Source organism: Cervus elaphus, chromosome 14 (assembly GCF_910594005.1).
Source record: "Cervus elaphus chromosome 14, mCerEla1.1, whole genome shotgun sequence".
Lineage (NCBI taxonomy): Eukaryota > Metazoa > Chordata > Mammalia > Artiodactyla > Cervidae > Cervus > Cervus elaphus.
In genome coordinates this window covers 21,174,059-21,318,237 of record NC_057828.1, presented here as the reverse complement: position 1 = coordinate 21,318,237, position 144,179 = coordinate 21,174,059, and the positions used below count along the sequence as shown (strand labels likewise).

The 144,179-nt window shown below is 40.0% G+C and overlaps 2 protein-coding genes across 3 annotated transcripts in view; one reads left to right on the top strand and one right to left on the bottom strand.

The window, feature by feature from the left end:
- USH2A (usherin) overlaps nucleotides 1–28,914 on the top strand; it is an 890,339-nt gene extending 861,425 nt beyond the window's left edge. The window contains exons 71-72 of the mRNA XM_043922807.1: nucleotides 26,825–27,046; nucleotides 28,462–28,914. Coding sequence (XP_043778742.1) covers nucleotides 26,825–27,046; nucleotides 28,462–28,551 — 312 coding nt within the window. The 3' untranslated portion in view covers nucleotides 28,552–28,914. The remainder of the gene's footprint in view (nucleotides 1–26,824; nucleotides 27,047–28,461) is intronic.
- A 5,497-nt stretch (nucleotides 28,915–34,411) lies between these two features.
- On the bottom strand, nucleotides 34,412–97,358 carry KCTD3 (potassium channel tetramerization domain containing 3). 2 transcript variants are annotated; one of them, XM_043922808.1, is made up of 18 exons: nucleotides 96,971–97,358; nucleotides 91,401–91,454; nucleotides 91,109–91,154; nucleotides 89,050–89,123; nucleotides 83,366–83,424; nucleotides 83,012–83,092; nucleotides 81,860–82,000; nucleotides 81,315–81,405; nucleotides 68,495–68,685; nucleotides 57,907–58,022; nucleotides 48,171–48,258; nucleotides 47,935–48,051; nucleotides 45,888–46,058; nucleotides 42,062–42,217; nucleotides 40,416–40,512; nucleotides 37,343–37,527; nucleotides 37,125–37,263; nucleotides 34,412–36,383 (listed from the first exon to the last, which is right to left on the bottom strand). In XM_043922808.1, exons 1-18 carry the CDS (start codon nucleotides 97,051–97,053, stop codon nucleotides 35,822–35,824), a joined length of 2,451 nt encoding a protein of 816 aa, XP_043778743.1. In that variant the 5' UTR covers nucleotides 97,054–97,358; the 3' UTR covers nucleotides 34,412–35,821. The 2 variants fall into 2 exon arrangements, with proteins under 2 accessions (XP_043778743.1, XP_043778744.1); XM_043922809.1 differs by having other exon boundaries at nucleotides 97,207–97,229.
- Nucleotides 97,359–144,179: the final 46,821 nt, after the last annotated feature.

Here is a 144,179-nt window from a genome sequence, read left to right as displayed (position 1 = left end):
TAAGCACAGAAACCTGGTCAAAGTGCTTAAGTTTCAAGACTTCATAACATAGAAATGAAGGAATGATAGCACTGCCCACCTTCCAGAACTCTTCACTTTTCAAGGACAGAGCAATGAGCGACGTCAAAGTCCCGAAGAAGTGAGATCACAGCCAAGTAGCAGAAGCCTTGAGGGCACGAGAGAGCCACAGTCTCTCAGAGACTCGTGGAGTGCAGCCGGTGCAGGAAGCAGCCAGCGGACAGTGACTGGGTGGTGGGAAAGCAAGAAAGATGCTCTCTATCCCCTGGCCCTGGGCTCCCTCGACAGCCACGTCCTCTCTCCTGGCTCTGTCCTCCAAGCCTCCTTCCTCTCTGAGCACATGTGGGTCCTCGTGCGGGCCAGCTGCTGAATGAATGGCTGCTGGGTGGTCAGTTCAAGCCCGGGGCCACGTGCTTCTGTTCAGGGGAGAGTCCCGAGGCGACTCTCCTTGAGGGGCTGACACTGCAGAGTTTTCCCTGGTTGGACAGTGACGTTCTCTGCACTGATGGAGGGAGGGGCCAGGAAGGCTGGGAAGGTCTGTCTAGCTGGCCTGGGAGATGACTTAAATCACCCCTGGGGCCCATTGAGTGTGTGGAGAAGGCGGGCGGGGTGGTCGTCCAGGTACATCTCCTCTATGACACGACCTGAGTCACAGGAGACAAACCCACAGGCCTGTAGCATCCAGAACTGGGTTCAGGGATCATTTCTGTCCCTCGACCCATCCCTCCAGACAGGCCCCTCTGCCTGGTAGCCTGTCCTGAGGAGGAATCTAGTTTTGCCTCTTGGGTTGAGTTAGTGACCAAGAAGCAAGCAGGTCATCTCTGTGGGCAAGTTAATCAGGACAGTTCCTTTGCATGGGGTTTTCCTGAGTCTTGTTAAGCATGGTTTTTTCCAAGTGAGGCTCCTAAATATTGGTATCAGCATCACCTGGGAGGCAGTCCTGAGTCTCTGAGGAGGAAGCCAGAGAATCTGCCATTTCCAGCAGCCTCGGGAGGGCTGAGCTCAGTGAAGTTTGAAGACAGCCCTCAATGAATGAAAAGCTGATTCAGTTGCTGTGAGCCGTGTATACAGTCCCAGAGCCAGTAGAACCCGCACAGGGGAGGTGACTGTGCGATTCCATTTATGTGAGGTATTTACACAGTCAAAGTCGGGGAGGCAAAGCCCAGAGTGGTATTGCCAGGGGCTGGGGGAGGGGGGGATGGGCAGTTGCTATGATCAGGTGGAAAGTTTCAGTGATGCCTGATGCAGTTCTAGAACTCCACTCTACCACCTGCTCCTGCAAAGAGCAATGCAGTGTTGTTGAGAGGTTAGATCTCTTACTTTAATAGAATCAAATTTAAAAATAAAACAGGTGAGGCTACTGATGAGCCCGACAAGGCCCAGGCCAAGCCACGCGTGGGGCCAGACATAGGCTTCAGCTGGGAGAAGCTGACAAATTCAAACCCCTCCTCTGCTCGCGAGAACATGTGGGTACAGCAGAGCACCACCCCCCGCCTCCCCCACAATCCACTTCTGCTGAGGGTCCTAAACAGAGTAGGAAGGGAAGGAATAGGAGGCCGGGGGCTGTGGGCCCAGAGGAGTGGCTTGTAGTAGGCAGGGAGGGTGCTACTTTCAGGTCCTGGAGGGTTCGCAGAAGTGACATCTGGGGTATACCAGGGTGCTAGGCAACATTTGCCGGAACCCATTGAATCACAGTTTAATTCTACGCGGTGGGCAAAAGGTCCTTGCAAGCCTGCTTTTCTCAGACCTTATGGAAACTATTCTCATCAAGCTGGAGACTTGGATGAACATTAGCAAACGTTATTCAAACTAAAGAGAAGACACTTTGCATTAGGAGAGCAAAACCAAGAGCTGAAGTAGATGTCCATGGGCTCCAGAATCTGCAGGTAAGAATCTGAACAGGAGCAGGCTGCATTCACCTGCTCAGTTTCACTGACTGACTTGCTTTTCACTTGAGTACTGGGTACCAATGCAACACACACACCCTCATCATGTGACAAGCTGTGGTCTCAGTTCTGCTGTAATCCTGTCCTCTGAACAGCTAAGATACTTTTTGAGGTCAGACACAAATTGGCAAAAAGATTTTAAGCTCCACCCTGAACAGAGGTAAATGGGTCAGTAGTGCTAGAGAATGAGAGAACTGTTTGTATTGCTTAATACTAAATTTTTTTTAAACATTTTCAAAATGACACAGCATAAATTGAGTCCAGCTAAGTTTAAGTGCAGGTTTCACTTGCACGGTCAGCCCAAGTCTCTACAGGTTCCACATCTACAGACAGAGGGCTGACCATGGGACTAGAGCATCCTCAAATTTTGATACAAGGCCAGGGTCCTGAGGCCCCTCCCCCTTGTAAATTGAAGGACAACTGTAATGTAATTACTGGTTTGAAGATCCTTTCATTCTTTGATAATAAATAACTCAGTGTCAGCGTGGCACTAAGTTTCTGCTCACCAAACCTTTTATATTGTAGAACTCTGTACGTAGTCGAAAATGCATCTCCAAATAGCATTCATGTTTGGATATGCTTAGGCTGCCTTTGGAGAAACACAAAGAATTTGGTTTTTGTTTGTTTTGTTTTATTGAAGTAGAGTTGATTTACAATGTTGTGTTAATGTCTGCTGTACAGCAAAGTGATTCAGTTATACATATATATTTACACATTCTTTTTTGTATTCTTTTCCACTATGGCTTATCTGAGGATATTGAATATGGTTCTCCAGTGCTGTAGAGTAGGACCTTGTTTATTCATTGTGTATAAAATACTTTGTATCTGCTAATCCCAAACTCCCTATCCATCCCTCCCCCATTTACCTCCCCACTGGCAAACAAGTCTGTTCTCTATGTTTGTGAGTCTGTTTCTGTTGTATATGGGTTCATTTGTTTTGTCTTTTAGATTTCGTCATAAGTAATATTGTATGATATTTGTCTTTCTCTCTGACTTACTTCACTTAGTATGATCATCTCTAGGCCCATCCATGTGGCTGCACATGGCATTATTTCATTCTTTTTTGTGGCCGAGTAATATTCCATTGTATATATGTACCACATCTTCTTTATCCATTGCTCTGTTGATGGACATTTAAGTTGTTTCTGTATCTTGACTGTAAATAGTCCTGCTGTGAATATTGGGGTACATGCATTTTTTAAAATTTATTTTTAATTGAAGGATGATTGCTTTACAATATTGGTTTGATTTCTGCCATATAGCAACATGAATTAGCCATCGGTGTACATATGTCCCCTTACTCTTGAACCTCGCTCCCACCTCTTCCCGCCCCTTTAGGTTGTTACACAGCTCCAGTTTGAGCTCCCCCAGGCATACAGCAAATTTCCATTGGCCACGTGTATCTTTTTCAATTAATTTTTTTTTCTGGGTATATGCCCTGGGGTGGGATTGCTGGATCATATGGTAGCTCTGTTTTTAGTTTTCTGAGGACCCTCCATACTGTTCTTCACAGTTGCTGCACCAGTTCACATTCCCACCAGTCATACAAGAGGGTTCCCTCTTCTGTACAGCCACTCTTGCATTTGTTGTTTGTAGGCTTTTTAATGATGACCATTCTGACCAGTGTGAGATGGTACCTCATTGTAATTTTGATTTGCATTTCTTTAGTCATTAGTGATATTGACCATCTTTTCATGTGCCTCTGGGCCATCCTTCTGTCCGCTTTCCCACTGGATTGTTTGTTTTTTTGCTCAGTTGTGTGAGATGTTTGTATATTTTAGAAATTAAGCCATCTTTTGCATTATTTTCAAGCCTTTTCTCCCAGTTTCTAGGTTGTCTTTTTTTTTTTTTAATAATTTCCTTTGCTGTGCAAAAACTGATAAGTTTGCTTATGTCTCATTTTGTTTATCTTTACTTTTATTTCTATTACTTGAGACTGACTTTTAAAAACCTTTGGTACAATTTATGCTAGAGAATGCTTTGCCTATGTTCTCTTCTAGGAATTTGATGGTATCATGTCCTATATTTAAGTCTTTGAGCCAATTTTAGTTTATTTTTGTGTATGATGTGAAGGAGTCCTCTAACTTCATTGATTTGCATGTGGCTGTCCAGCTTTCCCAAAATCACTTGCTGAATAAACTCTCTTTTCCCCATTGTATATTTTTGCCTCCTTTGTGGAGGATTAACTGACCATAGGTGTGTGAGTTTATTTCTGGGCTCTTTATTCTGTTCCATTGGTCCAAATGTTTTTTGTTCTAATACCAAACACTGTTTTGATTACTGTAGCTTTGTAGTATTGTCTGAAGTCTAGAAAAATTATGCCTTCTTCTTTGTTCTTTTTCTTCAAGATTCCTTTTGCAAATTCTGAGTCTTTTATGGTTCCATATATATTTTACAGTTATTTGCTCTTGTTCTGAGGAAAATGACATGGTTAATTTGATAGGGATTGCATTAAATATATAGACTACTTTGGGCAGTATGGCCATTTTCACAAATTTAATTCTTACAACCTAAGAGCATGAAATGTCTTTCCATTTCTTTGAGTCTTTTTCAGTTTACTTTATTAATCTTTTGTAGTTCTCAGCATATAAATTTGTCACCTCCTTGGTGATGTTTATTCCGAAGGTTTTTTGGTTTTTTTGGGTTTTTTTTTTGATGCAACTTTAAAAGAGATTGTCTGATATTTCACTGTTAGTGTAAAGAAATGCAACTGATTTCTGTGTGTTAATTTTGTATCCTGCTAACTTTCTGAATTAGTTTATCAGTTCTAGTAGTTTCTGAGTTGTGTTTTTTTCTAGATATAGTATTTTGTTGTCTGTATATTAATTACAATTTTACTTCTTCCCTACCAATTTTAGTACCCTTTTAAAATTTATCTTTTATGATTGCTGTAGCTAAGACTTCCAGTTCTACTCTGAGTGGAAGATGTGACAGTGGGCATCTTTATCTTGTTGCATATTTTAGCACAAAGATTTCAGCTTTTCACCATTAAATATTACATTGGCTGTGAGTCTGTCATAAATAGCTTTTATTATGTTTAGTTATTTTTCCTTTCTACATACTTTCATATGGATATTTTTTAATGATGCATGAATGCTGAATTTTATCAAATGCTTTTTCAGTATCTGTTGAGATGACCATGTGGTATCTGTCTTTTCTTTTGCTGGTGAGGTATATCACATCAGCTGACGAGCATGTCTTGAACCATCCTGTGACACGGCAATGAACCATATTGCTTGTGCCACGCGATCTTTTTTATGTGTTGATTCAGTTTCCTAATATTTTGTTGAGAATTTTTGCGTCTATATTCATCAGTGATATTGGCCTATAATTTTCTTTTTTGCTAGTGACTTTGATTGTGGTATCCGGGTGATGGTGTCTTCATGGAATGCCTTTTGGAGTGTTCCCTCTCCTTCAGTCTTTTGGAAGAGTTTGAGAAGGACCAATACAAGTTCTTTGTATGCTTGGTAGAATTTGCCTAGGAAGACATCTGGTCCTGGAGTTTTGTTTGCAACTTTTGTTTATTTGAACTGTAGATTCTGTTTCACTTCTAGTGATTGCTCTGTTCAAGTTATCTATTTCTTCTTCAGTTTGGGTACACTTTATGTTTCTCAAAACTTGCCCTTTTCTTCTAGGTTGTTGAATTTGTTGGCATATAATTCCTCATAGTATTTACTTATGTTACTTTTTTTTTTTTTTTTTCATTTCTGTGGTATCAGTTGTCATTTCTCTTCTCTTTCTTGTTTATTTTCTTTCTATCTTCTGTCTTTTGGTCTTACTGAGCCTGCCCAGAAGTTTGTCAATTTTGTTTACCACCTCAAAGAACCAGCTCTTCCTGTTGTATTTTTCCCCTATACTTTAAAATCTCTAATTTATTTATTTCCTCTCTGGAAAGGAAATTTTTTTGCTATCTGCTTCTTTCTGCTGGCTTTAGGTTTCGTTTGTTCCTTTCTTAACTCTTTTAGGTGGTGGATTGAATTGATTATTAGAGATTTTTCTTGTTTCTTAAAGAAGTTCTGGATAGCTATGAACTTCCATCTCACCAGAACTGTTTTGATGCATCACATAGATTTTGTTTGGTTGTGTTTTCATTGTCATTTGCCTCAAGGTATTTTTAATTTATGCTTTTTTATCTTTCAGAGAACATTTTTTATTTTTCTTATTTATTTTAGAATAGCTTGTTTTACATTGAAGTATAGTATTTTTGAATGATGTGTTAGTTTCAGCTGTACAGCGAAGTGATTCAGTTATACATGTTGTTGCTCAGTCACGAAATTGTGTCTGACTCTTTGTGACCCATGGACTGCAGGATTTCCTTTAGGATTGACTGGTTTGATCTTCCTGTCCAAGGTACTCTCAAGAGTCTTTTATAGCACCACAGTTCAAAATCATTAATTCTTCAGTGCTTAGCCTTCTTTATGATCCAACTCTCACACTTGTATATGACTACTGGAAAAACCATAGCTTTGACTATATAGACCTTTGTAAGCAAAATGATGTCTCTGATTTTTAATATGTTGTCTAGGTTTATCACAGCTTTTCTTCCAAGGAGCAAGTATTTTTTTTTTTTTTAATTTCATGGCTGCAGTCACTGTCTGCAGTGATTTTGGAGTCCAGGAAAACAAAATCTACCATTGTTTCCACTTTTCCCATCTATTTGCCATAAAGTGGTAGGACTGGATATAATGATCTTCATTTTTTGAATGCTGAGTTTTAAGTCAGATTTTTCACTCTCCTTTTTCACCTTCATCATGGGGCTCTTTAGTTCCTTTTCACTTTGTGTCATTAGGGTGGTATCATCTTCATATCTAAGGTTGTTGATTCAGATATGCTGTGCTTCATCTAGACCAGTATTTCATATAATGTACTCTGCAAATAAGTTGAATAAGCAGGGTGACAGTACACAGCCTTCACTCCTTTACCAATTTTAAACCAGTCCATTGTTCCATTTGTGGTTCTAACTGTTGCTTCTTGACCTGCATACAGAATTCTCAGAAGGCAATAAGGTGGTCTGGTATTCCCAACTCGTTGTGATCCACACAGTCAAAAATTTTGTGTAGTCAATGAAGCAGAAGTAGATGTTTTTTGGAAATCCCTTGCTTTCTCTGTGATCCAGTGAATGTTGGCAATGTGATCTCTGGTTCCTCTGCCTATTCTAAACCCATCTTGTACATCTGGAAGTTCTTGGTTCACATACTGCTGAAGCTTAGCTTGAAGGATTTTGTGCATTACCTTACTATCATGTGAAATGAGTGTGATTGTACACAAGTTTGAACATTCTTTGACATTGTCCTTCTTTGTGATTGGAATGAAAACTGACCTTTTCCAGTCCTAAGGCCATTGCTGAGTTTTCCAAATTTGCTGGCATATTGAGTGCAGCACTTTCACAGAATCATCTTTTAGGATTAAAAAGTAGCTCTGCTGGAATTCCATCACTTCCACTAGCTTTGTTTGTAGTAATATTTCCTAAGGCCTACCTGACTTCACACTCCAGGATTTCTGGGTCTAGGTGACTGACCACAGCATCGTGCTTATCCAGGTCATTAGGACCTTTTTATATACTTCTTTGGTGTATTCTTGCCACCTCTTCTTCATCTCTTCTGCTTCTGTTAGGTCCATACCATTTCTGTCCTTTATTGTGCCCATCTTTGCATGACATGTTCCCTTGGTATCTCTAATTTTCTTGAAGAGATCTCTAGTCTTTCCCATTCTATTGTTTTTCTCTATTTCTTTGCATTGTTCACTTAAGAAGGTTTTCTTGTCTTTCCTTGCCTCTGGGACTCTGCACTCGGTTGAGTGTATCTTTCCCTTTCTCCTTTGCCTTTCTCTTCTTTCCTCAGCTATTTGTAAGGCGTCCTCAGACGACCACTTTGCCTTCTTACATTTCTTTTTCTTGAGGATGGTTTGGTCACTGGCTCCTATACAATGTCACAAACCTCTGTCCATAGTTCTTGGGTGCTTGGTCTACCAGGTCTAATCCCTTGCATCTGTTTGTCATTTGCACTGTATAATCATAAGGGATTTGATTTAGGTTATAAGTGAGTGACCTAATGGTTTTCTCCACTTTCTTCAATTTAAGCCTGAATTTTGCAATAAGAAGCTCATGATCAGAGCCACAGTCAGCTCCTGGTCTTATTTTTGCTGACTATATAGAGCTTCTCTATCTTTAGTTGCTCACTGGTAAAGAATCTGCTTGCCAATGAAGAAGACTCAAGTTCAATCCCTGGATAAGACGATCCCCTGAAGAAGGACATGGCAACCCACTCAAGGATTCCTGCCTGGGAAATCCCATGGACAGAAGAGCCTGGTGGGCTACAGTCTATGGGGTCTCAAAAGAGTCAGACACAACAGCAACTAAACAACAACATCTTTGGCTGCAAAGAAGATAATCAACCTGATTTCAGTGTTGACCATCCAGTGATGTCCATGTCTATAGTTGTCTCTTGTGTTGTTGGCAAAGGGTGTTTGGTATGACCAGTGTGTTCTGACAAAACTGTTAGCCTTTCCCTGCTTCATTTGGTACTCCAAGTCCAAACTTGTCTGTTACTCCGTTTATCTCTTGACTTCCTACTTTTGCATTCCAATCCCCTATGATGAAAAGGACATCTTTTTTTTTTTTTTTTTGGTGTTAGTTCTGTAAAGTCTTGTAAGTCTTCAGAGAAGTATTCAAATTCAGCTTCTTTAGCATTAGTGGTTGGGACACACAGTTGGATTACTGTTATGTTGAATGGTTTGCCGTATCATTAAGTTTTTGAGATTGTATCCATGTACTGCATTTTGCACTCTTATTGACTATCAGGGCTACCATTTCTTCTAAGGGATTCTTGCCCACAGTGGTAGACATAATGGTCTTCTGAATTAAATTCACCCATTCCGTCCATTTTAGTTCACTGAATCCTAAAATGTCGATGTTTACTCTTGACTTCTCCTGCTTAAGTCAGTCAGTTCAGTTCAGTCACTCAGTTGTGTCCAACTCTTTGTGACCCCATGGACTGCAGCATGCCAGGCTTCCCTGTCCATCACCAACTCCCAGAGATTGGTCAAACTCATGTCCATCGAGTCAGTGATGCCATCCAACCATCTCAGCCTCTATCATCCCCTTTTCCTCCTGCCTTCAATCTTTCCCAGGATCAGGATCTTTTCCAAGGAGTCAGTTCTTTGCATCACGTGGCCAAAATGTTGGCGCTTCAGCTTCAACATCAGTTATTCCAATGAATATTCAGGACTGATTTCCTTTAGGATTGACTGGTTGGATCTCTTTGCAGTACAAGATTCTCAAGAGTCTTCTCCAACACCACAGTTCCAAAAGCATCAATTCTTTGGGGCTCAGCTTTCCTTATAGCTCAACTCTCACATCCATACATGACTACTGGAAAATCTAGTTTTGATTAGATGAACCTTTGTTGGCAAAGAAATGTCTCTGCTTTTTAATATGCTGTTTAGGTTGGTCCCAACTTTTCTTCCAAAGAGCAGGTGTCTTTTAATTTCATGGCTGCAGTCACCATATGTAGTGATTTTGGAGCCCAGGAAAATAAAGTCTGTCACAGTTTCCATTGTTTTTCCATCTATTTGCTGTGGAGTGATGGGACCGGATGCCATGATCTTAGTTTTTTGAATGTTGAGTTTTAAGCCAACTTTTTCACTCTCCTCTTTCATTTTCATCAAGAGGCGCTTCAGCTCCTCTTCACTCTCTGCCATAAGGGTGGTGTCATCTGCATATCTGAGGTTATTGTGTTTCTCCCAGCAATCTTGATTCCAGCCTGTGCTTTATCCAGCCCAGCATTTGGCGTGATGTACTCTGCATATAAGTTAAATAAGCAGGTGACAGTATACAGCCTTGACATACTCCTTTCCCAATTTGGAATCAGTCTGTTGTTCCATGTCCAGTTCTAACTGTTGCCTCTTGACCTGCATATAGATTTCTCAGGAGGCAGGTTAGGTGGTATTCCCATCTCTTGAAGAATTTTCCAGTTTGTTGTGATCTACATAGTCAAAGGCTTTGGCTAGTCAATAAAGCAGAAGTATATGTTTTCTGGAATTCTCTTGCTTTTTCTATGATCCAACAGATGTTGGCAATTTGATCTCTGGTTCCTCTGCCTTTTCTAAATCTATCTTGAACATGTGGAAGTTCACAGTTCACATACTCTTGAAGCCTGACTTGGAGAATTTTGAGCACTACTTTACTAGCGTGTGAGATGAGTGCAATCGCGCAGTAGTTTGAACTTTCTTTGGCATTGCCCTTCTTTGGGATTGGAATGATAACTGACCTTTTCCAGTCCTGTGGCCACTCGCTGAGATTTCCAGATTTTCTGGCATATTGAGTGCAGCACTTTCACAGCATCAACTTTTAGGATTTGAAATAGCTCAACTGGAATTCCATCACCTCCACTAGCTTTGTTCATAGTGATGCTTCCTAAAGCCCATTTGACTTCACATTCCAGGATGTCTGGCTCTAGGTGAGTGATCACAACATCATCATGGTTACCTAGGTCATGAAGATCTTTTTTGTATAATTCTTCTGTGTATTCTTGCCACCTCTTCTTAATTTCTTCTGCTTCTATTAGGTCCATGCCATTTCTGTCCTTTATTGTGCCCATCTTTGCATGACATGTTCCCTTGGTATCTCTAATTTTCTTGAACAGATCTCGTCTTTCTCATTCTACTGTATTCCTCTGTTTCTTTGCATGATCACTAAGAATGCCTTTCTTATCTCTCCTTCCTGTTCTTTGGAACTCTGCTTTCAAATGGGTATATCTTTCCTTTTCTCCTTTGCCCTTAGCTTCTCTTCTCTTCTCAGCTATTTGTAAGGCCTCCTCAGACAACTTTTTGGCCTTTTTGCCAACCAGTCCATCCTGAGGGAGATCAGTCCTGGGTGTTCATTGGTAGGACTGATTTTGAAGCTGAAACTCCAACACTTTGGCCACCTGATGCGAAGAGCTGACTCATTTAAAAAGACCCTGATGCTGAGAAAGATTGAGGGCAGGAGGAGAAGGGGACGACAGAGGATGAGATGGTTGGATGGCATCACTGACTCAATGGACGTGGGTTTGGCTGGACTCTGGGAGTTGGTGATGGACAGGGAGGCCTGGCATACTGTGGTTCATGGGGTCTCAAAGAGTCAGACACGACTGAGTGACTGAACTGAACTGAATTGCCTTTTGGACTCTTACTGACTATGAGGGCTACTCCATTTCTTCTAAGGGATTCTTACCCACGTTAGTAGACATATTGGTTATCTGCATTAAATTCACCTATCCAGTCCACTTTAGTTCACTGACTCCTAAAATGTCAATGTCCACTCTTGCCATCTCCTGTTTGACCACTTCTGATTTACCTTGTATTTCTGCTTTATTGACTACGCCAAAGCCTTCGACTGTGTGGATCACAATAAACTATGGAAAATTCTGAAGGAGTTGGGAATACCAGACCATCTGACCTGCCTCTTGAGAAACCTGTATGCAGGTCAGGAAGCAACAGTTAGAACTGGACAGGGAGCAACAGACTGGTTCCAAATAGGAAAAGGAGTATGTCAAGGCTGTATGTTGTCACCCTGCTTATTTAACTGATATGCAGAGTACATCATGAGAAATGCTGGGCTGGAAGAAGCACAAGCTGGAATTAAGATTGCCAGGAGAAATATCAATAACCTCAGATATGCAGATGACACCACCCTTATGGCAGAAAGTGAAAAGGAACTAAAAAGCCTCTTGATGAAAGTGAAAGAGGAGAGTGAAAAAGCTGGCTTAAAGCTCAACACTCAGAAAACTAAGATCATGGCATCTGGTCCCATCACCTCACAGGAAATAGATGGGGAAACAGTGGAAACAGTGTCAGACTTTATTTTTGGGGGCTCCAAAATCACTGCAGATGGTGACTGCAGCCATGAAATTAAAAGATGTTTACTCCTTGGAAGGAAAGTTATGACCAACCTAGATAGCATATTAAAAAGCAGAGACATTACTTTGCCAACAAAGGTCCATCTGGTCAAGGGTATGGTTTTTCCAGTGGTCGTGTATGGATGTGAGAGTTGGACTGTGAAGAAAGCTGAGCGCCGAAAAATTGATGCTTTTGAACTGTGGTGTTGGAGAAGACTCTTGAGAGTCCCTTGGACTGCAAGGAGATCCAGCCAGTCCATGCTAAAGGAGATCAGTCCTGGGTGTTCATTGGAAGGACTGATGCTGAGGCTGAAACTCCAATACTTTGGTCACCTCATGCGAAGAGTTGACTCATTGGAAAAGACCCTAATGCTGGGAGGGATTGGGGGCAGGAGGATAAGGGGACAACAGAGGATGAGATGCATCACCGACTCGATGGACATGAGTTTGAGTAAACTCCGGGAGTTTGTGATGGACAGGGAGGCCTGGCATGCTGCGATTCATGGGGTCGCGAAGAGTCGGACACGACTGAGCAACTGAACTGAACTGAATTTACCTTGTTGATTCATGGACCTACATTCCAGGTTCCTATGCAATATTGCTCTTTACAGCATTGGACTTTACTTCCATCACCAGTCACATCCACAGCTGGGTGTTGTTTTTGCCTTGGCTCTGTCTCTTCATTCTTTCTGGAGTTATTTCTCCACTGATCTCCAGTAGCATATTGGGCACCTACTGACCTGGGGAGTTCATCTTTCAGTGTCATATCTTTTTGCCTTTTCATACTATTCATGTTGTTCTTAAGGGAAGAATACTGAAGTGGTTTGCCATTCCCTTCTCCAGTGGACCATGTTTTGTCAGAACTCTCCGCCATGACCCATCTGTCTTGGGTGCATGGCTCATAGCTTAGTTAAGTTAGACAAGGCTGTGGTCCATGTGATCAGTTTGATTAGTTTTCTGTGATTGTGGTTTTCATTCAAATAAGGATAAGAGGCTTATAGAAGTTTCCTGATGGGAGAGACTTACTGTGGGTGATAGTGGGTCTTGTTCTGATGGGCGGGGCCATGTTCAATAAATCTTTAATCCAATTTTCTATTGATGGGTGGAGCTTTGTTCCCTCCCTGTTGTTTGACCTGAGACCAAACTATGGTGGAGGTAATGAAGATATTACAACCTCTTTCAAAAGGTCCCATGCATGCACTGCTACACTCAGTGCCCCAGACCCTGAAGCAGGCCACCGTTGGCCCACACGTTCTCAGAGACTCCTGGACCCTCACGGCAAATCTGGGCCAGTCTGTTAGGGGGTCACTGCTCCTTTCTCCTGGGTCCTGGTGCACACAAGGTTTTATTAGTGCCCTTCAAGAGTCTGTTTCCCCAGTCCTGTGTAAATTCTGTAATCAAATCCTACTGGCCTCCAAAGTCAAATTCCCTGGGGGGTTCTCAGTCCCTTTGCCAGATCCCCAGGTTGAGCGATCTGTTGTGGGTCCTAGAACTTTCTTAACAATGAGAGAATGTCTTTGGTATAACTGTTCTGCAGTTTGTAGTTCATCTGCTCAGCAGCTCAATTGTGGGGTTAATGCGACCTCCAAGAGGGCTTATGCCACAGGCTGTGTGACCAGGTAGCTGCACCCAGACAAAAACACCCTATCTCCTGCTTGACCATGTCCAATTTACCTTGATCCATGGACCTAACATTCCAGGTTTCTGTGTAATATTGTTCTTTATAGCATTGGACTTTACTTTCACCGACAGACACACCCACAACTAAGCATTGTTTCCACTTTGGCTCAGCCTCTTCATTCTTTCTGAATCAATTTCTCTGCTGTTCCCAAGTAACATATTGGACACCCACCAACCTGGCGTGCTCATCTTCCAATGTTATATCTTTCTGCCTTTTCATACTGTTCCTGGGTTTCTCAAGGCAAGGATGCTGAAGTAGTTTGCCATTCCCTTCTCCAGTGGACCACATTTTGTCAGAACTCTCCACCGTAACCCATCTGTCGTGGGTGGCTGTGCACTGCCTGGCTCATAGCTTCATTGAAATACACAAGGAGTGATCCATGTGATTATTTTGGTTAGCTTTCTGTGATTGTGGTTTTTGTTCTGGAGGCTGTGAGACTGGAGTTCTTATTTCTTCTGTCTGCCCTCTGATGGATGAGGATAAGCGGCTTGTGCAAACTTCCTGATGGGAGGGTTGCATTTCCTCCTCCAGGGGATCTTCCCAACCCCAGGATTGAAACTGTCTCCTGTGTCTCCTGCATTGGCAGGTGGATTCTTCACCGTTGCCATACCTCGGAAACCCTTTAGTCATACATATACATATATTAATGCTGTTTCAGATTCTTTTCCCATATAGGTTATTACAGAATATTAAGCAGAGTTCTCTGTGCTCTACATTAGGTCCCTGTTGTTTATCTGTTGTATATATAGTAGTGTGTATATGTTATTCACAGTCTCCTAATTTATCCATAACTTCCCTTTTGTAACTATAAGTTTGTTTTGTGAGAGTCTGTTTCTTTTTTTGTAAGTAAGTTCACTATACCATTTAGATTCCGCATATAAAAGATGTCATATGATATTTGTCTTTCTCTGTTTGACTTATTTCACTTAGTATGATGATTTCTAGATCCATCAAATGGCATTATTTCCTTCTTTAATGACTGAATAATAATCCATTATGTGTATGTAACGCATGTTTGTCCATTCATTTTTTAATGGACATTCAGGTTTCTTCCATATCGTCGCCATTGTAAATACTGCTGCAGTTAACACTGGGGCACGTGTACCTTTTCCAAGTATGAATTTCTTTGGATATATGCCCAGGTATGGGAATGCTGGATTATATGGTAGCTCAAGTTGTTTAAGGAAACTCCATGCTGTTCTCGATAGTGACTATCAACAATTTATATTCTCACCAACAGTGTAGGAGGGTTCCCTTTTCTCCACACCCTCTCAAGCATTTATTGTTCATAGACTTTTTTTTTTTTTTTGATGGCCATCCTTACTGTTGTGAGGTGATACCTCATTGTAGTTTTGATTTACATTTTTCTAATTAATTATATTGAGCATCTTTTCCTGTGGGTTTTTTTTTTTTTTTTTCCTGGCCATCTGTGTATATTCTGTAGAGAAATGTCTATTTGGACCTTCTGCCCATATTCTGATTGTGTGTTGTTATTGTTTGTTTTTTAATATTGAGCTGCATGAGCTGTTTATACACTTTGGAGATAACCCCTTGTAGATCACATCATTTGCAAATATTTTTTCCCATTCTGTGGTCTGTCTTTGTGTCAGTGGTTTCCTTTGCAGTGCAAATCTTTTTAAGTTCCATTAGGTCTCATTTGTTTATTTTTAATTTTCCTTACTGTAGAAGGTATATCAGAAAAAATCTTACTGCAGTTTATGTCAAAGAATGTTCTGCCTGCATTTCCTTTAAGAGTTTTATAGTGTCTGGAATTACATTGGGGTTTTTAATCCATTTTGAATTATTTTTTGTGTATAATGTTAGAAAGTATCCTAATTTCATTCTTTTACTTCTGGCTGTCCACTTTTCCCAGCACCATTTACTGAAGAAATTATCTTTTCTCCATTGTATGTCCTTGCCTTATTTGTCGTAGAATAGGTGACAGCAGGTGCCTGGGTTTATTTCTGGACTTTCAATCCTGTACCACTAATATGCATTTCTGTTTTTGTTCCAATATTGTACTGTTTTGTTTACTGTAGTTTTTGTAGTATAAGGTCAGGTAGCCTGATTTCTTCAGCTCCATTTTTCTTTCTTATGTTGCTTTGACTATTTGGGGTCTTTTGGTTTTGTTCTGGTTCTGTGAAAAATGCCATTGATAATTTGATAGGAATTGCATTGTATCTATAGATTCCTTTGAGTAGTATATTCATTTTCACAATATTGATTCTTCTAATCCAATGCTATACTAGATCTCTCCATCTCTTTGTGCCGTGTTTGATTTCTTTCATCAAAATCTTACAGTTTTCTGAGTACAAGTCTCTTGCTTCCTTCGATAGGTTTATTCCTAGTTATTTTATCCTTTTTGAGGCAGTGGTAAATGGGATTGTTTCCTGAATTTCTCTTTCTGATCTTTTATTGTTAGTGTATAGGAAGGCAAGAGATTTCTTTGTATTAATTTTGTATCCTGCCACTTTACCACATTCTTTGATGGGCTTTAAAAAGTAAACTCTGGGAGTTGGTGATGGACAGGGAGGCCTGGTGTGCTGTGATTCATGGGGTCACAAAGAGTCAGACACGACTGAGCGAATGAACTGAACTGAAAAAATTTCTGATGGCGTCTTTAGAATTCTGTACATATAGTATCATATAACGTGCAAACAGTGACAGATTTACTTCTTTTGCAATTAGGGTTCTTTTTCTTTTTCTTCTCTGATTGCCATGGCTAGGACTTTCAAAAGTATGTTGAATAATAGTGGCAAGAGTGGACATCCTTGTCTTTTCCTGATCTTAGAGGAAATGCTTTTAGTTTTTCACCATTGAAAATTATATTTGCTGAGCATTTACCAAGTATGGCCTTATTATGTTGATACTGGTTACCTCTATGCCCACTTTCTGGAGAGTTTTTTTATCCTAAATGGGTGATGAATTTTATCAAATGCTTTTTCTATTGAGATGATCATGTGGTGTTTGTATTTTTTGATGTGTCATATTTCATTGACTGATTTACACCTGTTGGGCCAACTTGTGACCCTGGGATGAATCCAAGTTATTCATGGTATCAGTTCAGTTCAGTCACTCAGTCGTGTCCGACTCTTTGCGACCCCATGAATTGCAGCATGCCAGGCCTCACTGTCCATCACCAACTCCCGGAGTTGACTCAAACTCATGCCCATTGAGTCAGTGATGCCGTTCAGCCATCTCATCCTCTGTCGTCCCCTCCTCCTCCTGCCCCCAACCCCTCCCAGAATTAGGGTCTTTTCCAATGAGTCAACTCTTCGCATGAGGTGACCAAAGTACTGCAGTTTCAGCTTCAGCATCAGTCCTTCCAGTGAACACCCAGGAGTGATCTCCTTTAGGATGGACTGGTTGGATCTCCTTGTAGTTCAAGGGACTCTCAAGAGTCTTCTCCAACACCACAGTTCAAAAGCATCAATTTTTCAGCACTCAGCTTTCTTCACAGTCCAACTCTCACATCCATACATGACCACTGGAAAAACCATAGCCTTGACTAGACAGACTTTTGTTGGCAAAGTAATGTCTCTGCTTTTTAATATGCTGTCTAGGTTGGTCATAACTTTCCTTCCAAGGAGTAAGCGTCTTTTAATTTCATGGCTGCAGTCACCATCCGCAGTGATCTTGGAGCCCCAAAAAATAAAGTCTGACACTGTTTCCACTGTCTCCCCATCTATTTCCCGTGAGGTGATGGGACCAGATGCCATGATCTTAGTTTTCTGAATGTTAAGCTTTAAGCCAACTTTTTCACTCTCCTCTTTCACTATCATCAAGAGGCTTTTTAGTTCCTCTTCACTCTCTGCCATAAGAGTGGTGTCACCTGCATATCTGAGGTTATTGATATTTCTCTCGGCAATCTTGATTCCAGCTTGTGCTTCTTCCAGCCCAGCGTTTCTCATGATGTACTCTGCATATCAGTTAAATAAGCAGGGTGACAATATACAGCCTTGACGTACTCCTTTTCCTATTTGGAACCAGTCTGTTGCTCCATGTCCAGTTCTAACTGTTGCTTCGGGACCTGCATACAGGTTTCTCAAGAGGCAGGTCAGGTGGTCTGGTATTCCCAACTCCTTCAGAATTTTCCACAGTTTATTGTGATCCACACAGTCAAAGGCTTTGGCATAGTCAATAAAGCAGAAATAGATGTTTTTCTGGAACTCTCTTGGTTTTTCGATGATCCAGCAGATATTGGCAATTTGATCTCTGGTTCCTCTGCCTTTTCTAAAACCAGCTTGAACATCTGGAAATTCTCGATTCACATATTGCTGAAGTCTGGCTTGGAGAATTTTGAGCATTACTTTACTAGCGTGTGAGATGAGTGCAATTGTGCGGTAGTTTGAGCATCTTTGGGATTGCCTTTCTTAGGGACTGGAATGAAAAGTGACCTTTTCCAGTCCTGTGGCCACTGTTGAGTTCTCCAAATTTGCTGGCATATTGAGTGCAGCACTTTCACAGCATCATCTTTCAGGATTTGAAATAGCTCAACTGGAATTCCATCACATCCACTAGCTTTGTTCGTAGTGATGCTTTCTAAGGCCCACTTGACTTCACATTCCAGGATGTCTGGCTCTAGGTCAGTGATCACACCATTGTGATTATCTGGGTCATGAAGATCTTTTTTGTACAGTTCTTCTGTGTATTCTTGCCACCTGTTCTTAATATCTTCTGCTTCTGTTAGGTCCATACCATTTCTGTCCTTTATCGAACCCATCTTTGCCTGAAATGTTCCCTTGATATCTCTAATTTTCTTGAAGAGATCTCTACTCTTTCCCATTCTGTTGTTTTCCTCTATTTCTTTGCATTGATTGCTGAGGAAGGCTTTCTTATCTCTCCTGGCTATTCTTTGGAACTCTGCATTCAAATGGGAATATCTTTCCTTTTCTCCTTTGCTTTTCACTTCTCTTCTTCTCACAGCTATTTGTAAGGCCACCTCAGACAGCCATTTTGCCTTTTTGCATTTCTTTTCCATGGGGATGGTCTTGATCCCTGTCTCCTGTACAATGTCACGAACCTCTGTCCATAGTTCATCAGGCTCTCTGTCTATCAGATCTAGTCCCTTAAATCTATTTCTCACTTCCACTGTATAGTCATAAGGGATTTGTTTTAGGTCATACTTGAATGGTCTAGTGGTTTTCCCTACTTTCTTCAGTTTAAGTCTGAATTTGGCAATAAGGAGTTCATGATCTGAGCCACAGTCAGCTCCAGGTCTTGTTTTTGCTGACTGTATAGAACTTCTCCATCTTTGGCTGCAAAGAATATAATCAGTCTGATTTCAGTGTTGACCATCTGGTGATGTCCATGTGTAGAGTCTTCTCTTGTGTTGTTGGAAGAGGGTGTTTTCTATGACCAGTGTGTTCTCTTGACAAAACTCTATTAGCCTTTGCCCTACTTCATTCCATACTCCAAGGCCAAATTTGCCTGTTACTCCAGGTGTTTCTTGACTTCCTGCTTTTGCATTCCAGTCCCCTATAATGAAAAGGACATCTTTTTTGGGTGTTAGTTCTAAAACGTCTTGTAGGTCTTCATAGAACTGTTCAACTTCAGCTTCTTCAGGATTACTGGTTGGGGCATAGGCTTGAATTACCGTGATATTGAATGGTTTGCCTTGGAAACAAACAGAGATCATTTTGTCATTTTTGAGATTGCATCCAAGTACTGCATTTCGGACTCTTTTGTTGACCATGATGGCTACTCCATATCTTTTATGTATTGTTGGATTTGGTTTGCTGATATTTTGTTGAGAATTTTTCTATCTGTATTCATCAATGATATTGACCTATAATTATCTCTTTGGTAAGTGACTTTAGTTGTGGTGGGGCTTCCCTGATAGCTCAGTTGGTAAAAAATCTGCTGGCAATGGAGGAGACCCTGGTTTGATTTCCTGGGTCAGGAAGATACAACCAGAGAAGGGATAGGCTATCCACTACAGTATTCTTGGGCTTCCCTTGTGGCTCAGCTGGTAAAGAATCTGCCTGCAATACAGGAGACCTGGGTTTGATCCCTGGGTTGGGAAGATTCCCTGGAGAAGAGAAAGGCTACGCACTCCAGTATTCTGGCCTAGAGAATTCCATGGACTATATAGTCCATGGGATCACAAAGAGTTGGACATGGCTGAGTGACTTTCACTTTCATTGGTTCTGGTATCAGGGTTGGTACCATCATGGAATGCGTTTGGGAGTGTTCCCTCCTCTTCAGTCTTTTGGAAGAGTTTGGGAAGGATCAGTATGTTATTCTTTGTATGTTTAATAGAATTTGCCTGAGAAAACATCCGGCCCTGGAGTTTTGTTCATAAGGAGTTTTATTTAAATTACAGATTCTGTTTCACTTCTAGTGGTTGGTCTGTTCAGGTAATCTATTTCTTCTTACTTCAGTTTTAGTACACTGTAGGTTTCTCAAAACTTGTCCATTTCTTGTACGTTGTTGAATTTGTTGACAAATAATTCTTTATATAGTTTTCTCTTGTTTTTTCCATTTCAGTTGTCATTTCTCCTCTTCCTTTCCTTATTTACTTTCTTTGCGTCTCTTTTATTTCCTACACCTTAAAAATCTCTAATTTATTTATTTCCTATCTGACCTTTTTTATCTGGTTTCTGCTGACTTTAGGTTTTGTTTCTTCCTTTCCCAATTATTTTAGGTGGTGGATTGTTTATTAGAGATTTTTCTTGTTCTTAAAGAAATTCTGTATAGTTGTAAACTTCCGTCTCACCAGAACTGCTTTTGCTGCATTACACAGATTTTGTATGGTTGTGTTTTCATTGTCATTTGCCTCAATGTATTTTTAATTTCTTATTTTTTGTGTCTTTCATAGAAAAGTTTTTATTTTCCTTATTTATTTTAAAATAGTTTATTTTATACTGAAGTATAGTTGATTTACATTGATGTGTTAGTTTCAGCTATACAGCAAAGTGATTTAGTTATACATAGTACATATTGCCAACATTCGCTGAATCATAGAAAAAGAAAGGAAATTCCAGATAGACATCTACCTCTGTTTCATCAACTGCACCAAAGCCTTTGACTGTGTGGATCATAACAAACTGTGGAAAGCTCTTAGAGAGATGGGAATACCAGACTATCTTACCTGTCCCCTGAGAAACCTGTATGCAGGTCAAGAAGCAACTGTTAGAACCCTGTATGAAACAACTGATTGGTTCAGGATTGAGAAAGCAGTACGATAGGGCTGTCTGCTGTCACCCTGTTTAACTTACACGCTGAGCACATCATGAGAAATCCTAGGCTGGATGAGTTACAAGCTGAAATCAAGATAGGCGGGAGAAACATTAAGAACCTCAGGTATGCAAATAATACCACTCTAATGGCAGAAAGCAAAGAGGAACTAAAGAACCTCTTGATGAGGGTGAAGGAGGGCAGTGGAAAAGCTGACTTAAAAATAAATATTAAAAAAACTAAGATCATGACATCCAATCCCATCACTTTGTGGCAAATAGAAGGGAAAAGGGTGGAAGCAGTGACAGATTTCCTCTTCTTGGGGTCTAAAATCACTGAGGACAGTGACTGCAGCCATGAAATCAGAAGACAATTGCCTCCTGGCAGGAAAGCCATGACAAACCTAGACAGTGTGTTGAAAAACAGAGATATCACTCTGCGACAAAGGTCTATATAGTCAAGACTATGGTCTTCCCAATGGTCATGTACAGTTGTGAGAGCTGGACTGTAAAGAGGGCAGAGCACCAAAGAATTGATGCCTTTGAACTGGAGAAGACTCCTTAGAGTCCCTTGGAGATCAAACCAGTCAATTTTCAAGGAAATCAAGCCTGAATATTCACTGGGAGGACTGATGCTGAAGCTGATATTTTGGTCACCTAATGTGAACAACCAACTCATTGGAAAAGTCCCTGATGTTGGGAAACATTGAGGACAGAAGAAGAGGGTGTCAGTGAGATGGCTGGATAGCATCACCGATGCAATGGACATGAACTTGGGCAAACTTCAGGAGATGGTGAGGAACAGGGAGGCCTGGTGTGCTGCAGTCCATGGGGTCACAGTTGGCTACGACTGGGTGACTGAACAACAACAGTACATATATTAATGCTGTTTCAGATTCTTTTCCCAAACAGGTTATTATGGAGTATTACATTCAGTTCCCTGTGCTATATATTAGGTCCTTGTTGATTATGTTTTATACATAGTAGTGTATATATATGTTAATCATAACCTCCTAATTTGTTCCTACCCATAGCTTTCCCCTTTGTAACCATAAGTTTGTTTTCTAAGTCTGTGAGTCTGTTTCCATTTTTTAAGTTCATTTGTATCATGTTGAAAAGATTTCACATATAAGTGGTATCATATGACAGTTGCCTTTGTCTGCTGGGCTTACTTCCCTTGATATAATGATTTCTAGGTCCATCCATGTTCCTTTAAATGGCATTATTTCCTTCTTTAATGGCTGAGTAATATTCCATTATGTATATATACCACATCTGTTATGGACATTCAGATTGCTTCCATGTCCTGGCTGTTGATAATAGTGCTGCAATGAACACTGGTCTGCATTTACTCTTTCCTAGTATGGTTTTCTCTGAATATATGTCCAGATGTGTGAATGCTGGATCATATGGTAGTTCTGGTTTCTTAAGGAACCTCCATCCTGTTCTCCATAGTGCCTGTACCAATTTGCATTCCCACCAACAGGGGTAGGAGGGTTCCCCTTTCTCCACAACCTTTCAAGCATTTATTGTTCACAGACTTTTTGATGGCCATTCTGACAGCTGCGAGGTGATACTTTATTGTAGTTTTTATTTGCATTTGTCTAATAATTAGTGATATTGAGCATCTCTTCACCTGTTGCTTTTTTGGGTTTTTTTTTGGTCACCTGGATGTCTCCTGTAGAGACATGTCTATTTGGATATTCTGCCCATATTTTGATTGCATTTTTATGTTTTTATTGAGCTGTATGAGCTGTTCATACCCTTTGGAGATTAATCCCTTTCTGGTCACATGGTTTGCAAATATTTTTTTTTTCCCATTCTGTGTTTTGTCTTTTTGATTTCAGTAGTTTCCTTTGCTGTGAAAAACTTTTGAAGTTTAATTACATCTCATTTGTTTGTTTTTATTTACCTTACTCTAGGAGGTATATGTGAAAAGATCTTGCTGCATATATGAAAATATTCTTGCTTATCTCAAAGAATGTTCTGCCTATACTTTCCACCAAGAGTTTTATAGTGTCTGGACTTACATTTAGGTCTTTAATCCATTTTGGGTTATTTTCATGTATGGTCTTAGGAATTGTCCTAATTTCATTCTTTTACTTGTGGCTGCCCATTTTTCCCCAGCACCATTTATTGAAGAAACCATCTTTTCTCATTGGTATATTCTTGCCTCTCATCATAAGTAGGAGACAATAGGTGCATGGGTTTATTTATAGGCTCTATCTTGTACCATTGACCCATAATTCTGTTTTTGTGCCAGAACTGTACAGTTTTAATTACTGTAGTTTTGTAAGTAAGTGTTAGTTGCTCAGTCATGCCTGACTCTTTGCGACCCCATGGACTACAGCCCACCAGGCTCCTCTGTCAATGAGATTTTCCAGGCAAGGATACTGGAGTGGGTTTCCATTTCCTTCTCCAGGGAATCTTCCCAACCCAGGGATCAAACCCAGGTCTCCTGCACTGCAGGCAAATTCTTTACCACCTGAGCTACAAGGGAAGCTATAGTGTAAAGTCAGGGACCCTGATTCCTCCAGCTCCATCTTTCTTTCTCAAGATGCTTTGGCTATTCAGGATCTTTTGTGTTTCTATATAAATTCTAAAATTTTTTGTTCTAGTTCTTTGAAAAATGTCATTGGTAGTTTGATAGGGATTGCATTACATCTGTAGACTGCTTTGGGTTGTATAGTCATTTTCACAATATTGATTCTTCTAAGCCAAGGATATGCTCTATCTCTCCATCTGTTTGTGTCATCTTTCTTTCGTCAGTGCTTAATAGTTTTCTGAGTACAGGTCCATTGCTTCCTTAGATAGGTTTATTCCTGGGTATTTTATTATTTTTGATGCAGTGGTAAATGGGATTGTTTCCTGAATTTCTCGCTCCGATCTTTCATTGTTAGTGTATAGGAATGCAAGAGACTTATATGTATTAATTTTGTATCCTGCAACTTTATCAAATTCATTGATAGGTTCTAAAAGTTTCCTGGTGGCACCTTTGGAATTTTCTATGTATAGTATGATGTCATTTGCAAACAGTGACAGTTTTGCCTCTTTTCCAGTCTGGATTCTCCATTTTTCTTCTGATTGCTGAGACTAGGACTTTCAAAAATATGGTCAATAACAGTGCTGAGATTGGACATCCTTGTCTTTTCCTGATCTTAAAGGAAATGCTTTCAGTTTTTCACTGTTGAGCATGATGTTTGCTATGGATTTGTCATATATGGCCTTATTATGTTGAGATTGGTTCCCTCTGTGCCCACTTTCTAGAGTTTTTTTTTTAATCATAAATGGGTGATAACTTATCAAATGATTTTTCTGTATCTATTAACATGATCATGTGGTATTTGTCTTTTCTGATGTGGTGTATTACCTGGATTGACTTACGTATGTTGAACCATCCTTGTGACCCTAGCATGAATCCAAGGTGTTCATAGTGTTTGATCTTTTTTATGTATTGTTGGATTCTGTTTGCTAATATTTTGTTGAGAATTTTTGCATCTATATTCACCAATGATATTGGCCTGTAATTTTCTTTTCAGTGGTGTCTTTTTTTGGTTTTGGTATCAGGGCGATGGTGGCTTAATTGAATGTCTTTGGGAGTGTTTCCTGCTCTTGTCTTTTGGAAGAGTTAGAGAAGGATCAGTGTTTAAAATTTTTCTTTGTATGTTTGGTAGAATTTGCCTGTGAAGCCATTTGTAAGGAGTATCTTTTACTACCTATGCTATTATTTTTGTTTTCATCACTCTAAGAGGTGGGTCAGAAAAGATCTTCCTGTGCTTTATGTCAGCAAGTGGTGTCTGGTCTTACATTTGGGTCTTTAATCCATTTATTTTAGGGTATGGTCTTAGGAGAGTGTTCTGATTTCATCCTTTTACTTGAAGCTGTCCAGTTTTCCCAGCACCATTTATTGAAGAAACTCTTTTCTCTGCTGTATATTCTTGCCTCCTTTGCCATAGACGAGGTGACCACAGGTTCCTGGGTGTATTTCTGAACTTTGAATGCTCTTCCATTGATCTATATTTGTTTTTGTTTAGGCCCGTACTCTTGATTACTGTAGTTCTGTAGCATAGTCTGAAGTCAGGGAGTCTGATTCCTCCAGCTTCATTTTTCTTTCTCAAGATTGCTTTGGCTATCCAGCATCTTTTATGTTTCCTTACAAACTGTACTCATTTTTGTTCCAATCTGGCCTTCACACATTTAGTGGGCCTCTTTGCTCTGTCATCCCTGCACGTCAGGGGCAGGGCCTGCTCCTGAGTTGTTGGGAGTAGAAGCCTCGGTTCCACTTCTGAGCTTCAGTGAGAGGGAGACAGACCTGGAGAGCTCCTGCTGGGAGGGGAGCCTTGGCTGGGGCACTCCGTCCCTGGAGCTGTCCGCTGTGGGGTGCAGGCTCACAGGGTGAACTGTCGGCAACACCCTTGGCACTGCCTCCATTGGGAATGCAGTCACTTGGCCCTGGTGTCGCTCAGGCGCTGTGGTTACAAGGCCACCAGCACAGACCCTCAGGTGCCCGTCCCCTGAAGTTGGGGGCCGGGTCACGCACCTGGGGCCAGCATGGAGCTGTGGAAGCCTCCCAGCCCCACCTCTGCGTGTATGGGCCACTGAGCCCATGGCTGCTGAGGCCAGACTGGTGCCAGGTGTGGGAACACCCACTGTCCTGCTCCTAAAGCTCTTACAGGCAGCCTGATGAAAGGCCGTTAGGGCAGGCCGCGCCCACCCCTTCACATGCCCTTTAGCAATGGTACTTTGCCCTGGGGTGGGCCCAGGCTTTTTCTGCAATCACACTTTAGCCCCTTCAGGCTGTCTCTGTGTAGCCAACCTGTGCTCTCCCTGGGCCTGTCCTGAACCCCGAGTTTCAGCACCCAGCCCCTGCGTGTACCGGCATGTGTGCATCTTGGGCCGCGTACTGCAGCAACGAAGCACCGATCCTCTTTGCTGGTCTGTCTTCCGCCTGCTGCCACCATAGCCAGAGCACCAGTCAGTACGCGCTCTTCCGAGTCTCTGAAGCTCACTTTCTGTCCAGACTGACCTCCTGGCCAGTCAAGGGGCTTCCCAGGGCGCAGAACAGTTTCCTCTCCCACGGCTCCTTCCCAGGGGCTAGGTCCCATCCAGACTCCTTTTTCCCTTGGTTATGTGGAGTTCTTTCTTGCACTTCTGGGTGTCTGATACCTACTGCCGTCATTCAGTAAGGTATCACGTGAGAATCCATCTATGTGTAGATGTATTTCTGATCCATTTGTGGGAGGAGGTGAGACCCAGTCCTTTTATTCCCCCATCTTGATTCTTCCCTCCATAGAATTTGTTTTTAAATGTTCCACAGACTGATACTCCACTTTTATTTTCAGTTTGACTCTGTGGCTGATGTATCCGATGTGTCAAGCAATGTTACCCTAAAAAGTTACACTCTGCACCTTGAGGTACCTCTGTGTGCTGCATAATGCATGATCTCTGCGTGTTGTGTCAACTGCATGACGATAAGCCAAACAGTTTGGTTAAATCAGTTCAATCAGAACCCTCAGATGTTTAGAGCAGCTACATTTCTTAATGGCACATTCAAGAACTTAATCCTAGAGTGCTTTTCTTTCTGATGTGCTTTGGGTCCTCCTTATTTTGGAGGCTGCAATAAGGGGAACCAGGTGGGATGAGAAAAGAGGGAGGGAGGAGTCAAGTTCTGTACATACACCCAGGAATTTTAAAGTGAGAATTTTAAAGTGAACTACAGTGGTGCTCACTTAGTGAGTGGCCATGAGAGAACACTGCTTTTTCCTCTGGGGAAGGGGTTTTCTAGCAGGCTCTGTGCTGACGGCCATGAAGAGCTTACCTTGCTACCCTCACGCCCTCTCTACTGCTTTGCTATGCAGCAGCCCCGTCCACAGGGAAACGTAGCCAGTGCCCCAGACAGTACAGGAGCTCTGGGAGGCAGCAAGGACACCGGCTGTCTAGTGAGACCATTAGCTTATTATCTCACTTTACCAGGAAGTTGTGAGCTACAGTATTCCTGATGTACTCAGTTTTGTAGGACATGGGGACCGTGTGCCCTTCATTGCCAGTGTGTGATACATGACTTTCCATCTTACTTAAAGCCCATTTTCTTCAGACCTTAGTCACCAACAGAAACTTTCTGTTCAGGGCTTAGCTGATACCAAAATCCCCCGGTCTGGGACACCTGTGAGCATTAGGAGCAACCGAAGCCTGTCTGTTCTGCGCATCCCAAGTCAGAGTCAAGTCAGTCAGATCTATTCCCAAGGCGCTCTCCACCGGAGTGTCAGCCAACTCATGGACATTCAAGACAAGAAGGTCTTGACAGACGACTCACTGTGGGAAGCCATCATGGGCCATGACAGCGGACTGGTGAGCCATTTCCTCATCCCGAGCCTTTGTTAAACACAAGTATGTCGATAAAGAGGTGGCATGGCTTCCTGTACCCCGCAGAACGATCATCTCCAGAACACTCACTTCATCCCTCGGAACACTTACCCAATTATTTTGTAACGACATGTTTACCTGCCTGAGTAGTGGGGTAGAAACTGTCTTATTCTTTTGGCACACAATACAGGCTCAAAAAATACATTCATGTGCAAGTGAAGAGATGAACAGGTTCTACTTCATTAACTTGGACAGGACGCGACTGAAAACACTGGAACAGGCCTAAATGAGGCATAAAGTACAAGCTCCTATTTTACTAAAGGAGAAAGAAAAGATACGTATTTTCCTTCTGGTTTATGGTTAGAGGAGAAAGAGAATCTCTCAATAAGATCTATAGTTTCTTTTCAAAAAACTCAGAAAATCATGATAAATGTAAGAGCGTTGGTATGTATGAACTTCACTTTCATAATTTTGGCCCAGGGGATACGAAAAGTTAACCTCATCATTATCTAATACTTTTTGGAGTCTCTAGCTCTGGTTCTACATTTGAACTCTCACTTACCTCTTTCCCCTCGATACTCACTTTTCCTTTACTGAAAAGTTGATTTTCATAAAGACTTCCTTAACTAATGGCAAGAAATAAACTTCCATGGCTCAAGATTTCAATCACACATACACACAAAATAAAATTGACAGTCCTTCTGGTTTGTTAGAATGATGATATATAATAAGGACTTTAAAATCATGGGCCTGTTTGAAGTTGTGATGACTACTGAATTCCATGACTCCATTTCAGATGTGACGTTTCTATGTCAGGAATAATTATATTAGGTTGAAACAAAGAATTGTTAATTGATTATATTTGACATACAAAATGGCAATTTCATGTAGTTCAATATATTACATTGAGGGCTAGATGCATGTGTGCTCTTACCCAAGGACACAAATCTAATAGTAATTTTTTTTGGAACTGGGGATCTTAAAAGCGCTGATTACAGTGCCCCCATTCTTCACTATTGTACTATGCTGACATTTTTGCTTACTTTTGACCATACTAGTAATACGCAGTATGCAAAGCAATTCAGCGAAAGCTTTTTAAGATATCCATATGTGGCAAATTATCTGTTCCCTATAACATTATAATCAGTATTCCTAGCCCTATTCAATTAAAAAAAAAACACACAGTAAGAAGACAGTGGACACAAGGAAGCACAACAGCTTGCATTCTGGCTTTTCTGCTTAAATTCTGAACTGAATCATATGAAACCTCCCCACTTTCAGATGAGAAAACAGGCTTACACTGTGCCATGTCTTAACCTTTTAATGCTCAAAAGATACACATTTTGTGTAACACAGTTGCCAGCAAATATCCTAACCAGTGGTGATTGGTGTCTTTTCAGTATGTGGATGAAGAGGACCTGATGAATGCCATCAAGGGTTTCAGCTCTGTGACTAAGGAACACACCACATTCACCGACACCCACCTGTGACGGAGGGAAGCCTGTAAGACACAAGCTGGGTGCAGGCCCCACACCCCGTCCCCACTGGGTTATCAGCCATCATGAATGCTAAGGAGCTATTGCTTGTTATGCTATAATCCTTTAAAGATGAGTGTTTTTGAAATTACTTCTCCCTAATAGAGGACTAAGTTGTTTCTCTGGCAGTCTAAAGTGAGGGGTTCCTGAAATTTTATGCCCAAGTGAAAGCGCTTATTTTGCTCTCCTTAACAGAGGACACTAGGCATGTAACTGTCACTTGGCTATGTTTGGCAGTGACACGGCTATCTAAATGACTAGTCGGTGGCGATTTCAGGTTGGCCCACAGTTGCTACAGGCAAGTTCTGATTTGAAAGCTAAGGGGCTCTTCTGAGAGGCTGTCACTGCTGCTGCTCTCAGCCCCGTGCTCATGGAGGCTGAAACAAGCCTGTGAGGAGCAACTCTAGTAAGAGCTGCAAAACCAGATCCCGATGTCGGATCAAGCAGAAACACTCAGAGAGAAACAAACTCTGCGTTGAGGCTACACATTTGACTGTGCAGGTTTCCATTTGATTATGATGTTTAGGGGTAAGTATTTACCAAACCACATAAACTTATGTCTGTTCTTACATGTATCAATCTTCTAAAAATCTAAGGAACAAGCAGCTAACTTACATATTTCAAAGAGAAAAAAATGAACTGTTTTGATATTTTACATAGTTTTGAAACTCCAGTCATTACTTTTTATAGAATTCTGTCAGTTCACTGAATACCCAGGAGTACCTTCAACTTGGCACATTCTATATGGAAACTACTGTTTTGTTTGCATTTTTAAGTAGCCTATGTGGAATTAAAAAAATTATGTTCCTTCCAGCTTTGAAAAATTTTAAAATAAAACATATAAATATAGGAATATACATGTTTCATATATCTGTCCTATTTTCCTTCATTTCAGAGAACTACTAGAATCACTAAGAGCGAAAATTGGTACTTTAACTGTTAAAGTGACTCATGACCAATTTCCATGAGTCAAAAAAGTTTTTGTTACTCTATTTGGATTAGAAAGTTATTGGTAAGTCCTACCTCAAGAAACACTTTGCTCCCCAAGTAAACATAAAATGAAAGGTATTTAAGTTTATTCTTCACAGAAAACAATGTAAGAAAACCTCTTCTTCATTCTTAAAGGTCTTAATGATTCTGGGAAGTTACTTTTGAGTCTGTATGTCTCAAATACAATTGTTGGACATATTTTGTGAATTACATTCAAAGATAAGTACATTTCCCCAAAGCTAAGCTGGCAAAACTTGGAGCACAAGGAATAACATTGCTTATTCTGCCTGAAAAAATGAGGAATCACACTAACTGTCCAGCAGTCAAAGATAGACCACGGACTTTGAGGGCACTGAGACTTTATCCAAATTTGCGGAAGAGCAGCTCCTCAGAACGACCAACTCCTGGACAAGCCTTGCCAACAGTAAGTGTCAAAAGCGCAGACCAGTCTTAAGCCCAAGTTCTGCCCCCACGTTAGAACTGCTACAAACGAATCCGAAATAATGGTGTATGTTTGGCAGTGGATATTCAAATTATATATTTTTCCTCGCCAAAAGTTTTATATTTTCTGACGTGGAAACAGGATTGGCTAATTTAGTTTACAGGTTTCAATTCCCTTGTGTTGGTTTGGTCAGTCAGCTGTTTAAAATGGGCACAGATGCGCCTTGACCGAGGCTGAGTTTCTGTCCACAGCACACTGTTCCCTCCTGGTCCTGTCTGTGCATCCTTACCCTTGGTCTACTCCTCCACAAATATGAGGAGCTAGTCGTGGGTGGTGGATTCAGGAGAATGAGTACATCCTCATTGCTGGAAAGTAAACTAGACACTACCATCACATTCTAAAACTTGAACACAAAAAGAACTGCAAGGGTTTTATCTTGAAATTTTCTCTACTTAGTCATCTATTTAGACATTTAGTTACTGCATGAATTTATTAGCTGACTCTTTCACATTTTGATCCCCTGGCTCATAGTGGACAGAAGCCTGCATGGCTTCCACCCACACCACCCTCGCAACACTCTGAACATGACTTGTATCGATTTCAGAGAAGCACATGATATTGTCTTGCTGCTTTAAGTGGTACAATGTGCTAATTAAGCCTCCATTCAACAGTCAGACTCACCCCTACATTTTCTGATTCAGCTGGTCTGGGGTGGCACTGAGGTGTCAGTACTTTTAAAAGCTTCCAGATGTTCCTAATGTGGAGAACCAGTTTTGTAAAGAACCTGAAAGAATACATGCGGTGCCCTGGGACTCTGGTCCTTGCCCACTTCTTCTTTACAGAGACGACACCAGGCGGCTCTCTGTAAACCTCCTGACTCTGGTCCCATCACATACTCAGCTTCAATTTCAAGATCTGCTTTGCTGTGTCTAATAGTAACTGATGAGAGCACGCAGCTATGCTTGTGTAGGCTCAACTAAGAACTGTACTTATCGATGATCTATTAGCATTTCTACCTGAATGTGAAATCTGTTATGGTACCTTGTGCTGATCTAAAAATCAAGTTGGCGTCAATATAATTCAACCTGAACAACCTGTAAATAAAACATAGTCCAGGTGGAATAAGTCAGCGAGTAGGAACTTAATTATGTCACACGTGAATAGTAGTTTATTTCCAGTGCACAGATATCATGTAAATTAATCAAAAGGTGGTTTGCTTAATAAATATTTAACTGTGGACCAAGTTTGATTTAATATATCTATGAAAAAATACTCTTAATAGCTCTGGGTTGTATTTACAGTTTACACATAAAGGTGAGCCCATTTAAGAAAACAGGATATTCTGAATAATCAATGTCATCAGAATCAATGTAACACATTTTGCAAAACATGAGTCCCAACCAGCAGAGATACATATTCAGCAGATAACCGCAGGTGGCTCTGATATGTAAGGCTGGATGAGAAAGCCAGGAAAAGACCACAGGCTGCAGAGACAGACGTGGGTTCCTGAGGTGGCTCAGTAGCTAAGGAGCCTTGAGGTGAAGCTATTGATCCTCAGAGGGCCTCGGTAATCTCATCTTGAAAGAGGATAACAATACTTATCCAGTTGACATGAAAATACTTACTTTATAATTACTGGGAAAACTTGACACCGTGAGAATTATAATTCTGGTTTTCATCTGTCACACAAAGTATATACATAGATTCATTTTTTTTCCTCCGCATCTGTGTGTTTTGCAGTTTTTTTTTCTTGTAGCTGATTTCTAATCTCATAGCATTGAGGCTGGGAAAGATACTTGATTACAATTTCAATTTTCTTCAATTTACCAAGGCTTGATTTGTGATCCAAGATGTGATCTATCGTGGAGAATGTTCTGTGTGCACTTGAGAAGAAAGTGTATTCTCCTGCTTTTGGATGGAATGTCCTACAAATATCAATTAAGCCCATCTAAGCTACTGTGTCATTTAAGGCCTGTTTTCTTACTAATTTTCTGTCTGGATGGACAATCTGCCCATTTAGGTAAGTGGGGTGTTCACGTCCCCCCAGTATTATTGTGTTACTGTCCATTTCTCCTTTTATGTCTGTTAATATTTGCTCTGTATTTTGAAGTTTGCCTTTACCAGTGAGCTTTCCCATTGGTAATTTTGTTTCTGGTGTATTGGGCTTTTCCACTTCCTTTGACTTTTGCTGTAAAGCTGGTTTGATGGTACTCAATTCTTAGCTTTGCTTGTGTATAAGGCTTTCTATTTCTCTGTCAAATCTGAACAAGAGCCTTCCTTGCTAGGTATTCTTGGTTGTAGGTTTCTCCCTTTCATCACTTTAAATATGTCATGCCTCCTGGCTTGCAGTTTCTGCTGAAAAATCAGCTGACAGGGGATTCCCATGTGTGTTATTTGTTGCTCTTCCCTTGTTGCTTTTAATGTTTTCTTTTTGTCTTTTTTTGGTCAAGCTGACTACTGTGTCTCGGCATGTTCCACCTTGGGCTTACCCTGTATGGGACTCTGTGCCAACTATTTCCTTTTGCATGTTTCAGCTAGTACCACTTCAAATATTTTCTCAGGCCCTCTCTCCCTCTTTTCCTTCTGTGACCCCCCTATAATGCAAATATTGGTGCATTTAATGTTATCCTAGGGGTCTCTTCCATTCTTTCTCTCATTTATTCTGCTATTGATTCCTTCTAGTGTATTTTTCTCTTCAGTTATGGTTCATCTGCTTGCTCTTTAGATCTTCTGGCTCTTCGTTTAAATTTTTGTGTGTCTTTATTCTTTCTTTAGGTTCTTGGATCCCCTTTACGGTGATTACTCTGCACTCTTTCACAGATAGGTTGGCTATCTCCACTTAAGTGTTCTGTGGGGGTTTTATCTTGTTCCTTTGTCTGGGACATATTCCTTTGCTGTCTCATTGTTTACATTTCTGTTTGTTTGTTGTGTAGTTGCTTAGTTATGCTTCTCCATCTTAGAGAAGGGGCCCTCTGTAAGGGGATGTCCTTTGGGTCCCAGCAGAGGGTCAGGGACCAGTCGGTCCCAGCGTAGATTCTGATCTGTGTTATAAACTCAGTTCTGCAAAACTATACTTCCTCACTTCTGGCGTCTGCTCCTGGTGGGTGAGGCTGGTCTCAGGGCTCTGTGCAGGTTTTCTGGGGGGAAGGGGCCAGCGCCTCCTCACTGCTGTGTGCAGCAGGGTCTTGGCCCTGTGGTGGGCCAGCCTCTCCCAAGGGATGTGTCCAGAGGCGGCTGTGAGTCACGAAGTCTGGGCAGCCTGTCTGCCGGTGGACAGGGCCACTTCCCACCCCGCTGGTTGTCTGGCCTGAGGCGTTCAGCATTGCAGCTTACAGGCTGTTGGGTGGGGTCCCAGTGCCAAGGACTCAAAATGTTTGACTCCACCCAGAGTTCGCATAGGTCCCCACTGGATCGGCCACCAGCTTTTATGATGCCAGCGAGCCACAGCCACGTCCACCTCCCAAGGAGAAAGACCGGAAGTAGGTCTGGCCCAGGTTCGTGTGGCGTCTCAGCTTTCACCCTGAGCACCTGTGTGTGGCCTCCAAGGGTGGAGTCTGTTTCCCCCATCCTGGGGGGGCTCCTGAATTTAAGCCCCACTGGCCTGCCAAGCCCAATGCTCTGGAGGCTCCTCCTCCCAAAGACTGACCCCTGGGCTGGGGAGCCTGGCATGGGGCTCAGCTTCCACTCCTGTGGGAGAAGTTCTGTGATTTAATTATTCTCCAGTCTGTGGGTTGTCCAGCTGAGTGGCATGGGATCTGATTACACCACGAGTGCATCTGTCCTTTCACCTCTTGATTTCGTCTTCACGTCTCCGGATGTAGACTTTTCTTCGGTGTGCTGTTGAGAGGAGAGTGAGCTCAAGTCCTACTCCACCACCTTGGCTGAAAGTCTCTGTTCATGGTTCTGGAGGCTGTGAGCCTGGCATCACAGTGCCACCAAGGTTGGTTTCTGGTGAACGCTCTCCTGTAGATGGCTGTCTTCTCTCGAGGACTCACGTGACCTTTTTTCGGAAATCTTATTATTCCTTACAACAACGGACAGTGTCCACGTTCTCCTAAGAAGTGAGAGAAGTTCTCACAGTGAAGGTGAGGAGGTTGCAATATATGCAGGTGGTTCTGGAGGTTTTTCCCCTTTTTGGTCTCAAAAACCCTAATAAGGTAACTATCCCTGCTATGCCTAAGATTTTTTCATTATAATCTGCTCAAGTTTACAAAGTTAAATGCCAGAATAGACTCAAATTTCTGCTGTACCGTCAAGGTTCAAGCTCTTTTTACGGGAAAGAAAAACAATCTGACTGTAATGCAAACATTTGTAGAATAACTATAGTGAGTTGCCACTGCAATTTTTTTTTTCAGAATTACACTAAAATCCCATAAAAAGGCCTTTTACTCTTGGAAAAGGCTGGGTAAATATTTAATTTTTAGTTTTCTTACTTGCCCACCCAACTTTTTACATGAGTATAATAATGAGAAAAAGGTTTAAGAGATAAATACAATCCTTGGTAATACTGAAATTATGCTTTGTATAACTTTTTCCCTGACAATACAAGTTAGTCTTCATACATATAAGATCCTCCCTCTTCCCTTTATTATGCGAGGAAGCAAAGACATGAACAAAACCTAAGTACACTTTAAACAGGATTACTATTTCTTAAATAACTGAAAACACCTAGTCTTAATCATTTTTATTTGCCTTACTTGACAAATACAAGAGAATGTCTATGAAACCACTGGCAATGTAATATAAACTTTAAAGAATTTATTTTGACTTGACCCACTTATATTTCTCAGAATGGGAATATACACATTATTCATCAATAAATGCTTAATGCTTTAAATTTACAATTACCTTACTTGCAGAAATAATTTGAAAATCATTCCAATTAAATCAAAGTACAAAAGATTTTTGTTCTTATATTTAAAATAAAATTTCTATAGCAGCCAAAACCTTTAACCAAAAATTCAGAAGTGCAGTCTCTTAAGTTTAACAAAATGGCCACATTCTAATTTAATTATCTTCATTATTAACACAAGAAAAAAATATGGTGGCTCCTCAAACAAGGCAAACTAGTAACTGGTAGTTTTCCTTTCTGGGCACTCAAAACTGTCTTTATTTCATCTGTTCAAACAGTTGCTCCAACTTTAAAAAAAGTTTAAATGGACTTTTGACATTTAATATTGGTGATGCTTGCTAAGACTTAAGAACTCCAACAGTGAGAATCAGAAAATGACCACAATTAAAATTATCCTAAAGAACTTAGTACTACACAGAGCAATCTGGTATTCAATAGTGTTTTTGAGTTACATATTTTTTCACAAACATAGCACCTCATGAAATACCTGGTAAACCACTCTGCAGTCACAGTAAGGGTTGGGAGATTAAGCTCCAAAGAGAATCATGGAACCCGTTTAACATAACATTGCAAGACGAAGCTCAGGCAAAATCAGCATAAGGAGTGCAGTCTGTTGATTCCCGCACTCTGAGGGGATGGTCATCTATACCGGGCACCATCTTATTGAGACACGGTATTAATACTATGCTTCCAAAATCCAGAGTAGATAAACATGGAAATGGACTTCTTTACAAATGATCTATTAAATGTGCCTGTAAAACTAAAAAAATTTTCCAAGAGGTCTGATGAGATATGGTTACTTTATCTCCTTAACCCAGGTAATTCTGTCAAAAAGATACTAAATGAAGTCCAAATTTGTAAAGTTTTGGTGTAATAGCTAATTGAAATCCAGTAGAGTTTAACTCTCTTCTGAATAACAAAACTACTCACTCTGTTGAGTGTCACAAGCTGTACTCCTGACCTGAAGAATCACTTTTTTTGTGCCGAGGAGAGGGAGCAGTCTTTGTAGGAGACGGGGATGCGGTACCGGGTGAGTCAGTCCCCCCATCAGACGTACTTGGTGAAGACGCCAGGTGAGGGACTTTCTTTCTTCCGAGGAAGCCTCCTCCTTCAAACCCTCCTTTCTTCCGTGACTCCACTTTATTTTCATTTTCATCTTCTGATGACCTTTTCTTGGATTCCAGAAAACCTTCAGCTAGTCTATGAACTTCCACTACACTATCTGATTCTCTCAAGCTTTTAACTTCTGTTCCGGGAGACTTCCTCTCAGACACATTACATTCCCCTGCTGCCCTCTTAACTTCGGCTTGTATTGGACCCAAGTTACCATTTTCAGGGACAGCTCTTTCTATGTTTCTGTTCAAGTTCACAGTCTGGAAGTCCCTATAACTGTGAAAGCTCTCAGTCCTCCTTGCTCTTGCTAACAAAGGACTTTCTCTGTAAGGCCTAATAGAACCATAAGTAGCTGCTTCGTGGATGGTTTCATGGTGCTGGAGCTGAAGACTGAAATACAAAAGTCACATGTCTTCTTGGGAATTTTCAGGGGCACATCTAATTAATTAAACTACCAGTTAAAATGTAAATATACATAAAGAATATTACAATATTTATATATAAAAATGTATCTTAGCATGCTATATAAAAATATCTTAAGCACTCTATATACTGTGTGTATAAAATTAACGATGCAAATAATGCCATACATATATTCTCAATGAAGCTAGATTCCTGAATAGCTGAAAAAAGCTAGGGAAAAAAAACCTTTAAAATCAATGTGGAACTAACATAGTTTCAGAATTTGGCCCTTAGTTCACATTTTGGAATTTTTCAAAAATATGGTTAACTAAGAACATACATGTCATTGTATTAAAAGTACTTAACGTTTAAGATTAGAGGCGTAATCATTTTGGTTACAATGTCCCTGAGACAATAGGAACAAAAGTTCCACATAGCCTCTAAGGGGACATGTGATTTTTCTAATTTCCTTTGAATGAATTCTTGATCACTTTAACAGACATCTAAATTGGCAGCAATTCACAAATAAGTTAAAGGGCAAAAAATGTTTCTCTATGAAAGGAAACATGCATGTAGATGAGAAATTTAGTAAAAAATTTTTTTAAAAATTGAATAGTGACAAAGTATGAATTTAAAATGTACTTTGAAAAATTTGGCTTTAAAAGATTATGTGATTACAATATTTCAGCCAATTTTCCAAAAAGCGATCAATTCAGTGCATGAACCTACCTAGAATTTGATTCGCGAAGACGGCTATGCTGAACCACAGAAGTTGCTGGACTGATGTTAGGAGTAGCGCAGCGAGACGTGCTCAGGTCACACTGATCCAGTAATTTGAGTAGTTCTTCTTCAGTTGGACCACCTACGTCTTAGGAGAACATACACCACTGTAATCATTGGCATCAAAAGCCTACCCTGTGACGAACACTGTTCCTTAAGGAACCTACCCTTATCCTCACTTTTGTTGACCATATCCATGGCAGTGGTCAGATCCCACATCTGAATGCTGCCGTTTGTGTGGCCTGTGAACAAGTACCGCCTTGGCCTCGAGCCCATCCTGCTGGAACCCTCACATTCTCTGACTGTAAATGAGGATATTGTAGTGCAGTCAACAGCTTGGATTTCGCAGATTCTGCAAAACATATTGTGCAGTTGTCAACTATGGAGAACAAATCACATTTTATAATTCAGACTTTTGAAATTAATTGCCTCTTTGCCAAGTTATTTTATAATTCAGACTTTTGAAATTAATTGCCTCTTTGCCAAGTTATAATCAAATATTCCACGTATATAAAACAGATTTAAAGGGATCAAAGAAAGTCAGTAAAATTTAAGCCTTGTTTCTTTGAACCTAGAGAAAAGGGTCTTATAAAACAACGTATTAAGTAACTGAAATAAGACAAATAAATCAATTTTAAAAGAAAATTTAAAAGAGCCTTGATGGGAATTAAGCACTTATTCAAAAAGAAGTTACTAAACTAAAAAGGCATAAAGAAACAAAGCAAGCAGGCATGATACTAGAAAAAAAATCTTGAAATCATTTAACATTTCTGTGAAAATTTTAAAAATCTAAAACCAGAAATGTACAGCTGTATGGAGATGTCTAAACAGTATCCTCCAATAGACTAATATTGTTAGTTATTAAATTGCTTTGAAGTTATTGATTTTTTCATAAAAGATAAACAGTAATCCACATTTGACAAATAAGAAGACCAAGAAATAATGTCAGTAAGTGATGTGCCAAAGTCATAGAAAGATTAACAAAATTGTACTTGATTGAAACATTTATCCCAGCCCACTTTAAAAAAGGAAAAAAAGATTAAGAACAATTAACGCCAGGCAAATGCAAGGTCAAAAAATGAAGAGGAAACACAATTCTTATTAATGAGAGAGACACAGGCACAGAATATGAAGCTTAGTTGAGCTTCCCAGCAAGCAGGGAGTGGGAGGGTGAGGGGGAGAGTTGATTCCTGCGGTGCCCACACAGAGTGACAGAAGCTATCCCAGTCTCATTCCCAACCTCAAGGGAAAAGCTTGTCACATTTTACAACTGAGTTACAACATTTTACAACTGAGTGAAGTTTGTATAATTACTTTTGCAGGTATTATTCATCAGGTTAAAGAATGTGCCTTTATTAAGTGCTAGGATTCTTTTTTTTTAATCAAATGGTTGCTAAACTGTCAAATGTTTTTTCTGTGTTTACCAAGATGATCATTTTTCAATTTTTGTTAATGTGGTGAATTATTTTTCAATATTACATGTGAACTGACAAAATAGTTTTTAAAATCTTGAGTCCTGTTTAGAACAACTACAGTCGGCTCTCCATGATATGGAACCCACACAGACAGACGGCTGAGTGGACCGTATCATTTTATATATGGGACCTGAGTATGGTGGGATTTTGGTATCTGCCTGCAGGGGGAGGTTCTGGACACAGAGGGCCCACTGTCAATAAACATGCAGTCAGTGAAATCAGCGCACACCTTCACACCATGCACAAAAATAAACTCAAATGGCTTAAAGACTTAATGTAAAATACACGACACCCTAAAACTAGAGGAGAACACAGGCCGAACATTCTGACAAATTGTACAAACAACTAATAAAATGTTTTTTGATGTCAGTTGCCCAAGACAACAGAAATAAAAGCAAACAAACTGGATCTAATTAAACTTACAAGCCTTTGTACAGCAAAAGAAACCATAAACAAAACAGAAACAAAGCCTACAGACTGAGAGAAAATATTTGCAAGTGATTTGACCCACAAGGGCTTAATTTCCAGAATATACAAACAGCTCATAAAACTCAAAAAAACCAAACCAGTCAAAAAGCAGGAATACATAAATAGACATTTCTCCAAAGACATACAGATGGCCAACAGGCACATGGAAAGATGCTCATTATTGCTGCTTATTAGAGAAATGCAAATCAAAACTACAATGAGGTACCAGCTCACACAGGTAAGAATTGCCATCATTAAAAATATCTACAAATAACAAAATACTGGAGAGGGTGTGGAGAAACGAGAACCTTCATGCACTGTTGGCAGGAATGCAAACTGGTAAAGCCAGCATGGGGAACAGTATAGAGGTTCCCTAAACTACAACAAGAGTTGCCATAGGATCCAGCAATCCCACTCCTGGGCATATATATCCAGATGAAACTATAATTCAAAAAGATACATGCATCCCTACGTCCACAGCCACACTGTTTACAATACTCAAGACATGGAAATAACCTAAATATCCAGCGACAGATGGATGGATAAAGAAAATACTGTAGTTATACACAATGAACTATTACTCAGCCTTAAAAAGAAATAATGTCTTTTGCAGCAACAGGGATAGATCTAGAGATTATCATACTAAGAGAAGTCAGAAAAACAAATACCACATGATATCGCTTTTATGTAGAAATCTAAAATATGACACAAATGAACTTCCTTATGAAACAGAAACACACTCGCAGACAGAGAACAGACCTGTGGTTGCCAAGGGAGAGGATGGATGGATGGTTAGTTTGAGCTTAGTAGATGCAAACTGTTTACCAGTCGCTCAGTGGTGTCTGACTCTTTGCGACCCCATGGACTATAGTCCACCAGGCTCCTCTGTCCATGAGATTTTCTAGGCAAGAATACTGGAGGGGGTTGCCATTAACTACAGGGAACTATATACAAAATCCTGACAAACCATAGTGGTAAAGAATATGAAAAAGTTGTGTATGTATGTATAAAAAACAATCACTTTGCTATAGAATAGAAATAATTACAGCAGTGTAAATCAATCGTATTTCAAAAAAATAAAATTTTTTAAAAGTACAGAAAGCCTAAATGTGTAAAAATAAACATATGATTTGGCTCTTTTAATTTTTCCTATAGGATAGAGTCCTTAGAATTACTTCCTCCTTTAAAAGATTTTACAAAGATTTTCCCTGCTCACTTTTACCACTGTCAACTTACTTCCCCTTTTGTAAGACAAACATTGACTTCTGAAAACAGAATCTTTTCAGTAAAGCATTACCTTTTCCCAGTAGATGACAGTCTTACAAACAGTTTATTAGTGATGGGAACAACTTTCTGGATAAACACCTGTTGATCATCTCGCTCTCCAAAAGGTCCTTGATCAGAAAATAGAAAACACTGATATAAGTGTAAGTTGATGTTTTTTGCAATTTTTTAGATTTCTAATGCCTGGAACAAAAGTACTCAATAAATATGTCAATGCCACACCTTTCAGTTACACAATGTTATGTGTCAATTATATCTCAATAAAGTTGGGGGAAAAAAATTTGTCATCAAAACTGTAAACTTTCAGTGCCTCTCATCACAGTGGGAAGTGGGTTCTCAGGGCAACTGTTAAAACTGACAATACTTAGCGGTTCTCGCCCTAAAAATACTAAGACGGTGGTGGTACAATTCTCATAAGCAGCTTACACTTTTTAAAGAGAACTATTTTGAAATCTTTACTGTGGGTACATATTCAGTTAATAGTTTCATGCCTAAACAATTCTAGTGTACTCCTTATATTCCACCAATGCCATACGTTCTGCCTGTACAAGGTGATCTAGAAGGCACATTAATTAACGAACAGGTCCTATACAACTATTAAAAGTATGGTGGGTATAATACACATACATTACAGATTGTTTCAAATGGATCTCTGAGGAAAAGAATCTACTTCCATGAAGATTCTGTGTGTGTATATGTGATGTGTTATGGTGTATGGAGAAACTGATTTAACCTTACATACCTTTTGCTAAAATCAGAACCTTTCAGTAGAGACATGCTATACTATTTCCTGACGGATGCCATCAAAACCATTCTCAGAATCTAAGAACATCAGCCCCTTTCCAGCTTCAAAGTTATTTTCAGGTTAACTATTAGCAACAATGGAAAAAAAGCATTTCAAGTTTCAAGTGTGTATAGCCATCATGGCTTCTAATTATAAACAAAAGTGGTATTTGGAGATGGTATCACTTAGGAAATGCTAGTAAAGATGAAAAATCTGCTCTCAACTTTTTAACAATTAAAAATAATTTCATAATACAGATCTTCCTGAGCTTATGATGGGGTTATGACTTCCAATATTGAAAATACCATTTAGTACTAAATGCATTTTTGACTTAACACACAGCTTAGCCTAGCCTACATTTAATGTACTCACAACACTTACATTAGCCTACAGCTGGGCAAAGTCTTCTAACACAAAGCCTACTTTATGATAAAGTGCTGAATACCTCATATAATTTACTGAATACTGGAAGCAAGAAGGAGAACGGCTGTGTGCATACAGACTGATTCTAAGCCTATCACTTGTTTACCCTCGTGGTCATGGGGCTGCCTGGGAACTTACCAGGCCTGCTGCTGCTGCCCAGCATCACGAGGGAATACGGTACCACACATCCCTAGCCCGGGAAAAGAACAAACTTCAAAGTACTGGTTCTACTGAATGACTATCACACTTTTGTACCATCATAAAGTCAAAAAATATCATCTGTATCATTTTTTGACTTTAGAGAACTTAATCAGAAAAACACACTAAGCTTCTGTTTTAAATAAGCTTAAAAGTGAACATGAAGAATTTATATTTAGAACTCTCTTTTTAGGTTCCTACTACCGGTAATACACTTCTTCAGCACTGCCTTCATTGTACTTGAGAATGCCCACCTATGTCATTCCCAGAGGAGTAGCTTCCGTGGCTTTCTGTTTCCTCCAGAGACAGGATCTTGAACGATGCTAAAGGAGTAGAACCCGGCTGAGTAGAGATCATTCCTCTGAACCGTGTCACTGTCCACGTTCGGACATGATTATTGTCTGCACAAACTAGCAGAGAAAGAGAACACACATGAGTTTTAAAACACAGATTGTAAGACCATCAACAAAATCACCTTTATAAACACACTTTAACTTTTTTCACTATGATCTACAGTAAGTAGATCATAGCACATTTTGAGTGACAAACAACTTACTTACCTTAAAATCATACTTAATCAGTACCTAACCAACAAAAATGAGATAACTGAATATGGTTTACCTTGCTGCAAATATAAGGTATATACATTAATCTACGGATCCTTATAAAAGTAGCCTATAGGGTATAGATTTAGAAAAGGTTAAAAAAAATGTGAGAGAGATGTGGAATATTTTCTGCTCTGTTGCTAAACTACACTGTAGACAAGTTGCCTGCTTTATTTTTTCCAACCATATAAATGGTTTCTGTTACTTATGTTACTCAGATATTAAATAATTAAGACCAGGAGTTACCGAAAATTTACTGGCACAAATGACATTTGTCCAAAAACTTGTTGCTCATTCAGTTACATCACGGAAAATTAAGATTTCAATACTAAAGTTGAGAATTATTTTTATATAAGTCTGTATATAAGAAACATATTCCGATTAGCTGAATTTATTTTTCTGTAGTAATAATATTAATCAGTTATATACTGAGATATCTCCAAATAAGTAATCTGTTTCTGTTGGTTTTGTCTGAATAGATACCCTATTAAAATACATAATTCTATCATTAATGCAAGAACTGTACTTTTGTTGCATGCTTTAATAAAAAAATTTACTAACTTGTCTTTTATTATGAACTCATCAGTATACACTATGAAATTATCCAAAATTTCTTTTATATACACATTTCCTCCTGGATAAGTGGCACAGTTGCACATTTTAAACAGAAATTTAGAAATCTAATTTTAGCAAACAGCAGTAAGAATAAAAAGCCTACATATCACTTATACAGCAAAATTCTCAATTCTTGGAATGCTAGTTTTCTGGTGAAAAAGAAGACATTTAGTTCTAGGCTATTTAATCGGGTTCATGGGAAATACTTTCCTGATTTCATTATTAAACTTAAGAGGATTCAGAAAAATAACTGAAATACTTAGCTGACTAAAAAATGCAGTTGTGAAATTTGTTAGTATGAATCATCATCTAACATTTGTTTACAACACTGAAACTGACACTAAGGGAAACAGAACGTCATTACATATCTGTTCACATCCACCAGATGGCAGAGTAACAGCTGAGTATATATAAAATACCCCAGGTGTTTGGCTAAACTGGGTATTTTTCTTGACAAATTTAAATTTCAAACCTATACAAATATTTGTTAAAATACAAACTTAACCAAGTAACTCTTAGACAACACATCCAACACTAACATTACCATCAAAACAGCATTAACTGCTCTTTTTAGTGTGTTGCTGTCATTTAAATACCAAAACGGTCTAGCAAAGAAAAAGTCTATTTTTCTCACAGGATCATATTGCGTCGTTTCATTCATTTATTCACAAGAACTGAGCTAAGTGCTGAGGACAGGGTGGAGAACAAAAGTTTCTGCTGCTATCGAAAGCTGACTGGACAGAGGTCTGGCTGGTTTAGACGGAGTGGCCAAGGAGGCCTCAAGCAGAGGAGCTTGCAATGGGACTTGAACGTCAAGGAGAGGCAGCCAAACAAGTATCTAGGAAAACACATTTCAAACAAACAGAACAAGGTCAAAGGTTCTAAGGCATTTTTAAGAAACAGAAGAGCCAATGAGCTAGGGTTTCACTCGCAATAAGAAAAGTGACAAGGGGGGCTGAGAGAAGAGACCTGAAAGCTAAGCAGGATCCAGAACAGGAAGCGCCATGTTAATTAATTTATTCTACATACAATAGGAAGCCATCGGCAAGTCAGATCTGGTTGCACGTCTAATGATATTTCTGCCTTCGGTGTGGAACATGACACAGAGAGCCAAGACAGAACCTGGAAAACTGAGAGGTTCAGCACCCCAGGGCAGAAACACTGACTCGCTACCAGGCTGGCAGCCATGGACACACAGTGAAGTACTCAGACATGTGATGGATGCTGAAGCAAAGAAACGGGGCTTACCAATGGGTTCCATGTAGTGAGGCGGGAGGTGACAGAAGGGGAGGAATCAAGCCTGATTCCTAGATTTTCAGCTTGGGTATAAATGCCCAGTGATACTGTGTAATAAGATGGCTTTTGAGAGAGAAATCAAAAGTACCATTTTATTCACTGGGTTAATTTAGAGATGGCTCTTAAACCTACAACCAAATCCTAAGGACAAGCACTGTATATACAAGTCTGGAACTCTGTGGATGGTCACAGGTGGAAGGAAAGTCTGGAAGTCACCGGCATATAGATGATAACATTCAAATCACCAGGGAAAGAAAGAACAGACAAAGAAGAATGGAGGATCTAGAAAAAGATCTAAGGCAAACTAACAGTAATTGGGCAAAAGAGGAAGAACCACCAATACAGAGTAAGAGATTTCTCAGTGAGGCAGATGTTAGATGAGTACTGCTTTATGAAAGATTAAAAAAAGAGATTGTTTCGGGAAGGCATCATTACATCCGAAACAGTGAGACATTCAATAAAAGCACAGTCATCCATCCATCTGCCCTTCTACCCATTCATCCATATATGGACAAGGTATTTCAGCTCCATTTGATGTTTAATTACTGAAAGATGCATCACCTTTTTATATTAGGTAGTCTTCATATAAACAAAGGTGATATATGAAAATGATGTTTATAAAAATTTAAATTAGGCAGGAACTGATCTACAAAAGATTTAACGCAAAATTGTTTTATAAATGCAAATGCTAATGATATACCTGACAATTCAATTTTTTAAGGTCTTTCAGAAATTATCTATCATATACAATAATTTCACAGTGGAATTTTACTTTTTGATCATTTTACGTTGTGTCATCCTAATTTTGCTTTAAAATCTGTAACTAATTTTTTAAAATATCAAATTGGTATCTAAAATTTTTAAAAATCTATGACTATACAGAATAGAAATTCCTTCAATCATGTCTGACTCTTTGTGACCCCATGGACTATACAGTCCATGGAACTCTCCAGACCAGAATACTGGAATGGGGAGCCTTTCCCTTCTCCAGGGGATCTCCCCAACCCAGGGACTGAACCCAAGTCTCCCACATTACAGGCAGACTCTTTACCAACAAAGCCACCAGGGAAGCCCTCTATGACTATGAAAAACAATAAACCCACAAATGTTATCTTCTTCACACGTCTTTATACATTTTCTAATTTTTAACATTAGTAGTTGATGTTAGACTACCAACATTCCACTGCCTTTAGCATTAAACCTTAAGACAATACAACCAAATTTATATTAAATTCATACTTAATTTCTCTAATAAAAAATTCTTCTCAACAAGATTGAGAAATTTTCTGAAGCAAAACATGCCATAAGAACAAACTATTAAAATAGAGAGTAAATAAAAGATGCAATGCCTTCTAAATTTATGTATACTACAGCCAGACAAGATCAAAGAAAATCATATTTTCACAGTATTTGTTATTAAACTTTTCTACCATTTTTTTTGGTATGCCTATACATACAACACTGCTTTTGTATTCTTTTAATCTGTAGGAGTCTAGAAAATTATACCCAAGGCAAGGTTTCATGGAGGCAGCCCGCCTTACCAGTACCAATAAAATCACTTCACCTGATACCAGATGCTTCTCTGACAGCATGATCTTTGTGACGGGGCTTCGGTGAACAGTGAAGGTCTGGAAAAGCTGCGGGCCTGACCCGACCGTCTCTGGGTGCTGCACGATGACGCGCACCGCCCCAGAGCTCGTACCATAGGCAATCTCGATCCAGTTACCACTGACACCTACACAGAATCAAAAGTGGAGCGGTGAAATAACAGGAGACGATCAACAGGAAGCTGCCCTTGCAAGTGCTCCCTGTGACAGAAGAGGCAGAGCTGGGTTCAGCACTTGTATCGGCCCAAATCCAGCTCAGCACAGAAATCTCAAGACTTCTCTGACCGTCTTAAGTGCCTTAGTTCCTTTATAAACCAATTCCTAACACTCACTCCACTGTACTATGGATTAGATTCTATCACAGCAACTGTAACCCCTGTTCTCTATCTACCACTACTCTTTATTGATGAGACTGAATCATAATCACTTTTAATCTAAAACACCTTACAGAGTGCCTTGCCTGAGACATAGCAGGTACTCATTAACTGCTTAAAGAATAAATCTGATATGCTAAGAACACCACTGATACAACACAGCATTCCAAAAGTAATGCTCCATATGACTTCCAGCTTAGAATGACCATCTGTTTTACTTCCGCTACAATATTAAATCTTCTCTTTGTGTAATCAAGTACTGTAATTACTTGTACATATACAAGTAATATGCTCTTAAACAGTTTCAAAGCTGTTAACTAGGGAACAAATATACCCATTACACTGCTGACATCACACTTACCTATGTTGTCTCTTTTAATTATGTACAAGTATCTCATCATGTTAGGTTCATCTATGGATTTTTTTCTCAAACAGGTGCCCAGATTACATCACATATTTAAAGACAGAATGGAGTTCAGGGATCGACAGCCTTTCAAAGCTTCACAGAGAACCTCTTAACTTTAATAGCTGTTGTTTCTGATCAACCCAAAAATATTTGAATCAAGGGAGAAAGGGCGGCCTATGGAAAACACTTCTCAAAATTTAAGGCGACTACACCCTCATGTCTTAAAAGAAGATATTGCCACCACAAATTTTTTTCTCCCTTTTAAATTAAATTGCAGGGGTGGGGCGGGGGGGCGGGGAGCATACTTCATTCTAGAGCAAGGGTCAGCAAACTTTCTGTCAAAGGCTAAACAGCAAATAGTGTAAAATTTGCATGCCAAACTGTCTCTGTGACAACCACTCACCTCTGACACAGCTGCACAAAAGCAGCCAAAGACAATACATAAAACTATCAATGAAAAGAACATGGTTTGCTGACTTCATTTCTGAAGCAATGCAGTTTAAATTCTACCATAATTTCAATCAAAACTGTCTGTGTACACCAGAATATTTTTCTTTCATACAGAAGATAATGATTTCTTACAATCAATTCAATAATATGATTCTACACACGTAATACATTCAACCTATTACTATTACTGGCCACATGTAAGTATTTCCTAGAATTCCTTTCATTACAGATAAATTTTCAGTTCCCCATTTATGTTTATCCTTCACTCTAGAATACAAAAAATCTTAATAATTTACAGAACTAGTTTGTTAATTTCACTGCAATGGCCTCTGAAAGAGAAGTTATGGGTACTGATGTTCTCCGAAACTTAAATTTGAAGTTTCCCAGAGAAATATGCTTATTTTCCAAGAGATTAATAGTCTAAAAGCTTCTGTTGTTGTTGTTAAAAAGATAAAGCTCTTAATTTCAAAATGAAATCAGTGATCATAGGAAGGTAAATGTGAAGGTAAGTTTTAAAAATAATTCTAGTTATTATCATAAGAATTAACAATACAATTCAGAAGAAGAAAAGTTCTAATCTTCCACCCCACAGTATGTTTATTGGTTATGTTTGACCTCAGTCTAAAACCAAACATCAACTTCAGACTAAAAGAAATGAAATCCTATCACTGCAGTTTACCAAAACAAAGGACCAGATTAGTATTAGAATAAACCAATGAATAAACATACATAAAACAACATCAATAGCTTATAATAATTTTGCTATGCACTAACTTGTTTTGGGTGTGAGGTAAACACTCAGAGCAGTAATAGCATCATTTGAGGAATCATGATAAAGTTCAGTTACAAGAAGATCATTATCCTTCATTCGCAAAGGGAACTTCTGCATATCTAAAAAGTAAAAATAGTATGAAAAAAAATAGTAAATCTAAAACTTTAAAAATTCATATTTTATTTTCATTTTAAAAAGTCATACTAAACAGAGCCATCCTAAGTGTCTGACCACTTACCTATGTAATATATTGATCCATTGTTACATCCCAGCAGAAGGAAGGAGCCGGCAGTGTCGTAGCTAGTTATAGGAACAACGTCTTGAACCTGATGTAGTGAGAATACTGTTAGATGTCAGATGTTAATTATGATCTATATTTTCTGCTCAATTTCCTCAAACTTTTTTATTCTTGCAATAAAGAAGATACTTAATTAGAGCTTAGAACATGGACTTTCTTTATACACACACACACACACACATCCATGGGGAACTCTGAAGAACCATCAATAGAGTCCCCATTAAAGCTTCTTTTAAAAAAAAAAAACAAAACTTATTTCCAACAGCAGCACTTTCCTTTCAGAATTTAGCTGGCTTATCTCCATTTTCTGCACATGAGCATGAGGTCAGAGCACATACTAGGACTAGAAAACTAAGTCTGACCCAGGCCCCTTTCTCCTTTCTCTCTCTCAAATAAGAGATGAAATGACCTGCCCAGAATTAGAATCAGAAAACAGATCAGCCAACTTCCAGACAGTACTTGCTCCCTTGATACACTGTCATTTCTTCGAAGAGGCAGCATTCTCTATCTCCCCCTGAAGACTTCTCCTCTTTTTTCTAGGAAATGGCCAACCAAGTTCTCAGATGCTTTTGCTTTTTCAAGCACTAGAATTAAAAAATCAGTTTTCCAAGCAAATCAGGCTAGTTACAAATTAATGAATGCTTATGTTTGTGCTAAGAGAAAAGCAAAGGGCATGATCTTTACTATAAAACAAAATGAAAACCAGAAAGTCTTACTGAGTACTGGCAGTAAGATCAAACTCAACTGCCCTTATGTACAGCCAGACCAGGCATGCATGTGTAACTTTATACACTCAACTTTCACATTATACACTTTTTAGGTACTAGATATCATCCAGGTGAAGAGGTACTGGAATGGATAAGGGGTATGAAATACTACTTCTGCTCCGTAGGAGCTTAGAAACTCATGGGCAAGAAAGAAAAAAAAGACAATTACAATGTGACAGGCACTAAAATAGGATGTGCAATACAACCATGGAGGAAGAAAGGATTCCTGTTCCAACTCCAGTCCAGGGAGAAGGACAAAGATCAAGGAAAAGTTCAAAAAGGAAGTAATGCTTGAAAACAAAACAAATAAATAACTAGGAGTTAGGCAGAGAAAGGAAAAAGGCACATGACTGAAGAACAGCAAGTACAGCACAGAATCTACCAATTCTAACTAAAAACCAAACTTAAAAACAACTAAATCTTGGAAATAATGACTCCTATAAGCTGTTCATGTTCACAACCCTAATTTCTGTGCATATTCTCTGGTGTCATGCTTGGTTATAAGTCACACTAGCAATATCTCTGCAGAGATTTGATGGCCACCCTCAACCCCAGGTCAGGTTTCTGTTTTAGAGCCAACAGGTTCAGAGGAAGGTAGTCACTGAGAACTCTTCCGTGATGGGTCAAGAGGTCTGAAGAAAGGAGGGGAGGCTGCTTCACTGATGTACCTTCTTCTATCAACTGTATCTTTTTAGTTCAGGTACTCCAGAAAGTGCTTCAGTTCAACCCCAGAGTCTTCACAGTCAGAGGATGGGGTAGGTAAGGCCATGAGATTCCTCTCTCTCAACCATTTTTCAATGAAAGGATGGCAGCAGCCTGGAGCTTTCCCAGGCACATCCCAGACAGACACGTGACTTCCTATTCTCTGGGAGGGCGGGCTCCAGGATTAGAGCCTTCCTAATCCTGGAGCAGTGACGGATTTCTTCTTCTTGGGCTCTAAAATCACTGCTGATGCTGACTGCAGCCATGAAATTAGAGACAACTGCTTCTTGACAGGAAAGCTATGACTAACCTAAACAGTGTGTTAAAAAGACATGACTTTGCTGACAAAGGTTCATATAGTCAAGGCTATGGTCTTTCTAGTAGTCATGTACAGATGTGAGAGCTGGACAATAAAGAAAGCTGAGCACCAAAGAATAGATGCTTTTGAACTGTGGTGTTAGAAAAGACTCTTGAGAGTCCTTTGGAAAGCAAAGAGATCAAACCAATCAATCTTAAAGGAAATCAACCCTGAATATCCTTTGGAAGGACTGATGCTAAAACTGAAGCTCCAATAACTTTGGCCACCTGATGGGAACAGTTGATTCACTGGAAAAGACCCTGATGCTGAGAAAGACTGAGGGCAGGAGAAGAGGACAACAGAAGATGAGATGGTTGGATGGCATGACTGATTCAAATGACATGAACCCGGGCAAACTCCAGGAGACAATGAGGGACAGGGAAGCCTGGCGTGCTACAGTCCCTGGGGTTGCAAAACATCAGCGGTGACTTGGCGATTAAACACCACCACCACCAGCTCTTTCCCGGCACCCCGACCACATTCTGCTCTTCTCCTCATGTCCACCTCTTAGCACAAGGAGAACAGAAAAAGCAGAGGACACGTGAAGTTAGGTTACAGAGGAGGTGGTACCAAGATCTTCTCTCCAAGCGTAAGCAAGGAGGCAGTCAAAACCTGAGAAATCACACTGATCGGTACATGTGGTTCCGTCATGGTGGTCACAAACCTAAGGTAGAAGGGAGTTTTCTCTCCTAAGGTAGTTCAGAGATTATCATTAATGTCTATGCAAAAATTTAAATGATTTACATTTTGAAAATAATCAGTCTATCTTCTCAAGCAATACCAGGCCCGTTAAATCTTGTAACCACAATCTCTACCTGGATAATCATTTTTTTAACAAAATGTTTTAACTTTCATCCACTACTTTTTAAACACTTATTTAGATTCACCAACGTATCGAGAAATGCCTTTGCTAGTAATGTTCGCAGTATTCCACTCCTTCCTCTTCTAAGTAAAATAACCTTATCAAAGGGCATTTCTTCAGCAGTCCTTCCACTGAGGGTTATAAGTGACAAAGTCTTTCTGTATTATATGAAAACATCTCTCATTCATGTTTGAATGACAGTTTTGCTGAATGTAAAGTTCTCGGTTGAAACTTATTTCCTCAACTAACTCGAGAATAGCCTACTGTCTTCTGGCTTCTACTGGTGCTCACGAAGAGTCTGTTTTACATCTGACTATAGTGTATCTGGGAGCTTCCCTGCTGGCTCACACAGAAAAGAATCGCCTGCAAGGCAGGAGACACAGGTTCAATTCCTGGACTGGGAAGATCCCCTGAAGGAGGAAATGGTAGCCGACTACTACAGTATTCTTGCCTGGAGAATTCCATCAGCAGAGGAGCCTAGCGGGTCACAGTCCAAGGGGTCGCAAAGAGACACAACTGAGCAATTCTCTGTCTAATACACACAACACACACACAATGCACCTGTCAGTACTCTATGGACACCTTTTGACACTTTTTATCTTCTATTACATCACAATGTGTATATTGATTCACAATGTGTGAATTCGATTTTATTCAGCCTTAATGTATTTCTTTAATCAACATAATCATGTTTCTCTTTAATTCTCCAAAACTGTGAGCAATTATCTCTTCTAAATCCCCTCATCTCCACTATTCCTTTCTGAAAGTGATTGGCTCATTTCTTCTTTTCATATTTTCTACTCACTTTCTGCTTCACTGTGAATGATTCTCTCAGATGCATCCAGCAATCCACTGTCTTTTTATTTGTCTTTCCGTTTAACACCTTAAGTTCAGCAGTCCCTAACCTTTCTGGCATCAGGGACCAGTTTTGTGGAAGACAATTTTTCCACAGACTGGGGCTGGTGGAAGGGATGGAGAGGGTTGGCTCTGGGATGATTCAAGCAATTTGCATGTTACTCCTAATCCAAAGGCACCACAGATCTGACAGGAGGTACAGGTCTGCAGCCCGGACGCGGGGGACCCCTGCACTGAGTAAGTTTTGTTTTGAATTTTCAATGGCTTTCAAATTTCCACTGTTTTATTTTGCTTCTTTTCTGACTGTTCCTATTCATTATAGTTTAGTCCTTCTTTCTCGTTAAGTAACTTTAGGAATTTACTCAATAGTAGCTCATTGTTCAATTATGTTCAGCTCTAGGGAACATCTGTACTCCTGCCTACATTTGATGACCTTCCCTCATTTGCTCTCATGGGTAGTTTACCAATTTAGGAAGGTTATGGGCTCACTTTCAATAGGAAATATTTCTTTCCTGAAGTCCTGTGTGCCATATCTTGTTTGGTTTAATGTCCACCTCTAGAAATGTACATGACCCTAGACCAGGTCTATACATTTCTCAAACTGGAGTTCCCCACGCACAAAGACCCTTGTGCTTCCAATTCATGCATTTGTACTCCCAGTATGACTGCGGCCTCAATATCTCATTGATGGTTTTCTCCTGCACTGCCTTTCCCAATCCAAGATATGGAACACATATCAAGTTTTTCTATTCCAAAATTATTAAGCAAAATTTTCCCAGTCTTCTTCTCAGGGACTTAGGCAGATTATCAAAGCTTCAGCTTTTTGCAGGAGGCTGGATTTACACTGTCCCCTGAAGCCATGCCTCTTTCTTGTTTCTGGTGGAATCCCAGAATCCAGAGCCTTGACTTTGACATGTGGTATGCAAGTATGTATAAAGAAACAAATAGCTAATATAATTCAATATCTGATATTAATACAATATATGCTATTTAATATTTTTACCCAATATTTCTGTACGTCAGTAATGGCGGGGCCAGTGTCAGCTGATTTAGCGTTGTACTGTAAATCCCGATGGCTCAGCAAGTAAAGAATCTGCCTGCAAGGCAGGAGACGCAGGTTCAATCCTGGGTCGGGAAAGTCCCCTGAAGGAGGAAACGGCAACCCACTCCAGTATTCTTGCCTGGAAAATCCCAAGGACAAAGGAGCCTGGTGGACTACAGTCCACAGAGTCACAAAGAGCCTACACGACCGAGCACACCCACGCACTGAAAACCTAAGCAAGCACATGTGACACGGTGGTGGTCAGCATACAGCAGACGTCCAGGTGTCACGTCTCCTCGCCAGCGACTCGGCTGACTCAGCTGTGCTGCTGCAAATCCCAAGTCAGAAAAACAACCTTGGGATAGTGTTCAAGACACAATAGACACCCAAATGCCAGTCCTCTCGCCAATGAATTCTGGCCCTAAGATTCCAATTCCCACCTTATCCGTACCTTGCAGGGCTCACAAACCTGTTACAAATACAAAAAACAAGACAGCCAATCCCACCAAACCGTACCTGCAACATCAGTGCTGCAAGTGCATCAGACCACAACAGAAGAGAAGAGAAATGAAACAAGCCTCCCGCATTCTGGTCCAGCACAGCCCTCAGACCACAGAAATTCACTTTCATTCTCCGTTCCCAGAGCCTGAATTTCCTCCTCAAGCTCGCCCTCCACTGTTCAGTTAGGTTATGACTCAGAAGGTGACTGGCTGATGATCCCAGTCTTCCAGAATGAACAGTTTTCTGATCCTTTAGGAATGAGAATATACGATGACTTTCCAGGACTGACTTCCAAAACTGTCTTTCAATATGAGAATGAAACCTATACTATGTTTCCAATATACATCTACACTTAAACTTGAATGACTGGGGAAATAAGTCCTAAAACTGCTATTCTGCCATGTAACTCAGCCTAGCCTACCTATTGGAAACACTCCTTATTACTAATCTTCTTAAATCTAAAGAGGAATTAACAAAGAGAAAACTGAACTGTTTCTTCTAAAAGTTAATTTCCCTTTTTCTTACTCCCATCAGATACAATGAGTACATGACACTTTCATTAACACTTTACTGAAGCTGTCCTAGCCCACACGTGTGTTTTGTGTGTTCAGTCGCTCAGTCGGGCCCGCCTCTTTGCAACCCCATAGACTGTAGCCTGCCAGGCTCCTCTGTCCATGGAATTCTCCAGGCAAGAATACTGGAGTGGGGTACCATTTCCTCCTCCAGGGGGTCTTCCTGACCCAGGGACCTCAAGTCTCTTATGTCTCCTGCGCTGGCAGGCCGTCTGAGCCACCAGGCAAGAGCTACAGTGAGAAACTGCTACCCCTAAATACCACCATGGCTTTCAGGCTTAAAAACTCTTGCTCTCAGGCTTGCTCATCTGACTCAAATATTTCAGATCAATCTTGCTTATACAACTGGAGTCAGGAACTACACCAGTTGTCCTGTGTACTTCTGTGTTACTCCCGGGCAGAACTGTGGCTTCAGGCCACATCAGAATCTGCTCATCCGTGCCATAGCAGTCACAGGAGTCAGCCCCAGGTCACAACTGTCTGTTGAGATTTTCAGATCAGACACTGAGATTTCATGACAGACTAGCTCGGTCCTACACACCAAAAAAAGAAATAAATAAATCATCTATCTAGGTTATAAGTTACAAGGCTTGTTTGCTGCATGAATGTTCAACTTACCCCAGGTCTTCCTGAAATGTGATAACAAACCTACTTTGTCAGCTATGGTTTTCAACTCATGCATGTACCAAACAAGAAGCAACAGGCTATACCCATGGGATTAAAAGCTTAAGAGTATGCACTTTGAGGACACCAGTATAGTTTCGGGGATCTCAAAAATATGAAAATTTTTACACACAGTTGTGACATTAGAAAAGACAAAAAAGCTGATAAAGACACATGTTCCTTTAGGAACTGCAATGTACCTCACAAGTTTTATGGCATAGACAGCACCACTTCTCCGAGCCACTGAAAGCTCAGACTTTACATATTAGCCAAGTAACCTACCTGAGAGCAGACCTTCCATAAATCATTAAAATCCACATTCCTCTTTGCAGGAACAGCACCAACGGAAGAATCCCTCCTCCTCAATTTTAGATCAACCCAGATCAGTCCTTTCCCACACTCCCGGGCCCATCACTTTTACGCTAACATCTTTATGATGCCTTTTCTGTGCCTGTATGGAAGGTCCTATATGAATTAGCTCAGTCACTGTGAGGAGACTTGACTCCTGGATGTCTTGTGTGCTGACCACTAACTGCCCTGCACATGCCATATTTGCTTGCTTAGGATTTGCAGTGCGTGTGTGTGTGCTCAGTCGTGTCAGGCTCTGTGACTCTGTGGACTGTAGCCCACCAGGCTCCATAGTCCTTGGGATTTTTCAGGCAAGAATACTGGAGTGGATTGCCGTTTCCTCCTCCAGGGGACCTTCCCAACTCAGGGACTGAACCTGCGTCTCCAGCATTGCAGGCAGATTCTCTACTTGCTGAGCCAGCGGGATTTACATTAACAGTGCTAAATCAGCTGACACTAGCCCCACCTAATCTTAGCTAGTATCTTTTTTCTACAACCGTGACTTCCATGTCTTCATCTAGAATGAAATTTAATTTTCCCTGATCATAATCTCTTTCATTGGAAGTCTTTCATTCTCTCACCACTTTCCTGCCATCTTTTGTTGCTGTTCAGTGGCTAAATAGTGTCTGACTCTTTGCGACCCCATGAACAGCAGCAGCACGCCAGGATTCCCTGTCCTCCACTATCTCCCAGAGTTTGCGCAAACTCATGTCCATTGAGTTGGTGATGTCATCTAACCATCTCATCCTCTGTAGTCCCCTGTTTCTCCTGCTCTCAATCTTTCCCAGCATCAGGGTCTTTTCCAATGAGCTAGCTTTTCGCATCAGGTGGCCAAAGTATTGGCACTTGTTAGGCCCTGCCATAAGATCTCAAGGACATTCCTGCACAAGCTCAACTCAAGCATGACATTCAATTACCCTCTCTCTGTCCCAACTGCAGCTTCCAGATCAACCTATCACCTTCGCTGAGGAGCTGGGCATCTGATCAGCTGAATTTTTGTCCCATTCTCTGTCACCATCCTGGTACCAACATGTCCACCCTGATGACCCTCACAGTTCTGACCCCTATTGCAACTACTTTTACCTTTAAGTCAGTCCAACATATGATTTAAATGACTACATCACCGAGAACTGCTCCAACTCCAAAATCTTAATTTCAGCCTTTGACAACAACTTCCTATCTTCACAATTTCCACTCCTTTTAAGTCATCGACCTGCTTTACCTTCTCTCCAGTCCCTAGAATCCTTGCATCCTTCTCTGCTTGCCTGGTAATCCATTACAATCTTACAATTTCAACTGCTTTGCCATTTTATGTTTCTCTTCCCTTTGTGTGTCAGACCCATTTAATTACATCTTCAATCCTGAATCAAGCCAAGGCTGTATTCTCTTGCTCTTGTTCCCTCCCAGTACTGAGGGTTAAGGAAGAAACTCATAAAACTGTACCAACCAGGTCCGTTATAAAGATTTATAATCTCTGCAATCCCTGAAACACACCTCCATGTCTTTCTCCTCCACAGTACTCCTTCCTGACTCCTCTATCACAGAGAAAGAAGTCTCTCTTCTCTATTGGGTCTACTATGTCCTAGACACTATGTACGTATACTCCTGACTTCTATGGGACTAGCAACCATCTCCATTCTTCCAATCTTTAAATGCTTTCTCTGTCAACTCCCTTCTCTAACAAGCATGCTCAAGCTTCTAAAATCCTAGAGAAAAAAATGAAGCACTGAATATCTTTTCCTCCATTTAGCCTTGATCCTTAATCACTTCATTTCTCTGCTCTACTTCATCATCAAACTTTTGAAAAACATTCTGAACTTGCTGCCTCTAATCTCTGATCTTTTAATTTCTCAGTTCCTGCAATCTGTCTCCCCACCACAACCTAACTTTGCAAATGATATTCTACAACCAAAACCAACACCATTTCCCAATCACACCATATGTGTCCCTTTAGCTCTTCATTTCCTATCCTGTTCCCTTAAAAAGCTAATGTTACCCAGCATTTCAGTTCTGGCTTTTCTTTAGAGATATCCTTTCAATGGAAAATCTTATCAATTCTTATCTTTCAATTACCACAGAAGTGTTGTGGTTTCCAAATGCTTTTTTCTAGCCCTTTCTTCTTTCTTAAATTCCAAAGGGGTACTCCCAACTGTTTCCTGAGCCCCTGTATTCAGATACCCACAAGAATCTCAAAAGAAACATATTTAATCATTCTAATTATTCCTCACACTATGCACCAGCATATATGCTTCTCTCACTCATTCCCTTTCAATTTAAAATATTACCAGCCACCCAACTGTCAAAATTAGAAAGCCATCTCTCTTCTTTAATTTTCTATATCTAATCAGATACCAATCCTCATCGTTTTAGGATGGCTTATGAATTGCTTTTCAAATAGTCTCTTAGCATGTACTCACTCTGGCTGAATCTCTGCTTCTTTTGCTGGATACCTTCCCTGATCTCCAGTCCACTTTTCGTATTAGCTATTACTGTTATCTTTCTAAACCATGGATCTGACCAAATCACTCTCTGCTTAAAGCTCTTTAGTTTTTCTCCTCTCCTTCAGAATCAGGTATTAACCTATCTTTTTTTTTTTTTTTAATTAATTTATTTATTTTTTAACCTTTCTTTAGTCTTATATCCTTCTTGTTCATCTCAAGTACCTGAGACCATCTAGTTAGCTATCTTCTATTTTCCTACAGAACTGTGCTTCCACTCAGGAGATGAAGTTTGCCTGGACTACTACTATTCCCAAGGCATAAAACTTAAAACATTTCAAGGCAATAAAGAAATGTCAAATCACAGTATAAAAACCCATTCATTTTCCAAAGTGACTTAAGATTCTTGAAAATATAGTCAGACTTGTATCCAGAAGCTAATTTACCACTAAATATATTCAATATTCTATATAATCAAAACAGAAACAATACGAATTCCACAAGAGCACAACCAGCACACGTTTCAGAAATAATCTCATTTCTGTGACACGCATTAGTTAAAACTAACCTGCCAGTGCTGGGTGACAGCGTTCCACACTCCCACTTTCCCTGTATGACTCGTGGCCACCAACTGGTTACCAATAAAGAAGAGAGCATCGACAGGAACACCAAGGCTGAACACTCCTAAAATGATAATAAAAAAACGGAGGTTAAGCAATCACCAGATTTCAATTAATCAAAACTCGGCCTAAAAACATCTTAAAGGTGTCTCATTTCTACAAATTATGTGCCAGACATTTTGGGAACCAGAAATAAGAAATTTTAAGCTCTTAAACAGCAGGTAAAAGTTTGCCCCAGGTAATCTCACTCTGATTGAACAGCTTGTTATCTGAAGCTGTGGCTCCCAAACCTAGCTGTAGTTATTCAGTGGCTCAGGCGTGTCCAACTCTTCAACCCCATGGACTGCAGCACGCCAGGTTTCCCTGTCCTTCACCATCTGAGCTTGCAAAAACACATGTCCATTGAGTCAGTGATGCCATCCACCCATCTCATCGTCTGTCATCCCGTTCTCCTGCCTTCAATCTTTCCCAGCATCAGGGTCTTTTCTAATGAGTTGGCTCTTCACATCAAGTGGCCAAGGTATTGGAGCTTCAATATCAGTCCTTCCAATGAATATTCAGAGTTGATTTCTTTTAGGATTGACTGGTTTGATCTCCTTGCTGTCCAAGGGACTCTCAGGAGTCTTCTCCAGTACCACAGTTCAAAAGCAACAATTCTTCGGTGCTCAGCCTTTTTTATTGTTCAGCCCTCACATCAGTACATGACTATTGGAAAAACCATAGCTGACCATCAAAAAAACTGGGTAGATTTAAAGTGAACATAATAAAATAGTAAGGATCCTGGGATTATGCTAGACCCACTAAATGAGAAAACCCACTGCCTTTGTATAAAATCCATAGAAGCTTTAGCTGCAGCCTGCTCACAGACCCGATATTTGAGAATCACTGATCTGAAGACACAGACTTGGCGACCCAACTATCCACAATGTATCTAGAAATCTGAAAATAAGCAAACAAGAAAAATGAAACAGCGAGTAGTCATGCTGTGTTCAAAGTAAACATTCAGGCCTTTATCAGAGCTTATCTTAAATCTCTCATCTGCCAGTATTGCAGATTTCAATTTAATTCACTCCAAAGACACTATACTAGGCCATGGGATTAAAATACATGAAATGATGGTTAAACAACAAGGATTTACTGTATAGCACAAGGAACTAAATTCAATATCTTGGCAGTAACCTATAATGGAAAAGAATCAAAAACAAAAAATTATATACAGAGGACTGCCCAATACTCCAGTGGTTAAGAATCCACCTGCCAATGCATGGGATATAGGCTGGATCACGGGTCCAGGAGGATTCCACATGCCGTGGAGCAACTAAACCCACGCACCACAACTACTGAGCCCAACGGCCCTAGAGCCCATGCTCTGCAACAAGGGAAACCACCAAAAACAAGAAACCAGCACATCACAAGGAAAAATAGCCCCTGCCCGCTGCAGCTAGAGAAAGCCCGCATGCAGCAACAAAGACCCAGCAGAGCCAAAAGTAATTTTTTAAAAAAGAATATATACATCTCATCTATCTCTGAATTCCTCTGCCGTACAACCGAAGCTAACACAATACTGTAAATCAACTACACTTCAGTAAAAAAGCAAACACATGAGAAAATAGTATCTTACTAGGTACTTGTGATTTAAAAGAAGAAAAAAACCCACAACCAATTATAACATAATGCAACAAAAGGATGCACACAGTAACAACCAGAAGAATAAAAGAGAGTAGGAAAAGAGTTTTCAGAATATTTCTTAGGAAAGAAGCCCTCTGAGTTGGGTTTTTAAAAAGGTGAAAACAAGTTCCTCAAACCGGGGGATTTGGAATGGGTAAGCCCAGGGAATCTGAGAAAAGGGAAGAGACACAGGTGAGGAAGGACCTTGTAAGAAGAGCTCACGTTAATAGCAAAAGAGCCACAACTGCCCAGCTAACCTCGGTCTTGTCCATGTAGCACCGCACAGCTGTCCTCTGTAGCTGAGCGCTACACCTGCAGTCAGGAAGATTCTGTGCTGGAATCCTGGCTCTGAAAGTACCTTCACCACTTTTCGGGTTACTTATCTGATCGATAAAACAGGGTCTACGCTCAAGGTCTCAAGGCTCATTTTCACCTTAAAAATGTTATAATCCAATTTTAACATTTAAATAGTATTATCTTAAAAAATAGTATTGTCTTAATTATTTGAAAAGTATCTTATGAAAAGTATCTTTTTATTTAACCATAAGTCTCATTATAGAATAAGTCTAAATAAGTCTCATTTAGAAGACCATTTTATGTGGATCTTTAGCTGTTTCAGGTATCAGATTTTTTTTTTTTTTTTTTTTTTAAAAAGGTACCTAATATGTGACAACAAGAACAATTTTCTCAGCATCTAGTTGAGAAAAACAAGGATTCACAAGACTTTGAAGAACTCATGGGGAGAAACAAAACTATTAAATGTAACTGCAACGTGTTAAAAGCATAAGCCAGAAAAGGTAACTGATTTCTTCTGAATTTTATATCAATGAGGGATATTTCTCTTTCTGTTCAGAACTGTACTATATATGAGACCAGGCCAGTGGCAATAAACAACACCTTGAAAATTCTCAACCAATCTTGAAAAAGCCAGGCATCTCGCAAGGAATGAAAATGATATAAGCTTGACAAAAATGAAAAACCCGGAAAGTATGGCCAGGAATGTCTTCCTTATACACACCTTAACTTTTACGTACTTATAAATACATATTTATACACATGAATAGATCACCTGAGCCCAACCTGTCAACCAGAAAAACCAGAGCAAAACAAAACAAAGCCTGCACACAAAAGCTAAACTGGTTGAGAAATAAACTCGCCACTTCAAAGCAGTGTAATCATTTCACATGCAATTTCAGGGATTCTCATGTATGAGTATTTTAATTTTGATGCTAGACAATTTTTCAGAACACGTTAAGATACCTATATTCAGTAATACAGGCTATGTGAAAGGTAGAAATAAAAACAGGAAAACTAGCAAACACTGATTACTTGAGAGAAGAGTGAGATTCTGGGAAATCAAGAAAGACATTCTGAACCATCTCAAGAAATTTAAAGTGTCACGCCTGACCCTTGCTTAGACTCAACAACCCAGACCGTTATCCACAAAGAAGACACTGTAAATAATGACAAGTTCCTGTCTTAAGGGAGCCTCCTGGTAAAACAAGCCAGCAGTACTGTCTGATGTAAGTTATAATGAAGGGATTCAGCCTCTAAGGGAGCTCTATCATGGATACACCAGCTCTCAAGTTTTCTTTGGATGGTTTTGTCAAGTTCTGAAGAATATTTGTAACAACAAATGATCTCTTTTACAGGGTGTGAACAAATTACTATGTATTATCTCAGTAAGTAGCTAGCAAGTCAGCCTTTGGGGGAAAAAAAAAGCAAGGCATAAAATCTTCACTTATTGGCATGTTACAAGTGGCAACTTGAAAAAACAAACTAAAATCACAATTGATCTCCTTTCTATATAATTACAAGTATATTATAATTTCAAAACATTCTAAGTTTTTTCCCCGAAGTTTTAGGGCGGACTTTCACTAACAGTCATGATGGATAACATGACATCAGACTATTTCTCACTATAAACAACAATAACAAAAGCCTGGCCAAAATACATGAGACAACCGTTTTTAGACATTGGACAACAGGCAGCAGGAGACTTGAAAGCCAGTAAATACACAAGATAAGCCCCATGATCAAACTGGCTTTCTGTATAAGCCTTCCTGACAACAGGGAGGTGAAACTCAAGGGAAAACCAAATGATGGTTTTTCTCAACTGAGAAAGCTGAGATGAGAGGCCAGAGCTGTTGAGGAAGCTAGAATTTACGAATAAGATATAAGAAAGAAGGGAAATGCACCAGGGTGGGTGTGAGGATGGCACAGAATTTTAGAGGGGTTTCCCTAGTTTCCCTCTGCCTTGGCTGAGGCCAGGCTGCACCTGGGCTGGCCTGAGAATCCATAAGGAATAAAAAAGAGGGGCTGCAGCAGGCCTGGGAGCTGAGTGGAGATAGTAGAGGTCACTTGCGGGTGAATTCAATAGTTCCAGCTCAGTAAGTGTGAAGAGTCTTTCACTCTTCAGGCATTCTGTGAAGATTTCAAAGTGACAATACTTAACACACCCTGAGCAGGAGCCATGCCCTAAAATAAAATATAAAGCTGAGAAAGGGTACCTGTCCTTAACAAAGCAAACGAACAACAAGCTTAGCAGAATAAACGTCCTCTGGTAATTTAACTGCCTGCTGGAACAAAACTCACATCTTAAAAGCACCATTAATCCACACTCCCTGCATAACGGATCATGCAACGCCCAGCATATAGCACAAGTTCCTAGACATGTGGAAAAGCAAGGAACCGTAACTCAGAATAAAGCAGATGATTCAAACAATAGATTTAGCAGACAAAAACTAGTAAAACAGCTATAATGAATATGTGGAGTTTAATTAAAAAACAGGACATAGTGAGTGAACAGACTAGAAAAATCTCAGCAGAGAAACAAACTAAAATAAAAATTTAAAAAGGCAATCTTAGAGCTGAAAAGGCCAACATTTCAAATAAAAAGCTTATCATATGGGCTCCACTACAGACTAAATGAATACCACAGCAAAATGGCAAAAGACAGTAAGATACTGATCTAAACTGAAGGATGGGGAGGAAAGAAACTGGAAAAAAACTAGTGCTCCAATGGCCTCTAGGCAAATATAAAGCGGCATAACATGAAACTGAATCTCCAAAAGAGGAAGAGAGAAGAGGGAATGAGGGAGGGATAATATGGAAAGAGAAATGGGGGAGGGGAAGTGGGGGAGGAAGACAGAAGACTCCCCTCCCACAATGGTGTCAACCAAAAATGTCTCTAGACATTTCCATAGGCCCGAGGGACATTATCCCAAGTTGCAAACCACTAATCCAATCTACGTACAGATTAGATTAGATCTATGTAATCTAATCTATTACAAATCAGTAACAGGATGACAATCTCATAAAAAGAGGGTAATGATTTTTAAAAGATGTGTCTCAAAAAAATAGTACAAATGGCCAATAAGGATATGAAAAGATGTTTAATACCATTAGTCATTAGGGAAATGCAATCAAACCCAACATTAAAATCATTGTATATCCACTAGAATGGCTCAAATTAAGACAATGAAAAAGTGTTGGAAAGGGTGTGGAGCAACCAGAACTCTCATATACTGCTAGTACAAATGTAAAATGATTTAACCACGTGCAAGACAGTTTTACATTTTCTCATAACATTAAGCATGCACTTTTCATACATCCCAGAAATTCCACACCAAGATATTTAATTTTTAAAATGTCCATATAAAGAGTTCTACTTAAATGTTTACAGTAGCTTTATTCCTAGCATCCCCAAATTGAAAGTAAACCAAATGTCTATCAACAGATGAACAGATAAACCAATTCTGGCACATTAACTCAATGGAATACTACTCAGCAATAAAAAGGGATACACCACTAAAACACTCAACAACATGGATGCATCTCAAAAGCATTATGTTGAACGAAAGAAGCCAGACTCAAAAGAAGACATACTACGTAATTTCACTCATATGAAATTACAGACAAAAGAAATCTAAAAAAAAAACCAAAAAGTCTAAATGGCTGTGTAAACAATGGGGTTTCTGCTGAACATCTGCTTTCCTTTCAAGAACCTGGAGTTTTGGTACAGGCTAGGCGGAGGGTACTTCAGTGACTAGCCTCTAGTAATAAACTTGGGTACCAAGTCTCTAGTGATCTTCCCTGAGACATCTCACAAGGCAGTCAGAATCCACTGCTAGGGGAATTTTTAAGCAAATACCACTGGAAGGTACCTCCTGAAAGCCTGCACCTGGTTTCCACTGAACTTCTCCCCCACTTGCCATGAAGTGATGGGAGCAGACACCACCATAGGTCTTTTCTCTTGTCAGTTTTGCTTTGCATGCTTTCACTATAAGACACCATAGCTCCAAGTATCTATGTGCTGAGTCCCCCAGGTCCTTCTGGCAAATCACTGAACCTGGGAATATCTTGAGGAACAGACACAGAAATAGAGGAATGAAGCCCAAAGACTAAGCCCTGGGGCATGCCAACATTTTAAAATTCGGCAAATAAGGAAGAACTATCAAAAGGAACTGAGAAAAAACAAAGAGCGAGGATAAAAATCATGATAATGAAGTGTTCCAGATGCCAAAGGAAGAAAGTCTTCAAAAGGAAAAGAGTAATCAAATCAACTATATCAAATGACAGTTCTAATCAGATGAAGACTATGAACTGGAACCTAGGATTTAGCAGAGTACAGATCCATGGGTGGCACTAACAGAAGTGGTTGTAGACAGTGCTTAGGGACATGATTAGAGCAACTTCAAATCATGAAGAGAGGAGGAAGACATAGAAACAAGATCAGATACGGATAATGTGCTAGGATTTCTGGGTAACTTTAAAGCTCCACCAGAGAGAGGTCAGAGGTTAAGACTACTGTTCTGGGTGTGCACACATTTCTTTCTCTGCACTACACCTGGCTATTCAGGAGAGTAATGCCAATTTGGCCTGGGCTGTAGTTTCTTCAGGTAGGTAAAGCAAAGGGAGAAAGAGAAGAAAATAGAGGCTCTATGCTAGAGTGACTGTAAACAGAGAATCCAAGCCTGATGGAATGGGAAGCAATGAGTCAAGATCCCAGTGGAGTTAAAGAATTTCTGAGTTAGAAAATTAGAGTTAGTAATTTCAAAGGAACGAAGGGTAGTAATCCAAAGGGCAGCTGAGCACTACATCAAGTGTAAGTCCAGAAGGAATGAAATCCGAAATCCGGGCAGGTGCAGCGGTGGGGAGATGGGGAGGATGGGGCATGGAGACAGAAGGAAAGAGAAATGGTCTAGAACAATGATTCCCCAAGCATGGTCTGGGAATCCTCACCGGTCTGTGGAAACCCTCCGGAAGCCTGAAGTCAAGACGATTTTCATTGCCTTTAAAAATAAAAACCTCTCATTATCTCAAGAATGTGCAGACAAGGAGTTCTCCAGAGGCTCCATGACGTGAGGTCACCACTGAGATAACGGCACCTGCACGTGTATTCTTCTGTTTTCTAGAGTGCTTTATGGTGGCAAGCTGGGGGTACAACTGAGTTTCCCAAGACTAACTTAATTTTGGCCCAAATACTTCCACTATCTTTAATAGCTGTCTTCAGTTATAACTGCTGTAATTATTTTAGAATACAAGTTTTCCTTCAGCCTACAAAGAAATACAAGAAAAATGTACACTTTGCTATTCTGCAATGTTAGTTTTTAAAATGTTATAAAAATCTTTCTACATTTTTAAATTTTACCTACAACTGTTAAATATTTTGTTCTGAAATAAATTTATTTTTAATACATTTTTATTGTACTTAACTTGCCTGCTCAATCCATATAAACCCAACAGAGCTGACAAATATAAATATGACCTAGAGGAGTTCTTTGATTCATGGAAAGAAGGACTCTAAAGAAACTGGGCAAAACTGCATATAAAAATTTTAAATAACAACTTTTCCCCCAATTTATACATGTTAATAACTTGCCTTATTGTGCCTAAGCAACAAAACCTTTTTGAACAGTATTATAAAGCCAGTTGTGGGTTCTTTCAGACCAAATACTCGAGAGTTTAAGGAAGTATTTTAAATGAAGATAGGAAAAACTTTTGAAAAGCCATGAACTATTACAGAACTTCAAACTAGAAATGACAAAGCCACTGAACCTTCCTCCTGGGCAGGGTATGGCACTGCTCTAGCGAGAGGAGGGCACACCATCGCTGGGAGACTAGGAAAGCCTGGACAGATGGCAATGCTGCATGCCTGCAAGATGAACGTCAGCAAAGGAAACCACAATGCTGGCCCTTTTCAGTGACCCAGTAAATCCTCAAATTAAAGACTGGCGCAGACAGTACCTGGTCTGCAGAACTGCATTTCTCTCTTACAAATACACAGATGTAGCTGCACCTCGTGTTTTGTTTTTCTTCATCTAGTACCAGCCTCAACCAATCATTAAAGATCTTTTATATGAATTCAGTTCAGTTCAGTCACTCAGTCGTGTCTGACTCTTTGCGAACCCATGAATCACAGCACGCCGGGCCTCCCTGTCTATCACAAACTCCCGGAGTTTACTCAAACTCATGCCCATCGAGTCAGTGATGCCATCCAGCCATCTCATCCTCTGTCATCCCCTTCTCCTCCTGCCCTCAATCCTTCCTGGTATCAGGATCTTTTCAAACGAGTCAACTCTTCGCATGAGGTAGCCAAAGTATTGGAGTTTCAGCCTCAGCATCAGTCCTTCCAATGAACATCCAGGACTGATCTCCTTTAGCATGGACTGGTTGGATCTCCTGGCAGTCCAAGGGACTCTCAAGAGTCTTCTCCAACACCACAGTTCAAAAGCATCAATTTTTCGGCACTCAGCTTTCTTCACAGTCCAACTCTCACATCCATACACGACCACTGGAAAAACCATAGCCTTGACCAGACGGACCTTTTTTGGCAAAGTAATGTCTCTGCTTTTTAATATGCTGTCTAGGTTGATCATTACTTTCCTTCCAAGGAGTAAGCGTCTTTTAATTTCATGGCTGCAATCACCATCTGCAGTGATTTTGGAGCCCCAAAAAGTAAAGTCTGACACTGTTTCCACTGTTTCCCCATCTATTTGCCATGAAGTGATGGGACCAGATGCCATGATCTTAGTTTTCTGAATGTTGAGCTTTAAGCCAACTCTTTCACTCTTCTCTTTCACTTTCATCAAGAGGCTTTTTAGTTCCTCTTCACTTTCTGCCATAAGGGTGGTGTCATCTGCATATCTGAGGTTATTGATATTTCTCCCGGCAATCTTGATTCCAGCTTGTGCTTCTTCCAGCCCAGCGTTTCTCATGATGTACTCTGCATGTAAGTTAAATAAGCAGGGTGACAATATACAGCCTTGACGTACTCCTTTTCCTATTTGGAACCAGTCTGTTGATTACAAATACACATGGCACTGAAATATTCAAAGTGTTGAAAACTTACGAATCTCATGCTTTATCCTAGAACATCTGTGTTGATCTTTGCAATAACGATGCAAAGCAATGTTGGGTAAAAACAGCACACACCTTAGCATGAATCAAAGGAGTGGCAGTAAACTATACTGGTAATGATTAAATTCTTCTCTGCCACATTTTCAAGGAAAGAAAACAGTTTAAGAATTTCCTAGATGAAGCAATCTGTGTAAGAATTTTTACTAAGTCTCAATTTCGAAGGTATGTCTTCTAAATATTCTATGTGACTAAGTCCTCTCTCTGTGTCGGGAAGCACCTTCCCAACTGCTGGATCTGAGAGGAAATCAGCTGTTCCTTTCACACGGGACCATTTTCATTGCACAGGATGACTTACAACTATGGTAATTCAGTTTTGGGTATCTGGTAGACTTCCCCCAAAAAGTGGAACAGAGCAAATTTGTTATTTCAGTGATACAAGCTCAATGCTTCAAGTGAAAATCAGGAATCTGGAAAATGTTTTCTGCCACAGTAAGTATGAAAACTTCCTAACACACTGGAGTTCACAGATGTGATCAGTGGTTATAATAATAAATGTGATTTTTTAAAATGTACTGACAATGAAAGGTATCAACATTTTGAAGATTTTACATGACTCAGTAAACCAACACTTAAAAAATGACCAATGCATGATGTTATACAAAATTATATAAGAACAAAAAGACCCATTCAAAGTACAAAACTGACTGACTTTAATTTAACAGAGTATGATCTATACGAACAGAGTTTATCAATATGATTTCAAAATTTGGGGACAGGAGCAAACAATATCCACAATTATCTAAAAAGACTATATAAAAATGTTTTTTCCAACTATATATCTGTGTGAAGCCAAACTCTTCACTAAGTTCAACCAGAAGAACAAATTCAGTCACAGGAGACTGAATGCACAGGTTCAATTAAACATAAAAGAGGTTTACAAAACGGTAAACCACTGCCACTCTTCCCATTTTGGAGACAGTTATTTTTTACTAAAATTATTCATGTTACCATGTAATGGGTTTTTATTGTTATTTTTTAAATTAAGTTATCAGAATGTCAGTATTAACTCCTATTATGATAAATATCAATAGATATAACCTATACATACAAAAACAATTAATGGTCCTGAATGACTTAAGAAAGTAAAGTAGATTTAGAAGAGATTGAAAAGCTTGAGAACTTCAGGTCTAGAAGCAACAAGTGGGGGGACAAAGAAAGTTATTTACCCCATCTTCAGCCCCGTGGTATGAAAGAGGTGGAGAGAATGCAGCCACCAAACAGGATTCGGGAAGGGCACCTTCTCACAGAGCAGGCTAGTCAGTTTGTTTGCCTCTTTACCAGATCATTCCTCTCACACTGAGCAGTCTCACTGTTACCGAACACTGAACAGAAGATGCACCAGCTCTAGCTAACTAATAACTAGTCCAAGTTAATTTTGATATTTATGGGCAATCCCTCTTAAACTTCAGAATATTACATGCAACAGCATAAATAACATTTTCCTACCGATTTCGCTTCCACTTCCTCCGTCTTGGACACTCCATAAGATGATGCTACTCTCTGAGGCAACAGCCACCATTTTGTCCTTGTCCCCGTGTGGACCCCCGACCACTTTTGCATTTAAAGCTACTCGTTCTATAGTCCAGTCCAAATATGGGCTTGTAAACACTTGTTGCCATCCTGATGATTCTTTGATTCTGTTGAATATAAACAGACACATAAATAAGACTCAGCAGTACTTAGCAAAGAGAACATGAATGAATTTACCAAAATAAGTTTAGTCACAGCTATTTATCTATGTATTTACTAAAAAATAAAATACACATAAACTACTTAAAAAGAGACTAGAGGTCTATACTCCTCCAAAGAATAAGTTAGGAAAGTTCTCCGAACTATAGACTTAGAAACTTAAAAAAAAAAAACAAAGGTAGTATCTTTTTACATTTTACACAAAAAGTGGTACTTTGCCATTATTTGTGAATGGAAATAGTCAACAAAAATCAATTTCAGGAGAATTAATATTCCTATTAGTTACTAATCAGTTATTAAATTACTATGATTAGCTGAGGATCAATCATTTTTTGATACTTCAGATGACAGTCTATTAAGACAAACTAAGATAAGGGTATATGATACCTGGTATATGACACCTTGGCATTATCAAGTGAATGAAATGTGACCTTTGGAAACCACTTACTGAGGACTGGATTTTTTAAAGGTTTCACACAAAATGAAAAAAAAAATGTCATGAGCCTATTCCTTCTCCATAAGTAAAGGTTTCTTATCATGATTCAGATTTAGTTGACTGAATAAAAATGCTTTAATATATAACTGTTGATAAACATATTTGTAAATTTTTAATAACTTTTGCTGTCCTAACTGAATTGAAGTCTTTCAGACATGCATTATTTTGTGGGGTTACACATTAAGCCTTTGAATATTTAAAACCTACACAGTTAAGCAATCATGACAATAAACAACCTGAACTTTAACGATGAAATATTTATTTTTAAAGTTACACAAAACATGTGACAGAAACAAAATTGTGAAGAATCTCTTTGCCTTACCCAAAGACAATAAATATGAGTAAGTGCTCCTTTAAATACTACTACCTGACATAATAACCACAAAAATCAAATTTAAGTGTTCATAAATGATGACCACCTAACAACCTATATAAAAATACTTTAGCTTTATTTTTGTTTAAAATGTAAGCTAAATACAACTATAATCCACAGAAATACACAATTCAACCCTCTTATTAATTCCAAGAATTAATGATTTCCTTAAACTTAAAGGCAATATATAGAAAAATCTAACATGGTTTTCCTAGGCAATATATGGTCTGTAATTACCCACTTCAGCCACCAGATGGGATTCATGTGTCAAAATACAAAAATGAAAATAATTGTCCAATAAACCCTAAATACTGACAAGACACTGAGAAATTAAACCTAGATGCTCTTGAGGACTGGCAGACAGGACACAGAGCAGGGATTGCCAGCACTTCAAGAATGAAGATAATCTGCCAATACGTGCATGCAGACATATACTAGGCACTAGGCTCACAGACTTCAAAAAAGGGATGCTGTATTGATTTAATGAGGTGAATGATGTAATCTTATGACCACTGAGTAATAAAATAATAAAACTAAATATGATCTGAGCTTTCACAAAAACTGTACTTCTAAGTCATTTTTCTCTAGAGAAATTAGGGTATTGTAAAACAAAAAGATGACAATCATAAAACAATCAGGACAGCATATTTGAGAGTGATTATAACAATTACATAATTTAACTCAACGAGATGTGTGAATTTACTACTTTTTAAGTTAAAATTAAGTACAAAGAAGAAGCAATATTTGCTTTACATTTTTCCATACATGTAAATTCACAATTTTAAATGTGTAAAAACACAGAACAAGCTCTGGTATTCCAACAACCCATCTCTTTATTCCTGCATAATGAAACAACACTCTGAAATCGCGACAGCTATGCAAAGAATATGGTTAACTTTCAAATTAAGATCATGAAAGATACAGTGGAAGGTATATGCTCTCAAATTTTTGAAACTTACTGTAAATATACTGTAACCAAATTGTATGAGAATTGATAAATATGTCAAAAGAACATAGAATCTAAAATGACAATAAGAGCATGTTGTTCTTGTCTAACATGTTATTAGACACTAAGTCGTGTCTGAATCTTTAACAACCCCATGGCCTATAGCCTGCCAGGCTCCTCTGTCCATGAGATTTCCCAGACAGGAATTCTGGAGTGGGTTGCCGTTTCCTTCTCCAGGGGATCTTCCTGATCCAGGAATGGTACCCATGTCTCCTGCACTGGCAGGCAGATTATTGCTGAGCCACCAGGAAAGCCCAATATAAACATATGTACAGATAATTACCTTAAATGTAAATGGATTAAATGCTTCAACCAAATGGCACAGACTGGCAGAATGGATTAAAAAAAAAAAAAGACCTATATATATGTGTGCTGTTTACAAGAGTTCCACTTCGTATCCAGGGATACAAACAGACTGAAAGTGAAATGTAAAAGGGTTTTCAATGAAAATGGCAATCAAAAGAAAGCTGCAGTAGTAATACTCATATCAGACAAAATAGACTAAAATAAAGACTGTTACAAGAGACAAAGAAGGACACTACATAATGAACAAAGGATCAAACCAAGAAGATACAACGAGTGTAAATATATATGCACCCAACATAGGAGCAATTCAATAAATAAAGCAAATGTTAACAGCCATGAAAGGAGAAATTAACAGTAACACAGTAATAGGAAAACTTTACCACCACAACTGTATCAATGGACAGGTCATCAGACAGAAAATTAATAAGGAAACACAGGTCTTACATGACACATTAGATCATTAGATGTTCTTAAAAAAATATTTATAGAACATTCCATCCAAAAGCAGCAGAATACACATTTTTCTCAAGTGCACATAGAAGATTCTCCAGGACAGATCACATGCAGGCCATAAAGAAAGCTTTGTTAAATTTAAGAAAATTTAAATACTATCAAGTATCATTTTGACCAATGCTATGAGATTAGAAATTAATTATAAACAAAAAGCTGTTAAAAAAAAACAATAGAGGTTAAATGGATCATTGAAGAAATCAAAGAGGAAATCAAAACGTACCTAGAAACAAATGATAACAAAAACACAATCTGAAACCTACAGGACACAGCAAAAGCACTTTTTTTGTTGTTTTTTTGTTTGTTTTAAAAGCACTTTTAAGAGAGAAGCTTACAGCAATACAATCTTACCTCAGAAAACAAGAAAAATCTCAAATAAACACCATAACCTTACACCTAAAGAATTAAAGAAAGAAGAAAACAAAACCCAAACTTACTGGAAGAAAAGAAATTATAAATATCAGCAGAAATGAATGAAACAGAGACAAAACAATAGAAAAGATCAATGAAACTAAAAGCTGATTCTTTGAGAAGATAAAATTGATAAACCTTTAGCTAGACTCCTCAAGCAAAAAAGAGGGCTCAAATGGATAAATTGAGAAGTGAAAATGTTACAAGGAACAGCACAGAAATACAAAGGATAATGGACTACTAGAAGCAACTATATGCCAATAAAACACCTAGAAGAAACATTTAAATTCTTAGAAAGGCACCACCTTCTAAGGCTAAACCAGAAAGAAATGAAAAATATGAACAGACCAATCACAAACACTGAAACTGAAATTTAAAAACTTCCAACAAACAAAAGTCCAGGACCAGATGGCTTCACAGGTAAATTCTATCAAACATTTAGAGAAAAGTTATTACTGATCTGTCTAAAACCATTCCCAAAAACTGCAGAGAAAGGAACACTCACAAACACATTCTATAGGGCCACCATTACCCTAATACTAAAACCAGACAAAAGTAACACTCAAAAAGAAAATTACAGAGCAGTATAACTAATGATGAAGCCAGGCTTTAACAGTCCATGAACCGTGAACTTCCAGATGTTCAAGCTGGATTTAGGAAAGGCAGAGGAACCAGAGATCAAATTGCCAACATCCACTGGATCATAAAAAAAGCAAGAGAGTTCCAGCAAAACACCCACTTCTGCTTTATTGACTATGCCAAAGCCTTTGACTATGTGTGGATCACAACAAATTGTGGAAAATTCTTCAAGAGATGGGAATACCAGACCACCTTAACTGTCTCCTGAGAAATCTGTATGCAAGTCAAGATGCAACAATTAGAACTAGACATGGAACAACAGACTTAGTTGTTGATCAACAACAACTTCCAAATTAGGGAAGGAGCATGTCAAGGCTGTATGTTGTCACCCTGCTTATTTAACTTATATGCAAAGTACATCATGAGAAATGCCAGGCTGGATGAAGCACAAGCTGGAATCAAGATTGCCAGGGGAAATAACAATACATCAGATACACAGATGATACCAACATTATGGCAGAAAGTGAAGAACTAAAGAACTCCTTGATGAAAGTGAAAGAGGAGAGTGAAAAATTTCGCGTAAAACTCAACACTGAAAAAACTAACATCATGTCATCCAGTCCCATCACTTCATGGCAACTAGATGGGGAAACAATGGAAATAGTGACAGACTATTTTTTTGGCGGGGGGGGGGGGGGGGGGTGGGGGGGGTGGGGTGTTCCAGAATCAGTGCAGATGATGACTGCAGCCATGAATTAAGACACTTGCTCCTTGGAAGAAAAGTTATGACCAACCTAGATAGCATATTAAAAAGCAGACATGTAAATCCATGGCTGATTCATGTCAATGTATGGCAAAAACCACTACAATACTGTAAAGTAATTAGACTCCAACTAATAAAAATAATTGGGGGGGGGGGGAGCTTTTGCACAGCAATGGAAACCATCCACAAAACAAAAAAACCCACAGAATGGGAGAATATATTTGCAAACAAAGACACTGATAAGGGATTAATCTCCAAATATACAAACAACTCATGTAGCTCAATATTAAAAAAAAAAAAACCACAATAAAAAAAGGGTGGGTGGTCTAAACAAACATTTCTCCAAAGAGACATACAGATGACCAAGAGGCCTGTGAAAAGAGGCTCAACATCATTAATTATTAGAGAAATGCAAAAACTACAATGAGCTATCACCTCACACTAGGCAGAATGGCCATCATCAAAAAGTCTACAAACAATAAATGCTGGAGAAGATGTGGAAACAAAGGGAACTCTCCTACACTTGTTGGTGGGAATATAAACTGGTATATCGTACAGAGAACAGTATGGAGATTCCTTAAAAACCTAAATATAGTACTACCATAGGATTCAGCAATTCCACATCTAGGCATGTATCTGAAGAAAACCATACTTTGAAAAGATGTATGCACCTCAGTGTTCATCTGCAGCAGATGTGGCACATATATAGAATGAAATATTACTCAGGCATAAAAAATGAAATAATGCCAGTAGCAGCAACACAGAGGTACCTAGAGATAATCATACTAACTGAAGTAAAACAAAGACAAATATATCACATATGTATAATTTTTTAAAAAAGATACAAACGAACTCATTACAAAACAAAAACAGACTTTGAAAACAAACTTATGGTTACCGAAGGGGAAATGCAGGGTGGAGAGATAAACTAGGAGTTTAACACATACACACTACTACATACAAAATAGATAATTAACAAGGATCTACCATAAAGCACAGGGAAATCTACCCAATATTCTGCAAAGACCTGTAAGTGAAAAGAATCTAAAAAAGAATGTATATATGTATACATATGACTGAATCACTGAAAAATTGATGCTTTTGAACTGTGGTGTTGGAGAAGACTCTTGAGAGTCCCTTGGACTGCAAGGAGATCCAGCCAGTCCATCCTAAAGGAGATCAGTCCTGGGTGTTCATTGGAAGGACTGATGCTGAGGCTGAAACTCCAATACTTTGGCCACCTTATGCGAAGAGTTGACTCATTGGAAAAGACCCTGATGCTGGGAGGGATTAGGGGCAGGAGGAGAAGGGGACGACAGAGGATGAGATGGCTGGATGGCATCACCGACTTGATGTACATGAGTTTGAGTAAACTCAGGGAGTTGGTGATGGACAGGGAGGCCTGGCGTGCTGTGATTCATGGGGTCGCAAAGAGTTGGACAAGACTGAGCGACTGAACTGAACTGATGACTGAATCACTTTGCTGTACACCTAAATCTAACACAACACTGTAAATCAACTGTACACTCCAGTTTAAAACTTTAAAAAAAGGTCCTGTCTCGATGGCTTCCCAGGTGGCTCAGATGGTAAAGTGTCTGCTTGCAATGCAAGAGACCTGGGTTCGATCCCTGGGTTGGGAAGATCCCCTGGAGAAGGAAATGGCTACCCACTCCAGGATTCTTGCCTGGAAAATCCCATGGACGGAGGAGCCTGGTAGGCTACAGTCCATGGGGTCACAAACAGTAGGACATGACTGAGCAACTTCACTTTCACTTTCTTTCCTGTCTCGATAGAAGTCTTGTAGCAACTAAAATCCACAGTAGAAGAGTAATATTTGCCTCCAGGTTGACATCTGTCCTTTCCATCTGAACTATGGAACTCCTCGCCAAGTGTGGTAGGCAGAATAATGGCTCCCCAAACATGTCCTTGTCTAAATTCCTGAAAATGGTAAAAGTGTTATCTTACATGGCAAAGGGGCTTTGCAGATGTGATTAAGTTCAAGAGATGGAGGGACCATCCAGGTGCCTGGAATGTAACACTAAGGTCCTCATAAGCAGGTAGACAAGTGGGAGGCAGGAGAGAGATCTGAAGCTGCTACGCTGCTGGTTTTGAAACGTCAAAAAGGCAACATGATTAAAGGAACACAGATGCCCTTTTGAAGTTGGGAAAGACAAAGAAACTTGCTGGAGCCTCCAGAAGGAACACAGACCTGCCAATATCTTGATTTTAGCCCAGCAAGATCCAATTTGGAATTTTCTGAACTCCAGAACTGAGTGATAGAAAACTGTGTTGTTTTATCATACTAAATGTATGGTAATTTGTTATAGCAACAGGAAGAAACTAATACACCAAGTCACCTACATTATTTTCATTTTATACTTCTCAGCCAAAACTTTGTTGTTCAGTTGATGTTAGTTGCTTCCACACCACTCCACTCCCTTAGGAACAGAAACCACAACATGAGGAGGGGTAGCTCTCAGACTGAGCCCAGCCCACTGCCTGTCCCACTGAATCAAAGAATTATTAATAATGTTGTCGGAACTAACACTACTTACTTACACCAGAGACCAGGAACATGGTGTTTATTCTGGTGCATTCTTAGGAATCTACTATGTGCCTGGGACATGAGAAGCACTGGGATGGAGAGAGTTGAGAATTCTGTCATTTCTTTCCCCAGGATGACCTAGGGAATTTCTCCAACCTGGTTTCCTCATTAGTAAAATAGGGATGATGAGATCCATGCCACAGGTTGTTGTGATAATTAAATAAGAACAAGAGACTTCAGGGTTATAGGCCTGGCATAAACTAACAGCTGAATAAGTCCTAACTGGAAAGTTCAATTCATTTCTCAATATTCAGAAGCCATTTTTATGGAACTGGATGGTTTCCCAATATTTTCTCATCAGGAGCCTCTAGAGACGAGTCATCTTATTTTGAAGAGCTCTCCCTTTTTCCCACATCTCCCCATTCCTTTCCCAACTCCCAAATACATAATTTCTGCTCAGTGCTGAAATGATTTGCCAACCAGACTCTCAGATTTCCCTTTGCCCATTTTCCTTCAAGAGATGGACCCCAGACAGAAAAAAGGGTTCTGGGGGTTGGTAGGGAGACTCTGCAACTAAAAACACAAATGTGGTTTGAGGAGGGTACCACAAGAACGCAGAAATACAAGCACACGATGCTTCTTTCCTAAAGGTCCAGATGAAGGAGCTACATTTGTTAGGGCGACTTTGCTTGCCTAAGTTATTTTTTTTTAAACACTATATATTAGCACAAAATCCCTCACTGCTTGTTTTCTACTGGACTTTTCTCAATATAACTTTCACTGTTTTCTTTCCAACACCTCACTACCAGGCTAATTAGAAAGGAAGCTGATTCTACCTCTCAAAGGTTAAATTATGAAGCCAAACACATACACAAGTTTTTCTCTTTAACACATAAGAATATTTCATCTTATTTCTCTTCCATCTAACACAACACACAAAAATCCTCCAATCTCCTATTTCTAATTCTCACCAGCTAATAAAAGGAATGATTAAGAAGATCAACACACAAATAGGCCTATGGAATAGGATTAAGAGCCCAGAAATAAGTAAGCACATATAGTCAACTAATGTTTGATAAGGTAGCCAAGAACACTAAATGAAGAAAAGGGAGCTTCTTCAATAAATGGTGCCTGGAAAAGTGGATATTTAAACAGAAAAGAATTAAATTTGACCCATACTGGCTTCCCTAGTGGCTCAGATAGTAAACAATCTGCAATGCAAGTGATGCAGGTTCAATTTCCAGGTCAGGAAGTTCCCCTGGAGAAGGGAATGGCAAATCACTCCAGTATTCTTGCCTGGGAAATCCCATGGACAAAGAAGCCTGGAAGGCTACAGTCCATGGGGTCCCAAAAAGTTGGACAGAACTGAGTGACTAACACTTTCACTTTCACTTTATACTACTCACAAAAATAAACTCAAAATTGACTGAATATCTAAAACCATGAAGCTCCTAGAAGAAAACATAGGGAAAAAGCTCCTTGACATGAGTCGTGGTAATGACTGTTTTCAAAATCACACATAAAGCACAAGCAATAAAATCAGAAATAAACAAATGGGACTACCTTGCACTAAAAACCATCTGCACAGAAAAAGAAACTATCAAAGTGAAAAAAACAACCAGTGGAATAGGAAAAAATATTTGCAAACCATATATCTGACAAGGTGTAAAAATGCAAATAAAGAACTCAACTCAATAGCAAAAAAACAAATAATCCACCTAAAAAATGGGCCAAAGACTTGAATAGACATTTTCCCAAAGAAGATATACAAATAGCCAACATGTACAAGGAAAGATCCTCAGCATCAATTGTCAATAGGGAAATGCAAATTAAAACCACAGTAAGGTATCACTTCATACCTGTTGCAACGGCCATCATGAAAAGACAAGAGATGGATGCATGTATGTATGGCTGAGTCCCTTTGCTGTCCATGTGAAACTATCACATTGCCAATTAGCTATATTTCAAAACAAAATAAAAAATAATTTATTTTACAAAATAAAAAGTTAAAAAAAAAGACAATAAACACTGGTGTAGATGTGGAGAAAAGGGAACCTTTGTCACTGTTGGTGGGACTATGGAAAACAATATGGTGTTTGCTCAAAAAAATTAAGTACAGATCTACCCTATGATAACGCAATTTAAATTCTGGGAATATATTCAAAGAAAACAAAAACACTAGCCTGAAAAGTTCTGCACTCCCATGCTGACAGCAGCATTATTTACAATAGCCAAGTGTCCGACAATAGGGGGAAAAAGTATAAAATTAGATGCAATTATACAAAAATAAATATAAAGCAAGATGAAGGTTTTCAAATTCAATGAGAAAGGATGGTTTATGTAATAATCAGAACATAATTAGCCACTCATACGGAAGAAAATAGATTCCTAAATCTAGTATCTTATACAAGAAGTAAATTTTACATGCATTAAGAATCTAAAGTGGAGGGCTTCCCTGGTGGCTCGGTGGTAAAGAATCCCCCGGCCAAAGCAGGAGACACAGGTTTGATCCCTGATCTGGGAAGATCCCACATCCCGTGGAGCCACAACTAGTGAGCCCACAGGCTGCAACTCCGGAAGCCTGCTCACCCCAGAGCCTGGGTTCTGAAACAAGGCAGGCCACGGGCACAGGGAAGCCAGGGAGCAGCCACAAGCCAGGGGCAGCCCTCACTCACCAGTCAGAGAAAAGCAAGCCAGGGATGAAGACCCAGCACGGCCAAAGTAAATAAATAGACACAGTTATAGTTTTAAAAATCTAAAGAGGAATATCAATCCCAAAAGGGTAATAATCTGCACAAATACTCTTTCGATAATTCAAGTAACATGCGGTAAACTGGGCAAGAGAACAAACGTAAAAGTGAAGCATGACAATGCAGACAAAATGCCCAAAGAACTATGGACAGAGTTTGTAGTACTGCATAGGAGGCAGGGACCAAAGCCATCCCAAAGAGAAAGAAATGGAGGGCGGCAAAGCGGTTGTCTGAGGAGGTTTACAAACACCTAAGGAAAGAAAATGGCAACCCACTCTGGTACTCCTGCCTGGAAGATCCTATGGACGGAGAACCCTGGTAGGCTACAGTCCATGGGGTCGTAAAGAGTCGGACATGACTGAGCAACTTCACTTTCATGGAAAGAAAAGAAGGGAAAGGCAAGGGAGAAACATAAAGATATAGCCAACTGAATGCGGAGTTACAGAGAACAGCAAGAAGAGATAGGCCTTCTTGACTGAACAATGAAAAGAAATAGAGGAAAACAATAGAAGGGGAAAGACTAGAGATCTCTTCAAGAAAATTGGAGGTATCAAGGGAACATTTCATACAAGGATGGGCATGATAAAGGACAGAAACAGTAAGGACCGAAGAGAAGCAGAAGACATTAAGAAGAGGTGGCAATACATAGAAGAACTACACAAAACAGTCTTAATGACCTGGACAATCACAATGGTGTGGTAACTCACCCAGCAGCAGACACCCTGGAACATGAAGTCAAGTGGCTCTTAGGAAGAATTACCACAAAACACCTAGGGCAGTGACAGAATTCCAGCTGAGCTATTTAAAATGCTAAGAGATGATGCTGTTAAACTGCTGCACTCAATGTCAGCATATTTGGAAAACTCCACATGACCACAGGACTAGCAAAGGTCAGTTTTCATTCCAGTCACATAGAAGGGAAATGTCAAAGAATGTTGAAAACTATCATACAATTGCACTCATTCCATATGCTAGCATTTTGAGCTCATTATGCTCAAAATTCTTCACGCGAGCCTTCAGCAGTTCATGAACTGAGAAATTCCAGATGTATAAGCTGGATTTAGAGAAGGCAGCGGAACCAGAAATCAAATTGCCAATATCTATTGGATCAAAGAGAAAACAAGCGAACTCCAGAAAAATACCTACTGCTTCACTGACTACTTGGAAGCCTCTGTGTGGATCACAAAAAACTGCGAAATTCTTAAAGAGTTGGGAATATTAGACAACCTTACCTATCCCCTGAGAAACCTGTATATGGGTCAAGAAGCAATAGTTAGAACTGGACATGGAACAATGCACTGGTTCCAGACTAGGAAAGGAGTGCATCAAGGCCATATAATGTCATACTGTGTATTTAACTTCTATGCAGAGCACATCATGTGAAATGCCAGACTGGAATCAAGATTGCCAGGAGAAATACCAACAACCTCTGCAGATTTGCAGATGATCCCACTTCAGTGGCAGAAACTGAAAAGTAACTAAAAAGCATCCTGATGAAGGTGAAAAGAGGAGATTCAAAAGGCAGGCTTAAAACTCAACATTGAAAAAACTAACATCATGGCATCTGGTCTCATCACTTCATGGCAAACAGAAGCGGGGAAAGTGAAAATACGGGCAGATTCTCTTTTTCCGGGTTCCGAAATGACTGAGAGCTGTGACTGCAGCCATGAAATTAAAAGATGCTTGCTCCTTAGAAGGAAAGCGATGACAAATCTACATAGCATATTAAAAAGCAGAAGACATCACTCTGCCGACAAAGGTCCATTTAATCCAAGGTATGGTTTTTTCAGTAGTCATGTACAGATGTGAGAGTTGGACCGTAAAGAAAGCTGAGCACCAAAGAATTGATGGTTTTGAACTGTGGTGTTGGAGAAGACTACTGAGAGTCCCTTGGACTGCAAGGAGATCCAACCAGCCCATCCTAAAGGAGATCAGTCCTGAATACTCATTGGAAGGACTGATGCTGAAGCTCCAATACTTTGGTCACCTGATGTGAAGAACTGACTCATTGGAACAGACCCTGATGCTGGGAAAGACTGAAGGAAGGAGAAGGGGATGACAGAATATGAGATGATTGGATGGTATTACAAACTCAACGGACATGAGTTTGAGCAAGCTCCGGGAGCTGGTGATAGACAGGGAAGCATGGCGTGCTGCAGTCCATGGGTTGCAGAGTTGTACACGACTTAGCAACTGAACACCACCGTTCCCCCGTCATCAACATTTCTCACTTCATACAGTAATTCTGAACTAAGAATCCTACCTCTCAGCCAAATGAAAAAGAGAAATCCCTAGTATATACTTTTCCTTGTTTCTGCTGGTTTCTGAGAATGCAAGAATTAGATAAAACAAAACTACCTTGCACATTAGATACTAAACTACATCACTTCTGTTCACGATAGTCCTACTTAACTACCTCACTCCCAAGTGTACAGTACTCACGACCAATGTAGAATCTTATTCTGCTCTAAGAGTATAATATTTAATCATTACAGACAAAAAAACACAGGGGTCACATTAACAAGCCTGCCTCATTTAACGCAACAGTTAAACGACTTGGAAGCTGGGTATACTAAGCAAGAAGGTGTAACTTCAAGACATCTCACCTATTTCACAGTTTATACTGTATGGGCAATATTTAAATATACTGAGGCTATCAGTATTTATGAAGTTAGTTGTAAAAATTAAAGTAAACTGAATTTAATCAGTAGGCAAAATTGGAAGGAAAAAAATATGATGACTAAAATTAAATAGCTCTTAAATCTATAAGCATAAAATCACAGCTATTCAAAAATACTCCCCAAAGTAAAAAGCAAACCATTATTAATTATATAATACCTGTAACACACAGCGAAATGGGCATATGCAGCTACGATCCAGTTGTGATGGCCAGCTACTATTAGCACCTTCCGTGGGTCCACAGGAAACCCTGTTGATATTAGAAAAAGAAATGCTTTTTGTGTTCTAAAAAAGGGGTTTGCAAACTATGGCCAAGAGGCCAATTCCAGTGCTCTGCCTGTTTTGAGAAAGAGAGCTCTGCTGGAACACAGCCAAGCACATCCGTCCACACACAAAGCTGCTTGCGCTCTACAGAGAGAAATGAGCAGCTCCAACAGAGGCCCTGGGGCTCACGAAGCCCACCATGTCCACCATCTGGCCCCTGCCAGAAAAAGCTTGTCGGCCTCTGTTCTAACGGTTCAGAGCAAACAGAAAATCACAAACTTGTTAAATAAAAATACTAGGTGAGACTCTTGAAGATATAAATGGGAGACCTAGATTAAAAAGAGATACAGCAAAAGCTACATCTTTAAAAATAACTACTCAATATCTAGAGCTAAAAAGGTACATTCTTTGCTTTTTTTATTTATGTAAGCTTTGCTTACCTAGCCTAACAGTTTCTTCTCCAGTTCCAGAAAGAACAGGCTGAGTACCATTTCCTCGAGCTTCACCTTCTGTAAAATTTAGTCCATTTCTAGAATCAGCTGAGGATCTAGTAGTGTTGTTTATTTTACGACTAGGAATACCTATGAAAGGAAAGAAGATACATTTTTTTAAGTTCACCTACCAAAATTTGAAAATTTCATATGTTCTTATGGCTAAAAAACAAAAAAACTAAACGTTATAGCTGAAATTTATCTTCTAATATAGCGATTTACTACAAATAAGTACCATAACAAGATGAAATTTTTAAAAACAGATTTCTGATATTTTTCATGTTGTATATTTAATAAGTAAGACTAAGACTTATCATATGTATAATACCAAATCAATCACCACTAATTCATTCATTCTGTCACTAACTCTTTACATTTACGGAACAGTTACTATGAGACAGGTACTATTCACTAATTTAAACTTTATTAAGCTTAAATTTTAACTTTAAACTTTATCAAGTTTAAATTTTTAAACTTTCTTTACTAATTTAAATTTTATTCAGCTTTAGAGCTGAATTGCCCTATATTTTCAAGCATACCTTATTTGGCAGAGGAGCCTTTTTGAAATCATTTTGAAATGAACTCTTGTTCAGAACTTTGCTAAAACACAGGCACAGATGGAACTGTACTGACTGACTGAAGAGGGGCAGAAATGACATGCACCTCACCCTCCTCTCCCCTATACACTGACAAATCTCTGCAAAGCTCCTGGGGGTCCAAAAAGGAGATGGACAACCAGTTCTCAAACACAGGAATTAGCAAATTTGACCAAAGCCAAGTCCAGTCTGTTGGCTGTTTATGTAAGTGAAGTTGCATTAGACACCATCACACCCATCCATTTCTGCAGTGTTTACAGTGAGTTCAGTTAACTGCCACAGAGATCTTCTAGCTCACAAGCCTAACTGGCCCTCTACAGAAAAAGTCTGGCAAACTCCTACCCTACCTTATAGTCTGACCTAACTTCTGTTAAGATTAAAGTTTTCATCTTTTCTAGTAGATTTACAAATGAGATAATCAAGAAATAGATTTTCCTATTCACACATTTGTGCTTAATGTAATGATAAAAAGATTTGAACAACTCAATGAACAGAGCAGAAGTACCTGGTGGAGGCAAGTAACCATGGAAAAGGACGCTGCCGCAAGACGAACGCTCCAGCTCTTCACATAAGAGAAGCCTTCTTACTAAAAACATTTCAAAGCAAACTTGTCAAGAGTGCATGCAAACAGAAAAACAGTACTCCACTTATTTTCTCTAGTTAAAGAGGATAAGGAAAGAAAAGGGAAAACGCTTAAGTTAAATCAGCTGACAATATCTTTTTTCTATGAAAATCCACAAAAAGCAAGCACTGACTAGTCCATCAAAAATTAGGACCTGATATAAAACACACTTCATTTGGGCAAGTTGAGTGCTCAGAGGGTCAAATCACAAATAAAAAATAGTAGTAACATACATACCTAGTGGAGTGATTCCATAAAATTCAGCTTCATGTCGGAGAACATTAATACTCACTCCCCTACAAAGAAACAAATTAATGATGTAAATCTTCCAACAGTGGCAGCCTGGATTATCATCTGAAGCAGAAAAAGTACTAGGCTCTTAACATGAACAAAATCATAGGCTTTAAAACTTACTTCTTTCCTAAGATCCTTAATCATTTGAAGTATTAACAATAAAACTGCACACTACCATGAGCTTTATCTTACTAAAAAACCACTCATATATAGATGAACTGGATGACTAAATTAGAGATGAGGGCTTTATAGGGTTAATACAAGTAATTATCAATAAGTATCTAAGAGGCAAACAAGAGTAGAAATCATTTATACGATATTAATTACTTCTGACTTTAATTTCTATACATATTCTAACATCCCCAATTAATCTACAAGCTCCCTGGAAGCACGATCTACCTCTGATCCATGTCTGTATACGTCACGCAGTGCCTACCACAGTGCTTGTGTGTAACAATCAGCATGACTCCTCTCATCAAAAACCAAAAATAAAAGCAAAACAGAAGATAGGGAGGAAAAAAAGATCAGCCTTAAGAAGGGCTATGTTATCCAGATAGAGATGTTACAATAAATAAGAAAATAAGTTAAAAAAAAAAGAAAGAAAGAAACTTGAGAGTTTAAAAGCATTCATTTTAGGTTTTAGTTACAATTGTCCTTATTTTAAAAATACTGCCTGGGCAGAAAGTAGAGGGGGCATCACCTAGGATTCCATGAAAATTAAAATGATAATAAATACTGTGAACAACTCTGTGCCTGCAAATTTGAGAACCCAAATGAAACGGACAATTCCTTGACATACACGATCTGCTAAAACTCACACCAGAAAGAAACTATCTCAGTCTATATGTATCAAAAAAAAAAAAAAAACAGATCAAACAGATCAATAATAACCTTCCAAACAGAAAGCACTAGGCCTAGGATTCACTGGTGAATGCTACCAAATATTTAAGGAAGAAATTATACCAATTATCTACAATCTCAGGGAAAGAGGCAGAGAAAAATCTAATTTATTTTACAGGGCAAGGCCCACATTACTTTAACACCAAAACCAGAAAAATGCATTACAAGAAAATTATAGACCAGTATCTCTCATGAACATAGACACAATAATTATCAACAAAATATCAGTAAACCAAATCCAACAATGTATAAAAAGAAATACATACCACAACCAAGTAGGATTTATCTCAGGTATGAAAGCTGGTTCAATATTCTGAAATCAATTAATGTACTCTTTCACATCAATAGACTCACATGACCACATCAACAGCTGCAAAGAAAGCATCTGACAAAATCCAACATCTATTCATAATAAAAACTCTCAGCAAGCCAGGAACTGAGGGGAATTTTTTCAACTTGCTAAGAATTTTAAAAAAATATCCTATATCAAGCATCATACGTAATGTGAGGACTCTGAACTAACACCTGGTTACAAGACAAAGATTCTGTCACCGCTCCTTCTCAACTTCATGCTGAAACCCTTATTACCACAATGAAACAAGAAAGGGCATACAGACTGGGAAGAGAGATACAAAACTGACGATCACAGATGACATGACTGTCAAAACAGAAAATCCAAAGCAATGAACCGAAAACTCTTGGAGCTAATAAGCAAGTAAATCAAGGTCGTACAATCTAAAGTTAATGTACCAAAGTCTACTGCTTTTCAATAGACCAACAGTGAACAAGAGAAACTCGAAGTCAGAAACAACACCATTTACACTAATACTCCCCTAAAAAAGTACTCAAGTATAAATCTAACTAAATACACACACACACTACACACACACACACACACACACACAAAATCTACAAGAAGGAAAACTATAAAACTCTGATGGCTGAAATCAAAGCACGAGAAAAATGGAGCGATATTTCTAGTTCATGGACAGGAAGATGCAGTACTGTTAAGACATCAGTTCTTCCCTACTTGATTTGATTCAATGCAATTCTAATCAAAATCTAGCAAGTTATTTTATCAATATCAACAAGTTGATTCTAAAGTTTACATGAAAAGGCCCAAGAGCCAAAACAGCCAATGTAATACTGAAGAGGAACAAAGTTGGAGCACTGCCATTTCCCAACATCAAAATTGTAAACCTAGAAAAACCAAGATAGTATGGTACTGGTAAGAGACAAACAAATCATGGAGTAGAACAGAAAGCTCAGAAATAAATCCCATACATACAGTCAACTGATCTACAAGAAGCAAAGGCAAAAAAATGAAGTAACAGATAATGCTGAAACAACTAGACATCAGCATGCAAAAAAATATTAGTCTAGACACAGACCTTACACCCTCCACAAAAACTAAGTCAATGTGGATCACAGACCTAAATGTAAAATACAAAACTAAAAAATTCCAAGAAGATAAATTTAGGAGAAAACCTAAATGACACATTGGTATGGTGATACTTGTTTAGATACAACTCAAAGACATAATCCATGAGAAGAATAAGAATAAGCTAGATTTCATTAAAATTAAAACCTTCTGCTCTACAAAAGACAGTATCAAGAAAATGAAAAGCCACCAAATGAGACAAAATATTTGCAAATGACAGATTTGATAAGGGACCGTTGTCCAAAGTATACAAAGAACTCCTAAATCTCAACAATAAAGAAACTAATTCAATCAAAACATGGGCCAAAGACCTCAACCAAAGCTATAAAGGCAGCAAACCTATGAAAAGATGCTCCACATCATATGTCATTAAGTAAATGTTAATTAAGACAGTAAGTCACTACTACACATCAATTACTATGGCCAAAATCCAGAATCCTAACAGCAAATGCTGTCAGGGATATGAAGCAATGGCAACCCTAACTCACTGCTGGTGGGAAAGGAAAATGACAGTCACTGTGAAAGACAGTCTGTAGGTTTCTTATAAAACTTACCATACGATCCAGCAACTGTACTCCTTGACATCTACCCTAAGGAGTTGAAAACTTAATGTCCATGCAAAAACCTGCACATGGATATTTATAGAGGCTTTATTCATAACAGCTAAGACTTGGAAGCAACTAAAATGTTCTCTTCAGTAAGTGAATGGAAAAACAAATTGGTATTCAGGTAATGAAACATTACCAGCACTAAAAAGAAGTAACATGAAGGAAACTTAATTGCATATTATTAAATGAATGAAGCCAATCAGAAAAGGCTCCATACTATGTGAGTCCAACTGTGACATTTAGGAAAACGTCCAATTATGCACATTTCTGAAAGATTAGTGGCTTGTGGAGAGAGAGAGCAACAGGCAGAAAACAAAAATTTTTAGGGCAGTGTAAGTACTGTGTACTGTGTTATAAAGAGGTCCACATGTCATTACACATTTGTGCTAACTCCTAAAATGTACAACACCAAGAGTGAATTGAAGATAAACTATGAACTTTGGGTGATTATGACGTCAATGCAGGTTCATCAACTGAAAAAAAGAAAAATGTATCATTCAGGTAAATGCCATTAATAATAGAGGAGGTTGATAATGGAAGCAGGGGGCACATGGGAAACCTCTGTACCTTCCTCTCAATTTTACTGTAAACATAAAACTGCTCTTAAAAAACAAAAAGAAAATTCTGATAGGCCTAATAGACACATGTGATGGAAATATTTAAATTGCTTTTATTTGAGAAAGTGGTTGTTACTAGTTTAACATAAGAAAAGTTAAAACTTTCTTAGTCTATTTCAAAACTACCTCCATTAACAGTACAGTAGCTCAGGACACAAATAACACTTTTGGAGAAGACAAATAAATAGGAGAGTAATACAGAGTGATAAAGGCAATGGAAGAATTTTATGTAAAAAATGGAAGTAGAATATAGTATTCTCTTATCGATTCCTTCCCACTTTCTTTTGGAAGATACTACTCAGAGAACTTAGGTTTGCTAGACTTCCATTAACTGAAATAAAGAAGCAAGTTATAAGAAAAGCAATGAATACAGATATTAAACTACTGCTCCCTTTTATGGGTAATTTAGCTGTAGATTAGTTCCAAGGACGCTGATGAGAAGTAAACTTAGATTTTCATCAAATGCTAAAAATAATTTTATCCCAGAAATAAACAGTTAATAATAAACTTCCCACCTACCACCCCAAGCCAAAAAATAAACAAAAAACCCCACCAAACTCTTTTATTCATTTAATAAATATCTATTAAGCAGTCACTATACATAATTTTTCTTTTTTTTAAACAACACTGAATACAGCAAGGAACAAACCAAACAAAAAATCTTTGCTGTCAAGAAGCTCATATTCTAGTGAATATGTCAAAAATTATGTAATATTATACAGAAGTGGCTTAGAAAAACATTTAGAATTCTAAAAGCTGTATCTAAAAAAGTATTAATAGGTCCCAGTAAAAGTTCATTAGGCATATATAAAATAAAACAACAATAAAATACAAATTAGACTGCAGCTTCCTACTAGGAATCCAGACTATGGCAAAGTTCAGAAATAGTTTAAATTGTTACTTACTTGTGTCAAGTAAAACTGTATGGTTATGTGTCATACAAAAAAATGTATAGCTACGTGTCAAGCATAATACTTGATCCTGCAGGTATATAGGAAACAATGCAAGCCCTCGTAGAGTCTCATGTAAGACAGGCCACTGGAGCTGTGGCAGTTCAGGGAACTCTGACCACCTGGGTCAGGTGACACAGCAGAGTCGTCAGCAAGATCAAGATCAAGCCAAGGGCGGCAAGGGGTGAAGGCGTTCAAGCAAGACAAACTAAGCAGGGGCTAGATGAACAGGAAGTGCAAAATCCTTCACCATTAATCCAGCAGCAGATTAAATAAGAGTTTTAAGCAAAGTAGTAACTAACTAGATTTTGAACTGTAGTGTTGGAGAAGACTCTTGAGAGTCCCTTGGACTGCAAGGACATCCAACCGGTCCATCCTAAAGGAAATCAGTCCTGAATATTCACTGGAAGGACTGATGCTGAAGCTGAAACTCCAATACTTTGGCCACCTGATGTGAAGAGCTGACTCATTAGACAAGACCCTGATGCTGGGAAAGATTGAAGGCAAGCAGAGAAGGGGGTGACAGAGGATGAGACGGCTGGATGGCATCACTGATTCGATGGACATGAGTTTGAGCAAGTTCTGGGTATTGGTGAATGGACAGGGAAGCCTGGCATGTTGCAGTTCATGGGGTTGCAAAGAGCTGAACATGACTGAGCAACTGAACTGACTGAATAACTAAATTAGATTTATATTTTCAGGATATAATTTTGGCTACAGTGTGAAAAATGAATTGAAGGGATAAGATTGAAGGCAGGGAAACTGGCTAGGAAGCTTTGAGAGTAATCCATTAAGAAGAGGTGATTGTGGCCTTATCTATGAGAGAAATTCTGAGGAAACTTTCAAGCAAAAATAATCTTGAGGCAAGGAAAAAAACTTTCCTTCATAAACTAAGACCAAAACCATGCCTACCAATAAAAATGTACTTTAAAAAAATACATTTCTTGGGACCCACCTGGTGGTCCAGTGAACAGACTCCGCACTTCCAGTGCAGAGAGCCAGGGTTCGATCCCTGGTAGGGGAACCAAGATCCTGCAAGCTGTGAGGCACTGCCAAAAGTACAGATGTAAAGAAATAAAAGCTTATAAAAAAAAAAAGATACATTTCTTACCTTAAGTCTAGTTCTTTTGTCCGAAGAAAATTTAAAATGGGTGCAAATGCTGCTGGATCTCTATCAATAAATATCTGTAAATAAAGAATTACAAATTATATTTTCAAATTATAAACTTCTAACTTTAATATCTGTAACACTAACTTAGAGAACATATACTGAATTACATAAAAACTCTATTTCCTTGATTATACTCTTAAATTTTAATGCTTCTAAAATGGAAATGCAGTTATAACCACTACTGTATACTGTATAAATGTACAGTAGAAATGGTGTCTTTTCTCTCCCTGAAAAGCTATCATTAGATTGATATTTTAACATGCAGGGGAAAAAAATGGTATCAAATTAGTCCATTTTCTCATTTCTAATTTTTTAAAATTTCTATTTATTTATTTTTAGCAGCACTGGGTCTTCACTGCTATGCACAGGTTTTCTCTAGCTGCAATGAGCGGTGCCTACTCTCCGGCTGAGATGTGCAGGCTTCTCACTAGTCTCTGCTTCTCTGGAGCATGGGCTCCAGGACACTTGGGCTTCTAGTGCACGGGCTTAGCTGCTCTGTGACATGTGCAATCTTCCCAGACCAGGGATCCCACCGTGTCCCCTGCATTGGTAGGCGGATTCTTAATCACTGGACCACCAGGGAAGTCCTTATTTCTACTTAACTAACATCTTTAGTCAAAGGGACACTGAAAGGAAAATTTTTATCTGAAATATTCTAGAATTTAACACTTTGAAAATAATAAGCATAAATAATACATTTTATATCATCCCTAATTATTGGTGATAGTGATTATGATTTGCATAGTCTGTGACTTAAAAGAATCATTAAAACAACAGTGTACTTTTATAATACATATGGGGCAATCAAAAAAGTCAAAACTGAATAACACTTTCACACTGTTTTTCAGTTTTGACAGTTTTGCTTTTCTTGATTGTCCCATGTGTATTATCAAAGTACACTTTCACATACCACTATCTGTTTTCTCAAGGACTGAGGGTGGGGTAAAAGAAAAAGTGACAAGAACAAATTTTTTTAAATAAATACAGTACCACGGAATAAGGTCACAGAGTTGGACATGCCTGAAGCACTGAGTACCCACCCACCATGAAATATTTCTGGGGAAAATGTTTAGAAAATAGGAAATATATAATTGATAACTCTTTACAGGAATGTATGCCAATACTATTTTGAACCAATTACAAAAGCTCTAACTATAAAACTGAATACCTTTTAAGATTTATTTAACTCAATCAGCAGAATGAAGCAAAAAATATACCTCCTTAAACTATGATCAATTATTATATACAGTGTTATATACAGTGAAAGAGGTTCTTCTGGCTTCATAAATTCGTGCTTTTTATTAGAATCAACCTGAAGTTGAAGAAACACCATAGATTTGTGGGTCTTATTACTGATGTCCTTTCTATAATCTCACACGGACATATTTGCCCATGCTCCTTTATTGATCTGCAAACCTCACCACAGCAAATAAACACCTGTGGTCATTTTGCTGCCTCCAAACTGAAAGTCTTATTTGCTTTTCACAATTACTTGACCTGCTACTGTGCATATTAAAACTGCTTTTTAGATAAAGAAATACTTTTTTGTGTGCTGAAACTTAGTAATTCTTTACTTCCCTCACTCCACCATCCCTGCACAAGTTCATAAGGTTATTCTCCAGAACAAAAAATTGTAGGGCTTCACAAATTTGCAACATTTTACCACTCTAATATCAAAACGTTCTCCTGTTTACACCTATCTATTCACTGTTAAAGTTTCAATTATTGATTAAAAGAAATATTTCCTCTCAACAATGTAAGCTCAGATCCTATAATTTCTAATGATTATTTAAAATAGTATATGCAGTACTCTCTGTTTTGAGTTCTCATCTATAATTACAGAAATAATTCATGACAAGAAATAAAAACCTAAGAACATATACTTTCATTTAGTAGTTATTAAAAGATTACTTCCTCTATCTTCTAAGAGTATAAGGACCAAACATTAGAGCATTATTTGATCTAATTTAGAAATACACATCAACATTGTTATACTCACAGCACCGGTTTCATCTCGAAGTGTTGAAATTCTTCCACTCAGCAAACTAAAAATCATTAAGACAGGATTAGTTTTTAAAACCTGAGTATGAATAAAAATGTCCTAATTCTTTCAAAGGTCAAAGACCAATAAAAATGAATCACTGTATCTCCAAAGTAAATAACAACTTAAATATTCAAAGAGTTAAGATTTTATCATAAAAATATTAATGTAACTGGCAAGAGAATTTTTTATTGTTTGAATAAATAATCAACTCTATTTTTTACAAGTACTAAAGAATTATATGAAATACCTGGAAAAAAAAGAATCTGGAATCCACATAAGTGTTTGTCTTGAGGTACTAAATCTGCAATTAAAAAGAATCTGGTATTACAAGGGAGGACAGGATTGAAATGTCAGTGTTAGTCAACTTGCTTTAAACTGCTGGCTAATGACTTACATGATGTTGCACAGCTCTAGCTGTATCAATTATATTCATTAACATCTCACATTGTAAAATTCTGCTTTCATTTCAGAGTTAAGATTATTCCAAGAACTCTCAACAAAATCAAATAATTAATTCGCTTACATATAAAGCTTCCTAAAACACTACTTTCTAACATGCCCATCACACTAATCACACTAAGTCTAAACTTCTCAACATATGAAATTACCTTCAGGTCACCATTTCACCTCTCCAACACCAACTACTGCCCTCTAATAAGAAAGATAGCATTTAACATCCCCAAACAATCTATGCTTACACCATGTCAGAACATTTCAGAATCTTCATCGCAGCTGTATCAACCTCATGTTCAGTTATTCGAGTTCTACCTATCTTCCTTGATACAACAAAGGTTTTACCTTCTCCTTAATTGGCTTTTCCAAATAGTCTATCCTATAGTAGCTTTTTGAGCTCATATTAACTCCACTGCACAGAGTACATTTAACACTTCCTTTACAGTCTTGGGCTATTCACGACTGAATTCATTCATTCAAAAATCACTCAGTAAATACTGTTTTGAGGTTAACTCCATTTGATCAAGCCTATGTATTACCACCAACGGTGGGGATGGGAAGTATGCTTTATCAAAGTCTACTGTAACAGACAAAAGCAAAACAATAAACTGACATAAACTAGCACAGCAAAGAATCTGATACATGGTTCAACTGATATCTGAATATTTTCATTTTAAGCCTAATCACACTGCACTACGTATTCCTGACTTGTTGCCTCATCATCATGTGTCCTCGCACAGAAGAGAGCCTTACAGACCTTTATTTTTTCTCCACATTCATTTTCCAGCATCATGACTGTTTTAAAGCAGTTCCTATGCCCATTAGGCAGACTGAGAGAGCAGCCAGTTTACCCAAGAAAATATGGCGAGTTTTCCCAAGCATATTTCTTAGCACGCTCTTTAAGAAAAAATGAAAAGTAGATTACAACTAAGTAGAGGAAACTGACTTGGTCAAATAGAAGCAAACCCAGTAAACAGTAAACTGAAATATCCAAGGATCCACTGCAAAAAATGAATCACTGCGTTTTGGAAGCCATCAAATTCATTTCCAAATAAGGATCGTTTCTAACTTGTGACCTTTCATGTTCACTGCTTATTCAGCAAATTGTCTGCCAAATAACTCAAATTTTGTTACTTAGAAAATTACACAGGTCTGCTTAAGGTCATATTAGCAATTTAAATTAAAATCAGTAATTCAGATGGGTATGAAAGTGAAAGTGTTAGTCGCTCAGTCCTGTCTGACTCTGCGACCCCATGGACTGTAGCCCATCAGGCTACAGTCTGGGATTTTCCAGGCAAGAATACTAGAGTGGATTGCCATTTCCTTCTCCAGGGGATCTTCCCAACCCAAGGATTGAACCTGGGTTTCCTGCACTGCAGGAAGTCTTTACCATCTGAGCCACCAGGGAAACCTCATATTATAAATTTAAGTTAAAATCAACAATTCAGCTAAGTTTAGTAATCTGGAATTTTTAGGCAAAGGGACTGGACTCTCATCCCCACCAATTTTTTCCCCCCAAACTTTAAAAGACAGGAGAGGAAAAAAAACCCATGGCTCTAAAACTGTTTCCAAATATGATTTCATAAAAACTACATTTAAATTACACATGACAAGCATAACTTTCTGAAATACATATGAAAAGCCTTTTCTGTTTCATTTCATATCCACAGTATGCCAAGAAGAAGGTCATGTGCAATCTGGTCCTTATCCACATTTATACACTATGCTACTAACTTCCTACTAAATTTACTTGGAAGCAATCAAGTTAAAATTATTCTGTAAAGTTACTATTGACAGCTAATGCCACTAAACACTTGTATTTCCCACTTAATGCTTCAAATTAGTTTAGAAGGCTGGTATTATAAATGTCATTAAATATTTTAGGAAACTAAGCACTAAAAAATAATTTGCCCAAGGTTGCTGAGCTAGACTTCCACTGACTGGTCCCAGACTTCTCTCATGATGCCTAAAATCATACTCAAAGCAGAATTAATCACAAATTGAGCCATGCTGTCTTTCTTTCACCTCATTAGACTTGTTTTTGGGTAAGTAATAATATTAGCAATTCTAAATGAAACCTCATCTTCTTTCTGAGCCATCCATAAAGTGTTAAATAAATCATAAAAATCAGACATTTCTATAAATCCTTTGAATAGATCCATTTTCCTATCCTCTCTTGTGGGGAGTGGGGAGATGCTCCCTACTCTGCTCAAAAGAAAAGCTCCTTCTGAGTTTCAGGCTATCACTTCACAGCTGACATTAATTATATGCCACAGGTGGTTCTCCTAGGGGCATTTCCTCAACTTCAAAGACAATCACAGGAGGATTTTTTTTTTTCTTTTATAATGCCTCAAGTGACTATTAACCTGTGTTTTACTCAAGATAATTTCTAGATCCCTCCTAGTTCTAAAATGCTGCAAGTGTCTATGGTCCAAAGTAACTCAAAATATCTGCAGAGAACTTGGAACTGAATGTTTTATTTTCTATATGTCATCACTTATTTTACAGATTTATCCTAGCAAGTCTCAAGTTTGGGCTTTTTAAACTTTCTTATTCCTATGTAACAACTCGCATCTGCCTTCTAAACTGTCCAATCTGATAATATATTTATTTTGTATTTTTTAAATCATGTAGAAAAATTTTAAATCTGATAAAATCAAATTTCATACGTAATGAAAAGTAAAATGTTCAGCTCCAAGATAACTCTTATACAGTTTAAAATTTTAAACTCAATTCTACAATCATTAACAAGAGTTAATTCATTTTTAAGCCATTTACTTTCAAACACAACGAACACTTTTAGAATTAAATTAGAAGGTCCTCTATAGCATTCAAAAAGTATATGAACAATCAACAGAAATTAGAAACTAGGGATGACTATAGTGCTACTCTTTTGAAGGCCAGCCCTTGCAGGGTATTCATTTTTGCATTCGTAAGTTCCAGAAAAATATCTACTTCTGCTATATTGACTATGCCAAAGCCTTTGACTGTGTGGATCACAACAAACTCTGGAAAATTCTTTAAGAGATGAGAATACCAGACCATCTTACTTGCCTCTTGAGAAATCTATATGCACGTCAGGAAGAAACAGTTAGAACTGGACATGGAACAACAGACTGGTTCCAAATAGGAAAAGGAGTACGTCAAGGCTGTATATTGTCACCCTGCTTATTTAACTTCTACGCAGAGTACATCATGAGAAACACTGGGCTGGAAGAAGCACAAGCTGGAATCAAGATTGCCAGAAGAAATATCAATAACCTCAGATATGCAGATGACACCACCCTTATGGCAGAAAGTGAAGAAGAACTAAAAAGCCTCTTGATGAAAGTGAAAGAGAGTGAAAAAGTTGCCTTAAAACTCAACATTCCCCAGAGGAATCGGGTGGAGAGGGAGGTGGGAGGGGGGATCGGGATTGGGAATACATGTAAATCCATGGCTGATTCATATCAAAAAAAGAAACAAAAAGAAAAAATAAATAAATAAATAAAAAATAAAAAAAATTAAAAAAAAAAAGAAAATTAAAAAAAATAAAAAAAAAAAAAAACTCAACATTCAGAAAACTAAGATCATGGCATCTGGTCCCACCACTTCATGGCAAATAGATGGGGAAACAGTGGAAACAGTGACAGACAGATTTTGGGGGGCTCCAAAATCACTGCAGATGGTGACTGTAGCCATGAAATTAAAAGACGCTTACTCCTTGGGAAAAGTTATGACCAACCTAGACAGAATATTAAAACACAGAGACATTACTTGGCCAACAAAGGGCCGTCTAATCAAAGCTATGGTTTTTCCAGTAGTCATGTATGAATTTGAGAGTTGGACTATTTTAAAGAAAGCTGAGTGCCGAAGAATTGATGCTTTTGAACTGTGGTATTGGAGGAGACTCTTGAGCGGCCCTTGGACTGCAAGGAGATCCAACCAGTCCATCCTAAAGAAATCAGTCTTGAATATTCATTGGAAGGACTGATGCTGAAGCTGAAATTCCAATACTTTGGCCACCAGAGGCGAAGAACTGCCTCATTTGAAAAGACCCTGATGCTGGGAAAGATTGAAGGCGGGAGAAGGGGACGACAAAGGAAGAGATGGTTGAATGGCATCACTGACTCAATGGACATGAGTTTACTCAAACTCCAGGAGTTGGGGATGGACAGGGAGGCCTGGCATGTTGCAATCCATGGGGTTGCAAAGAGTCAGACACAACTGAGCTGACCTGAAGTCACCAAACCTGCAAAACTTTCATTTTGGTAAACTATCCGTGTCTTACATTAGGAAACACCAATCTTCTACTCCATGAAACCGAAATCTATGTAACAGCAATAAAGCTGTAAAGTCTTAAAGTAACAGTTTGGGATGAGGGAGAAAAAAGAGTGAGCAGAGTAACAGTGAGGAATTACTGTTTGCTGTGTTGAATTCTCCAGCACACTTAGAAAACTATTAAATCACTACACAATTGTTATCACTACGGTTCACAGTGCTGCCGTTTTGCATTTTTAAAAACACTACTTAAAAACTCCCAAGCGTTGAAAACCTTGTATCTTCTCCAATACAGCAAAATACACTGAATTCCAAGGCGCTTCATGGCTTATCTCTTACCTAGCCTAAAACGGCAACCACCCTTTCCTTCAAACAGAGCTGCCAAACTCGCATTTCCGAGAGGAGTGACTCATAAACCATATTAAATCCAAAAGCATACTATTTTTTTTACCCCCAACAAGCTCATTAAAAGTCACACAGTAAGGGAACGGAAGACCAGAAAGATGAGAGAAGAGCTTTCGGTCTGTTTACTAGGAGGGCGCCACACGGTGCCACTACCAATGCTTCCCAGAACCAACTCTTCAAAACTGCAGCTTCCAGACACACGGCGCTACAAGTAGAACAGACCCTTCAGAGCCATGAACCAAGAAACTCTGGAAATAAATAAGAGCTCACCGCAAATCGACAATGCTCTCTCCACCAAAATTATTGGCGATTAAAAACAGCCCTCAATGAGGCGTTCTCGCCCGAGCAAACAGATGTTACCTTGTTGACCAAATAGAAAGGGAGGCAGGTTCACCTGCAACAGCCAGACCACAAGGCCGCGCTTCGACAAAATGAACTCAAAAGTACGCGCCAGGTTAAGTAAAGGAAGGTTACAGAATGTTCCCCGGGCAGATCTCCTAAAAAGGGGAGGATCGTGGCCGGCGTCCTAGGAAGGCGGCAGCGCGGCCAAGGGCCCGGCTCTCAGGGACTCTCAAGGCCGCCTGCCCCTCCACACCCTCCCGGAGGGCCCTGCGCTCCTCAAACCGCTCGCCTGCGATGCCGGCCCCCGAGGACCCTGCCCGCCGCATCCCGGCCCAGAGCCCCTTCCCCCTGGCTCACCTGGTCCCCCCCACGTTCAGCTGCACAATCTCGCCGCTGCCGGCCGCCGCCGCGGTAAAGCTGCCGCAGTGCCCTCCAGCCATGTCCGGCGGCTCCGGCGGCGCCCGCCGCCCTCCCTCCCCGGCCGGGGCCGCCGAGCCCGCGGCGGGAGCCCGAGGCGGCGGCGGCAGCGGCGGCTGCAGGGCCAGCAGGGCGGCGGCGGCGGAGGGGCCGGCGGCGCGCGGAGCCTCCCCCACCTTCTCGCTGGCCGGGCGGGGCTCCCCGGCGTCCGCCTCGTCCCCTCGGCGCCCGCAGAGCGGGAGGGCGGCCGGGCCTCCGCCTGTCGCGGCCTCCAGGCCGCCGGGCCGGGGCGCCTGCGGTCAGCGCGCCGCGAGCCCCGTCGCCACCGCCGCGGCCACGGCGTCCGCGCGAGGAGGGATCGCCGCGCGGGACAAAATACGGCGGCGCCGGGCCCTTCGCCCGCCGAGGCCCGCGAAGCTCAAGGAGGGGAGAGGAGCGGCGGGGTGGAGCTCCCTAGCCCCGTGGCCGGCACGCCGGGAGGGCGGGAGGAAGGCGCTCCGGGCCCAGCGCCGCCCCGGGATCCTGTTTCTTCCCTCCCTCCAGCTACAATCGCCTCTGCCTTTTAGGTTTCAGATTGTCCAGCCCTGGGACTCGAGATTTCTCAGATTGAGGGCAAGTCTGGACAAACTGTCCTAAACATCTTTACTGTCTCTCTTTGTAGCCAGGAAGGGTTAATGTTGACCCCACACTGGATCTTTTCTGTGACTTTAACTCTTATTTTGCCTCTTTTGTTATTATGGGCTTACAGAATGGCCTGCCTCAGGGAACCCCTCACCCCCAGCCCTCCACGCCCCTCTCCCGGAGGATAACCTGACCCTGCCCACCTGTGAAGGACTGTGACATTCTTGAGTTATTTGTGTGGGAAATGGCGCCTCTCGTCCGCTGCTTATCTGTAGGGCTGCTTACCTGTAGGACGGAGACTTTCACGTTTGGGGGGCCAGAATCCCAGATAGCTGTGGCATCTTTGTTTCTTGACATGAGGGGAGATAGTTTCACACCACCTGTGAGCTGACTGTAAAGAAATGAAACTAACAGATCCCCCCCTGCCTGAGGCTTGCCATTCTAGGAGACATTTGCAAGAATTAAATAACCTTTTTACTTTGTTTCCTCACCTCCCCCAACCTCTGAGCCATGAAAGAACCTGGCATCCAGGCCCCAACGAGATGGTTATTTCCAGATGCTACTCTGCCGTCTTTTCTGTCAGCTAGCTAGCCAGCTCCTGAATAAAGTCTTATTCCTTGCCTCAACACCTTGTCTCTTGGATTTATTGGCCTATCCTGAGGTGGCTAGACTGAGCTTGGACTCAGTAACACCTTCTCCACGTGGATGTGGGAGAAGAAAGGAAATTTTCTTAGAGGTAGAAGTTGTGCCTAAACGTGTACTATTTACTGTGGAAATGCGGTGAAAATTTGATTTTAAAAGTTTATAACACTTACATTAGCAAACTCCTTACCTTATCCTCTTCCATCTCATCCCAACTCTCCCAAGAAGTTTGATTTTATTAAGCAGGGGAGGAAACAAAAGACAAGCAAAAAAAGGTAGAACCCTAGGCTGTGTAGGCCCCCACGCTCCTGACTATAGTAAGCGGTCAACTAATGTTACACATACAGATACAATTTTTGTAAATATATTTGTTTTTGCTTTAAGTAGTACATATTTCAAACTAAAGCTCTAATGGCTACTAAGATATATCTTTAAATAGTAACACTATAATAGCTTGTGAAGTAAAATTCATATTTTATGGCAAGAGGGGGAAAGTTTTAAGATCAACACAAGGAGCATCGGCCTTCCCCAGACCTCCTTAGGAGACAAACTTCCTTCTTAATCTTGGGGCCACTCACTTTATACCCGTAGATCTGAATTGTGTAAACCATCACTTAGTGTCCAGTCCTCTGTCTCAAACACTAGTATAGCTGTGCTTTGACCTCTTGTGGGCAGAACAGTTTTCTATTTCTTTTTTAATCTTTGGAGATTTTCTAAGTTCTTTTTTTGTAATATATACATATATACTTTTTACTGAAGTATAGTTGATGTCTTCATTTCTTTCTTTGATCTACTGAGTAATTTCTTTTGTCAACAACCCAATTCCCCTCAAGCTAGCAAAGATGGTATACGATGTTTCAGAAGTTGTTTGTGGTACTAAATCCTTAGCATGAATCATGTTTCGTATTGTTGCACCATAGGAATTCAACGTGAAGACCTACATGATATTGTTTTTAATTTTCATTATTATAATAAGTTTTTAGTCCTCTGCTGGCAAATATGCCAGTGATATGATGACCCTGGGCTTCCCCAGCGACTCAATGGTAAAAAAAAAAAAAAAAATCCGCCTGCAATACAGGAGTTACAGGAGACTCAGTTTTGATCTCTGGGTCAGAAAGGTCCCCTGGAAGGGAAGGCATGGTAACCCATTCTGTATCCTTACCTGGAGAATCCCATGGACAGAGGAGCTTGGTGGGCAACTGTCCAAAGGGTAGCAAAGAGTTGGACATGACTGAAGCGACTTAGCACACACAAGATGACCTTATCCAAATTTGACTTAAAAGAGGAAAGCAGTACTTACAGATATAAGATAAATATTATTTACTCCCAGTTAATGATGGTACTGACAGCTGATCTATATTTAAGGATTTATCACATGCTAAGTGATTTAGATATTTTCTGTCATTTTTTTATCACAAATATTGTTTTACTATTTCAAAAATAGAAAAGTAGGACTTAAAATGATCAGAAGACTTGTTCAAAATTATGTAGCTGGCATGTGGCATAGCAGGAATTTGAAGACAGTTTGAAACCAGGGCACAGCATCTCGTATCTTCACTTTATTGTTATTCAGTCTCTCAGTCGTGTCCAACTCTTTGGGACCCCATGGACTGCAGCATGCCAGGCTTCCCTGTCCTTCCCTGTCTCCAGAGTTTGCTCAAACTCAAGCCATTGAGTCAATGATGTCATGCAATCATCTCATCCTCTGTTGCCCTGTTTTCCTCTTGCCCTCAGTCTTTCCCAGCATCAGGATCTTTTCCAATGAGCGGCTTTTCACATCAAGTGGCCAGAGTATTAGAACTTCAGCTTCAGCATCAGTTCTTCCAACGAATATACTGAGTCCTTCACTTTATACTGAGAAGATAAGGGAGCAGCAAACTAATTATTTTTCACTTTGTTCTTAGTAGCTCAGTCGTGTCTGACTCTTTGCGATCCCATGGACTGCAGCCCACCAGGCTCCTCTGTCTGTGGGAATTCTCCAGCCAATGCTGGAGTCCATAGCCTATCCCTTCTCTAGGGGAACTTCCCTACCCAGGAATTGAACCAGGGTCTCCTGTATTGCAGGAGGATTCTTTACCAGCTGAGCTACCCAGGAAGCCCTTTCACACTTTTAATAGTGTTAACTGTCTTTGTTCTAACCCTTTGCTTTCAAACTTGAAGGATAGAATTAGGTGGTTAAAAAAGACCATTTAATTATCCCTGGATGTTTAATTTTTCCACTGGAAAAAGTAAAAGAGCATTTATTAACAGATTTTTCTCTTTAACAAACTTAAGAGCCAACATAGATTGGAATAAAGCCTTGTAAATTAAAAAAAAAAGTGTAAAATTATTTGTGACAAGGCTTATTTTTCCTGAAATAAATAAATGAAACTATATTCATCTCATGCATAGTAATTATTAACTATCAGTAAGACATTTCATCAGATGAGGAAAGACCCACTATTTTATAAAATAAAATGGTCAGGGATTTTTGATGTGTCCAGATCAGTGTGAGTCTGAAGGGATTTCTTACTCATAAAACTTAAAGTTAGGATATGATTTACTCCTTAAAAATAAATAAGGCAGTCCTGGTGCTTCAGTGGTAAAGAATCTGTCTGTCAATGCAGGTTCAATCCCTGGGTCAAGAAGATCCTCTGGAGAAGGGAATGGTTACCCACTCCAGTATTCTTGTCTGGGAAATCTCATGGATAGAGGAGCTTGGTGGGTTATAGGCCACGGGGTCGCAAAGAGTCTGACACTAATAATACTTTCACTTGAACAAATCAGAACATTATTAACAAAGATAAGCAGCAGAATGGGAAAAAATATTAGTACTACCAGACAAATGATTAAAAATCCAAAGCACATGATTACATGTATCATTTGACAAATCAACTGAGAAGACAAAATGTGAAAAATATGGAAAGTATATCAACAGGCAAGTGATGGAATAATAACTAACAAAAACACTGAAATGTTTTCTCAAACAACAGAGAAAGATGTAATTTTCAGTTACGAGATTGGAAAAAATTAAGAGGTTTGGTAAATACCTAGTATTGAAATGGTCACATACATGCACTCTTTGCTGAAATTTAAAGGGTACAGTTTTGGGAAGACAACTCGAGAGTATCAATATTTGAAATGTATACACCCTTGACCCAGCTCTTATCTTCTAGGAATAGATCCTGCAGAACTATTGTAGAAATGCACAAGGTACAGATCAAGAAGTGATCCTGATACTGCTACATTTATTGTAGCAGTATTTAGAATCAATTAGACTGTTCAACCATAGGGGAATGATTTTTTGAATTGCTGCATATTATGATTATTATGGAGCAAATCATTATGAAATGACCAGAAAAGTTCTCCAAATAAATTGGTGGGGAAAAAATCAGATCACAGACTAATATACTGAGTACAATGTCATTTATTTTAAAAAAGCAAAACTAAAAAAAACTAAAAAAAAAAAAAGCAAAACTAAAGTTGTCTGTCTACTAATTTCTATATAAAAGTGCACATATTAAAGTGGGAAGAAATGTTATCACTAGAACAGTCATTACAATCAAGGCGAGGAAGGCATCAGTGAAGAACAGAGGCAGAACCTTTTACCTGTGGATTTTCACATTGTTTAAAGTGTTTACAATGAGTTTTCAATCATGTATTACTTGTATGTGTGTGCATGAAAAAAAAAAAACTGAAAATGTGAGTCGCTCATGCTTACATGCTAAGTTGCTTCAGTTGTGTCCAACTCTTTGGGACCCCAGGGACTGTAGCCCACCAGGCTCCACTGTCCATGGAATTCTCTACACAAGAATATTGGAGTGGGTGGCCCAGGAATCCAACCCGCATCTCCTGCAGCTCCTACACTGCAGGCAGATTCCTTATCTCCTGAGCCACAGGAGAAGTCACTAACAATTTCACTTATCCGACTCTTTGTGACCCAGGCCAGAATACTGGAGTGGGTAGCCTTTCCCTTCTCCAGGGGATCTTCCCAACCCAAGGATCAAACCCGGGTCTTCCACAGTGCAGGCAAATTCTTTACCAGCTGAGCCACAAGGGAAGCCCAAGAATACTGGAGTGGGTATCCTATCCCTTCTCCAGGGGATCTTCCTGCCCCAGGAATTGAACTGGGGTCTCCTGCATAGCAGGCGGATTCTTTACCAACTGAGCTAACAGGCTGTATGTATGTATTAAAAAAAAAAAAAAACAGAGTAGATTCAAGGTTGTCTGAATGACAGTTTTAAAATGTTATATCATTTAAAGATTTATACATGTAAAAATATAAATTAAATGCTTTTTAAATACCCCCCCCCCTTTTTTTTAGTGGATATGTTGAATTTGAATGTCTACTAGACCAGTACTTCTCAAACTGTCTTAGGCTAAGAACAATTTTGTTTTATTTCCAATTCATTGCAGATCAATATTTGTTCCTACTGCATGTGATTGGAACTCACCCCATGCCAAGTATAACTTATCAAGCAAATTTGACAACATCCAAACAGGTCTACACCTTGTGCAATGAAATAAGAACATTGCTGATGGACTTGAATGAGGTGAAGTGAAATTGCTATAAAAGTTGTTAAACTCATTCTCATTTTTGTACTTAGTCTGTTGCAGATAGCAAATGATTTGTGGATGGGCTCCAGTCAGAAGACCACAGTTAAGGCAGCATTGTATCAGATATTGAAGCGAGATGTTGAGTAGGCAGCTATATTTTGGGGTCAGAAATTTAGGAGGGACACCCAAACTGAAACCACTCTTTCTGTTGTTGTTTAGTTGCTAAGTCAGATTTGACTCTTTTCGACCCCATGGACTGTAGCCTGCCAGGCTCCTCTGTTCTTGGGATTTCCCAGGCAGGAATACTGGAGTGAGTTGCTATTTCCTTCTCCCAGGGAACTTCCCAACCCAGGGACCAAATCCGCTTCTCCTGCATTGGCAGGAGAGTTCTTTACTGCCAAGCCACCAGGGAACCTTCAAATTCTTAAACTGGATTTTCTCCCTACATTGTCATCCTAGGTAAAAAGAAAACAATATAATGATTTTCTTTCACTTGGTCCAGAGGAAACTCCCATGGTTGTGATCATTCTTCCCATTTCCCACAGATGTGCAACACATTTAAATTTCTGATTTACAGGAATGTGGGTTAGCTATTGAAATAGGATACAGTAGATTGGGACATCCCGTAAAGTTTTAAATCTTAAATACAACCGGATATAAATACAAGGTTTGTATTTATACAAAATTCATCACCAACAGTTCCTCAAAGTGTAAAAAGAACTAAAACTTGGACTACTTTGGCTATAATAATATGTCTATTTTGGAACAGTTTCTCTGACGATACTACTGATTAATATATTCAGTTGAGTACTTTTTAAAAGTTTCTTATAACCATTAGTCAATATCTGTTGAATTTTAATTAAAGGTTAATACATTATTATATAAAAGTACTTTGAAAACTATAAATCCAAATCCCATTCCATTATTGCAAGATTTGGGGAAAAAGGAAGGAATCAGAAGAATTCTTAAGTGTTCAAATTGTGACATTATGCCCTGTGATCTGGTTTGTTCCTATAAATGCACAAAATATAGAAACACTTCCTCTATAACTGATACTATTTCCTTTATATCATTTAAGAGAGCGTTAGTTCTGCCTCACTTTCTTGGAAGAAATGTTTACAAATTTCATTATTTCAAAGGTGCGACATTTTTCTTGATAGGTTTGCTCGAAGTCTAAGAATCTAAGAATAGTAGACTTCTTAATTTAAAAGAATACAGAATAACTGAAGGGGGGGGGTGGAATTCATTTCAATAAGATTTTTAACTAAAATTAAGATTAAAATGAAGATTGCTTTCTTAAAAAGTAGCCATCATCATATGCTTAATTTAGTAGGAAAAAATTTGAACCAAAAAATATACACAATATACATGAAATTTTGAGAAACCACTTCCTAATGCCATGGTTTAAATAAGAAATCATATCACTGTAGCTTGAAATTGTGATCTCCTTTTTAAAAATCAGAAATATTCTTTCTTCAAACCTCAGGATGAGTTCACATGATGAACAGAAAAAGTGAGTAAAACAAATAAGTTTTCTGTTAACATATAACCAAAATATTAGGCTACTTAAATGAATATATACATCAATGCTAAATATAATTTGATTATTTAAAATTCCCATAGAATCTGAAAGGTTGGTTTAGGAAAAATTTCATCCTAGTTTATAACCATTATTGTGAGAGCCATTAGGTACAAAGAAGAGTATTACTTCAAACCTTTCTCCATTCAGCACAACCTAGTTATTCTTTCCTGGTTGACCAAATTGCTCAGGCTTAATATCATTTTATAACAATTTATTATAATATAAGCACTAAAGACTCCTTTCTTGGAAGTTTCTAAAGGTTATTAAAGAGCCATTTTGCAGAAAACATATAAAGAAGATTTTCTCAATTTTTTTTCTGTTAAGTGCTAGATTTCAATCTTAATAGTATATTCTTTTCATGGGGACCATTGTTTACCCAAGTGATATTCATTGAATTCTACCAATTAAATAATCATCAAAAAAAAGCAAGAGAGTTCCAGAAAAACAACTACTTCTGCTTTATTGACTATGCCAAAGCCCTTGACTGTGTGGATCACAACAAACTGTGGAAAATTCTTCAAGAGCTGGGAATACCAGATCACCTGACCTGCCTCCAGAGAAATCTGTATGTAGGTGAGGAAGCAACAGTTAGAACTGGACATGGAACAACAGACTGTTTCCAAATAGGAAAAGGAGTACTTTGAGGCTGTATATTGTCACCCTGCTTATTTAACTTATATGCAGAGTATATCATGAGAAACACTGGGCTGGATGAAGCACAAGCTGGAATCAAGATTTCCAGAAGAAATATGAAAAACCTCAGATACACAGATGACACCACCAGCATGGCAGAAAGCAAAGAAGAGCTAAAGAGCCTCTTGATGAAAGTGAAAGAGGAGAGTGAAAAAGTTGGCTTAAAGCTCAACATTCAGAAAACTAAGATCATGGCATCTGGTCCCACCACTTCATGGCAAATAGATAGGGAAACAGTGACAGACTTTATTTTGGGGAGCTCCAAAATCACTGCAGATGGTGACTGCAGCCATGAAATTAAAAGATGCTTGCTCCTTGGAAGAAAAGTTATGACCAACCTAGACAGAATATTAAAAAGCAGAGACATTACTTGGCCAACAAACATCTATCTTGTCAAGGCTATGGTTTTTCCAGTAGTCATGTATGGATGTGAGAGTTGGACTACAAAGAAAGCTGAGTGCCGAAGAAGTGATGCTTTTGAACTGTGGTGTTGGAGAAGACTCTTGAGAGTCCCTTGCACAGCAAGGAGATCCAACCAGTCCATCCTAAAGGAAATCAGTCCTGAATATTCATTGGAAGGAATGATGTTGAAGCTGAAACTCCAATACTTTGGCCACCTGATGAGAAGAACTGACTCATTTGAAAAGACCCTAATGCTGGGGTAGATTGAAGGCGGGAGAAGAAGGGGACGACAGAGGATGAGATGGTTGGATGGCATCACTGACTCGATGGACATGAGTTTGAGTAAACTCCAGGAGTTGCTGATGGACAGGGAGGTCTGTCTGCAGTCCATGGGGTCACAAAGAGTCAAGACACAACTGAGCGACTGAACTGTACTGAATGAAATAAAAGTTCTTTTTTTTTTTTTTTTTTTTCCTCTGTGATTATTAGTTTATTTTATAGGGAGAGCATTATTAAGTTCTTTATCACTTCTCTCAGTTATTAAGTTCTTTATCATTTCTCTCAATTATTTATCCTTGGGGAGAAGTGAATATTGTGATGTACACACCAGAATAAGAAGCACAGGGGTCATGGTAAGCGTAGTGCTTCAGAAGAACTAATCAAATTCTAAAGTAATGACTTGCAAATTTAGAGCCATTTCAGCAACAAAACATCATTCAAAACATACTTCTACCACATTGGTGGTTTAGTCGATAAGCCAGGTCCAACTCTTGTGACCCCATGGACTGTAGCCCACCAGGCTCCTCTGTCCATGGGATTCTCCAGGCAAAAATACTGGAGTGGGTTGCCATTTCCTTCTCCTGAAATAAAAGTTCTTTGTTCACCATACAGCTTTGGCAAATATTTAATAAATGACACATCAAACACATTATGGTTTAAATTATACTGTGAGTTGCCATCCCTTCTCAACAGAGATGATCTTTTTCAGATAGCACATATCTCTATTGACTGGGTGGCCATTGCTCACTGAATTCCGTATCACATCTGGTTTGTAGAAAGACCATATCCCAGATATTGGAGTGAAGGTTTTACACACATCAATTTCCTGGTGTCATTATATAATACCATCCATCTACTTCCTTAGGGGTGTCATATTGTTTTTAATCTGTCTTTTCACACCTCAGGGACAATCATCTTCTTTTTATGTTTTATAGTTGGTTCATTAGAGAACTAGTTGGTTCATTAGAGAACATTACTGAAGGCCTCACCATCCAGTCCTATATTCTGCCACATTTAGTGTTCATCATAGATTACACATCTAGGTTCAATCCCTGTGTCAGGAAGATCCCCTAGAGAAATAAATGGCAACCCACTCCAGTATTCTTGCCTGGAGAATTCCATGGACAGAGGAGCCTGGCAGGCTACAGTCCATCAGTTTGCAAAAGAGTCAGACACGACTGAACACACATACACACGCTTTACACATAAGCCCACTTATTTACCTTGAATTCTATCAAACCTGGTAACTGGTCTTTAAAGACAGAAGATCCACTAGTGACTAGAATGTCCAATAGACTTTCCTGGGTGAGTGGGTGATAAGCTCATTACTGAAGGGAATGGTACTCTGTTAGAATCATTGTTCAGTTCCCCCTTCAGTTACAGATTTGTTGTCTTCTCAAGCTGATTTCCAGACACAGACTTCTGAGCAGAAGCTGGCCACTTTCTGCAGTCACAATCTGCTTTCCATCACCCAGACAGCTGTTTTAGCAACATATCATCTTGATTTAAGGTCACAAAGAATGAAAACCTGTGCCGTTCAGCATCATGTCCCTTCTCTGATTTATTGGTGGTAACTCTCTCATGCCATCCAAAATGCAAGATGGGGATTGACACACACCCCCTATTATAAAGTAGATAACTAGAAGGACCTATTGCTCAGGGACCTCTGTTCAATACTCTGTCATAACCTGTATGGGAAAAGAAGCTAAAGGAGTGGGTATATGTACAGCTGATTCACTCTGCTGTTCACTTGAAGCTACCATACTCCAATCAATTGTCAATCAGCCTTACTCCAAAAAACTAAATAAAGAAAATAACCAGGTGGCAACATGGTCTACACATTGTGAATGGAGTCATATCTGCAATCGATAATTTGTAAATTGATCAACAGCCTTGAGGGAGAAGAAGGCTACCATTTACAGGGAAATTGACGTCACATGGGCTCATCAGCCCCCTGGAGGAGGGCATGGCAACCCACTCCGGTATTCTTGCCTGGAGAATCTTGTAGACAGAGGAGCCTGGCGGGCTATAGACCAAAGGGTCTCACAGAGTTGGTTACGACTGAAGCAACTTGGCACAGTGTGGCAAGTGCTCATCAGTTACCAGGAGCTAATTAAGGCTTATAATTAAGAGGATTGGGTGGTCATGTGAGTGAAGCAGGGCATGCTGAGCAGCGGGCTGCACAAAGTCAAGAGAACAGCCACCTTACACGGCCTGACCACAAACCCGGTCACTCACAACTTCTGTCTGACTGGGCTACAAATCTGAGATTCCCACAACCCCCTCCTGTGGGTTGATTAATTTGCTAGATTGGCTAACAGAACTCAGGGAAACACTTGAGTGTACCAGTTTATTAAAGGTTGTGGTAAAGTCCATAGATAAAGCACCAGTTGAAGGGATATAGAGGGTGAGGTTTGGGAGGTTCCTGAGAGCTGGAGCTTCTGTCCCTTTGAAGTGGGGTGCATACCATCTGAGTATGTGAATGTGTTCACTGATCCAGAAGCTCTCTGAACTCATACTGTTGAGATTTTTACAGAGGCTTCATCACAGAGGCATGATCAATCAACTCCATTTCTGGCCCTTCTCTCTTGTTAGGAGAATGAGGGGCAAGGTTGAAAATTTCAAGCTTTTAGTCATAGCTTGTTTCCCTGGTGGCTCAGATGATGAAGAATCTGCTGCAATGCAGGAGAACTGGGTTTGAGCCCTGGGTTGGGAAGATCCCCTGGAGAAGGGCATGGCAACCCAATGCAGTATTCTTGCCTGGAGAATCCCATAGACAGAGGAGCCTGGTGGGCTACACTCCATGGGGTCTCAGAGTCAGACATGACTAATTGACTAATATAATCATAGCTTGGTCTTCTTGGTGACCACCCCTCATTTGGGGGCTATTCAAGGGCCTATAAGAGTCATCTCATTAGAACAAAAGACATTCCTATTACTCAGGAAATTACAAAGGTTTCAGGATTTCTATGCCAGGAACTTGGAGCAGAAACGTATATATGTGTGTGTGTATATATATATATATATTTTTTTTTTTTCTATTATCGCACACATGGTGATTGTCTTAGGTAGGGTGGCACTTGGGGTAAGAAGAAAGGGAATAGATGGGTACAGTAAAAAGGAAAAACAGTCAAAAAGGTAGGATGCATATCATAAAGGATCTTGTAAGCCATGCTGTAGAGTTTTGACAGTGTTATACTTAATAGAAAGGAAAAGGAATTTGTTCCAAATTAAGAACTGCTAATAGCTTTGTGGTTACCACATTTTGGATGAGATTTTTTGAATTTTCTTTGCTCTTAGAAAACTATTTATTAGTTGAGAGAATAAAAACCCAAAATGGATCTTCAAAGCAGTTTAAAATTGGAACAGCTTTTATTAAACAATATTTTAATGAATTAAGATTAAGCAAGTCAGAACTATATGTCTCAAAATTTCCTTGAAATGTATACAAATACCACAACAGCATAGTTTATTATAAATCTGGAAATTGATTAGTAAACACAATAAGCAACTAATCACAATAAACAGCATATCTTCTTCATCACTTTGCTGTTCAGTTCAGTTCAGTTGCTCAGTTGTGTCCAACTCTTTGCGACCCTATGGACTGAAATACACCAGGACTCCCTGTCCATCACCAACTCCTGGAGTTTACTCAAACTCATGTCACTCATGTGACTCGGTGATGCCATCCAACCATCTCATCCTCTGTCATCCCCTTCTCCTCCTGCCCTCAATCTTTCCCAGCATCAGGATCTTTTCAAATGAGTCAGCTCTTCGCATCAGGTGGCCAAAGTATTGGAGTTTCAGCCTCAGCATCAGTCCTTCCAATGAATATTCAGGACTGATTGCCTTTAGGATGGACTGGTTTGATCTCCTTGCAGTGCAAGGGACTCTCAAGAGTCTTCTCCAACACCACAGTTCAAAAGCATCAATTTTTCAGCGCTCAGCTTTCTTGATAGTCCAACTCATATCCATACATGACTACTGGAAAAACCATAGCCTTGACTAGATAGATGTTTGTTGGCCAAGTAATGTCTCTGCTTTTTAACATGCTGTCTAGGGTGGTCATAAATTTTCTTCCAAGGAGTAAGCGTCTTTTAATTTCATGGCTGCAGTCACCATCTGCAGTGATTTTGGAGCCCCCCAAAATAAAGTCTGTCACTGTTTCCACTGTTTCCCCATCTATTTGCCATGAAATGGTGGGACTGGATGCCATGATCTTAGTTTTCTGAATGTCGAATCTTAAGCCAACTTTTTCACTCTCCTCCTTCACTTTCATCAAGAGGCTCTTTAGTTCTTTGCTTTTTGCCATAAAAGTGGTTTCATCTGCATACCTGAGGTTATTGATATTTCTCCCGGCAATCTTGATTCCAGCTTGTGCTTCACCAAGTCCAGCATTTCGCGTGATGTACTCGGCACATAAGTTAAATAAACAGGGTGACAATATACAGCCTTGGCACACTCCTTTTCCTATTTGGAACCAGTCTGTTGTTCCATGTCCAGTTCTAACTGTTTCTTCCTGACCTGCGTACAGATTTCTCAGGAGGCAGGTCGGGTGGTCTGGTATTCCCATGTCTTTAAGAATTTTCCAGTTTGTTGTGACCCACACAGTCAAAGGCTTTGGTATATAGTCAATAAAGCAGAAGTAGATGTTTTTCTGGAACTCTTTTGCTTTTTTGATGATCCATCTGATGTTGGCAATTTGACCTCTGGTTCCTCTGCCTTTTCTAAATCCAGCTTGAACATCTGGAAGTTCACAGTTCACATATTGCTGAAGCCTGGCTTGGAGAATTTTGAGCATCACTTTGCTAGCATGTGAGATGAGTGTGATCATGTGGTAGTTTGAGCATTCTTTGGCATTGCCTTTCTTAGGGATTGGAATGAAAACTGACCTTTTCCAGTCCTGTGGCCACTGCTGAGTTTTCCAAATTTGCTGGCATATTGAGTGCAGCACTTTCACAGCATCATCTTTTAGGGTTTGAAATAGCTCAACTGGAATTCCATCACCTTCACTTGCTTTGTTCATAGCGATGCTTCCAAAGGCCTACTTGACTTCACATTGCAAAACATTTTCCAAAACACTTTGCTGACAAAGGTCTGAATAGTCAAAGCTATGGTTTTCCAGTAATCATGTGTGGATATGAGAATTGGCCATAAACAAGGCTGAAAGCTGAAGAATTGATGCTTTCAAATTGTGGTGCTGAAGAAAACTTTTGAGTGTTCCTTGGACTGCCAGGAAATCAAACCAGTCAATCCTAAAGGAAATCAACCCTGAATATTCATTGGAAAGACATGCTGAAGCTCCAATACTTTGGTCACTTGATGTGAAAAGGCAACTCACTGGAACTCAGTGGAACTCACTGGAAAAGGCCTGACGTTCAGAAAGACTGAAGGCAAAACGAGAAGGGGGCGGCAGGAGATGAGATGGTTAGATAGCATTACTGACTCAAAGGACATGAACTTGAGCAAACTCCAGGAGACAATGGAGGACAGAGGAGTCTGGCGTGCTGCAGTCCATGGGGTTACAAAGAGTGGGACACAATGCAGCCACTGAACAACTTCTTCATGAACACATTACACACAAATTCATGCAACATTTACACACACACACACACACACACACACACACACATCCACACACACATATCTATACACAGAAACCATTTCTTGGTTCTAAAATGCAGTATTGTATCATTATCACCTTCAGTCAAAATATACTTGTAAGAAATTCCTTCTGAAACTAGGATTGTGTCACCGTATTGAACACCTTGAAAAATTGATGAATTGATAATTTTGAGAAGTTTCAGTATTAAAAAATAGAATATTGATTGTAACACTTGTTATTCTCCAATATATAATGTACAGACTTTAGAAACTGCCCTGTGTCAGCTTCTGTTATGAAATTACATACCATGTATATTTGTCCATATGAATTGTTTAGTGACTGAAAGAGCAGGATAATTTCTCTTCTTACCTTCCCACGTATGTTCAAACAATACCTTTCTTTACTTTTTTTTTTTAATTTTTTTTGTTATTTATTTTTTTTTTTGTCATACATTGATATGAATCAGCCATAGATTTACACGTATTCCCCATCCTGATCCCCCCTCCCACCTCCCTCTCCACCCGATTCCTCTGGGTCTTCCCAGTGTACCAGGCCCGAGCACTTGTCTCATGCATCCCACCTGGGCTGGTGATCTGTTTCACCATAAATAGTATACATGCTGTTCTTTTGAAATATCCCACCCTCACATTCTCCCACAGAGTTCAAAAAAGTCTGTTCTGTATTTCTGTGTCTCTTTTTCCGTTTTGCATATAGGGTTATCGTTACCATCTTTAGAAAGATGGTAATACCTTTCTTTAAAGAAATATATTGCTTTGCCTATACTACTTCATAAAAATTAGAATCATCAGTACAGGAAAATAACTCAGATTGTCCCACCTAAGGAAAAGGGCTAAAGTTCACCAAACAAGTTTCCTAGGTTTCACTATGGGTTCTGATTCTGACTTTGTCATATCATTAGTTCTGTAACTTTTGGAGTCTCCAGTTTTAAAAAAATAAAAAGATGATAACAGTATGTCACTTTTCATGCCAACATGGTTGGAAGGCAAAATTTATTCATTCAAAACTATTTATAGATCACCTACTCTGTGTAGAGCACTGAGAATCTAATGAAAAACAAGGACAGTCTCTGCTCTCATGAGATTTATGGGCCAGTTGGGAGGCTAGACAAGTAAATAAACAGGCAGTCGTATTAGCCTAGGACACCATGAGAACTCATGAGGATTAATGCAGAGATGTTATTTATTGTTTTAGATGCTGGTATGAAAATTCCTCTGGGTATCTTAAAACACACACTTGAAAGCCATACTCGGGTAAACCACTTGATGTGGAAGGGGAAGCTCAAAAGACACTTTCCATCTGTAGTATATGGTTGCCACACAGATTTCTAGTCAGGTGGGTCTGTAAACTGCAGGGCCTCGTGTTTGTTGAACCCTGAGGCTAATGCAGCAGGCAGTTTGGAGCAGAGTGGAATTGTTCTCCGCAAGAGAGGTGGAGACGGGAGCTAAGGCAGGAGGGAGACATCAGACGTGTCAGTGGCAGAAGACAGGAGGAGACAGCAAGAAGGAGAAGCAGCGAAGTATGGAATGGGATTTCTTTTACTGAGCTATTTATTGTGCCAAGCTATGGTGCTGAGTACTCTTCAAATAAATCTTAGGTTGCCAACACTGCGAGGAAGTAGATCATATTATATCCATTTTAGAGTTGATAAGATAGAACAGTTAGTAGGTGTAGGTTGTTTAGGAATGGTTAAACAGCAAATGCCATCTCTTCTGTCTCTCCTATGAAGTCCCCAGTTAATCTAGCATTATTCACTAATATTTTATAGCAGCATTCCCAACTTTTTCAGCACCAGCAACCAATTTCAAAGAAGACAATTTTTCTGTAGACTGGGGCTGAGGGGGTGGTTTCAGGGGATGATTCAAGCGCATTACATTTATTGTGCACTTTATTTCTAATCTAATGCCACCTCTGATCTGATAGGAGGTACCCATTCACATCCTGGACGTTGAGGACCCCTGTTTTATAGAATTAGGTTTGGGAGAGGCGGTTTGAAGAGAAGCTTGAGAATACTGTTGAAAAAATCCAGGTTATACATCAAATGGGCATCTAATTCAATGTGAGACGCTTAGCTACTACTTCCCCAAAAAAGTGTGATTTGAACAGACTTGAGAAAGACTAGGATTCAGCCAGACTGTGGGTGTGATACAGGATATATTAGGCAGAGAGAAGAGAATCTCTCATGGCTCGGAGCCAAGAGTACCTGTAGAATATTTGGTGGTGGTGGTTTAGTCACTAAGTCGTATCCAACTCTTGCAACCCCCAGGACTATAGCCCACCAGGCTCCTCCATCCATGGGATTTCCCAGGGCAAGAATACTGGAGTGGATTGCCATTTCCTTCTCCAGGGGATCTTCCTGACCCAGGGATTGAACCCTGGTCTCTTGCATTGCAGGCGAGCTCCTGCACTTCAGGCAGATTCTTTACCAACTGAGCTACGAAAGAAGTCATAGAACATTTGAGAAACTATTAAATGTTAACTTTCACTCCAAGAGAGTCATGCATAATAAAGACTATATTATAGGATTTTTTTCAGTTTCTTTCTTGCTTTCTCTTCTTTAACTAACCATGGCTCCCGTGAGGGTTATACTGCCCATGAATATTCTGAATATACATAGAAGATGTGGAATATATCACAGCAACTGATTATGCCAGAGGAGTGGTGGTGAAGTATCACTGACTACTGTAAATCATTAACAAAGGATATCCATCCATTTTATTAAATATATTTGTTTTGCTGTTGTATCAAATCTATCACAGTTGTCCTCTTTATGTTCCCCTGCTGCCATCCAAAATCGGGCATCCTTGGTGTTCTGCAGGTGGATTATAATGGTTTACTAAGGTCTTCATACTGTTTGTCTTCTTTCCCTGTCAATTAATTCCTCATACTGCTATCCAAATATATGTAGAAGGTCCTCTGACCATGATCCTTAGTGCAATCCTTAATAAATTAGGTTTAAACTCCTTAATCTGGAAATTTGTTTCTAATGTCCTTTGGGAGTTTGGTATTCCTTCAAGCTCAAATGCTATTACTTTTCAACATGTGTGTCCACCAAAGGGCATTCTCTGAAAATACCCTTTATTTGTATATACTTCTGATTTTATTCACCATACTTGGACTTCACACAGTATCCTGTGTCCACTTACAAAGTCCTACCTTCCTCTGAATTCTAGCTCTTTGACGTAGCGTGAGCGTGTGTTCAGTCGTGTCTGACTCTTTGCCATCCCCTGGACTGTAGTCCGTCAGGATCCTCTGTCCATGGGATTATCTCAGCAAGAATACTGGAGTGGATTGCCATTTCCTTCTCCAGGGGATCTTCCCCAACCAGGGATCGAGCTTGCGTCACTTGTGTCTCCTGCAATGGCAGATGAATTCTTTACCACTGAGCCACCTGGGAGTCCCCTTTCATGGAGCCTTCCTGATTCTCTATTCACCACTCCCAATAGAGCAAAGATGAGACTAATTCCTCAGCTGAATATCCATTGAGTTTGAGGCTTATTTTACATATCGTATATATCTGTAATACGTTCTATCATCATTGTACACTATCGCTCTTGCTGGTCTCTAAGTTCTTGAGAGGCAAACATCTCTGGCCCCAAAACTTGGGTGAGGCCTGTGAAGGCCAATACAAATTCCTATGATTCTCGGTCTTCTGGAAAAATGTGAGCCTAGGGACCTATCTTCTTGTCTGTTACTCTTCCTCATTCAAAGAATATTTGTAGAGAGAATTCCCTGGTGCTGCAGTGGTTAGGACTCCGTGTTTTCACTGCTGAGGGCCCAAGTTTAATCCCTGGGTGGGGAACTAAGACCCTATACACAGAGCAGCCAAAAAAAAAAAAAAAGAGAGAGAGAGAAAATTATAGAGCATTTGCTATGTGCCCAGCATATACCTTCGGGGGCCATAAAATGATAAGGACAACATGTTTCCTGTCTCTGAGAATGATAATTTTGAAGGTGAAAAAACTAACCACCAAATAATTACACAGAACTATAGAATTTCAGTTGTATAAGTGCTTAAAGAAACATGAGCTACTCTATTATCAATATACTCTGAACTTTCATGCCACCAGTCAATTTTTCCACTGTTTTCTTCCGTTAAAGTCCTTGCCGTAGTGCTTCCCATAGCTGCATTCCATTGGAAATACACAGGCCGATCCTGTAACTTCTTTACTGAGCGCTCAGTCTGCCCTAACTGACGCCTGGCTTTGCCCTTTCCACTCCCCCCACCCGCCTTACACCACTTGTCTTCAAGTTCTCATGAGTCGAGGCTACTCTATGAAGTCAGGAGGCATGCTTCTTACTGCCCCTCAACCCCCAGCCTGGCCCAACCATGTTCTGCTTCCATTCCAAGGCTTTTCCAACCTTAGCCTAAAGCTCTACTTTTCAAACTTACCTTAAGCGTTTGAAAAGAGCTTTGTATTGTATAATCAGGGAACTGAGAGACAGCCAGTGTGGCTGGATTTTGTCTTTTTTTTTCTGGCTGTACTGAACAGCATGTGGGATCTGAGTTCCCCGTTCTGGGATCGAACCCATGCCCCCAACCACTGGACAGCCAAGGAAGTCCATGACTGGAGTCTTGATTGGGGGAAAGTGTTTTACATACTAAGACTGAAGGGACAGACAAAGCTCAGACCACCTAGCCTTGTGGGCCATGCTGACGTTACCTGACTCAAATGTTAAAGAATCTGCCTACCACCCCAGGAGTGCAGGAGATGTGGTTTGAACCCTTGGGTTAGGAAGATCCTCTGGAGGAGGAAATGGCAACCTACTCCAGCATTCTTGCTGAGATAATCCCATGGACAGACGAACCTGGCGGGCTAGAGTCCATGCAGTCACAAAGAGTCAGACACAACTGAGCATGCACACATACACCAATGAAAAACAGGTGTGAAGAGTTCAGTTGAGTTGAGCTATCAGGTGTCCCCTGCCTACAAAAATGAACCAAAATGAAAGCAGTAATCAAGCCTTTAATCATTTACTGTGATAGCATAAGCAAAAGGCTAAACCAGAGAAAAAACGGACTCCAGTTTCCATTCCCCCCACTGAAATGGAGCCAACATAGAGTAAACGAATTAGCACAGCTCTGGAGAGAGTAGTCTCCCAGCTAAGGAATGGCCCCCCTCAAGCAAAACACTCCTGAAGTTTTATGAGCCTTGGGGCAGGAGGAGGGGAGACATCACCCGCAAGACAGATCACTTGGGAACTCTGAAACCTCGCGTGGTGGAACCATGGCGTCCTGGATGACAGACACTTTGGAAACCTGATTGTTAGAGAGAGCCGGGGCTCATCGGGCAGGAAAATCGAAGGGGGACTCTCACCACCTGTGTAGCCAAAGCATCAGATCATAACCTCCACCCAGGAAGATATCCACATGGTGACGCCTGGCCATGGCCCCCACAGGACTTGGGCGGGTGGGGGGCGGGTCCCAGCTGCCCAAGGCCTGGAGAGAGGGTCATACTCTGCATGTTAGTGAAGCCAGGGTGCTGGTCACCAGTAAGGTCCCCAGTAAGGAGAGGCTAGGTCAGCTGAGTGGGGTATTGGGGAGCAAAGCTTCTGCCTAAGCCCCCCAAATGCTGGTGGGGACTAGACTACCCTGCCCGAGCCATGGGCTCAGGCTGCTTGGGGTAGCCCAGCTTTATCTGCAAAGTCTAAGCTCCCGTATAAAGGATATTCCTCCTGAAGGCAAAACGAAAGGTCACGAAACTGCTTGGCCAGGCGGAGGCCTGGCCGGCTGGCCAGTATATTCTCCAATAAGAGATACTCAGGAACCCTCTCTGTTGGAAAAGGCAGGGGTCGCCAATTTGCACCTGCCACCTAAAGAGTGATTTTACAAGGTGGGCGCCCTCCAGGGTTGCGGCTCTCTGGTGTTGGGGGCCTGGAGGTGGGCGGGCCCCAGGAGGGCTGAAGGGATGCGAAATGCGCATGCGCCTGCCCTGCAGCAGTTGGGAACTGAGGCCTGGCATTCAGCATAAATAAACAGAAGCCTGGTCACAGTAGAGAGCATGGGGGTTAAGCCTAGTCACAGGCTTGAACTATCCAGTGGGGACTATCCCCCCTGTAAAGATGAAACCCAAGGTTTACTTGACTGTCTTGGCGGACGAATATTCTCCAATAAGAAACACCCGGGAGCCTTAAGTACTGGAGGAGCCCGGCATCCGACCAGAAGTAAGTCCAAATGGGGACTGACTGTGGCCAGTCTACCACTGCCGCGTCAGAGGGATTTTTTGCGCCCTGAGTGCCCTCCCCCTGGTAGCTATGCCTGTGGTTGGGGCCGAGCTGTTGTTCCACAGGCCTGGGGGTCTACTGCTGCCGAGGCCGGCCTACAGGAGCCAGCGGATTGAGGGTAACAAGATTTCTGCCGAATTTGCAAACCCTAATGAGCATAATCATCCTCAAGGCAGAGCAGGTGCTGCACTGTCGTCATGGACAACACCTGGCCGGGTGCCCCGGAGGCTGCCGGGAGCCCCGGAGGCTGCCGGGAGCTGGAAGCAGAACACTGGTTGCTAGAGAAGCCCAGGGCGGGACGCGGCAGGAGGTTCAAATGAGACTAAAGGTCAGCGGTTTGTGTCCCATGCCTCGGATTGATTTTCACTTACTCAGCGGAGGCTATTTACCCTCCTGGCAAAATACAAGACTACTCCACTACCTTTTCAGGCCTGGGCCCCACAAGCTAACCAAAGTTTGCCAGGTAAGAGACTCTTGGGAGTCCCGGTTCCTAGAGAAGCTGGCGCGCTGATCCCGCAGAAAGTCCACAGAACTGTCCGTCGTCGGTGGTTTGCAGGTGCAGTCTCAGAATGATTTTTGGCGTGCTGGGGCCCTTCACCATGGAGGCTCTGCTGGAGTTTGGAGCCCGGACCCAGCTCCACAGGCCTGGAGGACCCCACTGCCCAAGGACCCGCTAACCAGGTAAGTCCTGGTGAGGCGCGTGCAGCCAGGGCTGGAGGACCTCTTGGAAGGCAAAGCAAAGACTGTGAGAAAAGGGGTTCACGGGAACAGACTCTTGGGGACAAAAGGGGACATGGTTGGCAATTTACCTCTGCCATTTTAGAGTGATTTTTCTGGGTGTACCCTCCCTTACCCTGGAGGGTATGTGAATTTGGGGGCTTGATGCTCTTTCCACATGCCTGGAGGGCCCCAACTGCCTAAAATGAGCCAAAGGGATTCCCTTACTGCATATGCGTGTGCCAAGTGGTTCAGGGTGGCCTGGAACAGATAGCCAATTTGCCCGTTGTCACTTCCAAGTGATTTTTGTGGGGGTGCGTGTCCTCCATCGTTGATGCTCTGCAGTTGTTTGGAAGAATGGACTTAGCTCCACAATCCTGGGGGACCCTGGCTGCCCAAGGTCCTCTGTTGACACTCCTGGGCATGACGGTCAGGGGAGCCAGACGTGGAGAACAGGTGAAGACTGACTGTAGCCCATTTGCAGCTTCCACTTTGGGGTCAATCGAGGGGTTTGGCACCCATCTTCCTTGAGGTCATGCAAGTGGTTGGGACCTGGCTAGCAGTGCCTACTGAAGGATCTGTGCTGCGTGAGCCTGTGCCGGGCGGTTCAGGGCAGCCAGGGACCTGGATCAGGGCAAATGTTAGGGGTGGTCAGGTCAGAGGAGCAGGATCTTGTGAGAAAAAGGCATCTCTCTAAATTTGAGCCCTGATAGGTGCAAGTGGGCATTTTGCCCTTTAAGGCAGGGCCTGGGGATACTGTACTGCATTGTCAAGCTTCCCGAGGCAGATTGGGTTGGTTATTTCCAGTAAGAGGCAAGTGGGAGTCCTGGTTATTGGAGAAATCTGGTGGCCTGAGGCTTGGTGTTGGAGATCTAACTGCTGGTGTGGACTAGCGAAGCTTTCTATGTAATGGTGTGAGGGTGCCCAACCTTGGTACCGGTACAGTGCCAAGGCCCATTCAGGTGTGGTGAGTTTTTTTTAGCTTGTTCATTTCCTGCAAGATATGCTGTTTTTTTTTTTTTTTTAATATCTGTTTCCTTGTGTTTAATTCCAAACGAATCTCACACACATACTCCAAATTTCCCTGACAGCCTCTAGATGGTGTATGTTGTCATCTTCCATGTCAATGGATCATTATTGAAAATAGCACAGGGGCTACTCTGCAGTTTTAAACTTCTCATAAAGTTCAACACAATGAGGACCTAATTTTTCAAAATGAGTTATTGGCAACACAATGAATGTTCTCTTTGTGTGAATTACAGCAGCTTTTGTTAATTGCCTAAAATCTGCAAACCTGTGGGAAACATTTGCAGTAAATCGATTTTTCTAGACATTGCCTCAGTAATAAATAAGTCAGTATGGTGACTAATAAATGCCCCTTCTTTTGATTTTGTGCCCTTGTAATTAAAGAAACCTGAAGACAAGAGAAATCTGAAAGCTACCTCCACCAAAATACCACAGTAAGAACACCAACCAGGGCTGAGGTCTGCAGTTGTTCTTACTGTAAATTCCACTGTTGAGACTTTCAGTTGCAAATGACAGGAACAGAATTTAAAGTAAGGAATAAATTTTAGGGCTGTGCAACTAGACTTTTTTTAAGGAGATTTTTTTTTTTTATTGAAGTACAGTTAATTTACAATGTTGTGTTAATTTTTACTGTAAGCCAAAGTGATTCTTATATATTTACACACACACACATATACATTCTTTTTAATATTCTTTTCCATTATGGTTTATCACAGGATATTGAATATAATTCCTTCTGCTATACAGTAGTGTTACCGAGATCAAGCTTGCTCTGCTTGCTTCACGACAGGCCAATGAATTGGAGACAAGGTGTTGAGGCAAGGAATACCCCAACCAGAGAGAGTGGCTGACTCAGAAGAAGGCATATTAATGTCTCAAAATAACCATTTTGTCGAGGTCTGGATGCCAGGTTCTTTTATAGAACAGTGATGGGGGAGAAGTAAGAGAACAAAGTAAAACAGCCCTTGATTTTGTAAATATCTCCTAGAATGGTAAGCCTCAGGCAGGGGGTGTGTTAATTTCTTCCTTCCTGCCTTCCACAGGTGGACAGGGTCCTGAACAAAGGCCGTGCAGTTTAACAGACAGTCGGAGGGGCAGGATTCTCTGAGGCAGGACTTTATGTGTGATTATAATAAAAGCAATGAAAAGCAAGTCAAAGAAATGGTTCTAACTTGCTGTCAGAATTGGTTATCCCCTGCAACAATAGGACCTTGTTGTTTATCCATGCCATATATATGTGTGTACACACACACACACACACACACACACACACACACACACACACACACACACACACACACACACACACACACACACACACACACACACACACACACACACACACACACACACACACACCAGTTTGCATCTGCTAACCCCAAACTCCCACAGCATCCCTCCCCCTTTTCAACCACGTGTCTGTTCTCTCTGTGTGTGAGTCTGTTTCTATTCTGTAGATAGGTTCACTTGTGTCGGCTTTTAGTTTCCACGTACAAGTGACGTCACATGGTATTTGTTTTTCCCTTTCTGACTTTACTTAGTATGATAATCTCCACTTCCCTCCATGGTGCTGTAAACGGCATCATGTCCTTCGTTTTTATGGCTGAGTAGTATTCCATTGTATATATGTATTTGCAGCTTCATTATCCCTTCATCTGTCAGTGGACATTCAGGTAGTTTTCACATCTTGGCTGTTGTTAACAGCGCTGTTATGAAAACAGGGGTGCATGTGCCTTTTCGAATTATTATTTTGCTGGATATATGCCCAGGAGTGGGCCTGCTGCATCATATGGTAAATCTACTTTTAGCCATTGGGAATTAATCCAGTTTCAAATTTGATTGGATCAGAGATGTGAAGAAAACCAGAATATGTCACTCTGAAGTATTCCTCTTTGACATAAAGCTATTTTGAACTGAAAGCAATGAAGAAGCAGCAAACCCAGGAAAAGCTCCCCGTTTTCTGCATGATCAGTTCAGTTGCTCAGTTGTTCAGTCATGTCTGATTCTTTGTGACCCCATGGACTGCAGCATACCAGGCCTCCCTGTCCATCACCAACTCCTGTAGTTTACCAAAACTCATGTCTGTTGAGTTGGTGATGCCATCCAACCATCTCATCCTCTGTTATCCCCTTCTCCTCCCACCGTCAATCTTTCCCAGCATCAGGGTCTTTTCAAATGAGTCAGCTCTCTGCATCAGGTGGCCAAAGTATTGGAGTTTCAGCTTCAATATCAGTCCTTCCAATGAACACCCAGGACTGATCTTTAAGATGGACTGGCTGGATCTCCTTGCAGTCCAAGGGACTCTCAAGAGTTTTCTCCAACACCACAGTTCAAAAGCATCAATTCTTTAGCACTCAGCTTTCTTCATAGTCCAACTCTCACATCCATAACATGACCACTGGAAAAACCTTAGCCTTGACTAGATGGACCTTTTTGGCAAAGTAGTGTCTCTGCTTTTTAATATGCTATCTAGGTTGGTCATAACTTTCCTTTCAAGGAGTAAATGTCTTTTAATTTCATGGCTGCAGTCACCATCCGCAGTGATTTTGGAGCCCCCCAAAATAAAGTCAGCCACTGTTTCCACTGTTTCCCCATCTATTTGCCATGAAGTGAAGAGACCAGATGCCATGATCTCAGTTTTCTGAATGTTGAGCTTTAAGCCAACCTTTTCTGCAGGATACGTGCTCTCTTTTTACTGGGGACCCTCTTATCAGCCCAGAGACCTTCCAGAGAAATCTGCAAACAAACTTTCCTTCCTTAGTTGCTCCTGTGTATTTCTCTTTCCTCAGTTTGCCACTTTTGGAAGCCTGAAACTGTGTGCTTTGTTTTGTCATTTCTCTATAATATGTTGTTTTTTCAAGAGGTTATATAAACTGGAATCTAAGCATTCCAGCCTGAGTTACTTTTCCTTTAGGTTTCTTCCAAGTGGTATTGTGTTGATACACTGCTTGCTTTTGTTAATGTCTCTTTGTTAAAGAGTTCCTGCTGATAACTGAAGCAGGATAAAAGGTTGCTCCCCTACATACGAAACATGTCATGAGTAACTTTCACTGCCTTGGTGTCTTGGTTCTTACCTTTCCTTAGAATCTGTCCCATGGTTTCCCTTCACTTGGCAAAGAGCCAGCCATAGACAGTTCCCTGCCCGTATCATTCTTGTAATTGTGGACTTAAACTCTTTTTCTTTGATTCCACATACAGACTTTCAGGGCTGAACACTGAGGTCTAAGCTGTGCATTCCCTCTTAGGATGTGGACCCAGGTGGATCCCTGTCCCTGAGCATCTGAAATATGTGAGATATTGACCCAGGGACCAGGGATGTGATGTCAACAAGAGAAGTGCAGCCTCTGCTTTCCTGAGGTTTACATTCTGGTGAGAGTGAGGGAACATTAATGAACAAACCAGCCAACCAGTCTCTGATAATGGCAATCATTTTATCATAAATGTGCCTTAAAGGAAAACAAAGCAAACTGAATGGGTGAAAGATAACATGGTATTGTGATGGTGAAATTGTTAGTTGCTCAGTCGTGTCCCACTCTTTGCATCCCATGGACCGGCCAGGCTCCTCTGTTCATGGGATTCTTCAGGCAGGAATACGGGAGTGGGTTGCCATTCCCTTCTCCAGGGGATCTTCCTGACCCAGGGGCTGAACCCAAGTCTCCTGCATCGCAGGAGATTCTTTACCATCTGAGCCACCAGGGAAGCATTGTGATGGTGGTGTCGACTAAAAAAGATGCACAATGCGAGAGCTGGGAGTTAAGTTTTATTTGGGGCCAAATGAGGACTGCAACCCGGGAGACCACACCTCAGATAACTGTGAGGAACTGCTCCAAAGAAGTCATGGGGGAAGATCAAGATACAAGATTTTGGTGAAGGCAAAGTTCAATGCAATCAAGCACTTATTTTGCAAGAAGTTTTCTGCTAGTCACGAGGAGCTGATGTCATCATGAAGGGATTCAGTGCTTTTCTAGATATGAGGAGATGCAAAGATTGGGATCACGAAATCAGTTTCTGAAAATATCTAACCATCTAAAGACCTGTTCCGCCAGTTTCCCTGGAGCACGGAATGTGTCACTCTTGTACCCTGAACTCCTTTCAGGGCCTGCTGAAGGTCGTCAGCAGCAGTAGCACAGGGTTCAGGACAAATGCCCTTGGCAAGTGCCAGTTTGTTGTTGACAGTGGTATTTGTGGAGTCAGGAGAGGACTTTGTAAAGAGGTAACATCGAGTGGCAACAGAGCATGGTTTCAGGTATTGTGTTGTGACTTTCTGTTTACTCTAGACAGAAAACCAGGAAGGGAGCATTTGTCTCCAGAGCTCCTGGAAATATACATGGTAAGAAATCCCCTAGACACTTGGATGTCTTAGAGTTGGATGTATTAGAAGACAGGTATAGAAGTATTAGAAGACAGGTATAGAGTTGGATGTGTTAGAAGACAGGTATAGGAAGAACTGTTTTCTCTTCTTGGAGATGTAGCAGATTACCCAAGACATGTGGCTTCTCCTGATGGAAGGCTGTGCGATTTCCAAGATCTCTTTCAGCTCTAAATTCAGTGATTCTGAATTCATTCTATAAGCCATTCATTTTCATATTTTCTTTTAGCATTCAATAATGTCAGAATGAATGATGTGAGGAGGGCAAAATTGAATTGTAGAATCACCATTTACATTTACCAGTTTATAGAAGGACATTATAAATCACCTTACCTAAAAAAGACAGAAGTCCTATTCTTCAATGACTCATGTGTCAATATTTGTAAATCCTATTAAATAACTTTAAGAAAGCCTAGTGACATAGTCATTACTTTCTAGCTTCCAAGCAACTGTGATTAGATTAACATCTTTTTGATCAGTGAACACCCTCTAAGTAGAGTTGATATAACCTTGGCAGTTAGTAGAACAAATATTTAAAGGAAATTTTATATGTTGTGCCTATTCTTACTGGTGCATGCATGTTCAGTCTTTAAGTTATGTCTGACTCTTTGCAACCCCATGCACTATAGACTGCCAGGCTTCTTCTTTCCATGGAATTTCCCAGGCAAGAATACTAGAATGGGTTGCCATATCTTCCTCCAGGGAATCTTCCCAACCCAGGGATCGAACCCGTGTTTCCTGCTTGGCTTGCAGATTCTTTACCACTGAACCACCAGGGAAGCCCATTGCTACTGGTACTGTTTGATTTAATGAGCGTGAAATAATTCCCTAGAGAAATGTTACCTATGAAAAGTGCTTCCTTATTATTAACTTTTTAATGTTTATTGTTTTTTATTGATGTCTACTGTGTTTTACATGTACATCATAGTGATTCAGTTTATTTATATATGTATATTATATTCTTTTTCTCATTGTTTTCCACTATAGGTTATTATAAGATATTGAGTAGAGTACCCTGTGCTGTACATTCAGTTCAGTTCAGTTGCTCAGTCGTGTCTGACTCTTTGCGACCCCATGAACTGCATGCAGCACGCCAGGCCTCCCTGTCCATCACCAACTCCTGGAGTCCACCCAAACTCATGTCGATTAAGTTGGTGATGCCATCGAGCCATCTCATCCTCTGTCGTCCCCTTCTCCTCCTGCCCTCAATCTTTCCCAGCATCAGGGTCTTTTCAAATGAATCAGCTCTTTGCATCAGGTGGACAAAGTATTGGAGTTTCAGCTTCAGCATCAGTCCTTCCAATGAATATTCAGGGCTGATTTCCTTTAGGATGGACTGGTTGGATCTCCTTGCAGTCCAAGGGACTCTCAAGAGTCTTCTCCAACACCACAGTTCAAAAGCATCAATTCTTCTGCGCTCAACTTTCTTTATAGTCCAACTCTCACATCCATACATGACCACTGGAAAAACCATAGCCTTGACTAGACGGACCTTTGTTGGCAAAGTAATGTCTCTGCTTTTTAACAAGCAGTCTAGTTGGTCTTAACTTTCCTTCCAAGGAGTAAGCATCTTTTAATTTCATGGCTGCAATCACTGTCTGCAGTGATTTTGGAGCCCTCCAATATAAACTCTGCCACTGTTTCCACTGTTTCCCCATCTATTTGCCATGAAGTGATGGGACCAGATGCCATGATCTTAGTTTTTCTGAATGTTGAGCTTTAAGCCAACTTTTTCACTCTCCTCTTTCACTTTCATTAAGAGGCTCTTTAGTTCTTCTTCACTTTCTGCTGTCCATTAGGTCCTTGTTTTTTTTTTTTTTATTTTATCTATTCTATATATAGTGGTGGATAGATGTTAATCTCAAATCCTAAATTACCCCTTATTCCCATCCCCTTTGGTAACCATAAGTTTGTTTTCTATATCTGTGAGTCTATTTGTTTTGTAAATAAATTTATTTGTATCATTTTTTTTAGATGTGATATCATATAATATTTGTCTTTCTCTGACTTAGTGTGACAGTCTCTAGGTCTATCCATGTTCCTGCTAAGGGCAGTATTTCATTCTTTTTTATGGGTGACTAATATTGTGTATATATACACCACATTTTCTTTATGTGTTCCTCTGTTGATGGACATCTAGGTTGCTTCCATGTCCTGGCTGTTGTAAATAGTGCTACTATGAACACTGGGGTGCATGAGAAGCTCTTCCTTTTATTGACCAGTCATGCTTAAACAAAATAGCTATAATAATCTTCAATTATTATATTGTATAATAATTATAATTATTATATTGTTTTAAGCAATAGTAATAGTTAACACTTATCAAGTAGTTACTGTATGTCAGACACTTTTCTAGATGCTTTACATGTTTAGGTATTTTAATCTCTGTTGAGGCAGTCTGAGTGCAGATTGGAAAAGAATTTCTAGACACAGAGTATTTCAGAAGGGAGTTTATTCAGCACAAAGAGCAGAGATAACAGGGCACTGGGAGCACAGGGGGCCGACCTCCCGACAGACCAGGGAGAGTGGCAGTGTTTGTGGATTAGTGGCCGATTTTTATAGCCTCAAGACAGAAAATTCCTGCTGAAAAGTTGGCATTAGATGATTGGTTAGAGCCCTATAGGGTGACTACGGGGTTGGACTTTTGCCTGATTTGGAGTCAGAAAGCCTGCCGGTGATGATCAGGGGGCTTTTGGCAATGGTTATAAAGGGGCTTAGTCAGCTTTGGCGGTGACCTTGATCCTGGGCTCCGCTTCTGTGGCCTTGAAACAAGGCCTTGCACTCAATAATGTGGGCAACCCTATGAAATGCTGCTATTATTAATCTCCTTTTCAGATGAGGGAATTGAAACATGGTGAGGAACCTGCACCTCACAACAGAGGATGAGGTGATTCGATGGCATCACTGACTCGATGGACATGAGTTTGAGTAAGCTCTGGTAGTTGGTGATGGACAGGGAAGCCTGGCGTGCTGCAGTCCATGAGGTCGCAAAGAGTCGGACACGACTGAGCGACTGAACTGAACTGAGGAACCTGCCCTAGTTCACAGACCTGGTTGATAACAAAACAGTGTTTCGAATCTAGGTGTCTGGATCTTATTAAATAATTCAAGTTTTTAGCCACATATTCTACTTTACATGTATTTTAAATCTGAATGGTAAATGGTGTTTGTTTTCTCTGGGGTGGCAAATAATATTCAGAGACTGAGATCATCTTTGCTCTAGGTTGTCTATGCCGTAGGTTGCCGTAACAGGCTAACTGTGGGAATTAAACTAATTTCACAAGTCAATAGCATACAGGGTCATATTTCTTAATTAAGCCAATAAAGAAGTAACACACTCCAACCAGTAATAGATTAATCACACTATTGTTTCAGACAAAGAGAAGATGAAAGGAATAAAGTCCAAATTTAGTTCGGATGTACCTTTGGTAAGCTGAAGTCCAGCTGTCAGTGCAAAAGTAAAAGTCCTTTGTTGCTAGGGTACGTTGCTAGGGAACGAAGATGCCATTGTTGGCGGGCAAGATGATCTCCTTCGGCCACTGCATGGCTTTCACCACTCCCTGGCAAGGAGTCATCTTGCCCAGGCAGGAGCTAATGCCACTAGGTCTTCGGAGAGCTATTGAGATCAGCAACGCAGACAGAACACTCTTAGGGAGCTGGTCAAACCTGAACGTCTCCCAGCCAGAGCTGCCCCTACACGCTCTTGTCCATCTGGGCTTCTCAGTAACTGAGCTCCTCAGCACTTGACCACAGGGATCGGCAGTGACATCCGGCTACAGCTTCCTCAATGGATATGACTTCACTCAGAACCAAACAACCTCAGTCTTAGATTAAAAAAAAAAAATCCACAACAAGTGGATTTGAAATCATATCAAATCAATATATATCAGCATTTAAATCTACTTTAGGAAAAATTTACTTTGGTAAAGAATCTTCCTGCAAGGCAGGAGACCCAGGTTCGATCCCTGGTTCGGGAAGATCCCCTGGAGAAGGGAATGGCAACTCACTCCAGTATTCTTGCCTGGAGAATTCTATGGACAGAGGGAACCTGGTAGGGTACAGTTCATGGGGGTCGCAAAGAGTCAGACACGACTGAGGAACTATCACACACTTAGGAAAAATTGGGCTGTGGGTGACATTTACGTACTGTCAATTTATATACTGCCATGTCCTCTTTTCCTCTTTTCCTCTCCGCCCTATTCCCCCCTGCATCCCCCAGGGCTGTATTTCACCCTCAAAATATGTGAACCCCCAAAGATGATGATACGAATTGATTACAATTTAGTATCATTTTGGAGAAGGAAATGGCAACCCACTCCAGTATTCTTGCCTGGGAAATCCCACGGACAGAGGAGCCTGGAGAGCTACAGTTCAGTCCTTGGAGTTACGAGAGAGTCGGACAGGACTGAGCGACTGATCGCATGTGTCTCCTCAGTTCCTGTCCCACCCGGTGGGCAGGGGAGGCCGTGCTGAGGCAGGCCAGCCCTCAGACAGAGTTAAGCACCCTTCAGTCGCTGAACTTTTAAACTCTCATTTGTGAGATGTCTGCCTGTGTGTTTTCTATGTATTTTCCTTTATCCTCTGAATGCCGCATACCTGTCTAGGGGACTCTGTTTCCTAGTGAGGAACCACTGCCTTGCATGCTAACCTTTGGGGGAAACCAGAGGTAAGCAGAATTGGCAAAGCTTCTACTCTGTCTTTTTCCCAGTCCTTTTTTCCTTTTATGATTCTTCCTCTCAGTCCTTTCTGCTTTGGAGCCCAAACACCTCCTCTTGAATTCTGGCTCTGAAGCCGCCTTGTTGCATAACCTCAGGCAAGTTTCTAAACTTCCCTCAGCATTTACCTTCTAGGGTAGTTGAAAAAATTAAAAGAATTTAAAAAGTGTAAAGCACTTCAAATAACACCTGATACTTAGTAGTCAAGTGTTCATCACTCTCACCATTGTCATAATCACTATTTATTTTTGAAAGTCACTCAGTTGTGTCCGACTCTTTGCGACCTCATGGACTATACAGTCCATGGAATTCTCCAGGCCAGAATACTGGAGTGTGGGTAGACTTTCCCTTCTCCAGGGGATCTTCCCAACCCATAATCATTGTTCCTTTCCATAGATATTTACTGAGTCTTATGTATGTTTGGGGGAAGATCCTCTGGAGGAGGGCATGGCAACCCAGTATCCTTGCCTGGAGAATCCCATGGACAGAGGAGCCTGGCGGGCTCCAGTCCACAGGGTCGCAAAGAGTCAGACACTACTGAAGCTACTGAGCAAGCTCCCCTGTTGGCTCAGTGGTAAAGAATCTGCCTACCAACACCAGAGACACGGGTTCAATCCTTGGTTTGGGAAGATCTCCTGGAGAAGGAAATGGCAACACATTCCGGTATTCTTGCTTGGAGAACCCCATGGAGCCAGACATGCTACAGTCCATGGAGTCTTTAAGAGTCGAACAAGACTTGGCAACTGAACAGCAACAATGTATGTTTTAAATGCTGTGCTAAAGAATTAAAATGACCAAATGAGCAAAATATTTCAATGGGACTCTTGGATTCAATGATCAAAGCCCCACAAGCCAGTGTGGGGATCCTTACTCTTTTCCCTGTCAAATCATACCTATTCTGTTTTCTCGTTTCTTAGAGAATGCTCTTTGCCAAGAGGCAATAGTGGTTAAAACAGGTGAATATACACATTTAAAAATGTTAGTTTGAACCCAGTAAATATGCACGTTTCCAGAAGTCTTTCAAAGAACAAACCTTGTGGTAATAGTTTCAGATATCACAACTACTCTACTCCTAGGGCTCAGTTAGATTCACGCCTTTCAGTGACATTCACGTCACATCCAAGTGTGTTAATCATTTTGCCTGCATGCTTGGACAGCTCTTTCTGCTAACTTTCTTTTGTAATTGACATAAAGCACAAGATATCGAGGAAGGAGGAGATGTTTTCTATTTGCTTTTCATGGTTTTTTTTTTTTTTTGCAACTCTAGGAGGTGCTCAAAGTTCTTTGTGATGACGCTTTTTTGTTTAGAATTAGGAGAGTTCATTTTAATTCCAGTTAGTTGGTAGTTCTTGCCATCATGTTTCAAACCTTTTTTAAAAATCAGATTAAAAAAAATCAGATTAATGAAAAAGAAAGTTGGTAGATCCTAGGGGCATTTTCTGTGTCCTAAGCTGGGTTTTATAATTCCCAGGTTAAGAATGATCACAATTACTGGTCTTCAGAAAACCCCATGTATCAATACTTTCCTAGTTTACTTTGGTTGAAAGTGAAGTCACTCAGTTGTGTCCGACTCTTTGCTACCCCATGGACTGTAGCCCACCAGGCTCCTCTGTCCATGCGATTCTCCAGGCAAGAATACTGGAGTGGGTTGCCATTTCCTTCTCCAGGGGCTCTTCCCAACCCAGGGATCAAACCCAGGTCTTCCGCACTGCAGGCTTTAACCTCTGTGCCACCAGGGAAGCCCTTCAACTTTGGTTGAAGTACTCCCTGAAGAGAAAAGTATGTATTTTCATTTTTTTCCCTCATTTTGATTTGTTCATGGATGTGCAGTAAGGTCTGAATTTCCAGTCCAAGTTGCAGATACAATAGATGCTGTGTTGATGCCCAGTGATGGCATTTATGCTGTAGGGTTTTCCCTATCTCTTCTTTCCTTATCAGACAGCAGGATATCCATTTCTGGCCCCTGTTTTAACTCAGTTCATTAGAAGCAGCATTTAGGTAGGATGACTAATATGGAAGCCAAAAGAGGTTTTATCTATGAAATAGAAGCAACCTCTGACAGAAGCCTAGGGCAGAATAAGACAGGAAGATGACAAAACCCTGCTCTACACACCAACTCTTGGTTTGGAGCCTGAAACTCGTGGTTTTCCTGCCTTTGGGGCCTTTGCCTGCAAGCATTGTAAACAGTTTAAAAAATAAATTTTGCTGGAAAGTGGATAATGCAGGCAAGTGGATCTGTGTAACAAACACTCTCTCAGCTGCTCATTTTAGACGATGATTTCAGACGCTTCCTGAAATTGTATTACATCCCGTTTGACTGTTTTTTTCCCCTTTGATTAACACTTCAGTTTTGTGTAACATATCAGTGAGTCAGAAGTCTTAGCTTGAGAAGGGTCCTGCCAAGATGATGACAAATTACAAATTATATACAAATCTTTGTGGGGATTAAAATAGATTAAGTCGGTAAAACATTTTGAGTAGTGTTTGCTGTAACTTTGAGCACTCACTACTTATTAGCTCTGTAACAGTCTTACTGTTACTATTAGGAATTACTCGGGGTTCGTTTTATCCTGTGGCACTGCCCTGAAATTAAAGGCACAAAAACCAATACAGATGCAAAGTGAGAGCCTGTTACAGATGATGATTTTCGGATGGACTCACGTAGCTCCCTGGAGTATATAGCAAGTTCTATCAGTAGTATTGAAAAAAATGAACTTTAAATCATTTTGAATTCAGTTGTTACCAAACAGTTTATTATGTTTACTGTGCCAGGCAATCAGGTACACATTCTACTTGTAATCAACCCCTTTTTCAGTTGAGAAAACCAAAGTTCAGAGAGGCTATCTCTAAACCTTCCAGGTCACACAGCTAGAGTGACAGAATGAGTTCTATTGTACCACACTGGTTTACAAAATGTTTTGAAATAAACTTTCTTTGGCTGCGCTTTGAAGCATGAGTGATCTTAATTCCCCAACCAGGGTTAAAACACACGCCCCCTGCAGTAGAATTGTGGTCTTAACCATTGGACAGCCAGAAATGTCCCCAAATAAATTCTTTATTAAAGTATGTTGAGTGATGAATGGTCTGTTAATTTCCCTCTAGCTAGTTTTCAAAAATTTTTTATTGAAATATAGTTGATTTACAATGTTGTGTTAGTTTCGGTATACACCAAAGTGATTCAGTTATTTATGTGTGTATATATAAATACATATATTCTTTTTTTTTAAACATATTTTTGTATTGGTGGAGAAGGATATGGCAGTCCACTCCAGTGTTTTTGCCTGGAGAATCCCATGGACAGAGGAGCCTGGCAGGCTACATTCCATGGGATTGCAAAGAGTTGGACATGACTGAAGCGACTTAGCACACACGCATATTTTGTACTGGGGTATAGCCAAAAGAGCCATGTTGTGATAGTTCCAGGTGAAGAACAAAGGGATTCAGCCATACATACACATGCATCCATTCTCCTCCAAGCTCCCCTCCCATCCAGGCTGCCACATAATATTGAGCAGAGTTCCTTGTGCTATACACACACAGTGTGTGGTTGGTTATCCATCTTAATATATAGCAGCTACTTTTGCATGTGATTTTCACTATTGATGATGTAAGTACACAACACGTCATGAAATTTGTGTTGATTGATTTCCCAGGAGTCCAGAGTGCTCTTCCTCTTCCCGTTGTCCCATTGAAATAATCTACCTCGGTGGGAGGGGGAATAATGGTTCTTCAAGGATGCCCATGTCTAATCTCTGGACCTTGTAAACATGTTACCTTACTCAGCAAAAGATTTTGCAGATGTGAGAATTGAAAGAGGGAGGCAGGAGAATCAGAAGAGATGAGGACAGGAGCAGAGGTCAGAGGGATGCAGTTGGTACCTCTGAAGATGGGGGGAAGAACCGTAAGTCACGGAGCGCAGACCAGCTCTAGAAGCTGCAAAAGGCAAGAAGACCAGTTCTCTCCCAGAGCCTCAAAAAGAAACAGCTCAGCAGACACCTTAGCTTTGGCTCCATGAGACCCATTTCAGACTTTTGATCTCCAGATCAAGTTTAGGTTGTTTGAAGCCACCACATTTGTTGCAGTGGCAATAGGAAACTACTGTACTCCTCTCTCAGTGTTTACAGAGCGTCTCACCTTTTATTTTAATGCTCCTATGAGTTAGGACAATTGGCTTATTTATTATTTAGGTCGGGGTTCTGAGCAAGTTGTTTGCAGTGATGCACATGGATCGACCCAACTTTTTAAAATCGTTCTTTTAATCAGTAAAGAGCTTTGGGTGGATTGATTCAATATATGAGTCTAGGAGAAGGAAGAAAGGGAGATGGCAGCTTGAACCACTAGAGGTTGTGGGGGATCTTGAAGGAAGGAAATTGCTTTAACTTGAGAGTTTCTCAGGAAATCCTGATTAGGCCCGATGAGGGCCTGTGAAAATCATTGACCTAATGGAGCTAGTGGCAGTTGAGCAAGTCTGTGCTAATTACAGTTCTAAGAGCTTACCTTATATTGACTCTCTTTTCCTTATACCGGCAGCGAGGTACATACTATTGGTAATACCTGTTTTTTACAAATAAGGAAACTGACACATAGGGCTATAGGTTTTACTTAAACATTTTGATTATAATAGGGTTGTTAACATTGAACTGGCTGTCAAATTGTATTGATAAAATACATAAACATTTATGATCACAGAATTATTTTATGTTCAAATTGTAAGCCTTAAAGATTTTTCTTTTCTACCACTTTGTATTTAACTAGCTGTAGGGTTAAGAAGTTCTAGGTAACTAGTTATTAGGTTTATTCTAAACTAACTGTTAAAGACAGGTTTAAAAACAGTTGTTTAAGCATTTTGTCCATAAAGGCACTAAGTAAGATGCTGTCTTGGCATAAAATGTCCACTGGGTGGCAGGTTTTCATAAAAAGTACACAGCATTAGATTTCATATCATAGTTTCCCCAAATTTATAAGACCAAACAAATCATTTGCTTTGGGTTGTTAAATAGCTTAACTTTTTGAGTTTCTAAAGGGGGAGCCCTTGTGCTGTGTTTAATATCGATTTAAAATAGAAACAGAACTTTAGCAGCTTAACACTTTTGAAATATATATATATAATCCCTTTAAATAAGGACTTAATTTGAAATGCAGTTTACAAATTAAGCTTGAGCCCATGGGCAAACTTGTAAAATGCTCTTGATTTTTTAAAATGAAGCTGTAATAATAAAAAGTCTATATGGTCTTACATCTAGTAACTTTATACTAGAAAAAATTTTAGTTTTTAAGAAAGCAAAAAAAAAAATACACTATGAACTTATTTACATTTATTGCATGAACTTCTTTCCTACAAGCTTAAAGTTTTCACGTGGAGGACAAATTTCCTCCCACTAAGAATTTTCAGGGTTACAATTTGAGGCCAGATCAAAGTTATTAACTTGTTTAGTGCTGAATTCAGGAAGGAAAGGTACTTTGAAAGCTGCTCAGAGTACCTGTGAAGACTGTTTCTATAAACATAGGCTTGGTGCATTTGTCAGCTAACACCTGCCTAACTGCCCTTCATCCAAACTGTAGATAGGGAGGTGCCGCCAGGGGGCGCCATAACAGCACCAAAGCGAGCCCACTTCCACATTCACCTCTGCAAAGCTTATTAACAAGTACTAACTTTCTCTTCCTCCTCCCCATCTCCTGCTGCTTTAATCAGTATTCCTTTGGCCTGTGTATCGGGTTGTTAGCACAGTAGTCTAGGTGTTTCTAAGACATCACAGACTCTTCTGTCTCTGGTAGGTGCTATGAGCTGCGGCTCACAGCCTTTAACATGTAAATATGCCAACTCGTGCATTTTAGACTGTACTTTAAAGTGATCCGTTCAGTAGTTTGCCCTAATCATGAAAAAGAAAAGATTCTGCCACTATGCCCTCATTGAAATGTCAGTGACTACACATTTAATGGCTCTTATTTTATCTATTGAACTGAATTTATGAACTTAATTTTCTAAGTACAAATATTCAAATACAGTTGAACTTTGAGCCTATCATAGCACACGTGATATGCAACACAAGTAGGATGAAGTCTACCAGAATATTTTCTCCATCAATTAGCTCTGCCACACGGCTGAAAGGTGAATTCCCCAGTGGCAATTTATTCATACCAGTTTTGGCCGTTCTCAAACCTGAAGCTTGCATTTAAACATGAGCACTCTATCTTACTTTATACTGGTTCTACATTTGAGCAGTGTTTTAAATTGAAATGTCATCATTTCCTTATCAGAAACAATAAAGGAAATGAAAAAAATCAATAGCTGATGACGGTTGGCAGAAACAAACAACCTAATCAATCAATTAAGGGGATATTAAGTATCCATTCAATGCAGAAAATGTAGTGGATACTCAGCTAGGACTCCACTGCTGGTTGATTTATTGATAATGCTTGCTTCTGTACATTAGCCTCAGACATTCATATTTTTTTAAAAAAGAAAGTTCACTGCAAATGAAAATGTGAACAAGCATCAGTAATTGACTTTTTTAAAAAAAACCTTTTTATATTGGCATAAGGTGATTAACAATGTTGCGTTAGTTTCAGATATACATCAAAGTGATTCAGTTATACATATACATGTATCTATTCTTTTTCAAATTCTTTTCCCATTTAAGTTGTTACATAATATTGAACAGAGTTCCCTGTGTTATACAGTAGGTTCTTGTTGGTTAACCGTTTTAAATATAGCAGTGTGTACATGTCAGTCCCAAACTCCCTAATTATCCCCGCCCTCTCAACCATAAACTTATTCTCTAAGTCTGTGAGTCTGTTTTGTAAATAAGTTCATTTGTATCATTTTTTTAAAGATTCCACATACAAATGACATCATATGATATTTATCATTCTGTCTGACTTAGTTCAATAGGATGATCTGTAGGCTCATTCATGTTACTGCAAAAGCATGATTGCATTCTTTTAAATGTCTGAGTCGCATTCCACTGTGTATATATATCACACCTTTATCCATTCATCTGTCGATAGACTTTTAGGTTGCTTCCATATCTTGGCTATTATAAATAATGCTGCTATGAACTTTCGGGTATTCTTTTGGGTCATGTTTTTCTCTGGGTATATGCCCAGGAGTGGGACTGCAGGATCTTATGGAAGCTCTATTTTTATTCAGAATGGCCATCATCAAAAAATCCATGAGCTATAAATGCTGAAAAGTGTATAGAGAAAAGCAAACCATCCTCCACTGTTGGTGGGGATGGAAGTTGCTGCAGCCACTATGGAGAGCAGTATGGAGGGTCCTTAAAAGTAAAAGCAGAGAGATTGACTCGTGTTTAGCCTCAGTCAGTTGTCTCAGTCTCAGTCTCATTGCCTCAGTCAGTTCAGTCGCTCAGTCGTGTCCAACTCTTTGTGGCCCCATGGCCTGCAGCACTCCAGGCTTCCCTGTCCATCACCAACTCCTGGAGTTTGTTCAAACTCATGTCCATTGAGTCAGTGATGCCATCCAACCATCTCATCTGTCGTCCCCTTCTCCTCCCGCCATCAATCTTTCCCAGCATCAGGGTCTTTCCCAGTGAGCCCGTTCTTCATATCAGGTGGCCACAGTATTGGAGTTTCAGCTTCAGCATCAGTCCTTCCAATGAACATCCAGGACTGATCTCCTTTAGGATGGACTGGTTGGATCTCCTTGCAGACCAAGGGACTCTTAAGAGTCTTCTCCATCACCACTGTTCAAAAGCATCAATTCTTCGGTGCTCAGCTTTCTTTACAGTCCAACTCTCACATCCATACATGACTGTTGGAAAAACCATAGATTTGACTAGACGGACCTTTGTTGACAAAGTAATGTCTCTGCTTTTTAATATGCTGTCTAGGGTGGTCATAGCTTTTCTTCCTAGGAGCAAACTTCTTTTAATTTCATGGCTGCACCCACCATCTGCAGTGATTTTGGAGCCCCCCAAAATAAAGTCTGTCACTGTTTCCCCATCTATTTGCCATGAAGTGATGGAACCGGATGCCATGATCTTCGTTTTCTGAGTGTTAAGTTTTAAGCCAGCTTTTTTACTCTTCTCTTTCACTTTTATCAAGAGGCTCTTTAGTTCTTCTTTGCTTTCTGCCATAAGGGTGGTGTCATCTGCATATCTGAGGTTACTGATATTTCTCCTGGCAATCTTGATTCCAGCTTGTGCTTCTTCCAGCCCAGCGTTTCTCATGATGTACTCTGCATATAAGTTAAATAAGCAGGGTGATAATATACAGCCTTGATGTACTCCTTTCCCAATTTGGAACCAGTCTGTTGTTCCATGTCCAGTTCTAACTGTTGCTTCCTGACCTGCTTACAGGTTTCTCAGGAGGCAGGTAAGGTGGTCTGGTATTCCCATCCTTTTAAGAATTTTCCACAGTTTGTTGTGATCCACACAGTCAGAGGCTTTGGCATAGTCAATAAAGCAAAAGTAGATGTTTTTCTGGAACTCTCTTGCTGTTTTGATGATCCTGCGGCTATTGGCAATTTGATCTCTGGTTCCTCTGCCTTTTCTAAATCCAGCTTGAACATCTGGAAGTTCTGAGCTATCAGCGAAGCCCTCTGATTGCCTGGGATTCTGTTAATAGAAAACATAGGTTAGTGTTAACTTTAAACATAACTGTAAGAAAACATTTAATAGAGTCCTTATGCATTACAGAGTTGTTTTCTTGTTGTGCTAAGTCTGAGTTGTGTTTTTTAAAAATTATGTTTGTCATTGACTGTCATCAAATAGTTTACAATTTTTAGCAAAACAAGACATACACAAACTGGACATCTGGATGATAAAAGAGGACAAAGTATAACTAAGTGCCAAAATGCCTGATATCCTAGCAGTCACTGACAAGCTTCACAACGTGGAGCAAATTGCTCTGCAGGGTATATAGCTCCAGTTTCTCCTTAAATAAAGCATTTACAATGCGTTGTCATTTTTGTAAACTCAAAACGAATGCAAGTTCTAAATGTAATTTTAGTGCCCAAGTCTTTTCTATTTATGATTTCCAAGTACAGAATAAATTAGCATTTTTCATCTTTTATAGCTCCATGGAGGAATTCCCACATCACATACTATGTGGAAAATACATTTCAGAGAAATCCTCATCAAACTTACTAATATTTAGACTTAATTTTACCCTGCAGGCTGGTTGTAATACTAATAGAAGTCAGCCCTGAAGACCATTTTTTATTTGGGCTAATTATTATTATTTTTTCCCCATTCTGTAACTCTCCAGCACAGTTTTATTTATTGCTTTGAGCTTTTCCTGCCCATTCTGCGGCCGTGGTGTAGGCTGAGGATTGGGAAGACCTAGCAGAAGATAGAGATGAGCTCAGCTCACCCATCCCTTCAGACAGGGCTCTCACTAACTCTCCAGACGTGGCAGTAAATACAGAGATGATCGTCATAGGCAGGTTATATTTTCTCCTCACAATTTAATAGAGAAGACCAGGAATGATTTTGTAGTTCCACAGCTGCAGGATGGAAAGCAGATGGCAAAACTCACCATCTTGTCTGTTGGCCTACTCTGATGTTCCGGTGCAGAATCAGAAGCATTGAATCGGATGCCTGACGCCTCATATTGTTGTTCAGTTGCTCAGCTGTGTCTGACTCTTTGCGACCCCATGGACTGCAGCACGCCAGGCTTCCTTGTCCTCTACTATCTCCCTGAGTTTGCTCAAACTCATGTCTGTTGAGTTGGTGATGCCATCCAACCATCTCATCCTCCGTAGCCCCCTTCTCCTCCTGCCTTCAGTCTTTCCCAGCACCAGGACCTTTTCCAATGAATCGACTCTTTCCATCAGGTGGCCAAAGTGTTGGAGCTTCAGCATCAGTCCTTCCAATGAATACTTAGGATTGATGTGATATATACTCAATAAGATAGTTTCTCTTTTCTTTTATACCGTTAACTCCACTCATTAAAAACAGTGCATGAAATTATAGCTTAAGAGAGCCTTAGAATTGAAGTAAGCCTTTACTATTTTCTAATCAACGTCCATCTCAGTCATCTCTATAACTCTGAAAATTTGTAGGATGGCTGAGTCTACATAATCAGACATCAGGGAGGCCCTGGATAGCATATTGTTAGTGATACTTTCAGCTGGAAAACTGGCATAAACAAAAAGAAATATATGCTATGAAAACTTCATTGGTCAGGCAGTTTAGTTGATTGAATAGCCAAGGACCCAGACTTTTTCCCATCTCTGCTTTGACATCGTTTGTGAATTTTAGTGACTCATTCATGATCTCAAGATGCTGTAGTTGTGCTCAGCATCACAGGCAGATGTGACTACAACTGGAAAGAAAAGGGACCGTTCCTTAACGTCTTTTAACTTATTCATACAAGAATCAGGAATTCATTTCTGGAAATCCCCTCTCCAGATCCCTTCTCATTTTGATTGGCTGAAATATCCATTTCCAAATCAGTTACTTGCTAAAAAGAAAACCACCCCAGGTTAAAAAAAAAAAATGAGTTTACTGTGACTTTTTAGAATAAGCATGTGGAGAGAAAGACTGCTGATGAGTCAAACTGATTTTGCTGCTCTTCAAAGCAGCTGCTTTTCAATAAAGAGTTTGCTAGTTCTCTCCAGTTTATTTTCCTTTGTTTCAGATAAGACTAGTGAAAGGTCCTTCAGAAAGGCAAGGTCAGCGTTAAATGATTGTTACAAAGATTCTGTAATGAGCACACACACCCATGTGATGGCACACAGTCCAGAGATCAAATGAAGGAAGAGTCACGTTGGTGCTGAACTTGTGACTTATTCTTAAAAAATTAAGTTTCATTGGTGAGCTCCCTCAAGTTTAATTTGGAGAAAAATTCAAATACATGATCTTCCAAGTTATCTTTGGATCTTACAGGTTTTCTAACGCTTTGGGGAAAGGGCAATAGATGAGAACTGAGGGCTAAAGAGGCAGCTTTATGTTTCAGGTAGACCGTGATGGACAGCGGGATGTGCTTACTGCTCCTCTTTTTTTTTTTTTTTTTAATTAATTTTTATTTTTATTTTTTTTTGCTTACTGCTCCTCTTGTACCTGCGTCCAGTGCAGCCCAATCCTATTCCGTTTCTTGCCAAAGGCATGAAAGAGCAGCATCTCATGCTTTTTTGTTGTTGAAGTTTGGTTGATTTATGATAATTACTGTTGTACAGCAGAATGACTGGTATGCAGATATATTCTTTTCCATTATGGCTTATCACAGGATATTGAATATGGTTCCCTGTGCTATACAGTAGGACCTTGTTTATCCATGATATATATAAAATAGATGGCATCTGCTAAACCCAAACTCCCAATTCATCCCTCTCCCTTGGCAATCCAGTCTATTCTCTGCGTCTGTGATTCTTCTTCTCTTTCGTGGATAGTTTCGTGTGTGTCATATTTTAGATTCCACATACGTGATATCATATGTTTCTTTGTTTCTGACTTCACTTAGTATGAAATCTGATTTCATCCATGCTGCTGCAGATGGTGTTATTTCATTCTTTCCTATGGCACAGTAGCACGTCTTCTTTCTCCATTCACCTGTAGATGGACAGACATTTAGGTTGTTCCCCTGTCTTGGCTATTGTAAACAGTGCTGCAATGAACATAGGGGTGTGTATGTCTTTTTGAATTAATTTTGTCTGGATATATACCCAGGAGTAGGATTGCTGGATCATATGGTAGGTCTCTTTTTAGTTTTCTGGGGAACCTCATACTTTTTCCACAGTGCTGCACCGATTTACATTCCCACCAACAGTGTAGGAGGGTTCCCATTTCTCCACACCCTCTCCAGCATTTGTTATTTGTAGACTTTTTAACGTTGGCCATTCTGATCAGTGGAGCGGTATCCCTTCCACTTTAATGAAAGACGTAGTGTGCTCTAATGTGAATCTCTACTCCAGACTGTGAGACAGATTGAGAATTAAGAGGGGGATTCTGCTTTCTGCTGTGGTAACAACCTGACCACCAATGTAGGAGACAATAGAGGCGAGGGTTTGATCTCTGGGTTGGGAAGATCCCCTGGAGGAGGAAATGGCATCCCACTCCAGTATTCTTGCCTGGAAAATTCCATGGACAGAGGAGCCTGGTGGGCTACAATGCATGGGGTCGCAAAGAGTTGGACATGACTGAAGTGACCTAGCAAGCATGCAAACAGAAAAAATAAAAAAAAACCTAGGAATCAAAGAGTTGTTTGAAGGAGAATTTAAAGGAGAATTACTTGAAGGACTATTTTTCCTTTACCTTTATTTTAAAATGGTAGTGATAATATTGGTTAGTGTAGTATGATGAAATAGAGAGTTTCATTCATGATTACATAAATTCCGGAAAGAAGGGCCCACATAAAATATTTCAGCTACTGTTTATATATTTTTCCAAATAATAATTGTTGTCCAGATTCTCTTTAAAGAAAAAGCTACCCAAGACGCTGTTCCCTTCATGAGAATGGCCCACTAAAGGCAGATCTGCGTAGTTTGCTTGATTAGTTGGTGGAGTCAGGGCCGTCAAGGTTTTAATTCCCCAGCTCTCTGGCTTTGCAGCGATATGAAGCGACCCAGATTCCTGGTTAAGTCAAATGCCTGAATTTTCTCTCCCACGTTTTCTACCCACACTGTTGATTGAGTGAAGGAAAGTCCTAAGAGGAGTTGAGAGAGGCTGGGCAGTGCTTATCAGGCAAATACACGGTGGTAACATTTATTTCACAGATGCTTCCCTGCCAATATACAGCTTGCACGTAAAGTGAGGTCACTGATATCTTCACTTGTTACGTGCCAATATTAAAAGAAAAAAAAAAGGGACAATTTAAAGCAGTGTGAAATGAGACCTTTCTGTGTTAAGTGCCTGTGTATGGGCTGGCTGTCGAGAACTGAAGGGGCTGAAATGCCACCCTTCTTAGAGGAAACAAGTGGCCCCCCACCGTTTCATTTGTGCGGAGTGCATAGGCAAGGCTGCCGGCGGAGAGCAAGGATGTCAGCGCTCAGGTGCAGCATGCCGTCTGAGCCTCACCTGTGCCTGGGCTCCCCCTGCCCCCCACTTCCAGGCGGTGGGGTGCTGATACCAGATGCTGTGTGGTCTGTCTGTGCCCCCTGAAGAGCACTGAGCTTCGGACCTTCCCCACGTTGTAAGGGGCTGCTGAGAAACCCATCCATCCTTTGCCCCTAAGCGAGGCTATGTTCTTATTATGTGCATTGGGAGAGAAATTTGCCCTCCATCCCAGAGGGAAATACTGCATTTTTCAAGGCTACTTGCTCTACAGACATTCTTGTAAAGATACTCTGGAATAAAATACTTGTATATAGTATATATGGTGTTGTGTGGGTGATGTCTATGTATTACCATTTAATTCTCTCAGTAATTCTGTAAAGATAGCTCATAATTCTTGTTTTAGATGTAAAGAAGGAATATCCGCTAAGCATCTTGCCTCATGTCATAGAGATTGTAAGGGACAAGCTTTTGGATATTCAATCCTTTGTCCTTCTACTCAACAGCCCGTAATCTCTCTGATCAGCCGATGCAGTAATTGCCGTGAAAAACAGAGACACGCATATGTATTCTGTGACAGTGAGTTCTAGAAAGAAAGCCCTTTGACTTTTTATACTGCTTCTGCTAGAAACATCTATTTCTATTAAAGAAATATCTGTGGTGCTGTTGTCTTAGTGATTGGATTGCTACAAAGTGTGTCATGTTCAGGACCGTTCACACAAGTATGGAAGATGGTGCTCAATGAAGCAGTAAGGTTCCCCCCTTCAATCAAGCCAATTGCTCTTTGTAAGTATTATTTTGGAAGATACAGTTAAAAGACGTTGAATTAAATTGAGCTTCTGAAAATTGCTCACCTCATGATTCCTTCTGATTACATCTTGGCATAATTCTGCCAACTTTCAATATGTAATTTAGGGATAACGTATAATGGGTATTGGAACTATTGCAGCTTCTCCACATTTAAATGAGAGGCCAATTTTATTAGTAACAACTGTAATAACTCTGCTAAATAGGTTCTATGACTTAGTCACTCATTAGGAAATTATTTCTCAGCAGGAACATATTACCTTTATATATTTAATTCAAGTTTTAAGAAGAAAATTTATTAGCATTGCAAGTGTTTTCAGAGAGCTAGTTTTTACAGATACTATATTAAGATTCTAATGAATTATTTCCTCTGGTGTTAAACTCAAGAGCTTATTTTTAGTTGTTTTACTTTTTAAAAACTTGATATTCACATGAGACATTTAAAAATTACACAGTGATGTTTAGACTCCAGCTATCAAAATACCACAGAAGTGACAAGACCCCCTTCCATTTAGTCACTCAGTCTTTGGTTGATACACCTTATGGGGGAAGAACATTTTGGATTAAAAAAAATTACTACAAATATGTAGCTAGACACTGGTATGCTTCATATACTAACCTAAATGATGACTACTCTAAAAGGAGTATCTCTAGTAAAATGAATTTGGAGAAAAGCTGGTTAAGTTTTTATAGGAACTATTGTTGCTTAGTTGCTAAGTCATGTCTGACTCTTGGCGACCCCATGGACTGCAGCCCAGCAGGCTCCTCTGTCCATGGGATTTCCCAGGCAAGAATCCTGGAGTGGGGTGCCATTTCCTTCTCCAGGGAATGAACCCAAGTCTCCTGCATTGGCAGGTGGATTCTTTACCACGGAGCCACCAGGCAAACCCCAACAGGACTTATATAGCATATTAAATAATGGTGCTGAGAGGTCCTGCTCAGAAATGGAGTTTTTTCATCATCTCTGAAATGTGTTTGATCCCAGAGCCCTTTTACTTTGTAAGCTGCCCGATAGTTGAGGAAGTCCTGAATACTCTTTTAAAAGAAAGTGAAAGTGAAAGCTGCTTAGTCGTGTCCGCCTCTTTGCGACCCCATGGACCATACAGTCCATGGAATTCTCCAGGCCAGAATACTGGAGTGGATGGCCTTTCCCTTCTTCAGGGGATCTTCCCAACCCAGGGATCGAACCCTGGTCTCCCACATTGCAGGCAGATTCTTTACCAGCTTGAGCCACAAGGGAAGCGCCCGAATACTCTTTTAGAAAAATTTTGTTTGTTTACTTACTTATGCTTGTGCTGGGTCTTTGCTGTTGCACTGAGGCTTTCTCAGGTTGCTGTGAGCAGGGGTCCCCTTGCTGCGGTGCATGGCCCCCTCATTGCGGCGGCTTCCCTTGTCCCGGTGCATGGGCTTCACTCGTCGTAGCACCAGGACTGAGTTGCCCTGAGGCGTGTGAGATCTTCCCAGACCACGGATGGAACCTGTGTCCTGTGCATTGGCAGGCGGATTTGTGTCCACTGGGCCACCAGTGGACAAGTCCTGAAGTCCCTGAATACTCTTTAATGATTTTTTAATCCCACTAGAACGGCATGGATCATAATCTTAATTGTTTAGGGGTTCTCACATTCTGGATACAACCGTTTATTTAAAAAAAAATTCAACGAGTTCTCCATGTTCCCAGGTCTCACGTTGACTTGAAGAGAGACAAGTGGAAAGGTCATTGTAGCAGGTGGGAGAGGTGACCTGGAGGGCTGAGTGATGCTGAAAGTGCTAGGTTGATGCCAGCATGCACTATGGGGAGTTACTGGTCGTTGTCTCTAAGCTCTTCATTGTGTCTTGATTTCCTCACCTTTAAAATAAGAATAATGCCTTCTTGATGTGTTGACTGTAAAGGTTTGTAAAATCATCTACTTTGGAATATTCCATAAATGGCAGTTATTTTAATTACTCATTATTTCAGCT

Excerpts from the sequence above, each read along its gene's own strand:
- KCTD3 (XM_043922808.1), bottom strand. The coding sequence starts at position 97,053 with ATGGCTGGAGGGCACTGCGGCAGCTTTACCGCGGCGGCGGCCGGCAGC. Across the intron at positions 91,155-91,400 it reads CCAGATTCTTTTTTTTCCAG|TTTGCTGAGTGGAAGAATTT; the intron begins GTATTTCATATA and ends AATGATTTTTAG. Across the intron at positions 83,425-89,049 it reads ACAAAAGAACTAGACTTAAG|GGGAGTGAGTATTAATGTTC; the intron begins GTAAGAAATGTA and ends GTTTCTTTGTAG.